This window comes from Xiphophorus maculatus, chromosome 8 (assembly GCF_002775205.1).
Source record: "Xiphophorus maculatus strain JP 163 A chromosome 8, X_maculatus-5.0-male, whole genome shotgun sequence".
Taxonomy (NCBI): Eukaryota; Metazoa; Chordata; class Actinopteri; order Cyprinodontiformes; family Poeciliidae; genus Xiphophorus; species Xiphophorus maculatus.
Genome location: NC_036450.1, coordinates 1,471,623 through 1,611,378, shown reverse-complemented (window position 1 = coordinate 1,611,378; position 139,756 = coordinate 1,471,623). Strand labels below are relative to the sequence as shown.

Below are 139,756 nucleotides of genomic sequence, written 5' to 3'. Positions count from 1 at the left end.
AGGAACACAACCGGAAAACAACCAACAGTCCAGCAGGAACACATCAGGACCCATGTTGGGCCGTTTGTTGGCCTCCTGATGTTCCTTCATTTCTGCCCAATGGGAGTAAAACTCGTCATCCACCTGGTTTTGTTTACAAATTACAGTCCGTTTGAAAAAAAAGCACAAATGACAAAAATAAAATCTGGTTTTGGTCCAAAACAAAGAACTTTTCTGGTGTGAACACACAGTAAGACTCGAGTCTCAGACCAAGAGTCCAAGTCAAATCTAAAGCGTTTTGTTTCTATAACTGAAGTCTCTGACCTGAGGATGGAAAGAAGCCCAGACACGTCTCCCTCTCTGACAGACATGTTGAACCTTGACCTCATGTCAGGTTGTGAGGAGCTGATGTCTGATCTAATGTCTGAGCAAGACGACTCAGAAAGAGACATCAGGTCAATACCGAAAGAAAAACCATTTTCTACTGAACAACTGAGCTGAATCTTAGAACATTTACCCAATAAACTTCATTTCCATCTAGTTTTCATCAAACTGTTGGGTTTCAACAGTTTCTGGTTCATGAAAACATTAATAGTCATTAATAAAGGTAAGCAGGCCAGTTTAGCTCAAAGTTTAGCTATGTAATGATGGCAGCAGCCTGTAGGGGGCAGTAGCAGTGCTGTTGACCCTGGATCCTGCTGCTGGTCACTACAAACAGACTGACTCTGTCCTGCAGTGACTGTGGGCGGATTGAAGAACACTTCTGCCTCTGACCGGCAGCGTTTCCCTGAGCCGCTCCGTGAGGAAGAGTAATTGGTCGCTGTGATACTTCCTGCGGCTCAGAAAAGATGGCCGCCCATCCTGCAGCAGTTCATTAAACGCCTTTTGTTGGGAAGAAAGTGAAAGGATGAAGAGAACAAAGGAGAAGAACACCTGATACCCACACAGCACTCAATCTGAGACCCATATGGATTAGCCACTGCGCGTGGGTGTGTGTGTGTGAGGTGTGTGTGTGTGAGGGGTGTGTGCGTGTGTGAGGTGTGTGTGTGTGTGTGAGGGGTGTGTGCGTGTGTGAGGTGTGTGTGTGTGTGTGGGGGTGGGCGTGTGTGTGTCTTAATTAAAGTCCATAGAAATCCTAAAAAGGCCTGAATCAGTTCTTGTCTCTGATTTTTTACCCCGTAACGAGTTTAACTCTGCAGAGATGAATCACAGCAGAGGAACTACGAGGCGTTTATGCTGATAAAACGAATTTAAAACTGTTTGTTTTTCTCTTAATATTGTTTTCTGTCGTCTTGCTACAGGATCAGCAGATAAAACCAACAGAACCAGAGCCGCGGGCCTCTCTGCTCCACAGCAGCTCCGTTTAACAGGACGGTTCTGATGCAACGTCTTAATCTTTTCACTGATTAACCAGAAGAAATTATGACTAATTATCCCCCAGACTCGTTTAGTCTGAGTTCATGGAGTCTCTGAATCAGTGATGTGCAAACCTTTGTGTCACTGAGGCCAAAAATCTTCAAAAATATGATTTATTTTCAACTGAAATCTTAAAACATTAGAGAGGAAATGTTCCTCAATTCCACCTTCTGACTCAAACAACACAATTTACTAGAAAAAAAAGATTTTAATTATTTCCTGATATTTTTAACTCCGTTAAGAATTTCCAGCCATGCAGTTCTGCCCCTCCCCCATCTGTTTCTGTGCAAAACCTGCTGACCTGATCCAGGAAACTAAAGTGTAACTAAACCAAAAATCAACTTTTGTTGGCAGATAAACCGTCAGAATTTGTGCTATCTTTGTGTTTCTCTGCAAATTTAGATATTTCTGTGTAAATTTGTTTAATTCTGCAATATTTTATCCTCAAACCATCTCAGTGCTGCCCTCTTTGGGTTGAGCGGTGGTACTGCAGGTGCATTTTCCTAGTGATTCTTAAGAAACTCAGCCCTGGTTTGGGTTATAAACCCATCTCACCCAGACACACGCCCCCTAGTGGCGAGTCAGGAGATGGAACAGGAAGCGTGGCTCATCTCCACACTTGGCCACGCCCCTCGGTGTCTCCTGGCTCCGCCCCCTTCGGTAGAACGTCTCTAAATTTGTCCTGGGGGCGGGGCTTGTTACACTTTACATTTAACCTGGAAAATATCCAGATTAAATTGACCATTTCTGGTGTTTTTCATTACAAATTTCTGACTTTTGCAGCAGTTTGGACATCATTACGTTTTGTTCTTGCAGTGGTACAACTTCAACATTACAGACCATCTATGTGTTTTTTTTGTAAAGAGTTTTCAGATTTTCTCCTCAGTGTCCATAAAGTTTCAAATGGTCCCAATAATTCATCACAGAAACCAATAAAACAACTAAAAAGGGAATTCTGACTAAATCTGTTTATTATGAGCAGAGCTGAGGAGAGTTTAGTTAAACTCCAGGATGAAACAATAGGTATTGTGTGTGTGTGTGTTGCGGGTCCAGATGGTGGTTCTGATCCTCCAGAGGATTCACTGGGCTTGGCAGGCTCAGCCTGGCCACAAATCTGCTGCCCTGCTGGGTCTTTGTGAGTCCGGAGGGCCCCCTGCGGCCCTGGAAGTCCCCCAAAGCAAACGCAGACGGGCCAAAAACTCGCAGCGTGTAAAACCTGGACGTGTGGAAATCCTTTCTTCTGCCTCTCAGGCGCCGGAGATCCGCTCAGCTCGTCTTCCAGCCAAAAAGCTTGAGATTAATCTAGAAGATCAAGTTTATCTGTCTCTGGATTCACTGAAACTTTAAAACACTTTTACATTTTTACATCAGGACTTCATTTATGTCAAAGTTCCTCCAGGATTTCAGGATTATGTTTCTGAATATTTTGTGGCGCTAATTTAGAAATATTGACCAGGAATTTGTTTTTGCTCATTAAACTTCTTCCAAAAGCTTCGTGTTATAACAGTATTAGTGCCGGGCTATGATCAAAGTAATAACATTATTACAATGTGTTAAATGATGATGTAATGACTTATTTGTAAAATGGCAAAATTTCAATATTTAACAGTTTAATTTTTATTTTTAATTAAACAGTTATAATATTTCTACTTCATCCTCCGAATATCACAACTTTTTTTTGCAATACTAAAACTTTATTCTCATATTATTACAACATTTTTACGTTATTCTTGTAATAACGTAAAAACGTATTACTTTTCCTTGTATTATCATGTTGTAGTAAAATAACTTTTTAATGTTTTTGCAATATTTTTCCAACTTTATTCTTGTAATATTGAGTTTGTTCTCATTTTATTACGATTTTATTGTCATAATTAGAGTTTTTTTCTTAGCCTTTTCCTAATACTCCATCATAACATATAGAAGAAAAAAGATTTTCAAAAAAGTCGACAAAAATATATTAATTCGATTTTTGTTTCTCGCCACATTGATATGAAACACTGCCACCTGGAGGTGGGAGTCAGCATCACTTAAACACGTTAAACGTTTATTTTTTTACCATTTTAGCTGAAAATGTGCAATAAACTCATATTTAAGTACAGATTCCCTGCACTTCTTAGCGGGAAAAAGTGCAGGGAATCTTTTGATTTTGTGTAAATTTAACTTAAACTTAATCCACGATAATCCTCTAAAACAAACCTGTAATCCATAAACCGAGAGTCCGCCGCTTTAAGAGCAGCTTTGGTCCCCAGAAAGTTAACAAATAAACCAGAAAGGTCTTCATTCTGTAATATAAACACACACACACACACACACACACCCTCTCTCTGCACTTTCTTATTCAGACCGACTAATTAAATTATAATTTATAGCAGATTAAAGTCTTACAGCGGTTCAACACGCTTTAAGGACATTTTGGAGAACCGTCACCCCGCCCCTATTGTTCGAACACACACAAGTGCAGTCAGCATATAATCCCACTCACACACTCCGCTGTTAATCCTTCACACACACGGCGGCGGCGGCGGCGGCGCTGGGGCGACCAGGAGCCGCTCTGAAAGCCGCAGGGCCGTTTTCCATCTGACGGCTGAATATAATAACTTTATTGTTTGTTTTCAGAGGTTTGTAAAAACTCTGATTCGTCTAAACGCCAAACAATCCTCATAAATAACAAAAACAGCCACATTCTGAGGAAATATTACACACGTCGCTCAGTTTGGCTGCTTTGTGTTAGCAGAACAATAAAATCTCTGCATGCAGCCAGAACATAACCAACGTTTCTGCAATAAATCTGAGTTTTATCCAAAACACAGAGAAACCTCCAGAAAACCTCCGATGGAAAAACTCTGGTTTTCATTTTCCACTCTCCATCTGAGGTCTGCGGTTGCTAGGAGACCAAAACATAAAGAAATTAACACTTTTTAATTATTCACCAATATTAGAGCATTTTTTTCCTAGATGGTTAATATTTGATCATTTTCATGTAGAACTACACAAAATAAAACCCAAGGAAGGTTTATTAAAAATTAAAATCTCTTATTAGCTTCATTAGTTCAGTCCAAACCATTCTGTACAATTATTTTAGCTTTCTCTATTTTTATCGATTAATAATTGATCAATAATCCTGAGGCAACAGTAAACTGTAAAGTCCTTCAGCTGGAGAGGGAGAGGTTTGATTAACGCAGCGCTGCCCCTCCCCCACCTGTTGCTGCTGCAAACAGTAGTTTATAAACCACAGATTTGGAGCGATTGATGTTTTTTTACGGTTTGTTTTGTGTTTCTGTTTGGTTTTGGTCCTGATGGAAGTCAGTGACGGTTCTTTAGGGATCGCTCTTCCTGTTCCTGGTGATTTAAAATTTAAGACGATTAAAACAAAAACGTTACAATCGGATCAAACAGCTGATGTGATGAAAATGAGAGGAAAAGGTCCAGAGCACCGTAGAGCAGTGGTCCCCAACCACCGGGCCGCGGACCGGTACCGGGCCGCGCAAGAAATAATGAACTACTTCCGGATGTTTTATTTTGAAAATCCTGAACCGGATTTTACCGGTTACGTCTTGCGCGTCAACATTGAGCCGACTTGCAGCAGAATGAGTAAGAAAACATCGGAGTGCTGCGGCGCATTCTGGATTAAAAACATCAAAATATTAGAAAATATTTTATGCTCGGTTCTCTAATCCAGAAAACTTTAATGTTTCAGTTTTCATTTTATCTAAAGGTTTTAACTATTTTACTCAATTTTAGTTGAGCAACATTTTCAATAGTATTTTTTTCTGGTAAATTATTGAATAAATAGAAATCTGAGCTGAAGATATTTATAGTTTTTAATCTGTTGTTCATCCATCAGATTGGAGCAAAGTTTCATTCACTGAGCTTCTGAAATCTGGACTGTGGACGCTACGTTAGCATTAGCTGCTACATGTTTAGCATTGAGATGCTATTTTAGGCTAGCATTGCTTCTGAAAGGCTAACTCCGTTTAGCACAACTTGAACACATCCTGTTTTCCAGCTTCCAATCAGATGGGTTAGAATCAGAAATTAAAGCCCAGCGGGTCAAAAGGACCAGCTTCGTCCTCCATCTTTGTTAGCGTCAGATTTAAGGGCGTACCAGAAACAAGCAAATTCAAAGGTTCCAGTCAGAAACAAAATGTGATTACTTGCATCATTGAGTTAAAAAATGATGTAATTAATTAATCTAAATTAATATGATGAAGTCTAAAATATAAATAATATAGATTACTACGAATCTACATCACAAACCAGGAAGGAAAAACATGAGACGTTTAAAGAGGAAATAAAGTCTGGAAATATAAATGATTTTAAATTTATCCAGAGGAAGAAAATCCTAAAACAATCCCAGACTTTCCAGACTTTGAACAGGATCTTCAGGGATCAAATGTGTTAAGATTAAAAACTGTTTTCTGATCAGAAACCTTCAGGTGAGACTCTTCACGAGTTTCTCAACAGTTTTTAAGGTGTGATGATAAATCTCCAGAAACGTGACTGAGAAAAAAACCCTTCATGTTCTGCAGAAAATGTTTCCTGAGTCAAAGCGCCACATTAACGTCGTCCATTAATGTCGTGTAGTTCTGATTTTGAGCGTTGGGCTCCTGGCAGGAAGAGCCGGTTTATTGGAGCCGCCTTTGTGTTTGAGGGGCCCATCTGTTGTGAGAGCGGGGGTCAAAAAGCCAACAATGACCTCCTCCCCTCCTAACATCTGCCGCCGCCCTGACTGGGCGGCGAGCGGCTCCATGTCGCACAGATGGGCGACCAAGTGCTGATTGTTATGTTGATGAGGGCGATGGCCCCCCCGGGCCCCCCAGGGTTAATCTGCCACTCCAGCAACCTGACAACCCAAAGCAAAGTTTAAGAGTCACAAATCTGATCCATATCTGTCCAGATAGAAAATAGAAAAACATTTAAAGTATCAATCAATCCTCCAGCAGACAGAAAATAAAGTTAAAATGAAGATTTTCTGTAATATTTGTCTCTGAAGGTGGAAATCTTTTACTAAAACGATTATTAATAAATCATTTCTGCTTCAATCTATCAGTGAGAAAATGATCGATATGATCGACTGCAGAAACAACTAATGGAGACATTAAGGCGTTTTCCTCGCCTTCCTCTTGTCCTCCATTTTGTTTTTACGACGCGGCCACAGAAGAGCGCCCCCTGTCTGTAAACAGCTTCCTCCATTCTGATGTGACGTTTCACCGGCTTCTTTCATAAATTTATGTTCAGTTTTCAGGCATCGTTTACGTCCAGGTTTACCGTCTGGGTTCTTCTGCTGCAGAATTACGAGGCATTTCGGATAAAATGCGACGTGACGCTTTGGAAAGTTTAGTTCCACACGTAAAAGTGGAACAAATCAAATGATTTTGTTGAAGGAAAAAATCAGAATCCACTGCAGTATTTAATCAGATTTAACAAATCCAGAGAAAGTAAATGGTTCTGGTTCTAATGGAGGCTTCTTCCTGGTTCCTCTCCACTGTCGCCCCGTACCTGATCAGCTGGGCTGATTGATAATTCATTACTGATTAATGTTACAGGAACTTAATCTGGACTGTCTGCATCTGGGTTTCATTCTGCATTAATTATGGTCCAAATAAACACAGCGAACTGATTCCTGACTTCATATGAAGATATAAGTTCATTTATTACTGGAGTGGAAACAGAACCATGACCGGATCCGTTTGAGGAACCAGCAGCCAATCAGAAGCAGGAACTCGTTAGTCGGTCGGAGGAAAAACATTTGACATAAATATGAAAAGAAGTTTGATTTCTGAACACTGAAAGTTTTATTACTGGTATTATCTGACTGGAAATCCTTTATCTTTTAATAAGTTGTAGCGTTAAAATGTCTGTTTAATCTGATTTAAGCAGCAGAGGCGACTGACGAGCGCCCAGCGTTGAAAACACACCTCTGAACACTTGTTTCATACCTGAGGGGAAATAAAAAGCCTTAATAAATGAGACTGGAAGTCTGGCTGAAAAATGAAACGACTTGCAAAGCAGAGGGATGTTTGCAGAATATGAATGAGGGTCTCAGAGGGGCTCAGCCTGCTGCAGGAGCCGCAATTAAAGTGGCTTTTAAAGCTCCTGATTCACAGCAACGACCAGAGGAGGATCCAGACCCACGCTGATCAGAGGAGCAGAAATGCATGCTGGGATCCCGGGAGGCCGCGGCGTTCAGCAACTCCCAACGGAGACGAGCTGCTGCTGCGATTCAGCCACACACTGATCAGCTTCACGCTGGAGCCGCTCAGATCTGAAACTCCAAACTCTACAGATCAGAGCAACATCTGAAACGGACCAGAACCAGCGCAGGAAGACACGGTGGTGGCAGAGTCATGGGCTGGGCTGCTTCCCTGCAACCGTTAATTCTGACTAGATTCTGGAGTGGCCTAGTCAAAGCTCACTCCTGCTGGAAAGCCCTCCAATGTGTCCAAATTAAATCAATTCATCCAAGCAGAGCGGGTCAAAGGTCATCCACAGGGAGAGGCAACAAGCTGGCAGGTTTAGGGTGTGAAAACATTTTCACATTTTTTAATATTAGTAATGTGACCAAGAAGAAGAAACATTTTTTACAATCTGTTTATAAAAAGATTAAAGTGGTAAAAACATAACAGCAGCTGTAATTATCACTGCAGCCTGAAACCAAACAACAACATCCAGGAACCTGTTGGCGAGTTTCAGCCTGATTTTAATTCAAAGGTTCAAAGTTCATCAGGTTGAAGCAGGAAATCCTCCTGAAGTCACCAGGATAAGCTCAGCTCAGCTTTATGAGCCAAACATGTTGGTAAAAACTGAAAATCACTAGAAAATCAGGGTTTTAAATGTCAAACGCATTAGCATATTAGCATATTAGCATTTAGCGATCCAGAAATTAGCCTGAGCCCAAGCTGAGCTCATCTGCACCATCAGTGCCGCCTGCAGGCGGAGCGATGCTAACGCCAGTCGCCGCTAACACTGCAGCAGGAAACGCCGCAGCAGGAAACGCTGCAGCAGGAAACGCCGCAGCAGGAAACGCTGCTGGCCGGCCGCCAGCTGCTGCAGCAGGAAACGCTGCTGGCCGGCCGCCAGCTGCTGCAGCAGGAAACGCTGCTGCTGGCCGCCAGCTGCTGCAGCCGACTCGACATTTTCCTTCTGCTGAAACAAACAAACATCTCCAGGTCAGCGGAGACGGTCGGGTTCTAAAGTCAGGGCTCAGGTCCCTCTGAGGGCGTCGAGATCAGGACTGAGGTCGGGTTGATTTACTCCTGACCTTTACGCCTCAGAGGTCAAAGTTCAGGGCTCATTCTGTACCTGCTGCTTCACCAGATTAACTTCACAGCAAACCGGGGAAAAGTTCAGCTGATAAAAACATTTTCTAATTACGGGTTGAACCTGAAGAATCTGCTAAAAACTAAAAAACAGATTTCTGTTCTCTAAGTTCATAATAAAACGATCTGAATGTTTCTGAAACGATTGAGATAATTCATTATTCCTGTTTTAGGCAGCTGTAAGGCTGCGACTGTGTGTCACAGTAATTACAGTCCCACTAACACAAATCCTCCTGAAAAACATTCCTATTTATAATAAACTTCTTTAGAATCACATCGTCTGATTATTATTATTATTTAATCATATTTACAAATGAATTCAGATTTATTGATCATTTCATTGAACAGTAAAATTATCAGAGCTGAAGACTTAAAACATCAATAATTTATCATGAAACTCATAAGAAATTTATCTCAATAAATGATAAACGATACGATAAATTCCCTCCTCCAATCAGAACCAAGGACCAAACCTAGAAACCCAGATCCGCTTCAGGTCCAACAGTTAATGCCTGACCCGCAGAACCCAGAACACGTTCAAACAGAACCCGACTGACAGGTCCAACAAGGAACGACTCCAGGAGAACAGCTGCAGCAAAGGTCAGAGGTCAGGCTCCAACAAGCAGAAACAACAGAAAATGGCCTCAGAGACCAGAACCAGAACCACTGCTGACCCACAACAGAAAAACCAGAATCAGAACTAGATCCAGATCCATACCAGAACCAGAAACAGAAAAGAACCAGACCAGGACGAACAGAACTGCTGGTCAGAACCAGAACCAGACCCAGAAACAGAACAGAATGAACAGAACTGCTGGTCAGAACCAGAACCAGACCCAGAACCAGAACAGAATGAACAGAACTGCTGGTCAGAACCAGAACCAGAACCAGAACCAGAACAGAATGAACAGAACTGATGGTCAGAACCAGAACCAGAACCAGAACCAGAACAGAATGAACAGAACTGCTGGTCAGAACCAGAACCAGACCCAGAAACAGAACAGAATGAACAGAACTGATGGTCAGAACCAGAACCAGACCTTCTGGATGACGTTTTGTCAACCAGAGAAGAAGATCAGTTGGTTCTGGACTCCAGGACGGTCCAGGTCGTCCCCGTCTTGGCGCCGCAGCAGGAGTTGCTCCAGCGCAGTCCGGCTGCGGCGCTGCTGCAGCTCTAATCCTGATAAGTGGCCGTAAATCCATGTGGCTGCGAGACGCCGCGCTGCAGGAGCTCCTCCGGGTTTCTCCTCATGAATATTCATGAGAGCAAAGCGCCGCAGTTCAGCCCGTTTATCTGCTGCGGCCGGTTGGACCTCGGTACCACGACGTCCGGCTTGTTTTCAGAACGGCAGCAGGTCTGCAGCACAACTCTGGGTGTACAGGTAATGATAATAATAATAATAATAATAATAATAATAATAATAATAATAATAATAAAAACAATAATAATAATAAAAACTGTCTGTAATTAATGAAAACCTTCCAACACAAGCAGAACAGGAAGTACCAACCTGCTGACAGGATGGACTTCCTGCTGATTTTGTTTATTTTTCCCATTTAAATGTTTCAAACAGTCTATTAGTTATATCTGAATCTGGACTTTGACTAGGCCATTTTGAGTTTAATTAACCCCAAACCAACATTTCCTTTGCAGATAAATTGTCCAAATTGACCCTTAAAGGTTTTATATTTATGATTCTGTGCTCATTTTTTACGTTTTTATATAAATTTGCTTAATTCTCTGATGTCGCTACATTTGATGCTAGTTGCTTATTTTACATAAAGTCAAGCTGCTAAGCGTAGCGACCAGGTCAGATCTGCAGAGCTTTAGACGTTCTGGGTTCTTCTGGACTTCCTGTATGAGCCGCTCCATCGATCCGGTTCGTGTTTTTTTAGCCTACTTCATGTGGTCAGACAGGTCCGTTCTGGAGAACCAGGGTGACCAGCTGGAACCAACATCAGCCTCAAATGAACAGGTTTAGTTTTGGCTCCAGCTCTAAAGCGTCTCTGTCTTCCTCTGATCTCTTTCACCAATTAACTGAATTCAAATAAAACCTAATTAGATCTCAAACCAACTCAAAGTGGAACAAGAAATAAGTTGCAGCTCAACAAACAACCTGCTGGGCTGCAACTTATTTCTGCCTCAGAATCAGATCCTGATTTTTCATCTGACAAAACAAAACAAGAAGCAGAAACCAGGAGAGGCAGAATAAGAAAAACTAATTAATGTAAAAGCCTGCAGCAGCTTTAATGAGGAGGATTTAAAGGTGAGGAGCAGCTCCTCAGGCAGGTGATGCGCAGCGTTCCCAGCATGAATAATGCATGAAATGTCAGAGCAGAGCAGATGATGTTAAATATAGACAGCTGAGAGCAGAGGACATAAATGAAGACCTAATGTTCAGAGCCGAGGACAATCATCTCTGTAAATTACTCACATGCCACTTTTTTCCTCCTGAATAATGAAACACGTCCAGAGATTTAATTAAAACACACGAAGGCTTTCAGGAAGGAGGAAGGACGAGGTGAGGAAACACGGATCGGGCTCTGAGTGAAGGAACGCAGCGGAAATACCTGCAGCAACCACCACATTCAGTCGGTTTAAACGGGTTTTAAGAAAACGTAACATTTTAAAACATCCACTGACTCAACATGAGGAGGAGAAACTCAAACAGGAACCAGAACCACAACAACACTCCTCCTGTCTGACTGGATCCATCTGGATCTGGAGGAGGAATCGTTCAAAAGCTCATGAATCTTGTCCTTATTATTCACGTCTGCTAATTAAACAAAAAGCTTTAAGCTTTTAGCTTTAATGTGACTCTTGATTAAAATTTATCATGCTGTAAATGTTTCCTCTGTTGAATAAAAGTTGCTAATCAGCTCAGGTCTGAATGCATTCATCAGTTCGCCGTGGAGAAGCAGGTAGGCGCGTCGGCGCAGCGAGGCCGTCTGAACGTTTCTCAAACATTACAGGATATCGACTCATAACTTCGATCTGATCTTATTTCAATATCTGCACTAGGAGTACCTGGTAAGATTTTGTGTTTTTGAAGTGTAAACCTAAAATTTTAGTGAACATTTAACACTGGAACTGGAAGAGATTTTAAATACAAAAAAAATAAACAACAAATAAAATTCTTCATGAATTCTCTGAGAATAAAGTTGAGTTGAGACCAAATCACCAGACTGAAGACTTTTATAGAAAAATAAAAATGATTCATTATGCAAATCTTGTTTTAACTTATCATGTGATTAACTGACAGATTTATTGACTTTGACTTTATAAAAATGTGAAGCTGTGGAACCTCTTCACAGCTTCCTGTTGGTTTGGGGGAAACTTTAAGGGGTGGAACCAGCTGAGATAAACGATTCTCTGTGACCGACGGATTCTTCTGGAACGAGTCAAAGATTCAAAATTCAGTTTTCAGAGATCAGAGACGGATCGTCATCATCATCAGCAGCCGTCCTCCATCACCTCCATTAGCATCCAACTGATCACATGATTGATTTGGCTGCAGCCGACTGTAACGCTTATCCCGTCCAGCCTTCGTTCTCCTGATCAATACTTTGATATCAGCAGGAAAATTACAAATTCCTCCCATCAGCAGCTGTTTGATCAGCGGCTCGGCGGCGGCGGGTCGATGGCTCCTCGCTGATGGAGGAGCCGCGCGCCGCCGCGGTTCAGGACCTATCGATCAGCTCGCCTTTCATCTCGCCCATCTAAAGCAGGAACCGGTCAGAAACGGGGAAGCAGGAGGAGAAGCTTCCAGGATGAGGGGAAAGCGGCTGGTTGATCCTGGATTCACCGCCGACAGCCCAGTTTACCACCAACAGGCTGAACTGGGACCAGAGCTGTGCAGGAGCTGCAGCAACAGCAGGAGCTGCAGCAACAGCAGGAGCTGCAGCAACAGCAGGAGCTGCAGCAACAGCAGGAGCTGCAGCAACAGCAGGAGCTGCAGCAACAACAGGAGCTGCAGCAGCAACAGGAGCTGCAGCAGCAACAGGAGCTGCAGCAGCAACAGGAGCTGAAGCAGCAGCAGCAGCAACAGCAGTAGGAGCTGCAGCAACAACAGGAGCTGCAGCAACAACAGGAGCTGCAGCAGCAACAGGAGCTGCAGCAGCAACAGGAGCTGCAGCAGCAACAGGAGCTGCAGCAGCAACAGGAGCTGCAGCAGCAACAGGAGCTGCAGCAGCAACAGGAGCTGCAGCAGCAACAGGAGCTGCAGCAGCAACAGCAGTAGGAGCTGCAGCAACAACAGGAGCTGCAGCAACAACAGGAGCTGCAGCAACAACAGGAGCTGCAGCAGCAACAGCAGTAGGAGCTGCAGCAACAACAGGAGCTGCAGCAGCAACAGGAGCTGCAGCAGCAACAGGAGCTGCAGCAACAACAGGAGCTGCAGCAACAACAGGAGCTGCAGCAACAACAGGAGCTGCAGCAACAACAGGAGCTGCAGCAGCAACAGCAGTAGGAGCTGCAGCAGCAGCAAGAGCTGCAGCAGCAACAGGAGCTGCAGCAGCAGCAGCAACAGCAGTAGGAGCTGCAGCAGCAACAGGAGCTGCAGCAGCAGCAAGAGCTGCAGCAGACATGATGCAGGATTTCATCAACACTAAACTGGAATCTGCTGCTTCAGTTTCTCTGATTAGCTGAAACTAATTCATTGATTATGTCAAATATTTCAAGTTATGATGAAGCTCATCTAATTTAATTCAACTTCATTCATCTGAACACCTTTAGACTCTTAATCCCATTTATTCTGATTTAATCTCATATTTTTCCAGTTGACTTATTAAATGTAACAGCTGATCATTTCTATTCATCACATTTCTGACTGTAGAAAGTAGAAAACAGTTCTAGAAGCGTAAAAAGCACAGAGCAAATTAAACTTTGTCATAACTCATATCATTAAAAATCTTCCAATAGTCGTTGCTGATGGTGAAGCTGTAGCAGACAGTCTTACAACGGTGTGAGGAGGCCTCTGACTGTAGCTCCATGATAGCCTCATGCTAACAGCTTAACATCCAAACAGCAGAGACTAAACTGATTAATCGATTATTATTCTGATTAATCAATTAATCAGATGTTTTAGATTTGCAAACTGCACATGTTTTATTTAAACCACTTGAGCTCGTTTGATTCATTAAAAATACAAACAAGTCTTTTAAAATAAAAAAATAAAATGCAATAAAAGCATTTCTTTACTGGATGTTTGATCATTTCTGGGGTTTTTGTAAAGTTGGATGCAAAATGTCTGAATGGTTTCTTTTTTTGAGTTAGAGATTAATCAATAATTAAATTAGTTGACAATTATTTCAGTAATCGATTAATCATGATTAATTGTTCCTGTTAACTCGCAGTAACGATTAATCGCTAATGGTCAACAGGAAACCAGAGACTGAACGTTTCTCCAGACAGAACAGATTCAGTTCTGCAGATCTGAGTCGGTTCGTCTGCCTGCAGTGAGGAGCCGCGGCGATTAACAGGATGTCAGGGGAAACTGCTTCCTGTAGATGAATATGACGCAGGCATGTTCAGATATTGAATCACAGAAGCTCCTCCACATCCATCCGCCTCTAAACTGTTAGAGCAGTAAAACATCGGCTGCGAACCGACTGGAAGTCCCTGTCTGGAGCATAAAAAGCCTTTTCCTTGTCAATCTGCTGCTTGTTTAAAGAGAGAAACACCTTGAAAGCAGCAGCTACACCGTTATAAATAGCAGCGCTGCAGCCGCAGGATAATCCAGCTCCTTTATGGCCTTAAAGTGTTTGTTTAACCCAGGCCTGAGGGCCCAGGCTGCAGCACACCAGCAGCTCCTGATGGATTGGGCTAAAAGTTAACGCCGACGTTTATGATCCCCACGAGCGGCCTGGTCACCGCCACCTCCAATAAAACCTTTTAAACTATTAGACACACGTTCCCTCAAGGATTCAGGCTTTCAGACACAATCCGGAGAAGAAAACGGAAATAACGGCTCCGTAACCTCAATGCCTGGAATATTCAGCTCCGGTTTCAGGTCACACCCAACAGAAACCGTCCAGAGTCGACACAGATTCACCTCTTACAGCTGGAAACCAGAGATCAGGATGGAGTCTGGACCTTCAGAGACACATAAAGACGGTTACAAAATCAGCCTTCTACCGCCTGGACAACATTAACGCTCTGCTGCTGTTGGATCCACCTTCCAGACCTGTCAGGTCCAAACACGGAGAAGCAGCTTTCAGCTTCTATTCACCACAAATCTGGAACAAACTTCCAGAAAACTGCAAAACAGCCGAAACACTGAGTTCCTTTAAATCCAGACTAAAAACCCGCCTGGTTAGAGCGACCAGAACCTGCTGAAGGAGTACAGAACCAGCAGACGTTCCTCCAGAGGCTCCACCAGTCCAGAATGAGGCGACTGGAAGGTTTCCATGTCAACAAACTGGAGGCAGCAACAGGAAGTTGCTGCTACGGCAGTGAAACTACTCTGGAGGAAACAGGAAGTAACAAGTGAGACGTTACTAACAGTAACAGTGGAATTTGAGTAAAATGTTTGAGTTAATCACATTTTAATCAATCAAAAAAACAATAATTTCAATCCAAAACCATTTTTAAATAGATTTATGAACTGAACAGATATTTATAACATTAACTCATTTTGACCATCAGACTGGACCAAAGTGTTTCAGGAGGTCCTGACCATTCATGGAGCTAACATTAGCATTAGCGGCTGCATGTCTAACATTGACATGCTATTTTAGGCTAGCATAGCTTTGCTAACAAGCTAACTCCTCTTAGCACAACTTGAACACAATGTTACAACTTTTTGTTCTGAATCAAACAGAGTTTACTGAACTATGAGAAAAACGTTTTTAAGTTCTAGAAAGGCAAGAAGCTCTGAGTTTCTGTTTGGTTTTGGAAGAACAGAAAGTTAAACTTCGGAAAAATGTTGATTTGATTAAAAATCCCCAGATGATTCAGATGAAAATCCATAATCTTTCTGAACTGAGCCCAGTTTTCCACCCTGCAGGCGGTAACAGGCGCTGGAATCTCGTTTTGTCTCCATCAGGCTGGAGACGCCGGCGGAGAAAGTCAGACGTTTCCCCGGTTCCAGAGACGAGTCCTGGGCTGCGGACGGATTAATGATGAATCATTGAGGTTAAAGCTCAGTGGGAATAATCTAATAACAGGAAACAGCAGCAACAAATATGATGCATTCACCTCTCTTTCACTCCATCCACCTCTCCATACATCATCATTTGGCTGCAGCGTCCAGGAGAGAAGAAGACCTGCAGCCTGGGAAACTCTCTTCTTCTGGACAGTTTTATCCATTTATACTCTTTATTTAGTGATGAAACCAGCAGAATAATGCAAAGAACTTAAAAATGTTTAATTTTGACTGAGAAACATTTGAAGGTGGTTGGAAATCTGCTTTTATTGGTTTAAAGGGTTGAAACTCCCAGAAGGAATCAGACTGTTGGAAGAGATAAAGTCAGAGCAGCAATAATAATTACAGAATCCACAGTAAGGAGAGGCAGCCAGCACCAATTAATAATCACCCAGGGTCACCAGATTTACAGCAACTATCCAAAGACTCACAAAACGCAGCATTTATCAAAGCATCCAAAACCAGCCAGGAAAAAACACTTTAAATGGAAGAGATCTGATTTAATCATTTACCAACCAAACAGACTCAGTGGAGTGAAGGAAGAACTGAAGACCAAAAACTGATCAAACGTTTGATTTTCTCCATTAAATGGTCTTCAAAGCCACATAAATAAATTAAACTGTAGGAAAAGTTTCATGGTTTTAATTTGACATCATGTTGATCTTAGAAGTACTTTTAGCTGAAGATGAATGCTTTGCTTCAAACGATTAATCGTTCACTAAAGGAATGCTGTTACTGCATTTTAGGCAAATACGTGTTTATTTTCTCATTTTAAAAGAAATTGGATCATTTATTTGCATCTTTCTCATGTATCTATATAAAAATGTCAAGTGGTTAAATGAAAAATCTGCAGAATGTGGCAATTTGTTTTTTATCCAATTAATCAATTAATCATAAGAATAATTGATTAATTGATTCCTAAAATAAGCCCCAGATGATATTTCTGTTCTGAATTGATTTGTTCTAACAGGCCTTTGGGTGACATTTCTTGAGAACCTGTGATATTAACAGGGCGGAAACAATTAATCGTGATTAATCGATTATTGAAATATCAACTAATTTAGTAATCAATTGTTTACTGGAGTTTATGGACTGAAAAACTGTAATTACACCATATTCAGAGCAGTAATTAAGACAAAACTGTACAAAATATATACAAAATGCTTAATTTAAGAAAAAACAACCTCTGTCTGTAAATATGTTTTCGTCAAAACTCAAAGTTTCAGCTTCAACCAGTCCAGATTCAGTAAAATGATGTATTTACTCAGAAAAATATTGATTTTCTTATTCAAAAAAGGAACGAATTTATTATTCATATATTCTGATGTTATATTAATAAAGAGGTTAAATTAAAAGTGTGTAGAATGTGCTATTTTTAAATCTGATTAATCTTCAGAATAATAGATTAATCGATTACCAAAATAATCGTTAGCAAAAATAACTGAAAAGAATCTGAAAAAAGAAAAACATCCAACAAAAACGTCTCATCATTTCTGCTCAGGAACTCTGCAGCACCAACCAGAAATGATGCTGCAGCAGCAGAAACTCCAGCTGCAGCAGCAGAAACTCCAGCAGCAGCAGAAACTCCAGCTGCAGCAGCTCCAGCTGCAGCAGCAGCTCCAGCAGCAGCAGATACTCCAGCTGCAGCAGCTCCAGCTGCAGAAGCTCCAGCTGCAGCAGCAGCTCCAGCAGCAGAAACTCCAGCAGCTCCAGCAGCAGCAGATACTCCAGCTGCAGCAGCTCCAGCAGCAGCAGCAGCTCCAGCAGCAGCAGCTCCAGCAGCAGCAGCAGCGTCGCTCTCACCATCAATTAGCCTAATTAAAGGCTCTGAATGCTGCTCATTGACAGCAGGAGGCCCAGAGAGCCGGCTGAACTCAGATCCGGTTCTTCAATCATTGGAAACAATATTCCTCCATTATGAACTCGTGTTTATAGATATTCCACACACAAACTTCTGGTGCCAAATCTGAAGTGGTTTCAGCTCCACAGGAGCAACAAGCAGCAGCAGAACGGAGAGGAAACGTAACGACCTGCTGGATCAACGAATCAAAGAACCACAAGGACCTGATTTATTAAAATTTATTATTTTACTTCTACCTACAACAAACACAAAATATTTAGCTACTTCTTAAATATGCAGATATTTAATCCAACAACGTAAAGCAGAGCTCCATAAAACTGTCTTGAAATGCAAGTTATAGATCAACATATTTCCATGTACCTGCTAATTATTTTATTTACTTATTTTATAATAAGTAAATATTCTTATTAATATTAATAACATATTTACTATTAATTACATGTTTTAATTAATATGCAAGTAATTTATATTCAAATGACTTGCAATATCACACATGTATATATATATATATATATATATATATATATATATATATATATATATATATATATTTTTTTTTTTTTTTTTTTTTTTTTTTTTTTTTACACATTTTATATTGCTTATGGTTAAATTTGTATTTATTGATATTTAACACATTGGATGGAATAGCGAAGCTAAAGCGCTAATGGCGAACCGTAGGTTCCGCTAATGCTAAAGTGCTATCCCAACATAGCATTTAGTAGATGCTAATGCAGATGCTAACTTCAATCCAAATTATATCTGCTCTTGAATCACTGGAAGATCTGGACCAATATACACTTCAAAAACAGAAACTCTTACCAACCATTTCTGTTCTAGTTTCTAGCACAAATATCTTATTACACTTAAAATAAGACAAAAACAAAACTAATGTACAAGTAACTTTTCAGCAGCTTTCATGTGATTTTTATTCCTTGTTATGAGTGAAATAATCTGCCAGTGGAACTAATACTTTTTATCACCATTAAGGATTTATTTACTTAAAATGAGCTCCTAAGAATTTGTGTTTTTGCAGTGTAAATTTGACATTGTAATTTACATGTTCTATAATTACCTTATATTTATATCTTGTTCTCTACTGTCTGTGTTTTGTTTAAATAAAGTTATTTGGATAAAAAAATGTGCTGCTTAAACTTCAGCCACTTCAAAATAAGAGCATGAATATAAACGTCTTGCTACGTCGTAACTAAAACTTCAACACTGATGTCAAACTTTATTAAACTGGAAGTTTGCTGCACACCAAGTAAATTAGATTTTAGAATTTATTTGGTGAAATTAGTTCAGAAGCTAAGTGGGCTAAATGCTTTCAGAGTTAGCTAAAGTGCTAAGCTAAGTGTTAGCTTTGCTGTTAGCGGCAGCGTGTTCTCCACTGGTAACATGTAAATCCTAAGAGGACACAATGTTTTAAATAAAAACGTGGACAGCGCCGTCCACAGGCGGAGCAGCAACGGTGGGAGAAACGACCAGATTCCTGGAAATTATGAGTTTTAATCCAGATTGGATGAGAGATTATGCAGAAAAAACAGCAAAACAACCAGAGCATCGCTGGGCGCCTCTTCACCCGATCCCCACCTGGACTCCAGAACCGGGCCCAGGACTCAGATCAATGAGAGCTGCTGCAGGCTGCTGAACACCAGACGGATCAGAACGCGTGGTCCAAACAGGCCGACCCGGTCAGAACCAGCACCAGCTGCTGACACCAACCTGTCAGGCTGAAAAACAGCAACCAGCAAGGAGCCAAACATCCAGGAAAAAACCACAGAGACACAAACCTCCCAGCAGAACCAGTCGGACCTGGGTTCCTCACACACACACACACACACACACACACACACACACACACACACACACACACACACACACACACACACGGTGGGGGGTTCCTCACCCTGGGCTGAGCTGTGCGCTCCCAGCAGCCAGCAGAGCAGCAGCAGGTAGACCCTCCTCATCCTCATCCCGGGAGCCAGCAGCCTCCAAACATCCCCAGTACATCCCAGCGCGCCCAGCTCCATGCTGCCCAGCTCCAGTCCCTCTGAGTTCAGGAGAAACGCTCCCAAATCCTGCAGAATCCACACGATTCGCCCCACAATCCCACTCACTTTCCCCAAAAATCCTGCAGAATCCAGCTGTCAGGTGGAAACCATGAAGAAAAAGAGGCTGGAGGAGGAACAGGAGGCAAAAAACCCAAAAAACCCTGTTATCTCCTCCCAAAAAAAAAAGAAAAGAAATAAAGGATAAAATTCCAGCAGAGGAATCAGGTTTCCTGCGTTATTTCAGAGGGAGACGAAGTTCCAGAAACTAAGAGGGCAGAGTCTCCATCATTCCAGATCAGCGCCGCGATCCGCTCCACGCTGCCTTCCCGGAGGTCTGCTCCGTCTGCCGGCCAGGACCGACGGAGCGGGTCGCCAGGAGAGGAAGAGGAGGAGGGAGGAAGACCCTCTCTCTTTCCTTCAGACACATCCAGCTGGAGAGAGAGAGGGGCGAGCGAGCCTGACAGCCTGGAGCCATTGATCTAAAGCGGAGGGAAGGAAAGCCCGGAGCCGGACCGACGGGATCGGAGCCGCACAGACGGAACTCCAGGCTGGGAGCTGCTGGGACATTAGCTGAGCTGCACTGCCCCCTCTGGTCACTGAGGGAACTGCAGGGTTTACACTGGAGGGCTGAGATCCATCGACAGAAAAACAGTAAAAATAATGGAAATACTCAGATTAAAATCTCTATATATGAGGACAAATAACACATAATGTTCATCCCATAATATCTGGGTTTAAATGTTTTTGTTTTACTTTATTTTTTTCAAATTTACTTTGACATTTGTAACTCTGATTCTCATCAAATTATGTTTTATTAAAAATAAAATAAGTCACGTTGTCTTTTTTTAATGTTGCTGATTAAGCTATATTCCCTTCTTATTGATAAAAATAATTAGCTTTATTTGAACTTCAAACTAAATATTTCCTAGAAATCTGATTTGTCGTATTTGCTCATGTTGACCAAAAGAAAGCAGTCAAGAAATAAAAACTAAAACAATCAGTGAGATGTTTAACTTGCCACGTAGAGATTTAGCTTCAAGGTAAATATGATTTTAGCTTGTAAACTAAACAATGAGCTAGCTCCAAATCTAGCATTTAGTTTGGAGCTAAATAACTTGCCCACTAAATATTTGTATAGTTAAATATTTAACAAGCTAATAAGAGACTTAGACTGACTTTATTGTCATTTTGCATCCACAGGGTGTATACAGAACGAAATTTCGTTGCATACGACAATGTTTTCAGGTTCCAAAGTTGTGAGGTTACTCCAGAATAAAAAATAAAAAAAAAAAAAAAAAAAAAATATATATATATATATATATATATATATATATATATATATATATATATATATATATATATATATATAATAACATTTTAAGTGTAAAACTGACATTTAGAAATGAATAAAATGGTGAAAATATGACTGAAAAATTATTTTTTTACAAGGTAAATAGCCAAAATTATTGCTGTTAATTTCAGATTGACTTTGCAGATTAACTCAGATTAACTTTAGAAATGGCACCCAGTGAAAAACAAACTCTGAACATCTGAAGACGCGACCGCCTGGTTTTTGTCTCCGTCCCTCTGAATGTGAACCATCAGGGCCTCCATCCAGACCTTCAGCTCCTGATCAGCTGATCAACACCTCCACACAGGTACCTAATTACTGATTATCAGCCTGAGCTGCTGCAGACCAAACACCACGTCTCTGTTGTTGTGGCCATGGATCTGTGTGCTCATCTGTGTCTTTGTTCCAGCAACAGAGCTTCCTTTATCCCATGCTGAACGCTCTCCAAAAGGAACCAATTAAAGCACAATGCAGCTGATAGCATGTTAATTATCAGACAGCAGCCCAGACTAGCACAACTTCTGTCAGTCAAGCTGGAGGTCAGGCTGACGATTTTCCCTTAAAAGGAACAAAACAAGGAATTAAAACCTCTTCCTTTATATATCCAAACATCTGTACAGAGAAAAAGAAAATTAAATCTTACTGCCAGAGATTTAAAACTGGAATAAGTCTTATAACACCATCTGTTGCTAATTTAACAAAAGGAATTACAATTTAAGAGAAACAAACATGTTTGTCTACATTCAACAGCAACAATTTGTGTTCTTTATCTCTTTGCATCACCCACTGACTGTAAGATTTCTGGTTTGTTTTTAGACACTTTGAAATGATTTTTAGTATTTTAGACTCATTTACAGGAATCTTGATAGTTTTTTTTGTTTCTCCTGCCTCTGAACTATTTCACTTGTAATTTTGGGGGCTTGTCCGGGATCCTTCATGTTGCTGCAATCCAGTCATAGTAAAACAAATACTTTCAGTAATGTTGTTCTTGTCTTCCTTACCATCTGACTGACCTCATCTTCTGGGGATTTCATCCAGGATTCTTTATGCACAGCTGGGGGTAAGGTCAACACAAAGCTGAGAGGCTAACTGCGTTCAATGCTAACTTTTGGAGGATGCCGTCCAGTTTCTGACTGTTCACAAAAAGAGTTACAGCTTTGCTTTGTGGTGGCAGATCAGTTACAAAGGCAAACTGAGACTCAACCAAAACAAACAGATTTGTTTCATTTAAGTAGTGATAAATCAGATATGAATCCGATAGTTTTTAAAGCGTCTGTAATCAGAACGGTCCCGCCACATTTTACATGACTTTTACGTTGTTGACATGAAACATGTCATAATCCTGCACCAGAGGGCAGGTTCAGTAAATACTGAAGTATTTACTCAGGTTAAAGTAAAAAGCATCCAAAAATTACTCAAGAGTGAAAACATATTTGGTAAAAAGTCTACTCCAGTACTGAGCAACTAAATTATTAATCATTTAATATTTAAAAATTACATCATTAGATGGAACAAAATATGAAGTTGAAATTTTGGTATTTTAAGAACCAAAATGACAATAATTCATATAAGTAACAAAATCGGGCAAAAGAAAATGGTTCCAAATAATTTAATTTCAATAAAAAACTCATTAAACTCTAACAGAAAGTGCAGCTTTGTGTCTGTTCTGGTGAGGTTTTGGTTAAATGTTTGTTTTTCATTCAGAGGAAAGAAAATCCAGAGGTCTGTTGTTTCACAATAAAATTATAAATACTAATAATACTCCTAAAAGTACAAAAAAGTTACTCAAGTAAATGTAACTGAGTAAATGTAACTAGTGACTACCCAACTCTGATTGTCCTCCACAAAAGGGCGTTGCCATTCGTGTGTTTTCTTTTTATTTAATCCTGTGACTTTCGTTGTCGGACATAAATCTGATCCATAAACGGCGGCCATCTTTACAGAGCGCTGCAGGGTGACCGCTACGTTCTTCTTCTGCGCGCCATCACACAGAAACAGATTTCAGCAGCCTGCTGAGCGAACGCAGCCGCAGCTGAAGGAAGCTTTGACGTTTTACCACTTAAAAAACTCTCGTGTTTTCAGTCCTTTGTCCATCTGTTGGCGAGCGACCAGAACCAGAACCTGTGTGGTTCTGGTTTTAAAAGCACATAAATCCTTCCTGCAACCTGATAGGAATTTGAAAAGCAGCTCACATAACTTACAGACCAATATGTCGATCGATAACTTCCTCCTCTGACAGCAGCCGTCATCCTGCTGCTGTTTTAAATCCTGACTGAATTCAATTTTAGTTTAAAAAAGTTTTAAAAAAAGAGAATATTTCCGTTTGAACTTGGATAAAAAGCTGACTTGATCTTTTTGTAATTCTTTGAAGATTAAAGATTTGTTCAGTCTGTGTTTAGCACTTAAATGAATTCACTGTTTAAGTTTAAGTCAGAAACTTGAAGTAAAATGTATTTTTTAATCTCTTTATGAAAGTAATTGCATGGTTTCAGTGGAGACCCACCTGCTGCAGCGCTAACTGGACGTCTCTATTGGAAGGAGTCAAATCTTCTGCATCTTTTTGTTTTTCCTGCTCTCAGGTCGGATTATTTTCTCCGCTTGTGTTTTCATCAGCAGCGCAGATCTGCAGAGCGGCCGGAGGGCAGATAATGAAACCTGGCAATGAAGCCGTACGCGCGCTCGTCTGAGAGCGGATATTAATATCGGACGGGAAATTAAAAGCCTGCGTTGTGCAGGCCGACGCGCCAACATGCCGGCTCTTATTGGAAGAAGCTCCCTGGTGCTGAAGCTGATATTAAACATGTTCCTCCATAAAAAACACGTTTTATTTAACTTTACTGTTGCTTTCATTGATCTAAAACAGCGAAAGGACGGAGCTGGTTGGTCTGACAGGAGAGAAAGTCACAAAGTTAAACAGCAAAAATAAAGATGTTCGTTACTTTACACTGCAAAAACACAAAATCTTACCAAGTATTTTGGTCTAGTTTTAGTACAGATATCTTAATGCACCTGAAATAAGACAAAACTAATTTACAAGAGCTCGTTTAAAGTAAATCATTTTTACAACCTTAGTTCATCCAGAGCAGCATCAGGATCTGCTCAGAGCTCAGAACTGATTTCATTCAACCTACAAACAAATATTACCAGTAAGATTCATCCTGAGGGGCAGAAAACAGTAAATGAATGTAGTTTCAGTGAGACGTGCGGCGCATCGACCCAACTGACTGACAGGATAACAACTCAAAGACTCTGTTGTTCAGATTCTTCTCATTAAGTGGAGAAGTGTCAGTCGGCGCCTCTTGTTAGTCTGCTTAACGAGGCCAGGAGAAACCAACAAAGGTCAGGCTTTGGGTTCGTTCCAGCGCCGCCAGATTCTGACTCAACAACTTCTCTTCATTTACCTCCCTCAGCCAATCACAGCGCAGCAGATCCTCCACTCACAGACGAGTTGCTAACGACTCATAAAGAGCTGAAGCTGCATCTTTACTGCGAACCGGGACTTTACTGAGAAACAGGAAACATTTACATATCTGCTGAGTCAGCCAACGAGGCAAACCAGCAGCCATATTGGATTTAAAGGTGCAGTACGCAACTTTTATAAACTGTCTCTGTGTTGTGACAGTTTGTTATGAGACAGATAATCTGAGAAAAGATCGAGCTCCACCTCCTCCCTGAGCTAATATTGCTGTTAGAAGAAAATCACTGCTAACGACCAATCAGAGCCAGGAGGAGGGGCTTAGCGCCATCAATCAACCTCATGTACTTGCTAATAAATGAGCTAATGGCAGAGAAACAACTCACTGTTAACCCGCTGTTATCTGTGGCTAAGCTAACTAGCCTTAGCATTCATGATTGGCTATGCTAGCTGCAGCGCAGCAGAGAGAAAATTGCCGTGTTTCCATTAAGCAAATTTAATGTCAAAATATCAAATTGAGCAACTTTATGGTGAAAAGAAATGCAGCTACTGACAGCGATATTTACAGAAGTTGAGTTTAGATAAAAGGTCGACCCAAACCTCTCTCTCTCTGCTAATTTGATCAAATCTGCCTGAACATAATTTATATTTTTACGTCAGTAACGGCGTTTAAACCTGACAAAGCAAACAAAAGTCCAGATGCTAACCGGCTTGTTTTTGTACATGCTAGGCTACAAGATGGAGGGACGTTTTCTACATCGTTACTCATTATTAGAAACAAACCTTCTTCTTCATAACCCATTATTACTAATTACTAACTTACTAATCTTAGCTTAGCACAAACAGCCACTGTCTCCTTTTCTCATCAAAATGATTAGAATAAAATTAAAGTTTGTGTAGCCGACCACAGAGCATCCTGCCACCATTTACACTGAAATCAACTAAATAAAAGCAACATTAGACACATTCATGGAGGTTTGGTTCGTTCAGGCAGAGAAACAGGAAATGATCTAAAATAACCGGCTGAGATGAAGCAGGAATGGACAGAGACATTATTTCCATTAGGAGCGATTTTTACAAAGAAGGAAGAAAATGTTGAGTCCATTTCAGGTGAGATGGAATAAAACCTCCTGATGGCGTTGAACGGCAGCTGATCCAGCTTGGAGACGTTGGCAGCCTTCGCTTCCTCAGCAGAGGCATCAGAAGAAGCCAAAACAGCTTTTAGACAAATGACAATAAAGCCGACTTCTCATCTGAAGCATTCAGCTTCTCAGCAACGACGCTTCAAACAGCAGATAATAATCAACCCACAGAAACCCATCAGTTTAAAAGGATGGGAAATGTTAAAGAAAGTAAGATTTTTATATGATTAAAGGCGATAATTAATAAAAACAGAAATAATCCATAGAGCATAGACTCAGAGTGAGAGAGAAACAAAATAATACATTTATAATCAGAAATAAAAACGTCGTCAGAGTTGATGAAATCTTTATCCGCTGCCGTTTATGGATCGGCTTTAAAATGGTTCAGATTTTAAATGAATCGTCACCAGAAGGAAAAAAAGAATCCAAAGTGATTCAGATTCACTTTATTTTAGTAAATTAACGAAAAGAGAACAAAATCCAACTTTATAAACGAGGCACTGACGGCTTCAGTTGTTTTTAACGTCCAGATTCACATCTGGTGCAGAATTATGACACACGTCTCACGTAAAGGATGTAAATGTCGAATAAAATGCGACTCAGACTGGAAACTATCGGATACGATTTAATTCCACACATGGAAGTGGATCCGATCAAATTATTTTGAAGGTGAAAACATCAGAGTAGGGCAGTTCAGACTGCCGTTAAAAAGTCCTATTTGTTTTGCGTAGCTTTGGAGTTCACTGCTGATAAAAATCAAACTTCGTATCACAACAAGCAACATGATGAATTCCCACGTGGCCTGGATGAAGTACAGGCCATGTGGCATTAAACGATACCGGTTTACAGCGTTCGTTCCCGGTTTAATGTTGGGATCGTTTGACCAGAACAACTTCTACACGCCTACTGCTTCCAATTCGTCACTGAATCATTTCCTCCTGACTTCCTGTCATCAACAGGAACCTCTTCTTCTCTGGTTTATTCCCACCAGATCACATCAGAGCTGCTTCAACCCAAATCCAGTCCGTTAGTCTAGGAAGTCCGGTTCAGTAGGTGAGATGTGATCGCTAATCTAACTCTGGTTCACCTGCAAACCTCGAGTGACGCAAACTCTGGTTCGGTTTGAATGCATATGTGAATGCAAAGAGGACCGGAAACCGCTGCAAAAGCAGGAAGTGGACTACAGAGCAGGGCATTCTGGGTAATTACAACCAAATCTAACACGCTAGCCTAGCGCTAGCAGGAGAAAAGGCTGGTGGTTTTTAGCCAAAGACTAAAGAGAAACCCTCCACACAATAAAATCCATTTTAGTTTCCATCTGGTGAAGAAGGAAGTTGCTCTCAGTGTCTACAGAGGTTTTTGTGTCGTTTCCTTCAGTGGTTCTTGGTGCAGCGCCCCCACAGGCCAGGAGGGGAACAGGTTGGTTTGACTCAGAGAACCACAGCAGTGAAGGTAAGATGTTGATGTTCACGTTGGACTGTGTCCGGTCGCAGTGAGGGGAGCGGACGCCGCTGTCTGTAGGTAACTGCTCACCTGTCCTGTTCGGCTGCCATTTCGAATACTTCTGCACCAACTCGTCACCGCGCTCCAACAAACACAAAGAAGTGTGAATGTAATGAGTTCTTTAATAAAGGCTAATTAATTGGATCGGTTGGTCCTCAGAATGACAGCGTTAACACGCAAGGAGTCACTTTAATTAGCTTCCTCTATCATCCAGACACAGACAGGAAGACCAAACAAAGCTGCAGAGGAAGATCAGCTTCTGGCTCTTTATTCAAATCAGGAATGAATTCAGCAGTTCTTAATTAAGGGGCTTGATTTGGATTAATGTCTAGGAATTATTGCACATCTCAATATGTATGAATACAGCAGACTGTTTATGCTGCAACTTTTCTGCAAATACAGGCAAAATGTCCTGTAAGCAACACAATGCAGAAAATCCATTTAAACGAGGCTCATTAGGCACAAAGTGAAGCGTTAAATGTCTGAATGGTGACGTGACTCTGGAGTCATTTTATCAGACTTTAAACCAAACCAAGAGTTCATTCAGCAGAACCTGAGCAACAGAAACTAGCAGGAAAAACGTTCATTTGCATCAGAAGTTGTTTTCCTTCCACTGGATGATTTTTACCAGAGTTAAACACAGAAGAGTGAAAATATCTCAACATTAAGTTGAACTAAAGGCCTTTTTTCCAGAGTCACAGCCAAATGGGACAAACTCTAAACATCTCTCTGGAACCTTTAAGGCTTTAATTTTACATCCATGAATCATCCAAAATAAGCTAGCTAGCAGGCTAGCAGGGCATGTTAGCAGTGAGTTAGCGGTAGCAGTAGCGTCACAGAACGCAATGATGTTGAGAGCGACTCAAAATTTTGCCAGCAATGAAAAAATACACAGAATATACAAGATTAAATAAACTAGCTACAAAAACAATATAAGACCTGTGATTTGCGTATTTAAGGCCAACGTAGTTTTTAAAATGAATTTAAGACATTCTAAGACTTTTTTAGAATTCTTATTAGGGGAATTAAAAACCTGTAGTTCCACAGAAATCTACAAACTTTGTTTATTTAGCAGATGATATATTTAAACCTATCCAAAACAGTCAAAAAGCTAGCTAGCAGTGACTTAGCAGTGAGTTAGCCGTAGCTTCTCGAGTAACAGCACAATGAGGTCTGAATGGGATTCAAACTTCTGCCTGACAGAAAAGTCCAGTGAGAAAAAAATACACAAAATGTGTCAAAACTGAAGAGGTTTGAATAACTTGATCTTTAAACAAATGTAAGACTTTTTAAGGCCTTCCTGTAGATGTTTAAATGTAAGACTTTTTAAGGCCTTCCTGTAGATGTTTAAATGTAAGACTTTTTAAGGCCCAGGAGGGCTTTGCTCAGAGATATTTACATCCAGCTGTAATAATTATTGAAGTTACATGTAGAATAAGTGAAAATGTTTGTTTTCTGGAGATTCCTCCAACATTTGATCATTTCTAAGCTGAACTTCAGATCTATTTAAACCCAGAGATGTGATTAGGTGCAGGATTACCCTCCATGTCTGTACGCATGTAAAGCTCACTTCCTGTCGGCAGTAATCGTGTTGGGCCAGACGGGTTGGATAAAGTTGGCTCGTTTGAGCCTGAAATCGATGCTGCGAGGCGTTATCAGTTTATTAGCAGTGTTGCTGCGCCTGATAAGGCCTTAATGCAGCCGCTACCAAACAGCAGCTAAATGGACTCAACAAGCTTCTGTTTGTGTCAGCAGAAAGTCGGATGGTATCTGCAAAACAAAGAGCAGCAGAGAGGCGACAAGGAGGAGGAGGAGGAGGAGGAGGAAGGTTCGGCTCCACAGCGGAGAGGAAGGACGAGAAAAACTCTGGTCAGGTTTCAAAACCAAGAATAACAAGTTTATAAGTGAGGTGCTGAAGAAAAGCATCCAGTGATCCAGTGACACCCAACAGAAAGGAGTAATTAGAGCGCCGCCTACGCAGGTTCAACGCCGCGCGACTCCGGCGCGCTGCAGAGAGCTTAAACAAAGTCCAAACCTGGATCCTGTTACTGTTGGACAACTGAGAGCCAGAAAACCTCAAGTTCATGAAGTTTAATCTGCAGGAGGAAACAGGATTTTAACCCACAACTGGAGCTGAAACGATTCATCAGATCAAACATCTATATAATCATCCACTAATCTAGTAATCCTTCAGTTTTTACCTGGAGAATATCGACTCAACAAAGATGATTTGTTGAGAAAACATTCAGAGCAGAGATGAACCCAAAACTGTATAAAAGATATTTACATTATAATAGAAAAAACGTTTCTTCAAATGATCCAGTGTTTACTAAACGAGAGCTGTTCTTTTAAAATGTTTATTTTTTTATTTAAAATGAATTATTTGTATTTTTAATGCATCTCTAAAGGACAAAACAAGCTTAAGTGGTTTAAATGAAAACTGTAGATTGTGAGAATCTGATTAATTGATATATTTTCAGAATAATAATTGATAAACCCTTCTCACTCCTCAACAGGAAGAGTTGTAGCTTCATCAGGTTCAAATGACGTAACAAACAAAATAAATATTAAATTTAGCATCTTTAGTGTCCAGTTATTATCCAGTTAATCCAGAAGACGTCAACAGAGCTGAACATGTTAGCTTCTCCATCAGCGCCAACACAGTTGATGCATATTAATGTATATTTAGTATCTGGAAATATGCAGTTCTCAGTCGTGATGAAAACATTTCCAGATCCTAAACTCTTCAATCTTTATCTTCAGATCGATGAATCCGAGTTAAATCTGCTTTAAACGTTTATGTTTAATGACTAGAAAAAGCACTAATCACTAAAAGATAATCCTCTGTTAAAGGAGTTGAGTCTTGCTGTGGTAAAGCTGAGCTGAATGTCCATCGGCAGACGAGGCGCACTGAGCATGTGCGGAGCCTCGTCAGTATTCTGGCGGCGGCGGCGGCGGAGCTGCCAGCGCCTATCGATCAGACATTTAGCTGAATGTTCTCATCGAACGGCGGCTGCTGCAGACCGCAGGCGCGTGGACGGACTGGGAAGCAGAGACTCTCTCCCAGTGGGAGTGGGAGGGCGATCAACAGAGGGGAGAGAGAGAGACGGCGGGAATATCAGCTGACAGATGAAGCTCTAATCCAGAATCAGCTGCACTGTACTATTTCTTCTTCTTCTATGAATCTAAACCACAGCTTGTTGACATGGCAACCATCTGATGCTGTCAGGCGCTCCAGTTACTGCCTGATGACACCACAGTGGCGCTCATGACGCCCCCTGCTGGTCGCTGCTCACACCATCACTGCTTCACATTGATTGAAAAATAATAATTTATTCTGATAATCTGGATTTTTTTACCCAGAGGAGAAAATTTATCATTTATTGTTAAAAAAGTTTGATTTATCACAATAACTCATTTCTGCAGTGATAACAGCATCATCTGGATTATTATTTTTATCATTTTTTCCACTTTTTTTCCCATTAGAGTATCAATAAATATCAGCAAAATGAAAAACATGATTAAATTCAGTTCTTGTGTTCAGATTAGTGTTACAGATCCACAAGTTTAAAATGATTTTTAATGTTTGCTGTATTCTAGTTTTCTAGGGTTTGATTATTCCTCGTGATAAGAACTGAATTAGGATGACTTTATGATTTTAACAAATAAAATAAAAGCTGATTTTTGTGCAGCACAGTTGGATTTTCTGTAGGAGTTTCTGGATAAATGAGGCTCCACTTATTATAAAAGTTATTAAAAGATTAATTCTTGGTTGTACATTTTACAAAGTTACATCATGCAGTCGGGGGTTGCAAAAATAAAATAAAAAATAAAAATCAGTCCAAGGGCCACAAACGGCCCCCGAGCCACACTTTGGACACCCCTGACCTAAAACTATGAAAGTTTCAGAAATGAGTAAGGAAGCCTGGAAGGGCCAAAAAGGAGGAGCTGCTGGTTGAGTTTGATATCTGCTGTAATCTGAGATTAAACGGAAAACAAATTAATCCTGTTTGACGAGTTTAATGGTTCCAGTCATATAATAAACTAAAACACGAAACTCCTCCAGTCAGCAGCAGGTTCAGAAACCGAGACGATTGATTCAGACACACAACGTCTGAACTCCCAACACTCGACGCTTTTCTTCACTAAATGTCAAGTATTATTAACTGGAGGCTTAAATGAAGATAACCTGGAGCCGACCACTGTTACCGAGGAGAGGATTATCAGGCCATCATCCCAGGAAAACCAAACACCGGCCTGGACCAGAGCAGCAGCGGCTCAGCTGAAGGTCAACTGTCAGTCCAGATAATCAGGAGAGTCCAAACGGCTTCACACACACACGCCAACACACACACACACACACACACACACACACACACACACACACACACACACACTCAATCAGCAGAGGCAGATAAATCAAAGAGAGACAACTACAGTCAGCATGTGGTGTGATGGAGAGGAAACTAATGGTCAGCTTCCTTCAGCTGGCAGAGTGTGTGTGTGTGTGTGTGTGTGTGTGTGTTTACGTGTGTGTGCGACCTGCAGGTCAGATCTATAATGGAAGATCCTCTTCCCCATCACACACACATCATCTGCAGCAAACAGCTCAGAAGCAGAGACCGGACCGGAATGGACTGGACTGGACCGGACCGGACCGGACCGGACCCAGAGAATCTCTGCTTTACGTCCAGAAACAGGAAACAGTTTCAGACGTTACCTGTCAGCGGACCGCCCCGACGCCACGGCGCTCCTTCAGGGCCGCTGAGCTTCCTGGATGCATTTGTGGCTCGACGGGTCCGGTTCAGTCGGTTCCGCCGCTGGGTGTGTGTGTGTGTGTGTGTGTGTCACACTCTGCCTGGAAATGAAAATGTGATAATTTAGGTTTAGCAGTGAGGATCTGTGTGAATAATAAAGTCAACACTGGATGAAATAATAAACCCGTTGCAGCGTTTGGATCATACGGCAGAGAATCAGAGGATGAGTTTTTATTCGGTGGCGTTGAGGAACAGGAAGCAGAAAGTGAAACAGGAAGTTGAGCAGAAACAAGCTGAGGGAATTTGCTCCCAGATGAAGGAGGCAGAGATGTTTGTTTTATTATTAACGTGGCGTCCAGCAGGATGCCTGTTGTTTTCTCTCCAGGAAATGATTCATTCATGGTTTCTTTGGATCCGGCTTATAAAGCAGAACCGCTGGAGTTTGGATCTTTTCATGTTTGTAAACAAACCCAGAACATGGATGTTTACGCTCTGGTCACACGTTTCCTTTCATCGTTTGTTCATTTCTGCGGCGTTTTGTCCAGTCCAACCAATCACCTTTAATCATGAGCACTGTAAGATTTTACTGCTTCATTTTCAGACCAGAAAATTTGATGTTTTTAAGTAAATCAACTTTTCTCTCGTTTTTACTTTTGCTTTCCAGCACTGAAAAAAAATTATTACCAAATATTTTTTATTTAGTTTCTAACGCAAATATCTTAATGCACTTGAAATAAAACAAAACTAACTTTTAAGTCACATTTCATCAAGATACAGCAGCTTGTTTTAAGTCAATAATTCCTTAATATTGATGAAAAAGTTCTAGTTTCACAGATTATTTCACTTAAGACGAATAGAAAAGAAAAAATATCTCCTTATAATTTTTCTGCCAATTTAAAACCAGCTGCTACATTTTCTTTCTGAAATATTACTTGTAAGTTTATTTTTCTTATTTTAAGTGAACTAAGATATTTGCATTAGAAATGAGACTAAAATACTTGGTAATATTTTGTGTTTTGCAGTGGCTGTTCCCACAGTGAGCCTGGCGGTCTGCCAGGCTTTACTTCCCCCTCCAGGCTTATAGTGGTTTATTTTAAATTGGGTTTTTATACATCAGTAACAGTGAAGACGGATTAAGCTGGTTTTATGGTTGATAAATTGAACTGGGAGTCAGTTGGTGCGTACTGTTAGACATAAGATCAAGTGGAAAAACTTATAATTTATGTAACAAACTGCAGGACTGTTTTTCCAGAGGAGATGAATCGTGTCGTAAATCGTGTTATTAGTGGAACAAAAAGCTTCTTATCGTCGTCTGTGGTGCTGAAAAGCACCAGCTGCTGGCAGTGAAACTTCCTGTTGCAGAGTTCATCACTTCCTGCTGCAGAGTTCATCACTTCCTGTTGCAGAGTTCATCACTTCCTGCTGCAGAGTTCATCACTTCCTGCAGCAGAGTTCATCACTTCCTGCTAGAGTTCATCACTTCCTGTAGCAGAGTTCATCACTTTCTGTAGCAGAGTTCATCACTTCCTGCTGCAGAGTTCATCACTTCCTGCTGCAGAGTTCATCACTTCCTGCTAGAGTTCATCACTTCCTGCTGCAGAGTTCATCACTTCCTGCTGCAGAGTTCATCACTTCCTGCTGCAGAGTTCATCACTTCCTGCTAGAGTTCATCACTTCCTGTAGCAGAGTTCATCACTTCCTGCTATAGTTCATCACTTCCTGCTAGAGTTCATCACTTCCTGCTAGAGTTCATCACTTCCTGCTAGAGTTCATCACTTCCTGCTGCAGAGTTCATCACTTCCTGCTGCAGAGTTCATCACTTCCTGCTGCAGAGTTCATCACTTCCTGCTGCAGAGTTCATCACTTCCTGTTGCAGAGTTCATCACTTCCTGCTAGAGTTCATCACTTCCTGCTGCAGAGTTCATCACTTCCTGCTGCAGAGTTCATCACTTCCTGCTGCAGAGTTCATCACTTCCTGCTGCAGAGTTCATCACTTCCTGCTGCAGAGTTCATCACTTCCTGTTGCAGAGTTCATCACTTCCTGCTAGAGTTCATCACTTCCTGCTAGAGTTCATCACTTCCTGTAGCAGAGTTCATCACTTCCTGCTGCAGAGTTCATCACTTCCTGCTAGAGTTCATCACTTCCTGCTGCAGAGTTCATCACTTCCTGCTGCAGAGTTCATCACTTCCTGCTAGAGTTCATCACTTCCTGTAGCAGAGTTCATCACTTCTTCCTGCAGAGTTCATCACTTCCTGCTAGAGTTCATCACTTCCTGCTGCAGAGTTCATCACTTCCTGCAGCAGAGTTCATCACTTCCTGCTAGAGTTCATCACTTCCTGCTAGAGTTCCTCACTTCCTGCTAGAGTTCCTCACTTCCTGCTGCAGAGTTCCTCACTTCCTGCTGCAGAGTTCATCACTTCCTGCTGCAGAGTTCATCACTTCCTGCTGCAGAGTTCATCACTTCCTGTTGCAGAGTTCATCACTTCCTGCTAGAGTTCATCACTTCCTGCTGCAGAGTTCATCACTTCCTGCTGCAGAGTTCATCACTTCCTGCTGCAGAGTTCATCACTTCCTGCTGCAGAGTTCATCACTTCCTGCTGCAGAGTTCATCACTTCCTGCTGCAGAGTTCATCACTTCCTGCTGCAGAGTTAATCACTTCCTGCAGCAGAGTTCATCACTTCCTGCTGCAGAGTTCATCACTTCCTGCTGCAGAGTTCATCACTTCCTGCTGCAGAGTTCATCACTTCCTGCTGCAGAGTTCATCACTTCCTGCTGCAGAGTTCATCACTTCCTGCTGCAGAGTTCATCACTTCCTGCTGCAGAGTTCATCACTTCCTGTTGCAGAGTTCATCACTTCCTGCTGCAGAGTTCATCACTTCCTGCTGCAGAGTTAATCACTTCCTGCAGCAGAGTTCATCACTTCCTGCTAGAGTTCATCACTTCCTGTAGCAGAGTTCATCACTTCCTGCTGCAGAGTTCATCACTTCCTGCTGCAGAGTTAATCACTTCCTGCAGCAGAGTTCATCACTTCCTGCTAGAGTTCATCACTTCCTGTAGCAGAGTTCATCACTTCTTCCTGCAGAGTTCATCACTTCCTGCTAGAGTTCATCACTTCCTGTAGCAGAGTTCATCACTTCCTGCTGCAGAGTTCATCACTTCCTGCTGCAGAGTTCATCACTTCCTGCTGCAGAGTTCATCACTTCCTGTTGCAGAGTTCATCACTTCCTGTTGCAGAGTTCATCACTTCCTGCTGCAGAGTTCATCACTTCCTGCTGCAGAGTTAATCACTTCCTGCAGCAGAGTTCATCACTTCCTGCTAGAGTTCATCACTTCCTGTAGCAGAGTTCATCACTTCCTGCTGCAGAGTTCATCACTTCCTGCTGCAGAGTTAATCACTTCCTGCAGCAGAGTTCATCACTTCCTGCTAGAGTTCATCACTTCCTGTAGCAGAGTTCATCACTTCTTCCTGCAGAGTTCATCACTTCCTGCTAGAGTTCATCACTTCCTGCTGCAGAGTTCATCACTTCCTGCTGCAGAGTTCATCACTTCCTGCTGCAGAGTTAATCACTTCCTGCAGCAGAGTTCATCACTTCCTGCTAGAGTTCATCACTTCCTGTAGCAGAGTTTATCACTTCTTCCTGCAGAGTTCATCACTTCCTGCTAGAGTTCATCACTTCCTGCTAGAGTTCATCACTTCCTGCTGCAGCGGCGGGCCGAGGCCTCCGCTCGGCGGCGGCAGCGCTCGCTGCAACAAGTGCTTCCTAATCTGCGGTGATCTGGGCTCGGCGGCAGATCAGAGCGGATTAGGCAGATTAGCCGTTTCCAGCTGGAGACGAGCCGCCGGAGCTCCAGCCCGAACGCACCGAGGGCCGCGGAGCGTGGAGAATCGCGCTCAAAGCAAATGAAGGCATTCAGCGTGTTTCTACAGTCATTACCGCGGCAACGGGATGATGTGTGGCTAATAGGAGGATGTAATGGACGGCCTGAGGCGGGCGAGCCACGCAGAGAGAGAAATGAAAGAAATAACTCCAGGCTGATGAAATCCATGTTTTTTACTCCGTCACCAAAATACTGTGATGTTTTACCTACTGAACAACAAAACAAGTATAAACTATTTTAACTGAACAAAAATCACTGGAGTATTTTTCAGAGAAATGGATCATAGATTCTAAAATTTAAATACTTTTGTACATATTTGCTTGTTAAATGCAAACAGTTTTAGGTTTTACATGAACATTAAAACAAACTTTGTTGCTCAAACCTGGATGTATATTTTACTAATGCATCATATTTAATAAAATATTATTATTATTATTATTATTGTTAATGTGTTAAATACATTCTGAGTTAATGCCTCTGGTAAGGCACAGGGAAGGTTCACCAAGTCGAAACTTATTCAGAAAATGTTTCCGTCTCTTCTTTAGTGCATTAACTGTTCTGGAAAAGCGAACATGAAAACTTATTTCTGAAATTCAGGAAGTTATTTTGAATTTTCCATTTCCACCAACCTTTTCTGATCAGATGTTTATGAAACACGGCGAGCGTTGTGGCTCAGTAAGTGACCTGATGACCCGAGTTCTGTTCAGCGACCATTTCCAAATGTTCGTTTTAGTTTTGGATCGCTCTCAGGGTCGGGTCCAGGTCGGCGTTGGCTCCTCTTAGCTTTCCTGAGTCGCTCATGCTGAAGCCGTAAAACCACACCGAGGGTTGAAAAGCAATCAGAGAAATAAATTTGTAAAGTGTTTGTTCTAAGAAGTGAACCCAGGCTGGTTTTCATCAGAAACGGTTTGAATATTCAGGAATAATTTACCAGCCTGATGAAAACTGGAGTTAAAGTAAGGAGGAGCTGCGCTGGTTTTCATAACGGCCCGATTTAAAGGGCCGGCTGCAGAATTAAACACCCACATCGTGACAAACAGCATTATGCATTAAAGCAGGCAGAGTGGGAGTTTGTTCTTCATGGAGCCGTTTTTAGGACACATGAATGTTAATGTCACAATGAAGCTTTCAGACTGTCGGAGCGGATCAGAACCGCTGCTGCCGCTCGCATGGACAAACCAGTTTATGAAAAGAAAACTTGCTTCCAGTCAGATAAGAATTAATGGGAACAGAACCACCGGGCCCCGGAGGCCCCCGGGGGCCCCAGTCAGATAACTAATGTAGCCATTGAATTTCAATGAATCCCTCAGAGGAGAACCGCCTTGAAGTCCGATCCATTTAACTCCCACCAATCACACGGATCCGTCCGCCAGCCGCTCTGCAGGGTGAAACCAGGCTGCAATGCTCTCTGGAGCCTCCGGGGGCGCCATGGAGACGCACTGAGCCACAGGCAAGAGGTTCTGGAAGGTTCTGGAAGGTCCAGGAAGGTTCTGGTGAACCGAGGCGAACCTCCATCCAACAATCCGTCAACCAGAGGTTGGACTAGACTTTCTCTATCCGCCATTTTGACTGATGGCGTCAAAAAGAATCGTTTCATAATCTATTCTTACCTGTCAGTTTTTAGATAATATATTTAATTGGACTGAATTCTCTTTCAGTTTAATTATTATTGAACAATCTGAATGGAAAATCCACAATGTGCCATCAAAGATGAATTTATGTAACTTTTTCTCTACTAACCTTCATATAAATATAAAATTAAATGTTAGTAAACTTATTAATGAACATGATATATTTATATCAGGTTATGTTTTATTTTTATTTTATCTTGTCTACATTGCTACTCAGTGGTGGATGTTGTGTGTCTTGTCTCTATGCTGCTGTAACTGTGAAATAATTTCCCTGCTGGGATGAATAAAGTCATTCTATTCTATTCTATTCTATTCTATTCTATGAACTGTTGGCCCACTTTAAACTGTCTCAGGGTTTACATCCGTCTGAGGCTGAATCCACGCCGGGATTAGAAGCGCCTCTTCAGCCACAGTTTGGAAATCAGGGAACTTTTCTCCAGCTGAAGCGATCAGAACGCCGGAAAACGAGAAACTTTGAGTTCAGAGTTCAGGTCAGAGACGATCAAATGGGAATTTTTTTAATCATTATTTAGATGCTTCTGTCTGCATAAAGTTGAAAATGTGCATCTGCACCATCAAGGTGTGTGAATTTAATCTGTCAAAATGACGGAGGCCTTCAGAACCGGTTACCGTGATCCTGCACCAACAATCCGTCCATTTACAGAAACTCCTCCAAACGGATGATTATCATGTTTTCATGGACATTAAAGCTTCTTTCTAATCCAACCTCAGCAGACGTCTTCAGGTAGACGTCTCTTCACCTTTCACCTTTACATCCACGGCTGTTTTCCTCCAACATGGAGGCGTTTCGCCTGCAGCATTCAGCCAGCCGTCGGTCTGGATTTCCTCCAGAGCTCGGCCAGGTGAGGCTCTCCTCACTGATCCGGACTCCGTCCTCCTCCATAAATCAGCCATGTTCTGCTTCTTTACGCCTCCTCCTGCTGTAACGAAGCGTTGCTGATAGAGTGATTGGAGTCTGATTTACTGCATTGATTTGTACACAGAGCGCCTGCAGCTTCTCCACGGCTGCAGGTGACGGAGACGTGATGCTTCATACGTTATCGTTCCTCCACTGCTGCTCCTTTCTTCCCCACATGGAGACAAAATGGAGAGGATGTGGCGATGCATTCAGGGACCGTGCTGCTGCTTCAGTTTAGACAACTCCAGCTAACATCAGAGCCCAAAACAGCAAACAGTTTATCACTTCGGTTTGCTTCAGTTTGATGCTTCAAAATCAGTCAGTAGAAAAAAAGGATGGTTAAAATGGAGAGAATCTTATTTTCTCCATTTAAAGAAGAAGATTTAAAAGGATGCAGTTCAGAGAACGCAGGCTGAAATTAGGGACTTGTCAGATTCCTGAAGCCACTTTTCTCCAAAACTGCAGTTTTGAAGAGGAAAAAACTGTTGGTTGAAGATGTTTATTAGAAAAAAAAAACATTAAACGACTTTTCTGAGTGTTTCAGATTTGTCAAAATTCATCGAATCGATTTAAAATGTCTGCTGACAAAAACATCTCAGACTTATTGAAATAAGTCGGCCCTTCTGATCTCCGTCTCTCGAGTTAAAAATAAAAGTTCCTGACATATAAATTAGCTTTACCAAATAAAACGGCATGATGGTGAATAAACACGTCTCTCCAGTTTTTCTACAATCACAGAAATTCACGCAAAATCAACAGTAATACCACATTTTTCATGCTAATGCATAATTATGCATTTATTTTAAATTTTCCACAGAAATGATCACAAACATGGGCTTTATGTGATGCTACCTCCTGCCTGCAGGGGGCGCTGCTTCAGACTGCTACTATGGAGCAGCTGCCTCAGACATTAATGTCTGATGAAGCTCATCAGTTTATCAACTTATTAAAGTTCATTATAGAGCAAAATGTTGGTGTCAGATAAATCTGTTTGTTATGTATTTTCTCTTTATCTCTGTTTTGTATATTTTAAGATTTCAGAAAAGGTTTAATCATAAAAAATTTAAATTAAAATCACAAAATTCCTTCCAAATATTTATAAAGTAAAACCACAAAATCAGTGAAATAAAATCTAACTTCTGGAGCAACTGATAAATGAGTAAATATATATAATAAAAATAAATATTAATTAATAAATAAACAAATACATAAGTGTAAACAAAAAAATAATGCATCCATAAACTGTGATTGATTTGTGATTAATTCCCCCATTAGGAAATATTTATTTTATTTTATGGGGTTATTTATTTATGGTACTGTTCAACAGTAATCGTATTTATTTAGTTATTTAAGTTATTTATGAACTGAACCAACCAGAAGTTGGAGGACGTCCTTTAAATAACCCGATCCATCAGAATGATGAAGCTGTTGGTTGTAATAACTTCCTGAAACCTCTCAGCCAATCAGAGTGGAGCATCCGCTGCCCTATAGATTCCTGTGCACCGTTTGTTACGGTCAGCCTGTTAATTAACGTCCTGCTGGCGTTCCCAGCATGCAGAGCGACCCGATCCAGTCGGAGCGGGTCATTAAGGCCTTCAGAACCGGACTGTTGGGCCGTCATCCTGTGAGGAAGCTCATCAGCTTATTACCTCGCCGGCTCGATACGGAGGAGATGTCTGACATTTACTGCAGGAACGCTCATCAGACAGAGAGTCTAACGAGAGATTCATCCTCCAACAGAAACAAAGCAGCTCTGGTTACAGCAGCTTCCACCTCATTAAACCAATCAGTTCCTCCCAACAAGTCATGTTTAAAAGTCCAACAGGCTTCAGACTCTGATTTTTATCAGACCTCCCTCTCTCCGCTCAGAACCAGAGCAGATAACACGGTCCGTCCACTCAGCTCTGGGTCAGCAGCATCTCTTCTGGACGAACAGGAAAAAAACTAAACTTGGGTCGACTCTTTCTAACCACCTGTGATCTGGAGGTGAAGCCAGCAGCCAGCGTTTGCTCACTAACTCCTCACCAACGTAACTAAAACACTGGAAACTCCAGGAGAAGGTCGTCAGACTTTTACATCACAACAACAAAGTTTAGATTAATGTGGAAACCAAGAGATTATCAGATCTTGGAGATAAAACGGTAAAAGGATTTCCAGTAAAAACACAGAGGGACATGACAGCCTCTGCAGCGCCACCTGCAGGCCTGAGCTGTAGGTTTAATATCAACCTACAGCTTCTGATTTTACCACCTTGTTTCCAAAGCAGCAACAACCTCCAACAAGCTGCTGCCACCAGGTGGCGGTAATGCAACAGAGCAGCTTTAGAGCAGCAGAAGAAGACCGTACGTTCTGCCAGGAGAATAAAACCCAAAGCAGTCACTTTGACTGACGCAGCCAAAAAATAATAATCCCACTGCAATTTATTTTTACATGTCAATTTTTAAAATAATAACAACATATTTGATAGTGAACAGAAATGGTGCTTCAGTAGAGATCGGAAATAAATCAACTTCATTTTGTTCTCTGTTTGCTGAAGGCCGCCATCTTGTCTGATAATCATGTTTTACAGCTTTTCATTATTTGGACTTTAATTCAGATCAATTCACAAAAGGTTGAAATAAAAGACAGATTTGGAAACTATTATCTTCCATTTGTAACTACGTTTTAAATAAAAATCAGTTCAAATCGGAAATCAAATTGGTTGGAAATCTGTAGTGACTGGAATTAATAAAATGAAACGATTATATTTCAGTTATGTAATTCTATCACCGGTTTAAAAAATGAGTCAAAGACAGAAAACATGCGTGAATCTGAGGAGACACTCTACCAACGGCCAACAGGGTGGGAATTAATTTCACTGGACTGGATTTGATTGGGACATAAAAGCAAACAAAACAGGTGAAAACAGGATGTACAAGTCACCAAACCACAACACATCACAGAGCAGGACGAAGAAACGCTCATTTAATCCTGCTCTGTATGCATGTTATATACAATTTATAACTATTTACATGTAAAATGAAATGAATTCTTAGCAACAGAAACTCTTCAGATGAATCATGTCAAAGCATCTGAATGCAGGTGGTTCTGGTTCTGGTTCTTCCTGCTGAATCAGAGCCATAAACAGACTTTTACATCTGATCCAGTTTCTGGCCTCCTGCTGAGCAGCTTCATAAAAAGCAGAGAAGTCTCGACCTCTGACCTCTACATCTGCTGCAGAAGAGGAGAAGCTGGATTTAGCAGCAGCTTGGCTGTTTTGTTGGGAGAGCAGCCAGAGAGGAGAGCTGGCAGATGGATCCAGATAAAGCGAGCGCTGCAGATTCATAATGAAAGCCTCACAGCTGGAGCAGCGCTGCTGTCACGTCCAGTCTGCAGCTCAGTAACACTTTATTACTGATGGAAACCATCCAGAACTATAATTATGCTTCACAGAGGAAGGAGCCAGCTGATGGTGTTGAGTTTTCCTCATCTAAGTGAACATTTTGTCATTTAAACGCATCCAGCTCACAGGGATTAATATTAAATAATCACAGCAGGAGGCAGGAAAAGACACCAGAGTTCATCACCTCACTGAGGTGTTTGGTATTTATACTGCTCCCACGTTCACTCCAAGCTCAGCAGAGAAAACATCAGAAAACAATAAAACATGAGGAACAATGTGAGGCTAACACAAACACTGCATGTCTGCTGGACAGGAAGCAAAAATGAAACCCTGTTCCTGAACACTGCGTGAATTACAAGTTGGAAATTTAAATCGCAAAACTTTTAGGATTACAGTTTTTGTCATTCATATTTATGAATTAGTCAGATTGAGCTTTTAAACCTCGAGTTAGAGTTCTGGTTAGCTGGGTCTCCAAGCTACAACGTTTCTCCTGACTTCCTTCAAAGCTTCAAAAACAGTTTTCTGGGCGTTTGTCTCAGAAATACCAGGATAAAGTCGCAATAATTCAAGAATAAAGTTGTAATGTTGGGAGAATGACGTAGTAATTTTATGAGAAGTTGAAAAAGAATTAAAAATTAACATGAGTAACATTGAGCATCCTGTCAAGTTCTACGTTGACATCAGTTTTACAAATAAGTAAATATTTAATCTTTTAACTCATCAGCATCAAATCATCATCAGCAGCAGAACTTTGAACGACAGTTTGAGAACCACAGACCCATCCGCTCGCTTCACAGCTTTCATCTCATAATCTGTCATTTTTTATAATATTCTGTTTTTATTCTATTAATGTTATGACTTTATTCTCATAATCAAACAGAAACAGTTATAGGTGAGAGCAGCTCTTGGTGTGGATGTAAATGTTCACACATCTTTACCTGGTTGATGTGGAGGAACATGGCGGCTGGCTGAACCTCACCTGAAGTCAACAGGTTGGAGGGAACCGGGCTGAACCCAGAATCATCAATCTGTGGACACACACACACACACACACACACACTGCATCAATACATGTTTACTGTCATGCAAAACCATTACAGATGAGAAAAACAAACTGACTGTGTGAGATATCATTAATCTTTAATCACCTCACAGTAAAATCATCAAAGCACCAGCAGATCTGAAGGATTTTTCTTTAAAGAATCAATGAAACACTGAATATATTTCATCTTTTAATTCAAATTCCAGTCATATTCCTGAAGCAAACAGTTTTACAAAAGAGCTTTTTTCTCCTGAATCCAAACCGATCAGAACAAACGTTGAGGTTTAAATAATCATTTCTAAAATGTCACGTTCTGACAGTTCTTACCTGCAGAACTCATCTCAAGGCTCCCTGTCAGCGGAAACAGGTGGAGACGTTTCTCTGAAGTGAAATGCATCAATGATTGTGTTGACAGACGCTCTAAACATCGGCGTACGTCTCAGAGCCGCTCGTTTCCCTCTGCAGGAAGCGCCGTCTGACGAAGAGTCAAAAACACATGAAACAAAGTCAGAGCTGACAGCAGCTGCTTCACTGGAGGTCTACACTTACTGAGTCACACTCCACCATCTATCTACCATCATTTAATGAACGTTTTCATTCATTAAATGGTGTTAATGTTCACAATGTTTAAGCTGGAGCTTCTATTCACCACAAATCTGGAATTAACTTCCAGAAAACTGTAAAACAGCTGAAACACTGAGTTCCTTCAGTCCGGACTGAACCTGCAGCCCATGTGAACCATAATAAATGAAACATTGAATTTTGATGATTTGCTCGCCTGTCACTGGTTTCTGATGCTTTCATTACTTTTATTTATGTGTTTTTAAGATGTGAAGCACTTTGATGAAATGTTCTGTACAAATAAACTTTATTGATATTGACTGGTTAAACACGGAGCAACGAGGTTTTACTGCAGCTGGTAAAACTCATTCAGACGTGACTCTACATTAATATTTAATGCAGATCTTTATCATCTACCTTTAGTCCAGGAGTGATTGCTGCTTCATTTAGAAACCAGAGGCATAAAAAACATTTTCTCCTTTCTGTCTGACATTTGATGAATGGAGCATTAATGAAGAAGCTCAAAATCAATATTTGTTAGTTACCTTTGAACATTTGGTGAATCTAAAATGAGTTTTCTGTAATCCTGACCAATTTTTCCTGACAGAACCAGTGAGAACGGCTCAGGTTTGCAGGAAGTCTAGTTTAAAACACGTTTTCAGATGTGAGGTCTGGGTTTAGTGACGGCGGCGCCACCATGTTGGACCCGCTCCGTCTGCATGTTTCAGCTCCTCCATCTAAAACCCATTTGGACCCAAACTTCTACTTTCTGTCTGACGTCTTTATTCAATGTTTTCTCCTGACATTCTGTGAACGCACCATGATGCTGCCACTGCCGTAATTCATGGTGGATGTTCTCAGACTTTAACGTTCCCTCCTTCCTCCTCCTAACGTAACGACAGTCATTACGACCAAACGGCTTCATTTTGTTTCATCAAACCAAAACGTTGATGAAACAAAATAAGATTTTGGTTCCAATATTAAACCCAAACCTTACTGATGGTCCACCTTCTGTCAATAAATGATAAACATTTCAGAAAGCATCAGAACTCATATGGTTATGAAATCTATGTTATGATGGATTAATATGAGAAACAGATGCTGAGTTACCGGTTGCTATGGGGACTGAATCCTTTTTCCTGAACCAAACAGTTGCTGAGTGAAAACTGGAAGTCATGTTCTGGATTTTGCTCCTGTAAAGTTCAACATCTGTCAGCTACAGGAATGATGGTCATTTTCAGTAACAGTGACTGTGAGGCAGCGGCCATTTTAAGCATTTCCACCAAAGAATCATTACAAGTTTCTGCTTTTTGAACACAAAACAATAAACATTGTTGAAACAAAAACAAAGAATAATGATTCACATAAACACCGCTGGAGATAAAGTCTGAAACACATCAGCACTGAGACCAGCGGACATTGCTCACCTTTGTTGATGACATCCGCCGCCATCTTGGTCGTAAAAACAGAATTTCCTTTAGACTGAAAACCAGCCGTGCTCCACATTTATCGGATCCTGTTGATTTCCTGAAGTCTTCGTATCCATCAGACTTCCGCCTCCTGAGCTTTTTTGTAACTATTTCAGACTTACAGCTAAACTGGATCAAACACGGAGCCATTGCTGTCTGTTCGCCATGATGACTCAGCGGAATAAATGTCCCGGCGGTTTAAACCAGGACTGTTTCTATTCGCTCGCCATATTCCTCTGTTAATGTAACGTCGCTGCCTTGAACATTTGCTCATAGTTTAGTTTATTCTACCGTCGCCATGATGCCGTGTTTAACCTGGCAGAGGGGGGCCTGTTCCGGTGGGCGAGGTCACTCCTTCCGGGTTGACTATTCCCGCCCTTACCTCGGCGCACGTGCTGTCGCCTAGCAACCGTCACAGCTCTAAACTCAAGCTGTTAATTTATGAATTATATTTGGGTTTGTTTTTTTTACAAATCCTTTGTGCTTTTGCTCAAAAACTGAAATTGATTCTAAATATATGTTTTTGAACAACTATTGTTATTATTAGTGTTTATTTATAATTATTTACTGAGTTTATAGGAAAATTTAATTCTGCTTTATTCACAACAAAAAAAGTATGAAGCTAGTTAGCTTCACTCGTCCATCAGGAGACAAGACTTTTGTATCGCCAGATTTTAATATATTTATATTTAAAACTCTACTCCTCTCCCAATCATTTTACTCCTAAAAATAAATCTCAATTTATCAACTGATGCATCACCACCTATAGCGCCAGATTAACAAGCTAACGTTTTTAAAAAGACTGTGTGGGAAAATCTGCAAAAATCCTCAAACTTAAGCATGGAGGAATCACAGTACGGTGAAATCCTGTCACATGTTTAACAGCTTTATTCACTGGCTTTGCAAAAATCCATCTAAAGTGTAACAGGAATGTTTATAATATTTCTTTTAGATTTTTCAAACATTGCATGATGCATATCCATTAAATGTCTGTCCACATTATTTCTAAATAAGGAATAATTAAGAACAAAGAGAAAAGCACATCAGCAGCACATGATGTGACTTTTAGAAGCAAAGTGATTTGCAGTGGCATCCTCAGTATGTTGATGACAAAATGTGAGGCATTCCCAAAGGATTCCCACTCCAGCAGGAAGAAATGCACAGAATGTCACTGAGTGTACGTCCAGCGTTTGCATTTTCACCATTAATTATGTGGAAGACAAACTCAGGCCTGGGTTTCTGTGTTTTCTAACCTTTGGTTCCACCTTCTGGTGTCGGGTTCAACGCCTGACCCAGAAAATGTCTCCTTTTCAGGCTGTGAACGGATCAGTTCTGGTCCGATGCCAGCTGTGTTCACACCGAGCCGCTTTTTATGTAAATGAAGGCAGCCCTTTATAGCCCCTTCATGTTTATGCAGGAAAGTATAAATTATGTATAAATTAAAAACATGGTGTGTTAAGTTTAATAAAAATTTATTGGCAAGTGGCGCGGGTATAAGTGGGATAATACCCTCCAAGTTTGCTCTTATCCTGATTAAAATGGATTCCATGGAGGCGAGAAGCACTCAGTGTGAAGCCATCCATTACGCCGGTGGGTTATTATCCTGCGTGTACACACAGGTTCTCAGTGTGTTTTCCATTAACCTCACAATTTATGAGAGCGCTTGTAACCCCGCTAACAGCAGACACAACAGTCGCAGCCTGAAGACGCTCAGAGCGACGAGCGAAGATTAGATGGAGTCTTCAGCGGCCTGCTGGGAATCAGACGGGTCACATTAACGTTTCAGCCGCAAAAAAAACCTCGACGGCCATCCACTGACCCTGGTGTTCAGCCTCAGCCCCCGGCTCCAATTAAAGATAATTAAAAGTGTCTCCATGGCAACAGTGGAAAAACAAATATAGCATCAGTGGAGGAATGATGCACCAAAGAAAGAAGCTCCCAGTTCTGGTAGAAGAAACGATAATCCTGTTTAATCCCGAGTTCCAGCATTCAGCCCTCATTTCTAAATGTTTTCAACCTGCATGATGAGAGACTTTAAAGATTTTAAACCATATTTCCTTTTCTCTGCAGACATCAACATGGTAATCAAGTGTCTGTCCCTTGATTTCGGCTCCATTTACAGGAAAAGACGTTTAATTTAAATATTAAAATATCCCTGCAGAAGCTCCTAGTTCTGGTGTTGCTCAGTTTTAGAGCCGTTCTTGTCTCTGTGGGAAGATGTTTGTAGAAAACAGTCAAAAATTAACAACAATCATTTTAAATATTTTAGTTATTTAGCCTGTCATAAGAAAAAAGGATCATTTCATTTGTTAATGTCACAATTTAAAACAGAAATATTAAGTATTTAATTACCAAACTAAATATTTAGTTTACAAACTAACATTTGGCTTCAACCTGGATATTTATCTGGCAAAACAATATTCAGTTTATAAATGAATGTTTTTTTTTAACTCCAAACTAAATATTGAGTTATCAAGCTAAATATAAAGTTAAATATTTAGCTGATATTTAGTTGATAGACTAAATATTCAGAGCTAAATATGTACCAACTAAATGGTGAACAAACTAAATATTAATCTCTGAGCTGGCTAAAGATTCAGTTTAGAAACTAAATATTTAGATTGATAACTTAATATTTGGTTTAAAATGAACAAATAAAAATAAGTGAGACATGATAAAAATATGGTTTAGAAAATTAACCCCCAGTTTTTGTTTTCACAAGCTAAAGAAGTTAATTATTTTTTACAGTGTAACTTTAAAGCCGTTGGCTCTGTATTTGCTGCCCTTGTTTCCTCGGTAACCTTTCATTTCACTGCTTTGCAGATGACTTGCAGATTTATCTTCCTGTAAAAGCAGCACAGACTAATTTCCGGCGTTCTTCTTGCCTTGAGGATGATGAACAGCGAAGGTCCTTAAACCTTTTAAACGGATGGAAAACAAACTGTTAGCCATGATATTTACAGCTCTGCAGCGTTTAGCCCCTCATTGACAAACAAGCGGTGAACTCCTGGGAAATGTTACATCAGTGAATTCAACCTTGAATTTCCCTTTCAGTTTTCTCACTGTTACGATTATTTATACAAAACTCGCCGTCCTAATATTTAAAACGCTAAGAAACAGCAGAGTAGAAACTGCAAAGGGTTTGTTGCAAAGAGGATATTTTAAAATTAGAAATAAGGAGTTTGTAGCGCAGAGGTGTCCATCATTTATATACTGTAACATAAACTAAAATCAATCTTTTTTTTTGGTTCAGAAGGATTTTACACATTTTTTATATTAAAATAAATGAATCTGATTTTGAAATTATTTTAGGTTCAGCTGAAAACATTATTCTCAGAGTTTGGCTCACTTTCTTTCAAAACATTTTCTATTTTTAGCCAAGCTTAATAAATTAAGTAAAGGTTGATCTGAATGCAGCAAAGTCGACTTTTCATTAAATGAGCCTGGATAAACTTATTATAAAAACTTCATTAATCAATAAGTTTAATGTGGGTAAAAGTAAAAAGATTAATAACAGCACTACACAGGACAACACGACAATTTACCAACAATACCACAGAAGAAGTAATAAAGAGGAGGAGTCACGCGGTTGTAACAATGATGTGGTTTTCTAACATGTTTCCATTCAGAAATGAGAATAATCTGAATAACAAAAAGCATTTTGTGTAATTATAGAAAAACAAAAGTACAAGCCGGTTCTGCTGGGGTCAGCAGAGCAGAAGTAAACGGTTATTTTTGGAGGAAAACTTCCTGCCGGTCTGAGACGTTTCCCTGCGGTGGCCTGCTGGGATAAGCTCCGCCCCCCGCCGCCTTAATTGAACCGGTTGATTTGTCCCCCAGCAGGTTCATCCAGGCACAGAGAAACACCTGGGAAGTTAAAACGCTGCTCCGCTCTGCTTCCTGAACAATCTGTTTCTGTTTACAGAAGTGGAAATGAGCGCCTGGTTTCAGGGAGGAGATTTTCCCGCTGATTTATTTCTCCAGCCGTGTGAAATTTGACCCTTTAAAATGAGTTTTATGTTCTTGGATCTGTGGCGTTAATTTTTATGCAGCAGCTGCTCTGACCTCTGAGAGCTTAAGCCTCCGTCTCTCTGAGTCTGTAATTACATTTCAAACTTCTTCCAGATTAACACACACAGCGAGTGTTTGCCCCGGGGAGCGGGCCGGCCCGACCCACAACACCCTCTACATTTGTCAAAGACAGCAATTATGATGGAGGGAAGATTAATGTTTAAAGTGGTTAGCACTGCTGCACATCCCACTGCAGGGATGGAGACGGAGGCCTCTGATTGGCTGACCAGCCTCCAACACTTTAACCTGGCAGGTAAACAGATTCAGTCACCGTGGCAACAAAATACAGCGGCTAACGCCTGGTAATAAAATAACTGAGGCTTCATTGTGTTGCTTTTCGTTACCTAGCAACTAGTTACATTTACTAGAGTAACTTTTTGAAATACTTTACTTTTAGGAGTATTTTTTACTACGCTGTACTTTTTACTTTTACTTTAATAATTTGATTATAAAGTATTTCAGCTTCTACTTCAGTAAAACTTCTGGATTTTCTTCCCACTGAATGAAGAAACAAAAACCAGAAACTCAGCAGACAGTTTCTGTTAAAGTTTCTGTTAAAGTTTCTGTTAAAGTTTCTGTTAAAGTTTTTTATTGAAAGAAACAACATTTTTTGCCTCATTTTGTTATTTTTGTCACTTATATGAATTACCATCATTTTGTCCTTAAAATATCAACATTTCCACTAAACTTTATATTTTGGTCAAACTGATTATGTAATTATAAATATGAAATATTATAATTTTATCAGTTAGTATTTCAGCAGATGTTTTATAAAGTACTTTTACTCTAATGTAAATCATTTCTTTTTACTTGATTACAAAACTCTGGTTTTATGTTATTTATTTTTAAAGACATCAGTGTCCAAACTTTTGGTCACATGGACCAAAATAAATGTTCTGTTACTACAAATGTAATAATTTAATGAAGAAAATAAAGTTCTCAGATTTAATGTTGGAAAATGTAGTGATTTGATTTGTTGCAGTTTCTTTTGGAGTCAACTCAGGAAAAAAACTTTGTGAGCAATAAGATCAGGATTTGGATCGTTCTTATTTTTAATCAAGTTTAATAAATTGATTAAAAGCTGATCTGGAAGCAGCAGCGTCAGCGTTGGATGAATCTGGAGCTTCAGAACCAAAGAAGCTGTTTGGAAAAGAATTGGTTCTGTTAAATATTTAAAAACATTTTTGTTAAAGGTACAAACTGCAGCTTTAAAGCATTAATTATGATGAATTAATTGCATCAATTTTAGCTCTTTAAAGACTTTAACGCGTTAGGTTCTGGCCAGAACCTTTGCATGTGTGCGTTTCTGGTACGCCTGTTAGACCGACGCACAGCTGCATCCGCTAACAGCAGCGATGAAGCGTCTGGTAAAGGATCTGATTGGTCACTGAAAAATACTGCTGTGTTCAAGTTCTACTAAAGGGAGTTAGCTTACAAGCGAAGCTATGCTAGCCTAAAATAGCATCTCAATGCTAACATGTAGCAGCTAACGCTAATGTCAGCCTCCACATTTCTAAAAAAGCTGCATGAATAATCAGAACTTCCTGAAATGTGACGTATGAAGACCAGATTAAAACTGTAAATATCTCTGCTGTTCAGCTCAGACGGTTTTTTATTCAATAATTTAGAAGCAAAAAGGTTTTGGAATTTAAAATGTTTCTTAGTTTGTTGCTTGAATGCAATTAGATCAAAATTGTCTCTTTTTTGTTTCCTGCTGATAAGGAAATTCAAATAAATTGAAATTATTCAAATAAAAAGCCAATTCTGAGGTTATTAAACACATAAGTTGAAGTTTGGCAGTGTTGTGTTGCACATTGAGGAATTTGTGTTATAGAAAGTCTCAGGATTTTAGCTTTTTCAGAGAGTTTAATATAAAAAGAAAAACATTATAAAACATTTTTAGTTTTATTGTAGGCTGAAATGTCGGTGATTTCCTGAAGCTGCAGAGCAGCTGAGTGTCAGCCTGCCAGCCAATCAGGATCCAGGATTTTACCTGTTGTTTCACACCTGAGGCTCGGAGTGTGTGAGCCGGAGGCTGGCAGCGGGCGGCCGGCCGGCGGAGCCACGACACACCGAGACAGAGAACCGGCGCCGGCTGTCTGTCAGTGTCAGCCTCACTAATAGGCTGCTGTCAGGCCCAACCGCCGTTAAACACACCGAGACACTGCTGCCACACTGGGCTTCACACACACACACACACACACACACACACACACACACACACACACACACACGCACACACACACACACACACGCACACACACACACACACACACACACACACACACACACACCTGGGCAGTGCAGCTGAACTCATGATCTCAGTATCTTCTCCGCCCAGTGAGTAGCAGCAGAGTTTTCTCTGCTCTCCCTGTTGATATTTGAATGTTTCTGTCCTGATCGGCTTGTTTCCTGTTTCTGGCTGCAGCTCAGCTCACAGAATCACCTGAGGCTGATCGGCCTGTTACATCGCTCCGTCACATGATCGCTCCGTCACATCGCTCTGTAATGCTGTTTTGTGAAATCCTTTTTTTTAGTTTGTCCTTCTCATTTGAAGAGATCGGATTTGCATCGGATTTAAGACCTTTGGTGAAAAGCTGATCTGTTAGCTTTGAAAGGTTTTATATTTGGTTCTGTTGGAACCAGAACTCCATCATCTGCTCCACCTCCAGCTGCTGTGGTTCTGACCCAAACCAACCTGTTCCCCTCCTGGCCTGTGGGGGCGCTGCACCAAGAACCACTGAAGGAAACAACACAAAAACCTCTGAAGACACTGAGAGCAACTTCCTTCTTCACCAGATGGAAACAAGATGGAGGCGACAGATTTTAGTGTTGGAGGATTTCTTGAGCCATTTCTCCTGCTAGCACTAGCCTAGCACATTAGCTTTGGTTGTATTTACCCAGAATGCCCTGCGCTGTAGTCCACTTCCTGCTTTTGGAGCGGTCTGCTTGGTGTTCACACATCAAACCAAACCAGAGTTTTCTTCCGAAGCACTAACTGTGAATGCAGCCTCAGACGTTGCCTCATGATCCCATCACTCTCCTGAAAATACCTTCAGTTCTCACCAGTCCTGTTCAGTCCACTTTAGTCCAACTCCAGTCAGTTTGCCTAGTCAAAGTCCAGTTCAGTTGATGAGGTGTGAATGCTAATCGACCTCTGACCTCTGGTCCTCCAAACCTCAGTCTGGGTTCGGTTACAGTGAACTCTGGTTGGTTTAAATATGAACACCAAGAGAACCAGAGACCGCTTCAAAAGCAGGAAGTGGACTACAGCACAGGGCATTCTGGGTAAATACAGCCAAAGCTAATGTGCTACCTTAGCGCTAGCAGCAGAAATGGCTCCTGGTCTTTAGCCAAAGACTAAAGAGAAAAACCTGACGCCTCCATCTTGTTTCCATCTGGTGAAGAAGGAAGTTGCTCTCAGTGTCTTCAGAGGATTTTGTGTCGTTTCCTTCAGTGGTTCTTGGTGCAGCGCCCCCACAGGCCAGGAGGGGAACAGGTTGGTTTGGGTCAGAGCAGCTGGAGGTGGAGCAGATGATGGAGTTCTGGTTCTGAACCAAACCAGGTCGACCGGACCATCAGGGGGAAAACATCCTCTGTGTCTGCTGAAATATGTATCTGTGGGTTTCGATCAGCAGTCTGCTCCAGAACCAGAAGAGGTTCTGAATAACTTTTGCTGGAAATGATAAGGAATATTTTTAGAAGCAGATATAAAAACTAATTTTGTTTTTTCCTTTCGTCGAGTTTCCAGAGCAGAACAACATCAGAGGTAAAAATTATTCTTCAGAATCTAAAATCTGATCCAAACATGTTTAGGATTTAAAACTTTACTGTCATTTATTATTCAGCTTCCAGTAATCGATGCTCTGATTGATTTATTTTATAGGAATTCCTGGATTTTGGGTTTTTCTTCCCTATAATTTAAGGTTTTCTCCATTTTTCAGCTGCTGGCAGGAAATGGTTTTAAATCATTTTCATTCTGTGATTTAACTAAATAAACCTGCTGCTGTTTATTTTACTTCCCAGGAGACTCAGAGCCACATTGTGACTGAAGTACATCAGACCTTCAGCTGCAGACCGTTTCCTCTCTGCTGCCGTCTGGAGGAACTCAAAGCTTTGATTTCTGCTTTCCACACAAACGCAGCGGCTCTTTGTGTTGCACTGAAACGACTCATCAGGTCCTGCTGCCTTCAGCGCCGCCAGCAGCAGCACAGGATGAAGGCCAGAGCGCTAATTGATGTTTTAATGAACTTATTAACCAAACGGCTCGTTGTGACTCTGAAACGGCGGCGGAGCGAAGCTGCAGCACAAAGAAGGAGAAGCGACGGAATCAGGACGTTCAGAGAGACGGAGGATCGTGTTGCTTATTAACACGTTGAAGCAAAAATATGTCAAACAAATGTTTTTAAAAAAGGCATCAGCGGCGGGTCAGGGCCAAGAAACTGAGAATTTTAGATTAATCTCAGAAATGTTGTGGGAAAAACTTTGAACTTTCCGGGTTTAAGTTGCTGATCTGCAGCAGAATAAAAATCTGCAGCAGAATAAAAATCTGCAGCAGAATAAAATCAGGTTTTCCTGCGACTGACATCCAGGAACTCCTCACATCCAAAACGTTTCCAGCAAATCTCCCAGGTAAAAGCTTCACCTGCTGAACCCGGCCGGCATCCAGCCCCGTCACCATGGCAACCGCCGTTACTGCCATTTCCTCATGCAAAACCCGGGAGATGAGTGGCTGCAGACACAATCATCCCCGTCAACTTTCTCAGAAGACTGTTGCTGCAGCTGCAGAATCTACCAGGAAATTATTCACATTTTTATTAAAGAAATAAAACCTGAAGAGCCAATTTGCGAGTTGCAGAGGCTGAGAGTTTCCTGCTGTGACGTGGCTGCAGCGCGGCGACTCGGCTCGTTGATTGCTGTGAAATCACCAGAGGCTGCGAGACGATTTACAGAAACACCTTGTGAACGGATCGGCTCCTCTCAGAAACTGGGATTGTTCTCTGCTGGAGGTCAGAGTTTCATCAGGATGAAGGACATGAATGCATCAGCTGTTGGTTAAACGTCACTTCCTAGAAGGCAACAGCCCGCAGCATGATGCTGCCACCACCGCGACGCTCCATCCGTCCAGGTGAAGCAGATTTTAGTTGTTTGGTTCTGGAGCAGCTTACACTGTCAAAAATTAACAGTTATATTTTGGTTTACTTGACCTGAAAAACATGTTGGTTCATTTTTATAATCATCTAAATATTACAGGCGGTAAGGTAAAACCGCCTTTAAAGGGATTCTGATGCTATTTAACTTTCTAAAGTCACACACAATATTTTGCTCAGTGAAATGAAAAGGTTTTAAAACCAGACGGAACATTTAGACGCTGGGCAGCAAATATTCTGCAGTTCAATTCAACACTAAAACCGTCAGGAAAATAATATTCTGAACAAACAGCCGTCCGGTTCCCTTTGAGCTAACATTTAGCTTGCTAACTAAATGTTTAATATTTAGCGTTATGATGCGTAACCATGACAACACTGTGCTGTGCTGATTAGCGTCTCCAAAGTGATGGAGGAATCTCAGCAGGTCTTCAGTTTGTCGGGTTTTCAGGGTTTAGTTTGTATGAATCGTTTTGATTTGGTTTTAAAATCTTTTCACGTTTTTCCTCCATTCTGGTTCCATCCTGGAGGAAAAATCGCTTCAATTAATCATCAAAAGGATCAAAGTTAATGAGATTCAAGCCGACGATGAGCGGATGGGAACTTCTCTCTCGCCTGGATCTGTCATGAATTGCGGTGGTGTGAGGCAGACGCTATGAGACCCAGGTGAGATGATTGATGGTTGTTTTAATGATAAATAAACGTCCAAAACTAGTCCACAAACACAGGCAGCACGGCTGAGCGGCGCCAGGGCTCAACGCTGGCAGCAACTGGTAACGAGTGGAAAGAACGACAGAGACTAGACGTGGAATGAGACGAGGAGCCGACAAACACACAGAGACACAGGAGACACTAAACACACAGGAAGTGATCAGGGAACGAGACGCAGCTGGAAACAACCAAGGGGAGACGGAACGACACGGGAAAACAAAAATCCTCACAGGATCCGTTTCTGATCCAACATGGAGGAACTAAACTTCTGTCTCACGGTTGGAGCAGCTTAATGATGCTGCTGCAGCAGCTTCCTGATGATGCAGCAGCTTCCTGATGCTGCAGCAGCTTAATGATGATGCTGCAGCAGCTTAATGATGCTGCTGCAGCATCTTCCTGATGATGCAGCAGCTTCCTGATGATGCTGCAGCAGCTTAATGATGCTGCTGCAGCAGCTTCCTGATGATGCAGCAGCTTCCTGATGATGCTGCAGCAGCTTAATGATGATGCTGCAGCAGCTTCCTGATGATGCTGCAGCAGCTTAATGATGCTGCTGCAACTTTATGATGTTGCTGCAGCAACTTTTCACCGTTTCCTTCTGTTTGGTCTCTGAATGTACAGAGACAGAAACATTTCCAGCAGAAGCAGGGAGTTAATTGGACCAGGACAACAGGAGCAGCTAACCCCCAGCTTCCTCTCCTCCTCCTCTTCCTCCTCCTCCTCCTCCTCCTCCTCCTCCTCCTCCTCCTCCTCCTCCTCCTCCTCCTGCTCCTCGTCCTCCTCCCTCGGCCCTCGCTCTGTTTGATATGGACGTCCAGCACCAGGCCTGCTGACCCTGGAGGTTCTGCTGCCTCAGAGATACCAACCCTGAAATTAACAACCTGCCCTCGTCCTCCTCTGCCGCTCGGCTCCTGTTTTATCTCCCTGCCTTTCATTCCTCCCTCCATCCGTCATTCACTCTCCTTCCACTCTTTGTCTTGCTCTCATTCAGATGTTCTGACCTCTCTCCACCTCTTTCTGGGCTTTTATTTTGTCATGAAGCCATCCTGAAAACATTCCTGATCCAGTCAGGAAATAAATGTTTTGTTGCTCATATGCAGCTGTAAGAAAACAAGGCAGCGTTCAAACCGAAAACCAAATATTCTCCTCATGAAATACCAAAAACCTTCATTTTTACCATTTATTTATGTTTATCAATGTTTAAATATTAACTATTTAAAAAGTATAATTATCCAGTTTGTGATGGCAGTTATAGAGCCGCTGTATGAAACTATAGAAATGTTACTAAAACAATAATTACAGAACACGCTGCACTAGAATTAAACATTTAAATAATAAAGAGTTAATGCATCAATTTGCTTTTTTACAGTGTTTCAGCTCCAGATTTCATTTTTCACATGATTTGCATTTTTTTTCTTTATTTACATTATGGAGTTTATTAATATGCTGAAATCAAATTGTTACCAAAAGCATACATTTTCAGTAAAACTTTTGGGTTTTTTGTTGTTTTTAATGCATTATTTCTCCTGTTATTTCAGATTAAAACACTTTAATTATGTTTTTTGCCACATTATGTTGGCATATCAAAGGTTTCATTCTTAATGTAACAGGTTTATGTTTTTATTAGGAGCCAGGAGGGATAATAGTGCAGCTGATTGATGAACCATAGATTAAAACGTTGTGATGATAAATATTAGTTTTAATAAATAAATTCATATAAAACTTCTTCACAGTTTATCTTTAGAGTCAGATTTTCCATAAAGAAGAATCTGAAAACATGGATATTTTCTCCATATTTCGTGGTTTTTTTAAATCTCCTCTCGCTGCAGACCAACCGGAACCAACCGGAACCAACCAGAACCAACCGGAACCAACTGGAGCGACTCGGTTCTGTTCGGTTCGGGCTGGAGGTGAACGGACCTCAATCAGAGCCGCATCAATCAAACCGTCTGCTGCCTCTCAGAGCTCTGATTAAACCGGAAACACCTGGGGAAAACAGGTGTGCACCACCGAAATGCTTCCCCGGCGCCGCAGCTTCGAAGCTTCAGGTTCTGTTTGATTCAGCAGCCAATCAGCACGCAGCCCGAACGGAGGCAAAACGTTTCCTGACTGATGAAGATAAACTACCATCATTATCCTCTGTAGAGGAACATGGCGCCGTGATTTATCTGTTACCAAACAGAAGAAAGTTCTGGTCCAAAGTTCTGACCAGAACCGGATCTACAGGTTCTGCTGGACCTGGACCAAGATGGCAGCATGACGTAGTTTTACTGGAAAGCTACATCTGAGCTGAGCGACAAGAATCATTAACTTTTGTTCTGCTAATGCTAACGCTAAGGGGCTATTCCAGTGTGGTGCTAAGTGCTGGAAGCTAGCGCTACAGTGATGCATTCTGGGTACAGAATAAATGTAATTTCCTGAGCCACACTGCGGGTGGACAATGTGAGGAGTACAGGAATATTCTGGATGGATATGACAAACTTTTTCTATCAAAACAAATTAAAACTGGCAAACAAACATGGCTGCTTTTTTAAACATGGCTGCTTTTTTAAACATGGCTGCTTTTTTAAAACATAGCTGCTTTTTTAAACATGGCTGCTTTTTTAAAACATAGCTGCTTTTTTAAACATGGCTGCTTTTTTAAAACATGGCTGCTTTTTTAAAACATGGCTGCTTTTTTAAAACATGGCTGCTTTTTTTTAAACATGGCTGCTTTTTTAAAACATGGCTGCTTTTTTTTAAACATGGCTGCTTTTTTAAAACATGGCTGCTTTTTTAAACATGGCTGCTTTTCTAAAAAAAATGGCTGTTTTTTAAAAAATTCCTGTTTTTTTATGCAGAAACCTGCAGATGTTGTATTTCTGTTCATACTTTGTTCTCTACTGCCCAGGTTTTATTTTGTTACTGTGTGTTTCATGCTTTAAGTTATTGGAACAAAAACGAGAGAACATGATGAGAGGAAATTAAACAAACTTCAAAATAAAAGCATACACATCTCAAAAACCAAAACTTCAACACAGATGTTGAAATTTATCCAAAAACAGCAAAGTAAGTTAGTAAGTTAGTTTGTTTAAAATGTGTTTAGAGGCAGCAAAGTGTGCTAAACGTTTAGCAAGGCTAAAGCAGCAAGCTAACGCTTTGCTGTGCTATCAGCACATTAGCAGCAGTGTGTTCACCACAGTTTATAATTAGCTTCCTTGTTCTTTGCATTAGCTTAAACATCAGACATTTTAATATAAGCTAAAAGTTCAACAAAAAAAGTACAGCATATTTAAAATACTCCTAAAAGTAAATTTTCCAACAAAGTTACTCCAGTAAATGTAACTAGTTACTAAAAAACCTCGGCGGCTCCTGCTGTTAGTTGATCATTCAGTAAAACTGTAAAAAGAGTCGTTGTTGGATCAGTTAAAGGTAAAGTATTGCTCTGCATCGAACCGGCCCTCAGCTCCTCCATCACTGTTTCCAGAACCTCCTCCGGCTCCGGCCCGCTCATGGCCCGCACGGATCCATCCCCTCGGTCTGCAGATGAATTGATCCGGCTGCCTCCACTCGGCCGGTTGATTAATGGCGTCGTGCGGCGCAGCTGCAGGTTGCTGCAGGTTGGAGATGAGACGGAGAGACGGGCAGCTGCTGCTGGAAGCAGGAATAAAACCAGACAGAAACCCAACGAGGTTCTGATTGATACGGTAAAATGACTCCTAAAGTTTCTGACTGGACAAAAGCAGCGATAAATCAGCAGGTTTTATTCTGCAGATGAAGCAAAGAGCCGCAATGCAGCCGAACCGGATCAATCACCGAAACTGGATCTATATCAAGTGTCAGCAGGGACTTATAACGATCAATGATCAGTTCTGATAACAGGATGGATGGATGATAGATTTATTAACCCATTCATTTTTAAAAATTCATTTTAATTTCATTCCCTGACTGGTTCGACCAACTTTAGGAGAGATCACCAATCCAACATCATGAAAACTCCAATTTATTAAATGAATTTAATTTATTTAAATTCATGTTTAATAAGAAACATCAGAGTTTCATCGTCATAAAACCAGACATGGATCTGGAAATAATAAAGGTGAAATTTCCTCTGATTTTGAGGCTTTTACTGCATCGTTCCTGTGAATCTTGATAAATGAGCCTTGAAGAAAAGCTGAGCTGGAGAAGATAAGAAATGTCTTCAGGTCGATTTTCTAATATTGAATAGAAAATAACGCAACAGAAAAAAATCACAATTTCTGTCTGACGAGTCAGGATGTGTTGAATTTGACAGAAGGTCTTTAGAGTCACTGAGCGGTCAGTGAATGCAGCATCAGACCAGCAGAGGAAAGGAAGAGGCTGAGTATCTCCGGATCAGGGGTGTACTTAGTTTGATTTAACCGGATCTCTAAAAGCTACAGACACGATGTTTCTGGATGAAGGTTCATCTGGTCTTCAGGTCCAGGTTAGAGTCTGCAGCCCCTCAGGTAGCTGCTCAGGTCTCGGTTCTGACAATGACGACGCCAGGCCACCCTGAAACCAAAAACACTTACCAATGACGGTCCAATCAAAGTAAAGCAGTCGCATCATCACTGCATCACAGGACCCACCATGCTCCGACGCCATTGGGATCCCTGACGACGCGTTTGGCGCAGGTGATCGCCTTTCTCACATCGTCTGTCAGGAGTTCTGTGGGAAGATTCAAAAACTGGAGCTTCTGCTTTCCAGGAGAACTCCCAGAGTAAACACGAGGATTCAACGCTTACGGCTGCAGTTGATGCCGCATCCGTTGGATGTTGAGACTCCGCCATCTCTGCACCACCAGCGGCTGTTGATCTGGAAGATGCCGTAGTCGGTGGAGCCGTCTGTGTTGCGGTATTTGACGTTGGTGTTGAAGTTTGACTCGTGTTGGGTCAGGCAAACCCCTACAGACAATCAGGAAAGACCAGATGGAGCATCTGTTGGGTAAACACTGGATAGAAAAACCATCTCCCTTCAGGGTTACGAAGGAACTGGAGTCTATCGCCAACGATCGTTGAGAAAGGGACGATGATTAGAGTGGAAACACTCATGAAAAACAACCATCTACCACTGACAATGAGCTGAACACGACCTGGACGCCTAGACGTCTACAGGAAACCAGAAAACCAAGAAATGCAGAAGAAGAAAATGGAAACTCCATCCAGAAACATCCTGGACCTTCTCACTTTAAGGTCTGTAGGTCCAGTTCTTGGTGACTCGTTGGGGCTTTGGGCGCCTGAACTGAGCAGACTGCAGCAGAGATATAAACCAACATCTACATTGTTCTTAAACCTTAACTCACATTAAGAATGAAACATTTTCCAAGTGGAACCAATCAGAGATGGTTGCTGATGTTGACGTCTCTTAAAACCAGGAAAAGATTCATAAAAGGACTGAAGATGAAGGAAACCAAAAGTTTTCAACCCAACACCGAAGCTAACGGTTGATGGTTCAGTACTTACAGTCGGCCAGGCTGATGCCATGGTAACCATCCATGCCATTGGCCTTCAAGGTGCGCGCCCACGCACAGCGCTCAAAGACTTTAGCGTTGGCCGCAGCCACCAGCAGCAGCAGCACCAGGGTCTTCGTCATCTTCATCTTCTGGTCCGAATGGTTTCTCTGCTGGTTTCCAGTCGATGTGCTCACCTTGAAGATCTGTGGCTGCTTAGCTGCTTCCTAATCTGACTGAAAGTCGTCCAGATCCGACAATGAAGGAGCAAAGAAACACGATGTTCTGATTTTATCGCCGGTTTCACTCTGAACTCCTGAGTTTGAACTTTGTATGTTTTTCAGTGTGGAAATAAATCAATATGCAGCAAAGTCCAACAAACTGCAACATTGTGCAAGAAAATGACCACAGAACCCAGAACAAATGTTAACATTTGGTGAAGTTTGGATCAAATGTTGCTTCAGTGATTAGTGTTAATTATGTCAGGATCGAAGCCGATTCTTCCAGTTTCTACTGGTTTTATTTTACTGGTCACAGAAGCTCCAAATATTTAACATATCAAGTTTTAAAATGTTAAAAAGATGAAACTGAAGGCTGATTCAGATTGTTGCATAAACAGGAAGCAACATGTTCCATCCGTTTATGTTCAGGTTAAGGTCATTTTAGGGTTAGGGTTAACCCTAACCCTAACCCCTAACCCTATGGATGGATGGATGGATGGATGGATGGATGGATGGATGGATGGATGGATGGATGGATGGATGGATGGATGGATGGATGGATGGACGGGTGACGACCCGACCCAGAGTAACTCCGGAGGCTCAGGCTCCTGGTTCCTGGGTTGGTTTGTGGATGAATCTCGGATCTTTTCTTTCTAACAAACCAAGTTTTATGAAACTGACAGAAATGATTTTCTCACATCAGGACAGAAACCAGCAGCAGCTGTTTGCTCCAGATAACATCAATATCAGAGCTGCTGCTCTGCTGGCAGAAACGTTTGTCAGCTGTTTCCGTTTCCCTTCCGGTGGGCGTGGCTTGTCCAGCGTGACGTCATTTCCTCCCTCCGGGACGTTTTTCGTTTTTATTGAGAGGTTTAGTTCTGCTGAGTGAAGCTGGTGGCTGCAGCTGGATCTCCGTCCTTCTTTAGATTTCCTCCACAGGTAAATTACAGATGTATTTAAAATACTAATTTTAAATTTTAAATTATATTTAAATAAACATTTTGAAGGTGGAAACAAAACTCTCAGGTGGACCTGGGAGATTTTCACTGAGGTTTGCTTTAAATAACTTTAAATACATAAACGTCTGAAAGTGTTTTTGGTCTCACAGTGTTTTGAACAAAATCCCAGTTTCTGCCAGACTGGTTTAACTGGATCAGCTGCGGCAGCCTGGCAGGGCCACTGCAGCTTCTGCTAGAAAAAAGAAGTCAACTGAAAAAAAGAAAACTCATTTTTTACAAAGATATTAGGACATTTCTGAGAAAACGTACTAGAAAACACATTTACTAAAATTTACCAGATTAATCTCTGAAATCTTATACAAAATCATGGAAATTTCTGAGTGTGAAAAGTCAGAAATGTTTTAGGAAAAAAAAACATTTTTAGGTGAAAAATCTCAGAATTATTTTAAATTGTGACTTTTCAAGCTTCATTTTAGTGATTTTTATAGAAAATAAGGAAGAGAAAGAATCATTATGGAGGGAGAGCTGCGTCTATTCTATTCTATTCTATTCTATTCTATTCTATTCTATTCTATTCTTTTCTATTCTATTATGTTCTATTATGTTCTATTCTATTCTATTATTTTCTGTTCTGTTCTATGACGGCGGTTTCCTCTTACAGGAAGTAATCCGCTGTGAAACCAGAACCTTAAACACAAAGCAGAAGTTCTTCGTCACCAAACCGGACTTTAAGGAAGTTGTCTGATTTTCTGTTGCTTCTTGTTGGTCATATTGAAAGTTGCCCGCAGTTCAGTCGCGGCAACCGCAGAGTTTCCTTCTGTTTCTGCAGCAACCAGTCGAGTTGAGCCCAGACGAGGCGATGAAGGTTCTGGTGGTTCTGGCGGTTCTGCTGCTGGCGGCGGTTCTGGTGGACGGCAGAGTGTTTGAGCGGTGCCAGTGGGCCCGAACCATGAAGAACTACGGGATGGACGGGTACTGGGGCATCAGCCTGGCCAACTGTAAGTCGGCCGGAAACAGATTATTACCATTTCCTGTTGTCGGTATTATCAACAAACTTCACATTTTGACAAACAAAACGGTTTTCTGGTTTCAAACCGGTTCAGGAAACCGGATCATTTGTGATCATTTTATAATTAAATACTTTAAAATAAACTAATCAGACTGAAACATTTTTAAAAATCTAATATTTGCCTATAATTATATGGAGGTTTATGATCTATAGAGGAGAAAATAAGAAATAATGGCAGTAAATTAAATTACTGCTGCCACAGATATTGGCACAATTAGAAGTATTATAAACATTTAGCTAAATATTTACATTCAGGCTAAATACTTAGCTCACCAACTATTTAGTTTATTTAGATCTGATCAAAAATATTTAGCTCGAATATTTAGTTGAACTAAATATTTAGCTTTAATCTAAATATTTAGTTTAAGGCTAAAATATTTAGTTTGCTAGCTAAGTATTTATACTAAATATTTAGCCCAGTGGATAGAGATAAATGTTTAACCTTAAACTAAATATTTAGCTCACAGATAAATATTTCCTTAGTAAAATTGAAACTGTGGAATTTATAAACGAATGAATAACAGAGGAAATGTGACATTGAACCTTTAATGACTAAACAATCCAAATTATTGCTGTTAACTTTACAAATGGCCGCTTCCCATAAAGAGGCTTTGTGGACAACATTAGCATGACGCCAGAGGATGACAGGCTGGGATCTCTGACTGTCGGATGCTTCGGTTACTGCCTGCTGACCCTCTGCTGGCCGTTTAAACATGAAACTGGTTTTGTCTTCAGGGATGTGTCTGACTTACTCTGAGTCGAGCTACAACACTACGGCAGTCAACCACAACCGGGACAAATCCACCGACTACGGCATCTTCCAGATCAACAGCCGCTGGTGGTGCAACGACACCCGGATCAGAACCGCCAACGGATGTCACATCATGTGTGAACGTAGGTCAAGAACCTCCAGCTTTTAAATCAACACAATGAAGCAAAATATGTGGAAAATACTGAAACATGGCCACACATTCATCCATATGAGCTAGACCAGGCTAATGTGTAGCTTAGCTTAGCTTATATGTAGCCGCTAACTGAATAGCTAGGAGTTAGCTAACCCTGAAGCGCTAATCATGAAACACTAGCTCTGCTAACATGCTATACCAACATGGTATTTAGCAGAAGCTAACGCTAAAGTGCTATATTAACACAGTATTTATGGGAAGCTAACCACAGCGCTAACTTCAGTTGATATTCTGTCTGCTCTTGAAAAACGACAAACACCAATTTAATGCCAACATCATTTCTATGTTCCATAAAGTCCTTGATATTCTATTTATGCTTCTATTTTGTTCTCTATTGTCTGTGTTTTGTTTTGTTCCTGTTTCTGGTTTTAAATAAAGTTACTGGGGAAAAAAGAGAGACTGTGAGGACAGGAAACGTAACCACTGCGAAAACAGACTTCAGAATAAGAGCATGAATACAAACTACTGGAATAAATCTTAAATCTTACAGATGTTAAACTTCATTCAACTGAAAGTTTACTAAACAGCTAACTAAATTAGCTCTTGATAATTTATTCAGAAGAATTAATTTAGGGGAAGCTAAGTGCGCTAAATGTTAATAAAGTTAGCATTAGCGCTAATGTAAAAATAAACTAGCAGCAACTGGCTGCACCTTGGTTGAATGAGGTCAGAGATTTCGATATTTATCCAATCACCATTTTGTTAAATATTTTCATTTATTTGTCATTTTGTAGGAATCAGTTTTCACTTTTTTTTGTGCAATTTTCTTTGTCAAAAAGCCATTTTTTAAAAACTCATAATTAATTTGTAAAAGCAATGCAGAGGCTAAAACATCCAAGTGGTTGAAGACTTTTAAAGGCGTCTGGTGTTAAAGGCCATGAAATCATTTTCCATCCACCTGAATACAGAATTATTCATCATATTTAATCTATTTAAATCAATTTCTCTTTGTTCTGTTAACTGAGATCCAGTTTAACCAAAATAAATCAAAACTAATTATATCTGACTGAATTTAAGATGAAATTTATTTACTAAAGTAAGTTTTGTTATTAAATAAAAAGTTCTTAGATTCTCTGTTAGGATTTTTAATGTTTTCTTTCTGTATCGGAGTAAACGAAGCGTTTTTAAACTTCTGTGTTTTCTGTCCCAGAGCTGCTGAGTGACGATGTGGGCGTGGCCATCAGCTGTGCGAAGCGTGTGGTCAGGGATCCCCAGGGCATCGCCGCCTGGTGAGATCATGTGACCAGCCTGGGCTGATCTGCTGCGTTTAGATCGCTCTGTATGCTGATGACGTTTTCCTCTGTGTGGCTGCAGGGTGGGCTGGAGGACGCACTGCAAAAACCAGGATGTGAGTAAATATTTGGACGGATGCGGCCTGGATTCCTCATTTCTTTAAACCAGGAAGAAGAAACTCTGATCAAAATCAAAACTTCATGGAAGCTGATTGAATCTGTTCAGAATGAAATGATACAATCAGAAGATGTGGAAAAGTTCTGCTCTCTATATTCACTGTTCAAATTAAAACATTGATTTTTAACCTGATGACTGGCTTGTGTATTTTTTAATGATCTGAGGCCCAGATGTCTGTATTTCAGCTTTGCGTTCAGAATTCATTTTGTTCCTGTTTAGCTTCAACTCACCAGCATTTCTTTATTTGTCGGTTTTCTTTTAGTTCAGCTTTTGAATTTTGTTCCTCAGAAACAGTTTGTGTTTAATAAAAACAGCAGATCTGCTGGTTTGTTCCTACTTTTGGTGATATTTTTGTTATATATGTACTTTCATCATCAGCGTCGAACTGTACTGTGGCTGGATTTAATGTTTTAAAGTAATTGTCCTGTAAAAACCTCAAAGCTGTTAAGGGATGCTAAATGCTTGCAAACCAGAGTTTGTGTTTTTTTCTATTTCCAAAACGACATGAAATAAAGATGAGATCTTAAATTAGATCAACGGAGAAAATATTATGCAATAATATGAATGATCGTGTGTTTAAAAGCCACAGTTAAAATGCTCTGGTTACTTACAGACGAATGCTATTAGTGTGATGCAGAATGTATAAAAAATACCGTCTGCTGAAAGCACATGTTGATTTATGCATTTATCCAGAAATCTTTGCTAAAAATGGAGATCGCTTCATAAATTATTCTCTAATTTTTATAACCGTTACATAAAAATAAATGTGTTTGATGGTGAACCCAAATGCAGAAAGGCAGAGGTGGCAAGTAGATTTTGTATTTAATTTAAAAAATAATGAAAAACTTACAAAAAAACACCGGGAGCCAGAGCAGAACAAAAACCATAAATCCAAGGAAAATCCAGCAGAGAAGAAACCGGAAAAATAACAGGAGGAAGCAGCAGATGTGTTCAAGTACAGGGAGAGTGAATGTGGAACCAGGACCTGCTGATTGGCTAACGGGTCGCAGGTGTGAGGGAGAGAAAGTGGCACAGCGGGCGAGAGAGAACACACAGGAGACCAGAAAATAAATCTAACACTAAAAAGAACTAGATCTAAGAAACTAGAAATACAAAATAAACTAGAATCACTAAGAAACTGACAGAAACCACCAGGACTGCTATGCTAACACTAGCATGTTAGCATGGAGCTAACAGGCTAATCTGGTCCAACCTGGTAGGAGTTTGGAGGAAATTCAGTTTTTTTTAAATGAGGAAGTGAAAGATGTAAAATCTCCAGATCTGTGAAACTGGGGAGTTTGGCAACAGATGGCCAGAAGAGGAACCAAACTGGATGGAGGAAACAGGAAGTGAAACCAGATCAGGAACCAGATCACACTGCTCAACAGCTTTTAGACCACATGAGTCCAACTCAAGGCTCGGGGACCAAATGTGGCCCGCCATAGATCCTTATGTGGCCCTTTAGGCTCCAGATGCTAAATTACATCAACCAGGTTCTCAAGTTCTCTGTGATTATGGAAACTCACATGACATTACTGGTTCTGATTGTACTGGTTCTGGTTCAGTTATTGGTTCTGTTTGGGATGCGGGTCACGGCCAGGGCTGGAAGGTGGGAGTCGGTTAGAAACTGGCAGCAGAAAGTCATTAGTTGATGCTAATGAGCGCCGGCAGCCCGATGTTATCAGAACCAGAGTTCGACATCTGGATGGGAAACAGTTCATCAGCCCGGTTCTGGAGGACCGGGTCAGGAGGTCAGGGACCTCCCTGTTGGAAGCACTTAAGTAGATTTTAATTTTGTAGCCTCGTGATCGTCGGTTGTTTTAGTAAAGCTACAAAACTAAAATGCATCACGTTCTTTTGTGTTTTTCTTAAATCCTGGGGTTTGTTTTGTAATTTTAGTTGATTTGGTTGCTCCACCTCCAGCTGCTGTGGTTCTGACCCAAACCAACCTGTTCCCCTCCTGGCCTGTGGGGGCGCTGCACCAAGAACCACTGAAGGAAACAACACAAAAACCTCTGAAGACACTGAGAGCAACTTCCTTCTTCACCAGATGGAAACAAGATGGAGGCGCCAGATTTTTCTCTTTAGTCTTTGGCTGAAGACCAGAAGCCATTTCTGCTGCTAGTGCTAGGCTAGCACGTTAGCTTTGGTTGTATTTACCCAGAATGCCTTGCGCTGTAGTCCACTTCCTGCTTTTGGAGCGGTCTCTGTTCTGTTCACTTCAACCAACCCTGACTGAAGTTTGTAGACAGACCATAGTTAGCTTAGCATTCACACCTCACCAACCGAACCGGACTTTCTAGACAACGGGCTGGAGTTGGATTAAAGTAGATTGAAAGACACATGACTTGTTCACCTTTTTGGCCCCGTTGGGGCTCCATATATATTGAGATTGTCAGATCAGTGACAGTGTGAGATATCAACGCTGGTCTCCATGTTTACATAGATGTACGCGCTCTCATCAGTCTGTTTACTCTGGTGGCACAAAGACAGATTCAGTTTCTGAGTAAAACTGAGTGAAGAGACTCACAGGGTTCCTGTAAATTAGGGGTTCCCAAAATGTGGGTCAGGACCCAGAAATGTGGTCCAACATCAACCAAAAGCAACCAAAACCACCAGCTTCAGGCAAAACGTCAGACTTTTCACAGGTTTATGTTTATATTTGACTTTTCTGGAAAGTTTTGGAAAAATTTAAACCTAAAAATCTTCCATTCGAACTGTCAAGATATCCAAACGTCCTGTTTGTTCCAGGAAATCCTCCGACTTCCAACCGGATCAGAAGAACCACAAAGAAACTGAATATAATATCTTTATTTACTCCAGTTCAGGAAATGTACACTAAAGTTCTCTGAAGGTATAAAAATTTGTTTTAAATAAGTAATTATTCTGTTTGATATGTCTGTAAATTCTCATAATTATTAAATGAAACCCTGAAGACATGAAGCTCCTCCAATCAGGAGCTCAGAGAGTTAGCAGAGTTAAGCTGTCTGCAGGCTGGTGCGACGCCCAACATGGCGTCGGTCTGAGGAGGCGGAGTCCGGAGGGGCGTGGTCTCCGGGAGGCGGAGTCACCGGGGCGGTGTCACTGGGGAGGCGGAGTCACCAGGGGCAGAGTCACCGGGAGGCGGAGTCACCGGGAGGCAGAGTCACCGGGAGGCAGAGTCACCGGGAGGCGGAGGCTGGTTCAAGGCTTTGGTTGCTGGTTTGGATCCGTCTGAGCTGCTCCGGGTCCAGGCGTATAAACGGTTTCCTGAGCTGAGGAACCTGAGGAAGGTTGGAGGAAGCGAAGCGGGTTCTGGTCGGAGCGGGCCGGGTTTGAATCTGGATTTGGTTGAAGGAGGAAACCCTGAGGATGGTGGACAGGAGGACCCTGAGGACAGACGGACAGATGGACAGACAGACGTCAGTCCTGGTTGATAATCAGACATTTGATCCTGTTTCTTGTTTCAGCTCAGCTGCGACTAAACGAGACGTTTTTAACATCTCCACCACTGAGCCTCTCAGTAAAGTTTACTTACAATGGAAATCAATTAAGTTATACAAAGAATTAAAAAATATATAAGAAACAATAAAATCAAGTCAAAGGAAAATAATAAACAGTAGTGGGCCCAGAACTGCGCCTTGTGGAACCCCACTTTAAATAACCTGGGAAGACCCAGATGATGATGTCATGGCTTCCAAAGCTTCTGATTGGTTACTTCTCAACACAGGTTGGTAACAAACTCAATCAAAGGACAAGCAGGACGTTGGTGACCCGGTTACTCCGGTTCTGACAGGAGAAACGGGCCGAAAATCCAACAAACTACGACAAATAAAGACTCTTCACCAAACACTGAGGGAAACGTCCTCCACTTCTTCTACTCTCCCGTTCCCATTATTTGCTGTTATGCAGCTACAGGTTCTGATTGGCTGCGATTCCTTCCTGGAGGACGACATCAGCTGACATGATGCTGCCATCACCGAATCGTTTTCACTCTCCTGGTGTTAACTCTAACTTTTCTCTAGCAGAGAACTGAAGCCGGGTCAGTTCTTCTGCTCTGTCTGCAGACGGCTGCTGGTACTGAGCCCGGTTCTGGTTCTGCTGTTAAAGGGGAGTTTTTCCTCTCCACCGTCACCTCATGCTTTTTAAACCAAGATGAATATAAACTGAAACATCTGGTTTCAGCTGCAGGTAAATTTATCTGTTGTCTCTAATTTGTCTCCAACTTTAATCAGAGGAAACATTAAAAAGTTTCCGCCTGAGTTCATCAAGATTCCACGTTTCCTTGCTGCAGACTGGTTTTCTGACTGGTTTTATCTGATGCAGACTGGCTGACTGTTAGCTGGAGTTTCCAGAGGAGCTGATTCAGGCGATTTTCAGCTGCTGCTAATTAGAGAATGTTGAAGCACAGAGAATTATCTATCTGCTTCAAAGTCCTTCAGAGACAGTGTGTGTGTGTGTGTGTGTGTGTGTGTGTGTGTTCGGCCTCGATCGGGCTGCAGATTATCAGGATTTTCTAATTATTAGGCGTAATTAAGACAGAGTCGTGGATTATGAGGCTGAATCCTGAAAACGCTGCCGCAGACGCAGAGACGCTGGAACAATACAGAGTCCATCACTGAGTGTGTTCAGCAGTGGTGGGGGAGGGGCAGTGAACAGAACCACACACTGGACCTGCAGCAGAAACACAGACTCTTTTCTGCATCAAATATTAGAAATACTTTAATTAATGACGTTATTAAAGGTATTCTGCTGATTTCAGGCACAATATTCCTCATAGTGGAACTTTTTTTTATCGTTTTCAGACAAACTTCAGTAGTTTAGGTGACGGACAGAGTCCAGCAGAACCGTCTGCTGCAGCAGAGACACGAGATGGAACCAGAACAAATGAGCTGAAACCAGAAGAAACCAGCTGAAAACAACAGAAACCAACTAAAACCGATTGAACTGGACCAAACGACCTGACAATGGCTGAAACCAGTAAAAACCATTTTAAACTGGGTGAAACCAGTAGAAACCAGTTCATGTCCCCCTGTTAAACCAACAAGCTGTTGATTTACCAACATCAGAAATGGAGTTTATCTGCTGTTCATCCCTCATGTTTGTTCATCTTCCTCTGATGTGTCCCCCTCGCCCCCCCAGCGTGTTGCTGCCCCCTGCTGGCCGTTTCTGACCTAAACAGGCTGCTGGCTGTAATCACTCCTCCACTCTCACAGCCCCTTTTAGCACAAACAGCTAACATGTAGCTAATCTGCATCAACATCTCCACAGAAACACACACACACACACACACACACACACAGCTGCATTAACAGCAGGTCACAGCAGGACAAACATCCTGACTGACTAACTGATGTTGTGTTGCTGACAGATTGAGTTTAAACGGTTTTATGCTCTTAATTCACCGATCCATGTGCCAGAGGTCGGAACAGGCCTGATTTTAGCCGAATCACCTGCAGCAAAAAAAGCTGAGAATCAAACAAACTCCCACCATTCAGTCAACAAACTGCATGTAGTTTGATTGGTTCGTAATTCAGTAAAAAAAAACAAACAAAAAAAAAAACAATAAATGCTCTGGTGAATTAATGAAAATATTCTTAACTCCAATTTTAATCTAATTTAAAAATAAATGGGCTGTGTAGAAGACTGTGTGCAATGAACAGATGCATCTTGGGTAATGTAGTACTAAATAAACAGACGGACTTTTAACAGGCTGTAATGTTCAACGTCACCACTAGATGTCAGTGAGGATCCTAATCAGCTGTGAGGTGTTGAAGTGAATCAAGTCCCAGTTTAAGTGAAGCCGTTGGGCTGAACTCCCCTCTGCAGCCTCATGATGGCGTCTCAACACTCAGGAGCAGTGGTCCCCAACCACCGGGCCGCGGACCGGTACCAATTGGTACCAGGCCGCGCAAGAAATAATTAACTACTTCCGCATCTTTTATTTTGAAAAATCCTAAACCGGATTTTACCGGTTACGTCTTGCGCGTCAAAATTGAGCCAACCTGCAGCAGAATGAGTACTGCGCACCCCCGCCCCCCCGGTCCGCGCGACTAAAAAGGTTGGGGACCGCGCTGCTCAGGAGGGTTAAACCCTGCAGAGTCAAAGTCCCAGAGTTCCACTGGGCGTTACGTCACCTAGCATAGCAGCGCTAACGGGTTCTGAGAAAACAACCCAACCGACGCAAACGCTCCAATAAAATCTGTTTTTCATACCAGATATGATTTCAATTAACTTTCTTTAGTGAATTTTTTTTAAAAAGCAAGTTATGACAGAAAATAGTTTCATTCATCTCTTCTCTGAAGAACGGAGGAATCATCAGAATATTGTAAAAATATTAGCACAAAAAATATGAAATTTTACCAAAAAACATCTTAGAATTAAAGGATAAAAATTGTTTTCACGAGAAAAAAGTTTCAGGAAAAGATTTAGTTACTTTTATGTGTTGAGTAATATTACAACTTTATTCTTGTATTATTTAGATTTTATTGTCATATGACCTTATTCTTGTAAAGACAGAAGAAAGCCCAGCCTGGTTCTGATGTTTCTTTCTAGATTTGACCAGACGTTGTAAAACGCTGCTCATACAAGATGGCCGCCGAGAAAATCAGCGTTTTGCTCTCAAACTGAACATTTAAGATGCTGGTTGGACGGCTGCTGGATTCTTCCTGTTTCTCTCCTTCACCTGGACCCACGGCCCTTGCCTGCACCTCGGTTACCACGGTAACCAGGTCGCCCTGCCTCACCTGTCCATCTTTAGGCCGTCTTTCCCTGCAGCAGTTCCCGGGAGTTTTCGGCGGCTCTGGCTAAGCCGTCGGCCGTCAGCGCCTCCTCCAGGCTGCGGCGGGCCTGGAACACCTTCAGCTCCTGATCCCTGCCCAGAACACACAGAACCGGGTCAGAACTGCATCTGAGCCGCTCCAGAACTTCTGCTTCGTCATTAAGAACCGTTTCCGTCTGGGCGGATCTGGTTCCCCTCAGCAGAACAGAAACATAAACCAGATCATTAAACATGTTGAGAATCTGTTCAGATTCTGATCAGGAATCAGTTCAGGGTTTGAATTTCTTCAAAATAATGAATCTGTTCAGAATTAGGGAATAGATTCAAGAATCTGTTCAGTTCATTTAGAATCAAGACTTTCTCAGAGTCAGTTTGTTCATTTTGGGGGAATCTGTTCAGGAATGTGTTTGGAGTCAGGAACTGTTCACCTTTGGAATCTGTTCATTTTGGGAATCTGTTCAGTAGCTGCTGGAATCAGGATGTAGAGGTGTTACTGGACCAGAGGGCTGACGGCTGATCTGAACAGAACCAGTAGAACCACAGACCAGAATGTTCCCGCTTTAATTCACACGAAGAAGAAAAACACAAAGAGGAAGAGGAGGGGGAAGAGGAATGGGAGCAATTTGGGATGACAGGCACATTCAGCCGGAGAGACGGAGAAAGAATGGGAAATTAATGGAGGGAAGAGATAAAAAATGAGGAGGAGGAGGGAATACTGCTGGAGGGAGAGAGGAGGAAGATAAGGATGTTTCTGGAAAGGAGGAGAAAATGAAGTGGAGGAGGAAATGAATGAAGGAAAACGGGAGGAGAGGAAGCATCCGGAAAGAGGAAGATGGATGGAGAGAGAGAGAGAGCTGGGAAGGACAGGTGATGAAGGATCTAGTGATGGGTTTCAGTGATTCTGCTCCCACAGTGCCCCCTGCTGTCTGACTGCAGGAACAGCAAACATTCAGCCTGAAACCAGAAACAACCAGAAGATCCCAGTATTCCCAGTATTCCCAGAGGAACCAGCTGAGTCATCCCAGTTGGTTCCACAAACCGCTTTAAATTGTAGGATTAAACTTTAATTCATGTTTCAGTTTGAGCCTGGTTCTGATCCAAACCTCCAGGTTCAAACACGTTTACTGTTAAAACTCCATGGACTCAACTTCCCAGAATTCCCAGCAAGTTTATTGTGTTGATTATTTCCCAGCCTATTCCAGGCCTGGAGAATCCTTAAATTGATCCTGGGATCAGAACCTCCGCGGATCATCTGGACTGACAGAAGAATCCTGATTCTGAACAGATTCCTGATTTGAACAGTTCTGGAGGATCCCTGAATGAACCGGTTCCCCGGGCCTCACCGGATCTGCTCGTCCGTCACGGTGAAGGGCTTGCAGAGCGGCTGGGTCGTGTTCAGCCAGATGGCCGGGTTCTTCTCGGCCGCCGCCGACGTCTGACCCGTGATCGGCGCCGAGCTCATGTGCAGGGCGCTGGCGATGGCCGACAGCAGGACGTCGTCGTCGGCGTCCGGCCCGATGCCTGCGGACAGGAGAGGTCGGGGGTCAGGGGTCAGTCCGGGTTCTGCTGGAGGTTTGGGTTTTACCTTGCAGGCCTTTGGGCAGGTCCATGCTGCGCAGAACCTGCTCTGTGATGTCCGACGACCGCAGGCCCGTCAGACGCTTCTCCCAGAACAGCTGCAGAACAAACACGGGCTATGAGCCGGACCAGAACCAGAACCAGAGGTCATCAGAACTGCAGCAGAACAAAGACGACCAGAACCTCGGCTTGGTTCTAGTGGTCATAATGTTTTGCCTGATTAGTTTATAATCGTCTGTGCTCATTGGTCGTCTCTTCTCAGAGCTGATTCCTGATTGGCCCTTCTGCGCTGTCTGGCGGCGGCTGGTTGCCATGACAACCCGGGCCCCGCCCTCACCTGTCGCGGCTGCTCCACGGCTCTCTGCAGGTCCGTCTTCACCTTGTTTCCAGGGTGACTGGTAACCTTGGTAACGGGCTGTTTGAAGATGGACGCCGTCTGTCTGATGGGCAGAGCCGTGTTCAGGTCCGGTTTGCCTCCCTGCAGGGAAACAGAAACAGGTTGGGGCCGGTCTGATTCACCCATTCATTCCCTCAGCATGAACCTGCCAGGAGCTGCAGGGTTAACTCATCGCCATGGCAACAGCAGGAAGTCTGTGGAGCGCCATCCAGCTCTGAACTGGTCCCGTCGAGGTTCTGATGGATCCAGAACCGGTCCTATTAAACATCACTGGACTGCTTAGTACCAGGAACCCGATGGGTTCTACCGGCCGAGTCTAACTCTAGTGGTTCTGGTTCTGAATGTTTTACCACCAGAACCTAGAGGCTGGTTCTGAGATTCCGGTTCGGTTCTGGAGTCACTTTCAGTTCTTGTTCCAGACGAGCCAGGTCAGAACGGACCAGAACCACAGTTCTACAGAACCTGGAGTCAGACCTGCTTTAGCCTAACATGTTCTGATAACGGGTTCTGCTGAGGTTTCATTTGGACTTTTTCTGCTTTTTCACCGTTTCACAACAGAACCCGACCAGAACCGACCGTGTCCTGATTCTGAACTGATTCTTTTTTTCTGAACAGATTCCTGAACCTAAAGAGTTTCCAGCATCCGAAACAAAGAGCGGAAACATTTCTCCTCTGACCTTTGACCTCTGATAAGAGTCATGATTTTAAACAGAATGAACTGAATCTAAACTATATAAACCCGACTTTGAACAGATTCCTGATTCTGAACAGATTCTCCAAACAGTGAACTGTTGCCTCCCAGCAGGAGAATCACTGATTAATCGTGAATAAGCCACGCCCCCTTTCTGGCCCCGCCCCCATCGTAGCTCCGCCTACCTTGGCCAGGTTCTGTGCGTCGTGTCGGAACCGCTGCTTGTTCTTCTGCAGTTTTCCGGGCATCATCTTCCCGGTCCGGAAGTCGAAGCAGGCCAGGTCCACGGCGTTGCCCAGGTAACGGGCCAGCTGCGGCTTGCTCCGGAACTTTTTCCCTGTCGGACTGGAGGAGACGTGAAACCGGGTCAGTCTGGACAAACTGGACCTGCAGGTTCCGACGGGTCCGGCTCAGTCTCAGGACGTTCTGCTGCAGATTGGGTCACATTCTGGGAAAATAACTGAGACGCTCGGAGAGGTTCCGATTAATCACAATTGGTTAATTGTGATTAATTGATTATTGAAATAATCATCAATATATAAATACAGATTTCTATTAGCATCTTTAATGTGTTTCTAATATTGTAAAAATGTTTCAATGGTGAAATTAAAAATGTGGAACAAATATTTTTATCTGATTAATCAATTAATAATCGATTAATCGTCAGAATAATTGATTACTAAAATGATTGTTATTTGCAGCCAGAGTTTAAACTGGGTCAACAGAACCACGATCCACAACAGCTGAAAGAGAAAATAACCCAGCTGCTGTAGTGGCCTAGTCAAAGTCCTGATGTCAACCAGATGAATCAAGCTGCTGTAGTGGCTTAGTCAAAGTCCTGACGTCAGCCGGATGCTGAGATGGGCGGCTCTCCAGTGTGACTCACTGGGAGCCACTGGGAGCTTTGGGCTCAGACTGGAGCTGCTGCTCTTCCAGTAAGCTGCTGACTGACTTCCTGACTAGCTGATGAGTCACCTCCCGACCCAACCCGACCTGAAACTCAGCCTTTCAGGAAGTGGCGGAACCGCCAGCGGCGCCCAGCGACAGGAAGCGCCGGCGGGCGGCCGCTGCCTTGCCGCAGCGCAGGCAGGCCTGCAGCGGGAGCCGCTTCCTGTGACCCCAGGCTGCAGCAGAGAAGAAGAAGCTGCAGTCCACTCCAACCCCATCTGCTGATGCATGATGGGAAAAGTCCAGACTGATACAGGCCCGGGTCGGCAGGTCCCACTGAAAACAAGTTCAGCTGTACCAAACCTCACCACTAGATGGCAGCATGCGGGACAGCCTGTCCCTTTAAGAGGGTCTGGAGGAGATCTGGGTTTAATAGTAGATGTGAGTCGGGTCTCTGTGTTCTTCTGGGTCGGCTGTGGTTCTGGACCTGGAGGCCATTTTCTCTCCTTCTTATTGTGAAATCATGACCTCTGACCTTCACTGAGGCGGTGAGGCCTCCGGAGCTTCAGATGCTGTTTTAGTTCCTCAGGCCCCCAAGTTAGCATGATAAATACTTAGCATGCTAGCTATAGCATGCTAACCATAACATATGCTAACTGAACATTTAACGTAACAAAGAAGCAAAGGATGAGCTGTACAGACGTTTACCAACAAACAGAACAGATTCAGGAGTTTATATTCAAGTTCTCAAGACCCCGCTTTTATTTTGATAGTCCACTTCCACTAAACAGCAAGAGAATTTGAACATTAGCTCAATATTTAATTCTGAGCTAGCTAAACATTTAGTTTGTATACTAAGAGTTTAGCCAACTTGGAGCTAATTAAATATTTAGCAAGCTCAAAATTGAGCTAGCTCTAAGCTAGATTGGAGCTAAATACTTATGTTAATCTAAATATTTAGCTTGCTAAGTATTTAGTTAGTTAACTGAATACTTAGCTTTCACAAAGCTAACTAAATATTTAGTTCATATAACTGCTCTTAATATTTAGCTTTAAATGAAATATTTAGTTATGAAACTAAATATTTAGCTTACTCACAACTAACCAAGTATTTAGCAAACTCAAAGCTAGATTGGATTTAAATACTTAGCTAAACATTTAGCTAAGTATTTAAATCTAAGTAATATTTATTATTCTAAATGACATGCTGTTCTTCTCTCGACAGGCTAAACAACCCAAATTATGACTGTTAATTTCTGACAGTTACTAACAGAACCCTTTAATAAACCACATTCCGTTCAGAACATCAAAGCCCAATAAATAAATAATAAATAAATAATAAACCAGAACCCACACTGGGCCCGGCTCCAGCCTACTTCAGGCCGTCAGTCGGGTTCTGGTCAAGTGATTTCTTCATTCTAGGGTCAGGCAGTGAGCAGGCCTGCGGGATTTAAATAAATGTGACTTAATTATTTAACCGGGGTGTGAATACTTCCTGTATGGTGGAAACGTGTCGTCGGGTCATAAAGCAGAACCCTGCAGCCGGTGTGAATACTTTCACAGAGTTCTGTTTGTTGGCTCGGTTCTAGAAATGAATCATTCTGGACTCTTTGCACACAACCGTCCTGAACTGGGTCAAATAATCCGGGATTAATCTGGATCAGAGCAGAAGTTGCTGGAACTAAGTGAAAGCAAACAGAACCTCGGAACCGGCTGGCCCAGTCCCAGTAGTTCCCGTCAATTCCAGTAAACCACTGGTTCTGTGGAAAAACACTCCCAGCGGGACGTTTCTGGAACCGCAGAGCTGGTTCCCATAAACACTTCTCAGAGTAGGACGGCTCGGTTCGGACCAGCAGCTGCTGGTTCCGAACTGATGGATCACCTGTAGTAGTAGACGTCGCTCTTTCCGGCGCTCAGCCCGGACTTCCTGATCACTTCCTCCTTCTTCCAGCCGGGCGGCAGCGCCGGACAGTCCGTCTTCTTCCTCTCCATCACCGCGGGGCTCCCGGTCCGGATCGGTTCCGCTCAGTCCCGGACAAACAGGCGGCGCGCCGAGCTCAGGCGGACCGACGTCACCAACGTTAACGGCAGCGGTCCCGCCCCGGTTCGGCTTCTCTCGGCTTTAACTCGGCCAGAAAGTGAAACCCGGCTCGGACAATTCTGTGGCCCGGGAGGTCCGGACTGGATCCGAGGTTCGGTTCCGAGTGTTCGCGGGGAGAACCGGTGGGTCACAGCAGCTGAACTGGAGCTGAACCGGACCAACGGCAGACTGTGACGTCTCAGTCGGATCGCACTTCTACGACAGGCTCACGCCCGAAGATCGTCTGTTGCACAAGATGACTCACTCCTGACTCAAAAACGTCTGAAACTACAGAACGCTTACAGTTCCGGGATTTATCTTAATAGCATTTCCGCCTGAATAACCAATCAGAAAACAGAATGCAAAGAAACCGCTGATCTGAGAATAAAGTTAAATAAAACGTTAAGTGACATATATATGTGTAGTTGACAAATAAGCTGTAATAAAAATAGTTTATATTTTTTATTTTATGTATTAATTTAATTCTGTGTTCTTGTTGTTTTCTATTTCCATGTGGGTCATATATTGTGTACAAAAATTAACTTCCTAAACACCTAAACACGTGTATTCATTTCAATCTTATATTGAATTATTATTATTATTTTTTTATCAATTTGCTGCATCAGTGCCAGAAGTTTAATGGTGAGACGCTGAAAGTTATTTTCAACCACAACTGATTTAATACATATTTTTTGGTGAATATCTGGTACAATTTGATTAATTTTTCTAAATAATCATAGAAAGGACAACACTACTTCTTAATTATTTTTACATTAATTCTGTTCAAACTCAAAGAAATGTCCACAAACTCTAGTTTACAACGACTTCGTTGTGTTCTCTTCATGTCAAATCAGTGCAAGATGTTTTTTTATTTTACACTTAAAACAGTGGAGAAAACAAGTCACCATCTACCCAGAATGCATTGTGGCATGAACACGATTTCGGTGCGATAATGTTTTATTTAATTTTATAAAACTAAAGAGTGAATATTTTTTACTGTGGTATTTTACATCTGAAATAAATGTTTTCAAATAAATTAGTTGTGTATCCCTTTAAACTGAAGAGGACTGGCGCAGTCCGAGTCGTTATGGCGCTAATAAAAACAAGCTAGGAGACTCCTAGCCGGGATAACCCACCGACATGTCCGCCTCTTATTGCCAGCAATAACTTAAGAATTAATAAGTAAATTATTTCAGAAGTATTTAATGTGATGAATAAAAACACTGACCTCTATTGTCGGTGTCGTAGGTTTCTGTCTGTAAATGAAAAAGCTGCTCTCACCTGGTGGCTGCAGGAACTTCGCAGCGGGGTCCTTCATCCCAGGATGGCCAAATTACTGCCAGTTCAAAATACACATTACTGCGGCGTTTCCACTATGACGTCAACTCTTTATTTGGCTGTTGACCCTCCTGTTATGTTGGGGGTCAAACTGACCTGTTTTAAAGTGTAATTTAAAAAAAATATTTGGAGGTATTTTCTTTGCTTGAAACTTTTTCTATTTGTCTTAATAGGTGTACTCTACATATAAATTGAAAATGTATTCATTTTACACATTTGCAACCTCCCTACGTCTACATATTACACAGATACCGGCGATTTGACCCGGCAGTCAAGTTGAAGGGCAATAAAGGATTAAAAAATGTCCAATTCTATGTTTCCTTGCAGATATGAACCATATTTCACCACACACACACACACACACACGCACACAAGCCCACTTTCTCACTATTCTCTTTACTTGTCTAGGAAATTGCGTGAAAGCAGGTTCACACCCTCACTGAGTGACTCTCAGCAGAAGTGGAGGGAAACATAAATTTGACTCATTTGTTTGATTTTAATCAGCGGGTCAGTTTGACCCAGAACAGTATGTGTGTCTCAAGTTCAATTATAAAGATCAACCATTGAAAAAGTCAAAATGTACAAAATATCAATTTCAAGGAAATTGTTTTTTGTGTCTAGGTTTTGTTCAGTGGACATAAAAAAATGTAAATTCCATTTTTTTTATGTCCAAACGAGTAAATGATTAAGTTGTCATCAATGATCCTTTATTTGTGAGAAATAACAAAAATAATTGCAAAAATATTGATTGAAATGGTTAGTATTGGAGTTAATAATCAGATACAGAATGTTTTGAAGGATTGTTTTTGGTTTCTGACATTATTGCATGATTAAACTCTCTTCACATCAAACTGACCCAGGAACATTAATGCTGTCCGTCAGAAACAGACAGCAGGGTTAACAGAATATTAACATGAGAAAACTATAAAATAAGTCAAAAATAAACTTGTTTCAGAGGCACAAATGCTGGACGGTCGCTCTGCCATATCTAGAAATCAACGCAATTTCTAAATTATAACTGATTTAAACTTAATCTGGTAAATTCGTTGAAATTTTTATATTGAGACTAAAATGAACAAATTCACTCGTCTTTTGTAAAAGTGTCTTCAATATAAACCTTAAACTAATACTGTAGATAATATAAACATATATAAAGTTAACATTTAATGTTTACTGCGTGTTGAGCTCAAAGCTGGTGTAAAAACAGGAGGTCTCACTTCAACACAAATTGTCAGTGTTTACTGGTTAAAACATGTTTGATCTTCAGTGAATTTACTCAGGAATTTTATTTTAAAAAGTAAAAGTTCATAATATTACTCTAGTCCAGTGAAGTGAAATTAGTTTAAAAGTTACTGCAGTGAGTATTTGGTGGAACCTGGACATGGAGGCAGAAACTGGACCGTTTTAAACATTAATGTTTTATTCATGATTGTAACAGGAAAAGGAAATGATGTGTAACAGCAGAGAGTAAACAGAGGAATGATCAGAACAGGAAGTAGAGCTGAAAGTGCAGCAGGAAACAGGAAGAGTCATGATCTGTTATGTGATGGATCAGAACATGATGTGGAATGTCTTTCAGTCAGAGCTAACCACGCTACGGTAACCACGGTAACAAACACGTCTAGTACTCCTCCCCCTCCTCGTCCTCGCCCTCCACCGAGTCGACGCCCACCTCCTCGTAGTCCTTCTCCAGGGCGGCCATGTCCTCCCGCGCCTCAGAGAACTCGCCCTCCTCCATGCCCTCGCCCACGTACCAGTGGACGAAGGCCCGCTTGGCGTACATCAGGTCGAACTTGTGGTCGAGGCGCGCCCAGGCCTCGGCGATGGCCGTGGTGTTGCTGAGCATGCAGACGGCGCGCTGCACCTTGGCCAGGTCTCCGCCCGGCACCACGGTGGGCGGCTGGTAGTTGATGCCCACCTTGAAGCCGGTGGGGCACCAGTCCACGAACTGGATGGAGCGCTTGGTCTTGATGGTGGCGATGGCGGCGTTGACGTCCTTGGGCACCACGTCACCGCGGTACAGCAGGCAGCAGGCCATGTATTTGCCGTGACGCGGGTCGCACTTCACCATCTGGTTGGCGGGCTCGAAGCAGGCGTTGGTGATCTCGGCCACCGTCAGCTGCTCGTGGTAGGCCTTCTCGGCCGAGATGACGGGTGCGTAGGTGGCCAGGGGGAAGTGGATGCGCGGGTAGGGCACCAGGTTGGTCTGGAACTCCGTCAGGTCCACGTTGAGTGCGCCGTCGAAGCGTAGCGACGCCGTGATGGACGACACGATCTGGCTGATGAGGCGGTTCAGGTTGGTGTAGGTGGGGCGCTCGATGTCCAGGTTGCGGCGGCAGATGTCGTAGATGGCCTCGTTGTCCACCATGAAGGCGCAGTCCGAGTGCTCCAGGGTGGTGTGGGTGGTGAGGATGGAGTTGTACGGCTCCACCACCGCCGTGGAGACCTGCGGCGCCGGGTAGATGGAGAACTCCAGCTTGGACTTCTTCCCATAATCCACCGAGAGGCGCTCCATCAGCAGGGAGGTGAAGCCGGAGCCGGTTCCTCCGCCGAACGAGTGGAAGACCAGGAAGCCCTGCAGGCCGGTGCACTGGTCAGCCTGCGGAGAAACAACCGGGTCAGAACCGGGCCAGAACCCGCATCTGCTGCTGCTTTAGGCCGTCAAAGTGACTAATGATGTTAGACGATAAATCATAGCAGAAGTTTGACATCATTTTCAAGTAACGCATGATAATGGTATGATAATTTAAAATCCAAAACATTCATATTTACTCAATTTAAAATAAATAAAAACAATAAAATTAATTATAAAATCTCCAGATGGCAGCAGACTGAAGACTTATCATCCAGGTTTTGTTGCGACCGGCCTAGTTCAAGCACCATGAGCTGAACTCACCAGTTTACGGATGCGGTCCAGAACCGGGTCGATGATCTCCTTGCCGATGGTGTAGTGGCCGCGGGCGTAGTTGTTGGCAGCGTCTTCCTTCCCAGTGATGAGCTGCTCGGGGTGGAACAGCTGGCGGTACGTCCCGGTCCGAACCTCATCTACAAAATAAATTAAAAATTTACTCTTGGGTCAATTTATTTACATTAATAAAACCTCAAGTAACTTTTATTATAAAATATAAACAGTCACAATGTCATAAAGGTATGAGACAAAATCTGTGAAAATTAAAATTGAGCTCCTCTGCTTCTCCCAGTGCTAACTAGAAACAACCAATCAGAGCCAGGGGGCGTGTCTTAGCGCTGTCAATCACTATGTAAAAAAAATTCTTTTCTTCTAAGAGTTACTGGAGCGTTAAGCCGTGAACTCGGATGTTTACCGATGACGGTGGGCTCCAGGTCCACGAACACGGCCCTGGGGACGTGCTTCCCGGCGCCGGTCTCACTGAAGAAGGTGTTGAAGGAGTCGTCTCCCCCGCCGATGGTCTTATCGCTGGGCATCTGTCCGTCCGGCTGGATGCCGTGCTCCAGGCAGTACAGCTCCCAGCAGGCATTCCCGATCTGGACTCCGGCCTGGCCGACGTGGATGGAGATGCACTCACGCTGCAAACACACAGCAGCAAAACGGCTGCAGGTTAAACTACAGGATTCAACAGAACACCAGCTGATAAAGGCTGCAAAGATATAAAAATACTGATCTTTACTTTCTGTTTGTAAAACATCTGCTGCAGAATTTATACTTCAAAAGTATTCATATCTTCTGCATAAAAATGTTTTATTCAATACCAAAGCTCAGCAACATTTTATCAGCCATAACTTTATTTTTTCTTTTTACATTTTCATCTACTTTGTCAATTCCTAGTTCTGTTTTGTTGACATTGAGCTCTTTTCACTAATGTTGATTTTGAACCTTTTTTGAAGCCATTTTATTATGACAGATTTATAAACCTGATCAAAGCTCCAACAAATATCTCATTCATAATCTCTGAAAACATTTAAATACAAACTAAACATTTATTAAAGTGTTTGAAAACAATGTGGCGGGCATGTCAAAGTATATAGAATTAGACAAAAACATCAGGAAAATAAAATACTCCGAATAAGGTAAAAATTTACTGTATAAAAATACAAGGAAATTATATTTTTAAAAGTCTGCTAAGGTTCAATGAAATAGGCGATCGAGTGGAATAATTTAAGAAAATGTACATGTTTTTAATTTAACAGTAAAATAAAAGCGGGAAAATACGGCAACTGAAATTTAAACACGGCGCTCATTCCATTTTGATTGGCTGTCGGTCTCCATGGTCCCGCCCCCAGCTCCCGGAGGAAAGCGGTTCCGTCCTCCGGCCCAGCTCCAAGCTGGCGCTGGTAGAACCTGGATGGCGGTGCTAATAGAACCGGCCGAGGCTAAGCAGCAGCAGCAGCAGCAGCAGCAGCAGCACCAGGGCCGGTTCGGAAGGAGAAATCCCAAAGAGTTATAATTAAATAAGGCTGCGGTTTTCAGACGGTTTCTCTGATCCCGAGCACGTGACCCTACGGATTTACGGCGCGAGCTGAAACCGTTAGTTATTCATCTGTTTGAAAGTGCGCAGTGACCGACTGACGGAAAAAACGACCAAATAATGCCCGGAAAATCCACCATCCTATTTAAAACCTGTGTTTGAAGTAAAAACCCGGGTAACTAACAACTGAGATCGGTTTGTAAACCGAAAGCCGCGTCGCAGCGACAATTAAAAGGATACTTTAAATCCCACAGAAAAATCCTTTTGACCTCTCCTGAATTTCCTTTATAAGCGCACATTTCAATAAAAATACCTTCTTACGCTTTTCGAACAGTTCTTACCATTCTGTGCAGTTGGTTTTGAGGTAAACGTCAACAAAAAAAGCCTAGAAGAGGGTTGGACGTCTTACGGATCGACTGTTAGGCGGTCGAGGAAAGACAAAATGGAGACATGCAGGCGGTTCGAGCCGCTTTATGCAACGATCCATCAGGCCGGAGGGGTTGGACCGAACCACTGGGTGCAGGGTGGGGGGGTCGTAAAACAAACTAAAACGACTTATTTATGAGGCTCGCAGGTTTATAAAACCAAAACAGGCTAAATATAAAACATAACATTTTTATTTCAAACATGGAAAAAAATTCATCTATCAGGAGAAAATACAGGAAACAAAAAACTTAAAACACTTTCATATCCAGTTCAAAAAGCCAGTTTATTAAATCCTAAACTCAATAATAATAATAATAATAATAATAATAATAATAATAATAATAATAATAATAATAATAATAATAAATGTTTTGTGGCAGATTATCTTTACAGGTAGAATTCAATAATATTTTTGGTGAAAAAAGTAAAATAAATAAATACATTTTTAAAAAGCATCCAAAGAACAACAATAATACAGTCTAAACAAACTCATAATACAGACTGAGATTTCTTTCATCTATATTTTTGTAGATTAAGTGGATTCTGTGCTTATGGAGGAGACAGGCCTATAGAAAACAAACACAGCAACTACAGTATATCGTAATTATGTACTGCCCGGTGTTTTAGTTTTAAATTAGCGAACATAAAATCAAAGAAAATTAATTAAACTGAATGTTTATAAGGCAAATTTTTAAACCAAATGTACATTCTTCCAACACAGAGCAAACCTGTGTGAAATAAAACCGGGAAAAAAAAAAAAAAAAAAAAAATAATAATAATAATAATAATAATGGGGTGAAAAAACCGGTTTATGTATGAACAGTGGAAATATATCTGTTTCACAGCAAACAGACCGATGTCAACACTTCAAAGAGTTCAACGCAGCTACTTCCGTTTAATGTTTGACTACTTCCTGTTAGCAACCTGTCAGTTCAAACTGACTCTGAGCGGCTTAGTTGTAGACCGTAACCAGGGAGTCCTCCTGGATTAACCGTTACCCCACGGCTGGACATGGATAAAACACATTTCAGACCATAAAATGTTTTTCGGTTATTTTCGTCCATGTTTGCAGCTTCCGGTTCTCTTCGCAGCGCAGCTCGGCGGAGTTTAGGTGAGAAAACTTCTGAGATTCAGTTCGCCATCTTTATTCTGATTCTCCAGTAAAAACTCCCCGTTAACTCAACTTCTGTTAGAGCTGAGGTTGAAACTTTAAACGGGGATTTTTTTTCTGTTTAGCCATTAAAAGTTATTTTAGCACCGTTTGCTCTACATATAAAACAAGAGATGGCAAACTTCCATCTCCTATGTTGATCCCACAGGGATACATTTAGAGATAGGTAGTAACTAGCTACATTTACTTTAGAAACTAAAAAAATAATCAGATACTTTTAGGAGTAGTTATACTACACTGTACGTTTTACGTTTACTTTAGTGATATTTCTGGATTCTCTGCCCACTGTGAGTAACTTCACTGAATGAAGAACAAACGTGTTTTAACCAAAAAATGCAGGCCTGCAGTTTATATTGAAGTGAGACCTCTTGTTTCTACAGCAGCTTTGTAGTTCTAAACATTTGGAGACGAACAAGAAATCAAGAAACGGTAAACAATGTACATTATAACTGCAAATACTTTACCCTGTTCTAACTTATAAATACCAACCTTTTAACCCATTAGGTTAATCAATTTTATATAGAAAAAAATAGATATGGAAAAGTTTTTCTTCTAACTAATATTTATTGTTATTTATTTATATTTATATTATTAGTATGATAAATAATGTTAAATAATGTAATATTATATTATTTACACTGTACACATTTATTTTTGTATCATTTATATTATTTATTCTGCAACTGATAATATAATGTAAAGAACATTTATGTGTAAATATTATTTATTAATAAATTCTTATGTATACATTGATAAGTAGAATTTACATGTTATGAACAAACTCAGTAAAACAACGGATAGCAAAAACCAAAACAGGTACACATATCTATCATTGTCAAAAACATAAAAATAAATAAAAAATTACATAAAATGTGTTTGATTAAATCATTTTTAAATATAAAATCTTATATTCTGATCAGTTACTTCAGCAGCCTCTTTTTACCAAATACTTGTTTATTCCTTAATTATTTTTATGAATGATTACTTTTTACTTGAGTAAAAGTATGTTAGACGACTCTGACTAGAGTACAGTGTTTGAGTGCTCTACCCCGGGCATTTGGTAGTGGATTTAAAACTCGGTCAGAACTTGATTTGGGTTTATTTCTGTGTAAATAAAGGATGGAGTCCAGCAGCCTGGGGAGTGACTGTCTGTCCCCGGAGTCGACGGTGACGTCTCTGCTGTCGCGCTCTGGCCACCTGCGCAGCGGCCTGCAGCCTGCGGGCCGCAGCGCCAGCGCCACCTTCAGGTTCAGAGACCAGGTGATGATGATGAAGAGCGGTGAGGCGCTTGTTGCCGGGTGATTCTGAGGTGTGTTTTTTTCCACCTGCAGGTCTTTGATTCGGCGTCGGCGGCGCTGGACGCCTACATCACAGACTTCAACCGCAGCTGCCAGCAGTGCAGGTCGCTGACGGCGTCGCTGGTTCTGCCACGCAGCCAGCCGGCCAATCACAGGACGGCCAGAAACAGAGACGGTGCGTCATAGAAATATAATAAAAATAAGTATTCATCCACCATGGAGGGATCCACCATGGAGGGATCAGGGGTAAAAAAATGTGGCTTTTTTTGGCATAAAAAACTATTTAATTTCATGATAAAGCAAATTAACTTAAAATCTAAACCATGAAATAAAGGATTGCATAAATACTCACTGTAAGTGGAGTTTGCAGTGATCTGATTGGCTGATCTGTGTGTAACCTGAGCTTCCTGTGTTCTGATTGGCTGATCTGGTTGTGGCCTGCAGTCCTCCGGGAGCGTCTGACCGACTGGGAGCTGGACTTCCTCAGCCTCCCCGTCAGCTCCCTCCATCACCGCCTGAACCGCGACCGCGTCTCCATGACGACAGAAGAGCTGCTGTCCATCCCCTGCGACGGCACGATGCCCGTCACTCACACGTCTGCCTTCATCCAAGGTCCTTGAACGCACCACCAGGACTCACACCGGCCCATGTTTCAGAAGTTGTGCTGGAAGTTTGTCGTCAGTTTGTGATAAACGTTACGTTAAACATTAAAGGAGCCGTCTGTGTCTGTCTCCCTGACGTCAGGCGTCCTGTGCCGGTCCCGGGGTTCTGAACCGGTCCCGTCCTGCGCCGGATCCAGACTCAGCAGCAGCCATGTTGCTCACCAACACCTTCACCTGGACCCAGGGCCTCCAGACCAGTACCAGAACCAGAAACAGAACCGTTTTCCTGCTAGGACCTCCAGGTTGGTGGAGTCTGTTTGGATTCTGCAGAACTGGTGACAGAAAAACTACAAATCTTCACAACATGAATCAAATAAAGGTTTAAATTATGATGCACGATAAACCGGCACCAACGTCGGTATCGCTCGATATCAGTCCGTTCTTTATCGGCCCGATAAATCAAACTGGGCCAAAATCAAAAACCTATAATTACACCCATCTTAATTCTGTCTGGTTCTGGTTGTTTTTTACCAAAAAGTGTCAAAACTGTAGAAAAAAAAAATCAGTAAATACAAATTATCGGCCAAAACATCAATATTAACATCAGCTATCAGTATCGGGCCAACCGTTCATATCGCCGCATTCCTGCTTCATTTTTATAAAAAATCCAAAATGGTGTCTTCAAATGCGCATTAGCATGAATCCAAGTTAATAAAAGAAAGCAAGAATAATGTCTTCCAGCTAGAAATGAAAAATCTGTTTATTATTTTAAAATTCTGCAGTTTATGCACAAAGGCATAAAGAATTCAGGAATCGCTTTTTTATTCCCACTTATGTTAAAAATGAAAACATGGAGTAAAGAGTCGGTGTGTCGTTTGCATTGAATCCTGAGTAAACAGTTTTATCTGATCTTTGCTCCTCCAGGGTTTATTTTGATCTGATGGACTGAATCATTTGAATGTTTCCTCCTCCAGGTCGAGAGGGAGGCTGCAGACAGACAGACTGAGCCAGTCTGCTGACATTCCTGCTGTAGGTGGTTTGGTTTACTGACCTGTTGTAGTACCTGAACCTCCCTCTGGTCCTTTAACCCCGGCCTCCTCAGTCTGCACACAGAGCTGCAGATCTGCACCTTCCTCGCTGGCTGACCAGCAACAAGTCGGTCCTGGGCTGCTCTGAGGTCAGCAGCCTGCCGGACCTGACCTACCCCAGCTGGGTCCTCCGTGCCGCCGAGCCACCGCCCTGGAAGGAGCGCGGTACGCCGCAGGTCACTTCCTGTCTCTGCGCTCGCTTGGTCTGGTCTGACTGCAGCCGGATGTCTGTTGTTTCCCAGGCGATGCTTCACCTGGAGCGGCCAGAGGGAGAGCTCCGTCCTGGGTGTTGGACCTGGAGATGGACGGAGAGCTGAAGGCAGCGCCAGCACAGCTGAGAGGGAGGTCAAAGGTCAGAGTTAAGCTTCTTTACCTTTAATCTCATTTAGGGATGCACTCATCCGCTTTTTCACCACCGACACAAAATCTGAGGTTTATTATCGGCCGATACCGATCCAGAAAAACAGCCTATCTGCCTTAAAGGGGCAGCGTCGTGTTTTCTAGGCTCATGGTTTCATTTTACAGAATAATCCATGTTTCCTTCGGTTGTTATTAAATGGCTCACATACCAATAATATGATATAAAAAACATTGTCACGATACCAGATCTAGATTGTCTTTCAATACCGGGACCGATGCAGGTATTGATATCGGATCGGTGCATCCTGAGGATCCTGAGGATGAAAACGTGTTTCTGTTTTCTGTTCTCGTCTCGTTTTCAGTGTGTGGTTCAGGCTGAAGGGGAGCAGACGCTCCGAGAGCTGCGGCTGCAGCTGGCCGAACACATCTCTGCCCTCACCGCCCAGGGCAACGGATCCGGCAGCCTGGCGGCGCCGTTCAGAGGTACGAACACAGCAGGGTCCACTCAGCAGCAAACCCACTGAGGCTAACATGATGCTGAACCCGTCCAGACAACAGGATTGAGTCTCTGATCCAGAAGGCCGATCAGGTTCTGGACGCCCTGAGTTCTGGAGGAGCAGAAGGTTCTGGAGGAGCAGGAGGTTCTGCAGGAGCAGAGGGTTCTGGAGGAGCAGAGGGTTCTGGAGGGAAAGGTGAGACCAGGAACTCATGACATCACACTCAGTAAGACATGACGTTCAAAACATTCCTTCTGAAGTGAATTGCAGAGAAACGATAAAGAAATTCTTCAGTTTTTGTTAAATACGTCCAACAAACACTCAGTTCATGTCGGACCTTGACCTCTGACCTGCGGCTAAACTCAGAGCTGCAGCTTCAGGAACCCTGATGTGGTCCCGCTTCTGCTAATGTACTAATGGAGGAGCTAACTTTTCATGTAGCGCTTTTGCTAACTTTGAAAATGTTTAGCGCATTTAGCTTCCTCTACATTAGTTTTTCTGAATTAATTCAAAAGCTCTAATAACTGTTTTGTTGGAGTGAAATGACGAACTTGAACCAGCAGAGGGCGGTGGAGTCTGCTGTAGCACATGTAGTAACAATGACTCGTGGTGGAAATCAAAATGTAGCCCTTTAACATTATGTTCCACTAAATGCCACGTTGATATATCAGTTTAGTTTCTTCATTCTCTGATAAACACCATGTTTATATTGCGAATTAGTATTAGCTTCGGCTAAATGCCATACTGACGTAGCATTTTAGTGACTCTGTTTGGGGTTAGCGCAGCTAGCTTTTTATTAGCCACTGAGCTGGTTTGTTTTTCAGTGAGTCCTGTTGGCACCGAGGACCTGCTGCTGTCCTCGCCTCTTCGCTGCCCCTCCCCCACTCTGTAAGATCCATTTCCTACATGATTGGTCCGTTCAGATTTCCCTCAGTGACTCAAACTTGTGATGAACCTGCAGAACCACAGAGCTGGAGTCGGATCAGACTCTTCTGGATCAGGAGGTAACTCTCGTCCTGGCAGGCATTACTGATCGCGCTTAATGCTCCACAGTTATGATAATAATTATAACACTGATGGGTTTATAAGAAGCTAACATGCTAAATCAGTTGAATAAACACAAAATATTTAATCTTTAGAGTCTTTATCTTTGTTTTATTTGCTAATATTTCTCATAATCGCTCTTAAAAATATAATCAAATCACTGAATTTGCTCTCTCAGGTTTTGAGCAGTGGTTACCATGGAAACGACACCGGTACGCAGCCCGGCCCAGTGGAGGCCATGAAGCAGATGCTGTTCCGGCTCCAGGCCGTGGAGGCGGAGCTTCAGCGGCAGCGGATGGACGCCGACGGACAGAAGACGCCGGAGAAACAGGTGGAGCTTCAGCAGAACCCGTTTTACACCAACTTAGCAAAATAAGTTCTACAGAATCCTGCTAATGACCCGATTATTGAACTCTGGTGTGTGGAAGCACAGAGACTCTGACCTTTTGACACGCCGCTCTGTCACAGGCGTCACAATTTAATTTTTACGTTTTGTATTTATTTTGCACTTATTTACACAGGATTTTTTACTTTTACTCACATTTTATCTCATTATTTTCATTTAGTTATTATTTTTGTTTTCTATGGTACATTGATAAAATAAATTTAAATACAAAATATGGAAAACATTAAAAATTTAATGAAATAAAATATGAAAGTAATTTTTTTAAATTAAATATATTCACAATATGGAAAAATTAGGAAAAAGGTAACCCAGATCATACAGATAATATGAAATATTAATACTGTTGAAAATGATAAATATTCATATACAGTAGGTCACCCTGTATAATCAAATAAATTGTGAAAATTATTGTTTTTTTGGATGCGATATTTGACAGTTTAATCGCTTCATCCGGCCATTTATTTGTTATGTCAGTTTTTCCAGGATTGGTCCTCCATACATTTGCTCCAGAGTTCTGGTTAAACCCGGCCTCTCTTTCTTTAACATGTATCCAGTTCGGTTCCGGGTGTTTCTGTGATTTGTCGCCCCCTGCTGGTCCAGTCGTGGTAAAACAGGAGCTGATGTGTGTTGCAGGAAGCCGACGTTGATCCAGAGCTGCAGAGTTTCCCAGGAAGTCCATCGCTAAAGAGGTCAGACTTCAAACCGTTCAACACAAATCCGAACAGAAACGTTTTCTGGTACTTTACAATGTTGAAATTATTCCATAAAAAAATACAAAAAGTTGTAAAATCTGCATGTGTCATTCTTCATAAATTTAGCTAAATTTGTTGCTTCTTCACGTTTTTAGTCAAATTAGGAACCAAGGAGCAACAGCACACTAGGAACGTTGGTTAATATGAGGGGAAATGGAGCCTGTTTGTACAGTGAGGCACAGTGGTGGCAGCATCATGCTGTGGGATTTTAAATCCAAAACAAAGCACCTGAGTTCTGCACACAAACTTACTTCAGATTGTCACTAAATCTTTGCGTTCATCAGCTTTAATGCAGCTCTGATTACTAACAGTGATGCAAGGTGGTGGCAGCATCATGATGTGGGATTATTTTAATTTGTTTTAGTATAAAATAAAACACCTGAATTGTTGTTTCTGTAATTGCACTTAATCCAGTTTCATTTCTAATAAATTGCTGTGTTCCATCAAGGTGAACTTCCTGGTTGTCACTTCCTGGATGTCACTTCCTGTTTTCAGAGTCGGGCTGTACCTGAACCGCCTGAAGCTGCTGGTGGAGGATCCGGGTCAGAGAGGAAGACGGACGGACTCCTCCTCCCAGCAGGACTCGTCCTGAAGCAGACGGGCCGGCCCGGTTCTGCTGACGTTCTGAACCTCGGACTCAAATAAAAACGTTTCAGTAGCTCTGAATCTTTATTAGAGGAACTCGGCGCTAACTTCCTGTTTCCTCCCGCAGCAGGAAGTGCTCCAGTGCTGCATAAAGTTTATTCTCTGGTAGTTGGACCTGCGGGTCGGTTCTGACTGGTCCAAACATCAGAGCCAGACGTTGATCAGTCCGTCGCTGCCAGCCGACATCAGAGTCCCACCCTGGAGGTCAAAGGTCACGCTCTGGACGCTCTTCCTGTGTCCCGCCAGGGAGCTCACGCCACACGACTCCGCCTCCACCAGCCGCACCAAACAGTCGCCGCTAGCAACCGCCAGCAGCTTCCCCGATTGGTTGAAGGCCACCTGGTTGGCGGCGTGCGGCCCAGCGTCCACGACACCCGTCGGCGCCGCCGGCTTCCGGGTGTCCCACAGGTGGACGGTGCCCCTGGAGTCACAGGACGCCACGGCGTTCGTGGTGGGGCTGAAGGCGGCGTGGTTGCAGGGGTGGCGGTGTCCACGGAACGTGGCGGTGCTCACGCCCAGCCGGCCGTCCCAAACCACCACCGTCTTATCGGCGGAGGAGGTGAGCAGCAGGTCGGAGCACGGCAGGAAGGCCACGCTGTTCACCGAGGCACCGTGGCGCCGCAGGATCATCCTGCAGCAGCCGCGGCTGGGGTCCCACATCCGGGCCGTCCCGTCGGCGGAGCAGGACGCCAGAATATGGCCGCCGGAGTGGAAGGAGCTGCCCCAGGTGGGCTGGCTGTGACCGGCCAGCAGCAGCACACAGCGACACGCAGAGAAGTCCCAGAGTCGGACCTGCAGCACAAACCAGAACCTGCAGTCAGGAGACAGGAAACAGGAAACCAGGAGACAGGAAACCAGGAAACAGGAAACCAGGAGACAGGAAACCAGGAAACCAGGAGACAGGAAACCAGGAGACAGGAAACCAGGAAACAGGAAACCAGGAAACAGGAAACCAGGAGACAGGAAACCAGGAAACAGGAAACCAGGAGACAGGAAACAGGAAACCAGGAGACAGGAAACCAGGAAACAGGAAACCAGGAGACAGGAAACCAGGAAACAGGAAATCAGGAGACAGGAAACCAGGAGACAGGAAACAGGAAATCAGGAAACAGGAAACCAGGAGACAGGAAACCAGGAAACAGGAAACCAGAAACTATGAAACCAACCAGGAAACAGGAAGGAAATGTTTCCTGCGACATGTTTTCCCTTCACAGATCTGGAAAATCCATTAAACTCGACTAAAAACAAGCAAATCTGCTGAAGGATGTGGGAGAGAGTCAAACTAAATATTTAGTTAGCAAACTAAGTAAGTTAAGTATTTAAATTTAAGCTACACATTTAGTTAGCAAGATAGACATTTAGCACTGAACTGAATGTTTAGCTAATATGCTAATTCCCTTGCCAGTAACTGGAAGTGAGCTATCAAAATAAGAGCTGGGTCTTCTTACGGAGTTGCTCATGTCACCAATTTAAATAAATAATCAAGCCTGATCCAAAGTGTTGATAGTTTGGTTTAAAAGTGGCTCCGGTGTAATCTGTGGAGCCTGAGTCACGTTTTCAAACGGAAACTCACCGTCTTGTCTCCGCTGGTTGTGGCCAGTCTGGATCCTTCAGGGTGGAAGCTGCAGCCTGACAGCCAATCAGAGTGGCCCTCCCCTATCAGCAGCATCCGGGCAACCTGACGTCAACATTCACAGCATCACCCTACAGCTTAGGTGTCAAACTCAAGGCCCAGGGGCCAAATTGGCCCCCAAAGCTTTTTACTGAAATAGAACCTTTGGGGTAATAGATGTGTGATGCTGAGAGCTCTGGTATAAAAAAACAAACATCACCTTTTTCTACTTCCTGTTTTCTCTTCTTTGTTGTTTCCTCTAGTAGTAACGTCCGGTTGTTTTCATAGACTGAAAATCCGCCTCATCATGGCGCAAAAACTTGTTTTTTTTTATTGGCTTAAGTCAATTTTTTTCTTAATTTCAATGTTAATTTGAATATTTTGTAACAGTAATTACAATATCAACAAGAAAATAAATTTTTGGACATTAATGGAAACACCGCAATTGCGGATTTCTTTCCCACATTAGCGGAATATAAACAAAGTTTTACCGCGTTGGTAATGGACGTGCGGCCCCAGAGGCCGGCCTACCTTCTCCCCGCTGCGCGGCAGGTCCCACAGCCTCCAGGTGCGGTCGTCGCTGGCCGAGGCCAGCAGCGGCCTGCCGGGGTGCGGCGCCACGCCGCTGATGGGCAGCTGGTGCGCCCGGAAGGAGCAGAACAGCTGGAAGCTGCTCTTCTCCGGAGCCTCCGGACCAGCCGGCAGCCCGCAGGGCTCCATGGCTCCGCTCGGGCTGCTGGGTGGAGGCTTCCTGCTGGGTGTCTCCGGTTCCGGTTCCGGAAGCCTCTGGGCTCGCTCTTTCTGCAGCCCGAGGAGCGTCTTGGTCCGCAGAGCCGCTTCGTGTTTGTCCCGCAGCCGCTTCAGCGCCTCCTGGGAGTCCTGCAGCTGCTCCTGCAGCTGCTTGCAGTCCCCGGTCAGGACGTGCTTCTGCTCGGAGAGCCGCCGGTGCTGCTGCCGGTGGTAGTCGCTCTCCTGCTGCATGCGCAGCAGGCTCTGCGCCGCCGTCAGCACCTGCTTCCGGAGCTGCTCGGCGTCGCCGCGTACGGCCTCCAGCTTCTCCAGCAGCGCCTGGCGGTGGGTCAGCGCGTCCGGGACGAAGATGCCGCCGCCGCCGCCCCTGGCCCGGCTGTGCCACTCCAGCTCGAAGAGACTCAGGGTCCGGGTCAAGCCCAGCTTGCGGAGGAAGTTCCGCAGGAAGTCCTCCACCGACTCCGGGATGTCCTGGACCACCGGGTCTTCTGGGTTCACCGGGGATGAAGAGGCTGAGGATGAAGAGGAGCCGTCCTCCTCCTCTTCCTCCTCCTCCTCCTTCTCCTCTTCCTCCTTCTCCTCATCCTCATCCTCCTCCTTGATGGAGTCACAGTTCTCCTCCACTTTGTCTTTTTTCTCCTCCACTTTGTCTTTTTTCTTCGCTGACATTTTCTGTCCTTCTCCTTGTTTTCGCGTCGCCAAGGCAACAGCTCACCTTCGGAAGTCATTATTGTTTACTCCGTTACCGTGGCAACGCATCGGCGCGTTAAAGAAACAGCACATTTTAAACTTTTGATTCAAATTAAATTTTGAATCAAAACTACTTTATTGATCCCAAAGAGAAATTAAATGTTCAGAGTTAATGATGACAGGGAACTTTATAATGAGTTTAACTGAAAACTTTTATCAGACTCTAAATTATTCCATTAAACTCTTCAGTCTAAATATGTTTATTCAGAAACAGGTTTCTAAATAGAATCTATATCTTCTCTTTAAATTTCTATATGCTTCTTTACATCTCATGGTAAATCCTTTATTTGTTTTTTTCTGTTAGCCTGTGTCTTTATATTCATTATTTATATCTTAATATATTTAAATTTTACATTAAACAAGCATTAATCACACATTATTTTAAAAATCCGATTAAGAAGTGTTTCATTTATGATTATTAAATATTAATAAATAGTAATAATTTGACTTGAATCAATATTTGTGAAGTTAATTTATTTCATATTAACGCAGTTAATTGTTTATTCTGTTACCATGACGACCACGTGTTCAGCGTTATTTAAAGTTTGTGGGCTGCCCGGTAAGAAACCGGGTCGGAACCAGGCTGGTGCAGAAGCGACGGCAGCTTCCGGTGAGTTCTCCGAAAACATGTTGAGATGTTCGGGAAGTTAGAAGAAAGAAACGAAAATGTTTTAATCCTGGATTTATTCTCAATGTCTTCCAACATACAAAACAAAAAATAGAATAAAGGCCTAATTGTCTGGCCACGCAGTAAGACAATTAAAATAAGAAAAAACACGTTAAAAATAATTTTTTAAGTATAAATTACATTACCTTTTAAATGTTCTATCCATAAAATACATATATTTTTTTAGTTTATTCGTGGTTTTTGATTGGTATGTGTTTAGGATACAGACTAAGTCTGATGAATTATTTTAAAAAATAAAAACTTATTTCTGTTTTTATAGAACTATCCCTCAACTGTACCTTGTATTGAAGTTATTTTCATTTTATTGTTACTTCATTTATGAGTTAATTGTGTTGTTACAATAAAGTATTTTTAGATTTATTTGTTTTGCTTCTACAATTTCATAAATTCATACAATTCTCCTAAAATAAGACCAAAGCCTGTTATAATAATTTGGATGGTTTTACTGACTGGCCGGCAGACGGCGCTGTTTCCGCCTGACTCTGGTCACGTGACTTCCTCACATGACTGTCAGCCGGAAGGAATCAGCAGGAAGATCGTCCCTCTCTGTTGTAAATATATATTTTTTGTTTTTTATGAATTGTTAAATATGAGTTAAACATTTTTCTGCTCTCGGAGGTTTAGCTGCTAAACACAGAACATTTACCGGTTCTGGTTCCGGTTCGGTGTGTGCTTTAACGGCTGTTTCCGGTCCAGAACAAACAGAAATTCCTGCCTTTAACTGTTAACGGAGGAAATATTAATACTCATGTGTTCAGGTCGATCTGTTTACGGTCACACGTGTTAACTGCAGCGGAACAAACGCTTAATTTAAAGTTTTTAAATTCCGTTTGGGTTAAAGATGGTTCTGGAACCATTACAGAACCTCCAGAACCGGCTAACCCGGGTTCATTAAGCTAACTGGTTCTTTAAACTGCCTGTTACTTGTCAACACAACGCTGGTCAGGGCTGAAGTGTAGGAACCGTTTTCCTGGCTGAAGGATTGAAACGTTTTCACTAGCGGCTTTATTTAGTTTTATTCCCTTGAAAGTGAGATAAAAAGTTCAAAGAAAAACAGAAGAACTGAGAAATATCATTGTTTTAAGATTATAAAACATGGTGGAGGTAGTATTATGATGAGGGAGCTGTTTTCTTTAGGATGCAGAGGAGCACTGATTGGCATAGATAAAGAAATGTAGTTTAACTCAGATTACGTTTTGTTATTGAAACTCTGGGTTATTGTTTGAAAAAAAATACAGTTTGAATAATTTTGGATTTTTATTCTTTTGCAGTGGGTTTTTAAACTAGAGATGTGAATCTTTAAATCTAGCTTTCAGTTTGATTCAGGAACATTTTTAAATTCAGAAACCATTTTTCTGAAACGGTTGAGAGATTCTGTTCAAATCTGACCGAACCGAGGAAAAGAGTGTAAACAACTAGAACATTTACTGAATCAAATGTAATCAGTTTATATTCAAACAAAAATAGATTTGATCATAAAATTCTGTACCAGTGTTAGCTTAGCTTAAGTATTTAGCTTTTTCTTAAATAAGAAAATATCTAAGAATTATTGGAGATGCATACGGTGGTCGGTGAACTCGTAATAAAATATAGAAATAGAAGCAGCAAAGACGTTTAACTTGCATTTTAAAATCAATTTCTGAATTGATTCACAATTCCCAGGACTAGGAATTTCAATGCTTTATAGATCCTGCTAGGCTTGTTGCAGTAATCAATAAACCAATAAATTGCATGATAAATTAAAATGAGCTCAATAATTTTCTTTTGCATGATTTGTTGTTTCTCTGTTTCTACCAAAAACTGGATAATAAAAGTTTTCAGTCTCAACTAGCTTCTTTTATTGATGGATCATTTTGTTTGCAGAGACTCATAATTCATTTTATTTGTTGTTTTTTTATTTCCATCCATCCATCCATCCATCCATCCATCCATCCATCCATCCATTCAACCATTTCATCCATTTTCATCTGTTTTATTTATGTTATATATTTAAAATATCTTCCAGTTGTCAGAATTGAAAGTTTATTGATCTTTGTGTTCTTGCATTATATTATTGTTTATCACAATAACCTTTGGGACGATTCATCGTCCAGAAACACGACAGGCTTCCAGCTTAAACGATTCTCAGGATGTTTCTGCTTGAAAGAAATAAACCACCAAACCTAACAGATGTGTTTAGTTGATGATTTGACATTTTTTGTTGTTGTTGATGTTTCCACTCGAGCGGAGTGTTACTTCCTGTTTGGTCACTTCCTGTTTGGTCTCAGTTCTGGTCAGGATGGGTTCTGCGGTGGAACGGACGGACAAACACGTCCGGGAGTATCTGCTGTACCGAGGCTTCACCAGCACGCTGAAGCAGCTGGACAGCGACATCAAGGCGGACAAGGAGAAAGGCTTCCGGGTGCGTTGGACCGGACTGGACTGGACTGGACTGGACCTGACCCGGTCTGACGGTTCCTCTGTCCCCCAGGTGGACCGGATCATCGAGCAGCTGCAGCAGCTGGTGCAGAGCTTTGACCTGGCCGGGCTGAAGGAGTACTGGCTGTATCTGGACCGGCGCCTGTTCTGCAGGCTGGAGGACGTGTACCGGTCCACCGTCAACAAGCTGAGAACCAGCCTGTACCGCTACTACGTCATCAACACCATCCAGGTCTGGTACCTGATCCAGAACCAGCTGCCTGTCAGCCAGAGGGAGCCGGTTAGCCGCTATCACTAGGTGCCGTTACCGTTCACCGAGTCAGAACCGGACTGTTCTAATGCGAGACCAGCAGGAACCGGTTACATAACGCCTCATTTCTTATCAGTTTCTATAAAATACGACTTGAATCAAAGCTGACAAAGTTCCTGATGTTTCGCTACATAAAATACGTTTCATGCAGCGCGCCACAACGGGAAATAAGGCAGAAAACGTGAAAAGCAACTTATAATAACGCTTTGTGTCGACTTTACTGTACGCACAGACCTGTTGCCATGGCAACTGACTGACAGCTTCACCGCCGCACGAGTGTTCCTGATCAACTTGAATTTGAACCAAAAACACAAAAACATTCTTCACATAAATCACCAAAACAGAACCTTCAGTCCGTTACAGTTTCACGTTCTTTTAGTTTTCAGGGTTGTTGTTTATTTTGCTAATATTAATAAGTGACAATCTATGATAAACATTTGCTCTGCTGATAATCTGTCAGTGTAGCTGTGTTGGTCACCTTATGTTAGAAACACACCGGCCTGCAGCACATCTACATGCTAAAATTTCATAGTCAAGCTAGCATAGCTGAGCTCCTTCCTCAGAATTGAAACCTGTGAAATGTCATTTCCTTGTAGACAATTAATATGAAAACATTGGGACCTTTTTCTGATTCTTTGTGTGATTTTGTGTCGTTTTCATGACTCAGTGCATGACCCGTTTCTGACCCATTTCTGACCCGTTTCTGACCCGTTTCTGACTTGATTTTGACCCGTTTTCGATCCGTTTCTGACCAGTTTCCGACTTGTGTTTAACCAGTTTCAAACCCGTTTCTGACCCGTGCAGAAAGGAAACCTGGAGAAGACGCAGGAGTTCTTCCAGAAGCAGGCGTTGGAGCTGCAGGGTCAGGCCGAGTGGCGCGACTGGTTCATCCTGCCCTTCATCCCGACCCCAGAGCAGAACCCGGCCTTCGGGCCGTACTTTTCCCGCCAGTGGGCCGACACCTTCCTGGTGTCGCTGCACAACTTCCTGTCGGTCCTGTTCCAGTGCATGCATATCCTTCACAGGAAGCCGCAGCTGCAGATAAACAGGCTGAACGAGGCGATAAATCAATCTGACAGATTCGTCTAATTTTCGTCTTTTGTTTCGATGTTTTTGGAACATTTCGATGTGAAAATGAGAATTTGTTCTCAGTCAACTGATCTGGTGAAGAGAAAAACATTACAGTTTTGGAAAATCTGGAGTTTTTCCCAATAGTCTAAAGTCAGAGCACCCAGGGCGGCCATCTTGTTTTACAAGCCTGTTTAGCCACTTTTATGTATGTCAGGTTTGACACCTATTAAAGACAAGTTGAACAACACAGAAAAGACAAGAGAGTTAGATTCTTTTGTACTCGCGAGGAGAACGGACAGAGATGTGTTTACAGTTACAAATCTCCGACCGCCCTGAAAACACATTTGTCCGCTCCTCTCTTTTTATTATCTTCGGAGTCCCTATCACAGAGAGCACTGCAACTCTAAAGGGTGGGGTCAAAGCATTTTAGTTGCAGTGCTAATGACAATCACTAACTAAACACATGTTATCTTGCATTAGAACACAGAGTAAAAACAGAACAGGTCGTATATCTTCAAGGCGACGATTCGTCAGCTATCTAACAGCTCAAAGGAAGAAGAAGTTCCTGCTGAGTAATAAACCCTGTGAGCCCGGTTATCACTGCTTCTCTTCAGGGAGGCCCTCTTGTGAAGACGGAGATAAAGTAGATCAAAACATACAGAAACAGTCTTTATGTTTAGAGAAAAGAAAACAATCATGGAACATCAAATATGAAACACTATTGTTATAAAGGAAACAACAAATATATGATAATATATACATTTCACCTAACAATGTATTTTGGATCTGAAATCTGAATGCTGGACCGGTCACAGCAATCATTTCTGCTGGACGATAAATTGCTCCAGAAATTATCAGCATATTGGTAACAGTATAATAGTGCAAGTAAAAACCATAAATCAAATGGACCTGCTTTATTTATACCTGAGTCACATTTTGCAGGTGAATCTTTTGGTTCCTTAACTGAGCTCCACCTCAGCCGGTTCTGCTGAGCTTCGACTCCGAGGTCCAGAGGATGACGAGTCTGGCCGAGGAGAACGAACAGCTCCGCCAAGTGGTGAGGGGAGGAAGTGTTTCTGATCCAGTGGATCAGGTTGATCAGTCTGTCTCTACATGGTTTGATCTGCTTTCATTGCCAGCGCTGCTTCAGTTCATTGAGGTTTCTGAGCAGCATTTCGATCAGGGCTGGACTTTGACTAGGCCGTAGCAGCCTCAGTCCTTTACTTTTTCATCAGTAGTTTCATCTCTGACGCCGTTACGCTTCAGCTGATGTTTGCAGAATGATGTTGTGTTTTATTATTCTGACAGAGTTTTGTGTGTTTCTCCAGCTGTTCGCCCTGCAGACTGAGAGTCGGGACCAGAAGGACGGAGACGAGGCGGTGCAGCACAAGCTGCCGCTGTACGTCCAGAACATGGACCGGCTGGGAGACACTGAGCTGTGAGCCTCTAACATCTCTCTTTACTGATGACTGACCGAAGCCTTGATTAGTGCCTTCCTCCTGTTTTTAGTCAGAATTCAAGACATTTAGTGATATTTTGTTACAAGAGCTGAGAAACGGCCAACAGGACAGATTTTACTGACCCAAAGTGGTTGCCATGGCTACATATCTGACATTTATAGATGTTACTGCTTTTACATGTTACATCTACTTTATCAGTTGTATTATCTGATATTAAGTTAAGTTAGCTGTTGTTAATATTGGTCAGTTTTAGCTTCAATGCTAATGTTTTCAGCATTTTGTTTCAGTGTTGGGTTTTTGGTTATGTGGTCAAATTGTTGGCTGTTAGCTTCAGTGCTAATAGTTTTAGCTTCATCATCAGTGCTGATGAACATGCTAATGTTCTCAGGATTTAACTTCAGTGCTAATTCTTTATCATTTAAAATTAATGCTCAGAATTAAGACTCAATTAATTGTTTTAATGATTTAAGTTTAATACTTACATTTAATATCTGCTTTTGTTATTAATGCTGACAGCTTTTACCATCAGTGCTAATTGATGCTAATTGTAGCATTTAGTTTCCTGCTAATGTAGAAGTTTTCATGTTCATCATTAGTTTGTTAGGTTTAATGTTTAATGCACTTGTTTTAAATTTTGGTCATATATTCTGTATTGGCAGCTTTTAGTACTAAGGTATTGCTAATGTTTAGCATTTTGTGCAGTGCTATTTTTGGTTGAAATCATTTTATTAGCATTTTGGGGCTAATGTTGCTTAGCTTTATTGCTAATGTATCTCATATAACTGTCACATGACCTCATTTACTCACTGTGGGCTGTAAGTGGATTTTGGTTGTTTTGAAGTTTGTTAAAGAGACTTAAAACAAAAACTACAGAAAACACACATGGCATGTAGCGAGAGATGTTCTGGAAAAGAACAAAGTACTAAAGGTTTCTTTAGATCTGAGGTACTTGATCTAACCAACATTTTTCAGCACTTAGCTTTGCTGCTAATGTTGTTAGCTCTTAGCTTTATATTGATTTCAACAGTTTAGTTCTACTTCTAATGTTAACAGTTTCTTTTGTTTGGTGTTAGCAATTAGCTTCAGTGCTATTGTTTTCACATCCAGTGTTACCTTGCTAATGTTAGCACTTTGCTTCATTGCTAATGTTAGCACTTTGCTTCATTGCTAATGTTAGCAGAATTTAACTTCAAGCATAATGTTTTCAGCTGTTGGTTTTGGTTGCCATGCATTTAGCCTTTTGCTTTTGTGCTAACATTGTTAGCAATAAGCTTTGGTGTTAATGTTAGCACTGAGTTTCTGCTCTAATTTCTACTCAAAAATGATTTTTAGTAATATTTTTAAATTACTAATATTACCAAGGGAAGTTATACCCTTAGTAATAATTACTAAGTTTAGTAACATTTTTGTTATCTAACCAAAATAGCTTTAGCATTCGTTAGCGACTGTAGAACATTCTGGCTCCATAGGTTTAAAACAGACTTATATCTGGTTTTATTTCAATCAGAACCTTTTTAATTGTCCATTTTTTTATTCTTGATTTGTCCTTCATAAGTGTTTATGATTTTAACTGTTTGCTAGCTGTGCTCTCCTTCAGCTAGCTGCATTTATTTAGCCTCATCGACCGTCTGCCATGTTGTGCAGAACTTTCTGTGCAGCGGCGCTAGCTTATGTTTACAGGCCAGAATGCATCAACATGAAATGATTCACATCCAAATGGCAGCGGCTGCTATTTTCTGTTACATTTACTGTTGGCATGGCAACCATCAAAACCAGCCTAACCCATCTGAGTAAAGATTAATATTTCAGTTTGAAAATTAAAAGGTGTTTGTATGAGAAATAGCCACGGTGAGTGTCCTAAAGGTAAACTGATGTCTGCATAGCGACAGATAATGTTTGTGTCTGTTTGTTTATTCATGTCTTCATAACTCCTCATTTAAAACACTTTAAATCACTTTTGGGTGGATTTTCTTCTTGCACTTGATCAGTTCTGTGTGTTATAAACATTTATTTATATGTGAAGTGTTTTGACCTGATTTGTGTTGTTGCTTATTTATTTCTGCTGTTAGAGTTTAAACTGTGTGCTGTGATGATGTTGCCAAATAAACAATTCACCTGATGAATTGTTATCTTTGTCCATGATCCATTTGTAGAAATCAATTTGCAGTAAAGATCAGTTTCTGTAAAGAAAAGGAAAATCTGAGACTGAAGACCAGAACAGCTCCTGTTCCATAAACACTTTGAGATATAAAATGTAACATTTAGCAGGAAACACATGAAGCCTGAATAAATTGTACTTTTGACGGGTCTGATTCTTCGAAGTGAACCACAGAAACCGTCCAGAACCGTGGAAGATCCACTTCTGCTCCCAGAATGCAACACTTCCATCCGTCATCCACTTTTTTATTATTATTATCATTAAAGTTTCTGCAGGACATTGGAAACCATCACAGTTTTACTATAAATACACCAATCAATGAACTATTAGAGAAAATGTGTTAAATAACATTTTTATAAAGATAAAAATACGATTTAGAAATCCTAATCCAATGTCATTAAGACCAAATAAAACATTCATAGGTTTTCTGTAAAATAAGGTGATTCTTTTACCGTGTCAATCAGTTCAGTTTGGACTCGGTTTGAACCAGTTCATCTGTGTTTGTTGAACTCTTGTGTGTCGCAGGGACTTGGTGTCGAGTCAGCGAGTCGTCAGCGCCGCCGCCGCGCCCTCCAGGAACTTCTTCTCCACGCTGCTGCCTCAGGCCAAACGGGCCCCGATGAAGGCGCCGCCGCCCACCTCAGGGTCCCCGAACCAGGCAGTGATGGGCAGGAAGGAGCTGCCAGCCAATCAGGTGACAGCAGGGGTTTGATCAGCCAATCAGGGGACAGCAGGAGTTTGATCAGCCAATCAGGGGACAGCAGAGGTTTGATCAGCCAATCAGGTGACAGCAGAGGTTTGATCAGCCAATCAGGTGACAGCAGAGGTTTGATCAGCCAATCAGGGGACAGCAGAGGTTTGATCAGCCAATCAGGTGACAGCAGAGGTTTGATCAGCCAAGCAGGGGACAGCAGGAGTTTGATCAGCCAATCAGGTGACAGCAGGGGTTTGATCAGCCAATCAGGGGACAGCAGAGGTTTGATCAGCCAATCAGGGGACAGCAGGAGTTTGATCAGCCAATCAGGGGACAGCAGGGGTTCGATCAGCCAATCAAGGGACAGCAGGGGTTCGATCAGCCAATCAGGGGACAGCAGAGGTTTGATCAGCCAATCAGGGGACAGCAGGTTATCCTGACTGTTTGGTTTTACCTGTTTAATGTTTGCAAAGGTGAGCAGAATCCATTCTTGGTTTCTGATGAGCTTCTGTCCTGGAACCTCAGTTATTTCTTTGGTTCATTTTAGGCAACGCTAACTAAAGGGTTAGCTGTGCTAACCCTAAAGCACTAATCGTGAACATTTGGTCCAATAATGCTAATGGGCTACACCAACATGATGCTTAGCAGAAGCTAAACGCTACACCAACAACATATTTAATGGAAGCTAATGCTAATGCATTGTACCCTAACTTGGTATTTAGTTGAAGCTAACGCTAAAGCACAATAACAACACAGTGATTAGCAGGAGCTAATGCTGAAGCGCTACACCAATATAGTATTTAGTGCAAGCTAACAGTAAAGTGCTAACCGTTAGCACGGTTGCCGTCCTCACCCTCAGTCACTAATTTAGTTTTGACATCATAATTTACATGCTGTATAATTCCCTTAGATATTGTATTCGTGTTTATATCTTTTTCCGTTCTGTCTGTTTTATTTTGTTCCTGTATGTTTCTTGTTTTAAATAAAGTTATTGGGGAAAAAAGTGGGGAACATGAGGAGAGGAAATGGAACTGCTGCGTCTTCAAAATAAGAGCATGAATATAAACGTCTAATTACTAGAATAATTTTTAACAGGCGATAAAACTTCAACACAAGTTTCAGAATGAATTTATTGTTTTTATTTTGTTAGCGTGGTTCTAGTTCTCTTCACACCCTGGCCATGGTCTCTTCCTGCTGCTGCCATCAGGCAAGAGATACAGAGCAATAAAAACCAGGACAAATCGTCTAAAACACAGTTTTTACCCGATGGCAACCATGGCACTAAATTCAAAGGCATAAGAACTTCTGCTCTTGACATCACTTTGTTAAAAATGTCAATTCTGTTGCGACACCTCCAGGCGCTGCAACCATCTTCTGATGTCTATTTATTTCTCATTTTGTACTATTCATTTCTTTACCTTTGTATATTATGTATATACACATAACCTGCATCTTAACTCGAGTCGAGCAAATCTCAATCTGTAATCTGTTGATGACAATGACAATAAATCTGATCTGTTGCAAAACTGAGTTGAACCAAAACACAGATTTTATTTCCCCCATTATTTATAATTAAAACAAATGATTTATTTTTAGGCTGTAAAGTGTAAAGAGTCGTCCCAGTCTAAGGAGGTAAAAGCCGCCTCCAGCCAGTCTTCGTCCAGCGAGGCTCCCAGTTCCCAGCCTCAGGCCATGAACCAGAACAGCCGACACAGGAGGATCCAGGAGCACGAGAAGGAGAGGAAGGAGCTTTTCTCCAGGCCGTCCCCTCAGGTACGCCTCACCTGGTCAGCGCTCTGAGTCTGAGGAGCTTCAGCTCAGCTTTACGTTTCCCTCAGGCTGCAGAGAGCAGAGCGGACGACGTGGATGCGACCGCAGCGAAGAGCTTGTTGGAGCCGTCGGATTCCTCCGGCAGGGAGGACGGAGGCCTGCAGGTGGAGCAGCCCTTCATCAAACTGAGCCAGGAGGAGTACGGCGAGCATCACTCCTCCATCATGCACTGCAGGTACAGAGTCACACCTGAACACCTGAACTCCGACAGACTTTAAACCGGAACTCAAACCTGCTGCCTGTCTGCAGGGTCGACAGCTCTGGGCGCCGGGTTGCCAGTTTGGATGTAGACGGTGTCATAAAGGTTTGTTTATTTTTATTTTACCATCTTCTAACCTCTGAAAAATCAAACTAAGTGTAAGAAACTCTCTCCTCTCTCTGAAGGTTTGGTCCTTCAACCCCATGATGCAGACCAAAGCCACCATCATGTCCAAGTCTCCTCTCCTGTCCCTGGAGTGGGCCACCAAACCAGACAGACTGGTAAGACTTGGACAAACTCTGCTGCTGCTGTGAGGAAAGTCTTGATCCAGTCGTGATTTTTCTATTAGCATCTCTGGAAATCCTCTTTAAAACCGGGCCACAGGATGGATCAGTACTTTAGCACAGGATGGCGGCTAACCCTGGTGACTGAATGTTTGTCTGGTCAGTTGTTATTAGGCAGCGGCGTTGGGACGGTGCGACTCTACGACACAGAAGCCAAGAAGAATCTCTATGAGATGAACATCGATGAAACTCATCCACGGTAAACCATCAGCTAACTGTTGGCTTACAATCTACATGAACATGCTAACAATGCTACTTCTGGGCTAAAACACTCAGCTGTAACACTTTAGTTAGCATGTTAGCTGCCAAATTGCGCAGTAAAGCAATTAGCCTATAAAGATATTTATTTGACCCTTAAACTCAGGTTTGAGCAGATTTCATAATAAATATTAATGTATAAATGGGTCATAAGAACATAAATGCTGTACGAATGGATGAGAGACATTAGCAACCAGCTAACGTATTAGCTGCTAAATGCTACAATCAAACAGTTTGCAGATGATATTTTTTATTCCCATGAAGTTTAAAAAGCAGTGAGAAAAGATTTCATATTAAACTTTTATTCGCCAATAATCCAGATTGTATTATTAATACATCAGAAAAGCAGATTGATAAGAAAAGTTAGCAATTAGCTAAACAGTTAGCATGAAGCAGCAAAAGAGTTTAATATTTCCTTTGGAATCTGTCAAAAACTTAATTCAGCTTCAAATGAAATTAGTTTTCCATGAATTTCCGGAACCAAATCATAAATCAGTAGCTATTTGTGAATGGAGATTAGCAACATGCTAGCTAGCTAGCTTTTTAGCTGCTAATTGCAACACTTTAATTTGTTTTTAGTCAATAGAAATAAAACATATTTACATTATGTCAAAAATGTCAACTAGAGAGTACCAAATGATCCAGATGCTGGAGTATTTTGTCCCAGAGGAGTGAATTTATTTTGATAACTTTGGATTTTGTCTGTCAGTATTTTGTCGTTAGCCTGCAGCCCCAGCGGTTCGTCGTTCGTCTGCTCAGCTGCAGCTCTCAGCCGCTCTGGAAGTGTTGATTCTGTTCCTCGGCTTCCCATCCCGGTGTCCGGTCAGCTGCTGCTCTGGGACACCAAGACCGTCAAACAGCAGGTGGGGAGCTAACTAGCTTAGCAACATATTAGGTATAATATGTTAAAATATTGTTTTAGCTGAGATCCAGTATGTTTTCTGATGCACTGGAAACATTTAACCTTTGAAAAGGATTTTATGTTAATAATTTAATCCCCTGTCTTCCAGCTCCAGTTCTCACTGGAACCAGAACCAGTAGCCATTAACTGCACCGCCTTCAACCACAACGGGAACCTGCTGGTGACGGGAGCTGCTGACGGCGTCATCAGGCTGTTTGGTTGGTGTTGTAAAAACTCCGTCAGCAGTCTGTAGTCATGTTTGGGTGGAACTGATTGGTGCGTCTGCTCCCGCTGTAGACATGCAGCGCTACGAGAGCGCCATGAGCTGGAGGGCTCATGATGGAGAAGTTTACAGCGTGGAGTTCAGCTACGATGAAAATACGGTTTTCAGCGTCGGGGAGGACAGGAAGGTGAGCGCGCGCAGGCCGCGTAGTTCTGCTGGCTCGACCGCCGGACTGAAATCGGTGTGTTTGTGTTCAGTTCATCCAGTGGAACATCCACCGCTGCGGCGTGAAGCAGTCGGAGCAGGTTCTGCCTCAGGACGCCACCGGCCCCTTCGTCCTGTCGGGGTACAGCGGCTACAAACAGGTGAGTCTCATTTAATCACAAAGGATCCAAACCGACCGAACCCGTCGACATGACGACCAGAAGGTGCACAAACTGGACATGATCTTTAGCTTAACGGTTACCTGTGCTAACCACAAGCTGATAATCATAAACATTAGCTTAGCTAACGCTACAGCGCTAAACAGAAAATTAGCTGTGCTATTAGCGGATTAGCTTAGCTGTGCCCGTCTGATCCGTCTTACAGGTTCAGGTTCCCAGAGGAAGACTGTTTGCCTTCGACTCTGAGGGTCAACACGTCCTGACCTGCTCCAGCTCCGGAGGACTCATCTACCGAGTGCGTACCCTTCATCATCCTCCTCATCATCAGTCCTTTTGCTCATTTGTAGCCTCTTTGTTAGCGGTAGCCTAGCTAAAGGTTTGAAGGGTCGAATCAGTGGCAGGTGTGAAACAAAAGTTGCTTTATTTGTTTTAGTTTTATTGTAATACTCTTTAAAACTTGCTGTATGGAGTTTTAACTAAAGGTGACCTGAGAGTGGAGCCCTGAGGAACTCCTGACGTTTCTGACTCTTTGCTCCTCCTCTTCCAGCTGACCAATGGGGAGCCAGCGCTGGATCGGGTGCTGTCGCTGGGCGGACACAAAGCCCCGGTGGTGACGGTGGATTGGTGCTCCGCGGTCGACTGCGGCACCTGCCTCACGGCCTCCATGGACGGGAAGATCAAACTCAGCACGCTGCTCGCACAAAAGTCGTGACCCTGAAGACGTCGGGGGTCAAAGGCCGACGTAAACGGATCACTGTGCAGTTTCTAATGTTGTCTAACGTCTATTTTTGTTTCATGTTGCAATCAGCATTAAAGTCTGACTTAAAGTTTCAGCCTAACGCCCGTCTTCAGTTTGGTTCTGTTGAGGCTCAAAGGAAAATCTGAGATTCTGGATCCGTTTAATGACGTCAAGGTCAGTTCAACTGATGCTGAAGCGCTAGCTAGACCAACAAGGCATTTAGCAGAAGCTAACACTAAAGTGCTGCAGCAACACAGAATTTAGCATAAACTAATGCTAATTCCTGCTAAAGCGTTAACGTGACGCAACAGGAAAAAGAGGAGAACAAACCGAACTGCTGTGTGGTCTTTATGCCCTTCAAAATAAGAGCATGGATATAAACGTCTAACTATTTGAAGAATTATTCAATCAATAATAAAACTTCAAACCAGATGTCAAACTTTATTCAACTGAAAGTTTAAAAGCAGCCAAATAAACTATTTCTCTGGAAAAAATAATTTAGAGTAAGCTAAGTTAAAGGTTTTCAAAATTAGCTGAAGCTAACCAAAGCTAATTAGCTCTGCTATTAGCGGATTAGCGTAAGTGCGCCCACCTCTGTATATATAGACTCCTGTATATACAGAGTAAGGGGCTGTGATTTTAAGGTTTAATTTAAGTAGTTGCATAAGTTTTCATATCTGAGGTGTTTAGTACACAGAGCAGAAGATCAGGAAGGAGAATCAGGTTCATTAATATACTTTCCTATAAAATATGATTTTTAAAAGTATTCGACACTGGGACAGTCAGGTTATTTGTCATCCTCCCACATAAAGAATCGTTTCGTTTTGTTCGGCCTCCCCGTCTCGCTCTCTCTCAGCCGTATGTGTGGCAGGTGGATTTCCTGTCTTTGTAATTAGAACCAAATTAGGTTAAACTGTGTTTCTTCCCTCACCATCGTGTTTTTGTATGAAAAGATGTTAAGAACACAGACATAAAGTTTACAGCGCAGACACAGAGCCACGCTGGGCAACATGATTCTTTGTTCACAAAGATAAATCATTCTCACTGCTCACTCAACGCTCCTCTTCAAGCACAACTACATGTTATACCTGCAGTTCACATCGAGCTGCACAGCAGAGCAACGCAGTGGGGTTTCATCTTGACTCCTACCTTGATGCAGGAGGTCAGGGGGCTTATAATACCCTGGGGGAAACCCTGGATATATGTAAACACATCAGTGACTCCTGGATTCCTGGGCTTCTCACCCCGTCTCTAAGGGAGCCCAGAGACCCAACGGAGAAAAGCCCTCCAGTATAACAAGGCAGTTCCCAGGAGGGGCACTCTCCAGTACCCCCTCCAAGGACTTAAAAAGGTGGGTAAACAGTCAGAACCCGACCCAAACCCGTAGGTAGAGGGAGAGGCTATCCTCTTGTTCACCCCAATGTACAGGCACCAAGATGGAGGCAACAAGAAAGCCCACTCCTGCCCAGCGCCTCTCACAAGGGGCAACTCCAGGGTGGGAGAACATCCAACCCCTTTCAAGGAGACCGGCTCCAGAACCAGAGCCATGCACTCAGTGAGTCCGACTATTTCTAGCCGGAACCCATGGGCTCTTTTCGGGCTGAGCCCGGCCGGGCTCCATGGGTTAAAGCCCGGCCACCAGGGGCTCCCCAACGTGCCCCGCCCCCAGGCCTGGCTCCAGGGTGGGACCTCATGTAGGGGCGGGTACAACCACTGTTTCCAACGGTCGTATTCATCATAAGGGATCTTTGGGCTGCACTTGGTTCTGGTTCCTCACCTTGGACCTGTCTGCATTGGGTGGCCCAACCAGAGGCATGAAGCCCCGACAGCATAACTCCTAGGATCACTGGGACACTCAAACCCCCCCACCACGATAAGGTGGCAGCCCATGGAGGGGACGTGTAAATGTGTGTGTGTGTGTAAATATTAAGTAACCTATTAATTATGTAAGAAAGAGAGAAAATGAGAGAGAGGAAGAAAGTTGTTATTTAACACGAGGAAACGAGCACAATGTGGTGGGAAGCATATTCTGACTGTTGGTCCAGTTGTGAGGTGAAATGTATGTTTTAGTTTTTTTAGTCTTTTAGGCTCGAATAAAGTTTTTTAGGTCGTAATTTAACAGGTTGAACAGGAAATTAGGAGGAGAGAGAAGGGAAAGACATGCAGCAGATTCTGCAGGACTGGGAATTGAACCCAGGTTGACAAACCAAACCTAGAAGTAACATCAGAAATAAAACACTTTTTCTTTTAACCAGCTATAAAGCTGGTTAAAAGAATAACTGGATTAGGCATTTCCTGCCCATTTTTCTTCTCTTTTATACAAGCAGACAACACATAAGCTCAACAACACAAAAGCTTTATATTTATTACAAAATGTTCATCTAAGAATTTATTTCTTCCTGTGATGGAAATAATTTCTGATTAAGTTTTCTGTTTTCATACTTTCATGGATTGTTCTTCTTTTTACCTTTTCTACAGTTTTTCATGTTAAATTGCACTTTTTTGTTAAGTTTGTTAAACTATCTTGAATCTGTATTTCTAAATAAAGACTAACAGAAAGATCACAGTAACTTTTATTTATGATAAAACCTGTTTTTTCCTTATAACAAACAAACCAGATATAACAAGTTTGAGCTTCTTCATGGTCCGGAGTATTAAATTATGATAACAATTATAATCTAATATTATGTACAGATTAACTCTAATCTTAATTTAACATCCTGGAACCTGAAGAATCCAAACCTGTTAAATCAGCTTTTTTATGTTTGGTATAAAAAGAAAAACAGGATTTATCAAAGAAAAAAGGTGAATGGACTGAACTTGTGTCGTGCCTTGCTAGTCATGTTGACCACTCAAAGCGCTTCACACTACAGTCACATTCACCCACACACACATTTACACCCACATGCAGGTCGGGGGGCAACTTGCCGCTAAGTGCCCCGCCCCGGGGCAGCTCAACATGTGGCTCAGGAAGCTGGAATCGAACTTACAACCTTCTGGTCACAAGACGACCACTCTACCACCGAGCCACAGTCGCCCTAAAAAAGCCACTGCATGATCCTTTTGCTAATCTTCTTTAAAATACAGATTTAAACAGAATAACGAGATACAATTCAGTGCAATTTAATATAAAAAGTGAGTAGAAAAGGTAAACTAAGGGACAAACCATAAAAGCACAAGTACAGTGAAAATAAACAGAAATTATTACTATTAAAAGAAGAAATTTTAATTCTTAAATCAATACGTTGCTATAAATACTGAGCCTAGTTGCAGCACTGAGCCGCCTGCCACTAAACCAGCGAAGGGAAAAGGGCTAACGTTCGGCTAATTCAATTCATTTTACAGGTTTAACAATAATACTGGACATGGTTGGAGTTTCTTAAAGTGTTTTGGGGGCAATTTACAGTGACCAACTGACCTGACCTACATGTTTTAGGAGATGTGGGGGGAAACCGGAGCACCCGGAGAAAACCCACGCAAACACGGGGAGACCATGCAAACTCCACACAGATGGTCTCTGTGAAGATGCAGCGCTAACCGCTGCACCACCGTGCTGCCCACGTTTTTTCCAATCGGGTCGGGAAGGGATCTATTTTCTAGTTAGTCGATGGGAAAAAACTTCATGGTTTTTAAATTTCCTCTTGACGGAGCGTGGCATGGCGCCCCGTTCACAGACCTCTCACGTCTTTCTCCTCTAAATATCAAAATCAAGAACATTAAACATGTTCTTGATCGTCTTCAATTTTTTGGCTTTTTTTTGGCTTTTTCAATCGCAGAATGTTTTGGACTTTTTTCCAAATTGAAAATTTTGATTTTTTCTTTTGACCATCCTGCAGGGTTTTAGTGTCTGGATTGTTTAAATCCTCCAGGATGGTTTGTCCAGCAATCTCAGTTTCTCCTGTTGATTCTGGACCCGTGGAACAACTTGATAATGTTTTTTCTGAGAGTTCCTCCTCCGAAGAAACCTCTGGACTGAAGACTTTAACCAGGTTGACTTGGTTCTGTGAGTCTTTCTCCTCTTTGAAAACTGGGACGTGTTTTTGATGGAGATCTTCTTCCTCAGCTGTCACAGTGTCGGGCAGCAGTACATCCTCTCTTTCTCTGTCCAAATCATTTATCGTACAACTCATCTCCTGCTGGTATTTTGCTGCTTCCTGTTTCAATGCAGTGACATCAGTTTCGTACAGACGGTTTAACTCCAGGTACAAACTGTTAACCTTCTCTAACTCAGCCTGGACACTCCTTTCCTTGTCCTGAAGTAATTTAATCTCAGTTGTTGTTTTATCTTGGAGGACGGCAAACTCAGCTCTCATATTGTCTAGACGCGCCATGTCCTCCTCTGATTTCTCCAGCTGAGCTTTTCTCTCCTGCTGGTACGTTTCAGCCTGCTGCTGGATATCCATAATGTCTCTTTCATATTTACATTTTAGCTCCTCGTAGAAGAAGTTAACCTGATCCAGTTCATTTATCAGCTGCTTCTCTCTCTTTTGCAGAACTGTGATTTCTCTGGACATGTTTTGATAGAGCTCCTCCTTCTCAGCTCTCAGGTTCTCTAGATGCTCCTTGTCCTCCTCTGATTTCTCCAGATGATCTTTTCGCTCCTGATTTATCTGCAGCTGAAGGTTTTCGACTTGTTGTTGCAGCTCACAATTGTTTCTTTCATGCATAACCTTCTCTTTCTTTTCTCTGTTTGAAAGAACAGTTTCCTCCTGGTTTATCTTCTGCTGGTATTTTTCACGGTGCTGCTGTATATCCATAATGCCTCTTTCATATTTACATTTTAGCTCCTCGTAGAAGAAGTTAAACTGGTCCAGTTTTATCATCTGCTTCTCTCTCTTTTGCAGAACTGTAATTTCTCTGGACATTTTATGGAAGAGCTCCATCTTCTCAGCTCTCAGATTGTTGATAAGCTGCAGATTTTCATTCGTTCTTTCTATGTTGGCGTCTTTCTCATCTGTCGCCTCCTGCCGACATCTTTCCACGTCTTGCTTTAGTGAAGAAACTTCGCTTTCATATTTGCAGGTCAGTTCATTGTATGAATGTTTGATCAGATTTAATTCTTCCTGCAAAAGTTTCTCACCGTCTTGCAGGAATGAAATCTTTTGGGACATTTCTTTAAACATGTTGTCCTTCTCAGTTCTCAAGTTCTCCAGCAGTCGTTGTTCTTCACTCAGCCTCGCTTCATAAAGCTTCTGTGTCTTGGCCTCCTGCCTCAGCAGAGCATCGGCTGCTTCATACTCAGAGCGCAGTTCCTCGTAGGAAGTCTGGAGTTGGTCCAGATCTTCTTGGAGTCCCTGACTTTTCTTCCTCTCAGCCTCTATTTCAGCCACAAATGCTTCCTGGCTGAGGAGGTGGGCCACCTTTAACTCCTCCAAGTCTTGTTGCAAGTTCTTCTTCTTCATGTATTTCACATTGTTGTGAACCTTGGAAGCAATGACCGCAGCGTTACGGACTGCTGGATCACTGAACTTCTCTAGTCTCTCAAGTTCCCTCTTTGCGTCTTTGGCCTGGTTGATAAAAGTTTCTTTGAGAGCTTTTTGCTTTGTTAACTGGAGTTTGGTCTCTTCCAGCTCGGCCTCCAGGTGGGACAGTTTCTGGTTGTCTTCAAACCTCCCGGCTCTCTCCATTTCCAGAAGGTAACTCAGCCTGTGGATTTCCCCGTGTAAGGCATTCGGGTGTGCAGGAGGGAACCTGCCTTGGGGGTTTTGCTGGCCTCCCCTTCTCGCGTGGGGTCCCATCATCCCACGGTGGTATCTCGGCGTATAATGAGACATTTTCTCCTAAATACAATCAGTAAAATCCTCGATTGGTAAACTACCGGAAAGAGCTTTGCGTCTGAACTGGTCAGTGATATTGCAAGCAATGAAAAATATGCAGAATTGTGTTACATACAATCCTACAGTTGATGACATCACAGACTGAATCGCCAGTGACATCACAGAATCTTCCTTTGCTGGTGGAGTGACATCATTCCACCACCAAATATCTTCCTCTTTATTCTTGTTTACATTCTAAATAGTCCAGGATTCAGTCGTTTTTAATCAAATATCAGGGCATCAAACTCATTTCCATTTTGGGCCAAAATCTGAATGTTCATAAAGTTCCTGTTGCGCCGGATCGTATTGATAAAAACCAATTCAATTGTTAAAATATCAATAAATAGGTGTTTCAGCATCCAATAAGTGTTTCTTAAAATAACATAATATTGAACATCTTTTCACACTAATCAGTCCATCCAGGATTGTTTTTGTAGTTTTCTGCCATCAACATCACAGATTTTGTGGCACTAATTTAGAAATATTCGTAAGGAATTTTTACGATATTTGCTCTAATAAATGATGTTAAATGTGACCTTTTATTAATCGCTCTATCGGTCATGGACTATAACTTGACATCAGGTCAGGCTGAGACAGCGGTCACTTGAACCAAAATGTTTTTGGACAATTTTGAGAAAAAATGTTGATAAACTCAGAAAAATGTGGGGATCTGTTGATTTCTGTGTGAATTTTCCGGTTATTTGTGAAAAACTGGAGGGGCCTATTGCTGTAATTTGGAGTCTCGAGGGCCACATAGAAAGCTATGGCGGGCCAGATTTGGCCCTCGGGCCTTGAGTTTGACATTCTTGCCATATATAATAATCTGGAGAACTTTTTTCAATATCTATACTTTGGAAAGTTAATTTTGCTTGTTTAGTCAAACATTTATTTTGTTTTGTACAGAGGAAAAAGAGAGTGGGAAAGAAAATGTATAATAAATAGATGTAAACAACATGACAAAGTAAAAGATAAAAACTATAACTATTGATTTCTAAATCTTGTTGAAAGTTGAGTCGGATTGATTAAACCTCGTTTTTAATATCAGGCTTAAGACTCAAAAATTGTAAATGAGTAATAATTGTAATGTACTAGTATTGTTGTGGCTTGTTTATTGTTGCCATAGCAACTGCCTACCAAGATGGCTGTCAGTTAAAACAAAGAAAGTTGTAATCTGTATTTTCAGTTTGTTTTTGTTAGCTTTTTAAAGGCACCATGTAGTTCTTATTATAAATAGTTTTTCTCCATTAATTCCCGTTTTTACTTTTATCAGCAGAAATGTTTCAGTGTTATTTGTTACCTGTGTTACCTCCTGAAAATGGCGTTAGCTACAGTTTATTAGCTCTAGCTAGCTTAGTGAACAAGCAGATCACCAGCTAATCACGTTAGCATGTTTCAGTAGATATCTTGTGTCTAACGGTTCATGGAAAGTTTGAGGAGTTTAGCTGAAACCAAACGTTTTGTGTTTTGAGAAACTTCTGCAACATTAGCCATGACTTATTATGTTTTGTTTATAGATTATAATCCACTATAATCTACCTGCTTCATCGGGCCAGCTAGGTGAAAAATATAACAAAGATATACAATTTCTGAGGTAAATATTAGTTTGTTGATGTCACAGAACAAAACTTAGTAATTACAGCATTTAAACCTGATTGAAGTCATTGGGTTTGTCTTTTTCTGCCAGGGTATGTAAACTTCTGAACTTCACACTTCGCTGGTAAAGAAGAAGCTTGTTCAGGTCAGAGGACCCAGGAAGCAATCGTCTTTCGAAAGGTGAGCTGCAGGAAAGCTGAGGAGGTTTTGGTACCTGAATAGGATGCCCCGCCCCCCGTCACGGTTGCTTAGAGACGGTTGCTATGCAGCCACGGTGAGCTGCTATCAACCCGCGTCTTTTAATGTTCCTGTTGGAAATATTTTCTATTTCATCTCCAACAAGGAAGAAGACTCAATACATTTTGGTTTAATACGTTTATTTCTTACTTTCAGCTCAGACATTTGAATATTTTGATCCTTTTAGTTTTCATAATTGATCTGAAACTTGATACAATCATTCATGTTTCCTAAACATATGCAGTGATGTAAAACTTATTTCTGCCACACAATGAAGCAGGACAGCAACACTCCGCTCAACTGAAGCTGTAGGTGAAATACAAGGTTCCTCCTTTGCTCAGATTGCACCGGGCGCTGTAGGTTCCCCTCTCGATCTTAGTTGTGCAACTTCCCAGAAAATCATCGAAGACAACGTCCTTGTCGTAAACTCTGACCGTCAGGCTGCCACCCACCATGGCACTGTAGTAATTAAACCTCTGTGACCAGGAAGGATTTCGATTGCTCTTCACCAAAGACGTTTGACCCATAATCCTGGATCCATAGTAGACTTTCACGTAGCCGTCCGGTTTGCTGTACTTGTCAGGCCGCAGATTTTGGGCCCTGATGTTGCTGACGCTCAGGTATGAGTGAGCCAGGCTCACACAGCAGAGCAGCAGGACGATGAGAGGAAGGCTGGAGGCCATGACTCAGGAAGCTGCAGACAACACAACTTCAGATTATCATCAGGGTTTGAGTTGTTTCTGATGGAAACACCATCTGACCCACTGCTGCTGCTCTGACACTGAACTGTTCAAACTCCCTCTGGCTTTCAGTTCCTTTCCTCTGTAAGACTAAACTACTCCATCAGGATGAAACCCTTAAAGGAGGGATGGACCTGTGTTAACAACACGAAGCAGGCTAACACATCAAAAAGCAACAACAGTAAAGCCGTTCATCACTTCTGGAAACTAAGGAAGAGAATAGTCAATGAAATGAGAAAGAAGTTTTACCTGTACAGGTGATCAGAGATCTGACCTCCTTCTGCTCTGGTTCCTCCTTATAAAGACCAGAGCAGAGGAGGAGACTCACTCACCTCTGATTTTACTTTATTACTTTATTGTTGTTGTGTTCAGAGAAGGCATTGACATTTTATCACTTTGACAAAACAAAACCTTCAATGAAACATTAACTGCTGCTAAACATCCAGTCTTTGTTTTCTAGGAAATCTTTATTATTTTATAACAGAGCTGACATGAAGAACTCTGGTTTACCAGTCAAACCTGGAACCGGGGATAATGTTTGCTCACCTGTCCAGGTGCCACATCAAATCAGAACATTGAACATGGATCCAGGGGCGTGCAGAGACATTTTGGGGCCTGAAGCCTCACAAGCAGGGAGAAAATTCGCCTTGTGCAGCGTGTGGAACTGCAGCTGCCTTAGTGGTGTGATAAATATTCAGACAAAGTTTGAACATCATGTTTAAGATCAATAGTCAGACATGGTCTGATGCAGGATGCTGACAAAAAACTTTAGTCAGCAAAAAACCAAAACAAGGTCAGTGCAGGTCTGACGTAAACAACAAGGTAAAGTTTAAGCTACAAGGTCAAAGAGTCAATTATGAGGGCAGTAAATTTAATCCCACTTTACAATAAATCAGGAACAAAAGGCCTGATGAATCTTTTTTACTGCATAGATACTGGAACCAGTTCTCCATTTCCCTGTGGTTTTACTGGCAGCACTGTAAACATGAAGGTGGAATAGATAAAGATGTTTGATTAAATGAAATAAAAACAGTCCAGATCATCCTTCAGTTCAAATGACTGTCAGTAAACTGATGTACGGAAACACATTATATGATAAATAAATCATTTATTATTGCAACAGGACCAGTAGGCATGCAGAAAAACAAAAACAGAATACAGATAAAGATGAATGTTTTCATTAATAACTGCGAAGTAACTAAATTAATATTTAATAAACAAACACCAAAAGTATTCACAACTTTTTCCTGAAGTTCAGGAAGAGAATGAAAACGATTAAATCTGCTCCAATATTTATTCATTTCAATCTAACAGTTTTTGCTTCAACTCATCCTGTGAAAATAACTATAAACTTTTACTGATGGTGTTAAAAATCTCCAAAAACCATTCATTTATTGTGTTATAATTAGTTTGATCTGATATGAAAGAAGTAAAAGTTTTCACCAAACTATGTGGTCACTGAAGAAAAGAGCAAATTTCAGTAAAGTACTACAAAAACTATTAAATGTCTTAGTTTCAAAAGTTAAAGTTTTTCCACTGTTATAGCCATAAAGTCAACATCTATGTTTGTAAAAACTTAGTGCAGATGTAAAGAAAAAGTCAATGGCTTCCTGCAGACAGAACCAATAATAAATGTTCATTTGTTTCCATGTTTATGTTGCACATGTAGCTGTTATTAACTTATAAATTTAATCTGTTTTAACCCTTATAAGGTCCAGTTCTGGAATATTACTACATTTAAAACACAAAGAAATGTACAAATGTTGACTTTTCTTGTTTACTTTTTATCCATATTCATTGAACCTTATTGTTCAGTCTTGGAATGCTATTGGATAAAAACTGTGCATAGAAGTTTCCCCTTTGTTAAGAAATATTTATTCATTGTACCAGATTATTCAAAAGAAGTCAATAAAATGTACAATGCTTGTACAAAATGCAAACGTTTATGTTATATTTAAATAAACATTTTCATAAACTCTTATGAACCCTTCCAAAAAATCTAAAAAAGATATTTTCATCTCTGAAAAAAACCTGTAAAACTCCTACAGGTTGAGCTCATTTATTTATGTTTTTCTGTTTAAATAATCTAATTACATGTTATATTATTTTAATAATCTCATTAGTTGGGTAAATGTTGCGAACAGTAGTGAAAGTAAACATGTGAATGTGAACTTGGGCCTGATCGGAACCGCTTACAGAGCTGATTGAGTCTGGCTGCTGGGACGGTTCTGGTAGTTTCCCGGACTGGCCTGTGGGGGCGCTGTTGTTCCGCGCAGCATAGATCCAGCGGGAGAAGAAGGATCAGAAGCTACAACAATAATCCAGGTAAACGCAGCTCCGCAGGGGGAAAATCTGAGAAAAAACGGAGGATTAAGGAGAAAATTCCCGGTGTCAGGATTACAGAAGAAGGATTAGGAGAAGAAAAGTGGGAATAATCGTTCCTGGAGGTTAATCTGGGCGCCATGTTGTTTATTTTTCCAGATGTTTTGATGCGCAGACTGTAGCTTGTTTTTGACCCCCGGCGCTGTTTTTGTTATTTTTGTTATTTTTGATTAGTTTTCGTGGCTGAGCTCCAGCAGCAGCAGCGGACATGGAGAGCCTCTACAAGCGGAAAATGTTCGCCTCCATGAGGAAGACCAAGGTGGCCGCCTCCAAGAAGCGCCAGATCGGCCTTCCCGCCTCCATCCTGGACGACAGCGATGAAGGCTCGTTCTCCTCCTCCTCCTCCGGGTCCCAGTCGGACTTCCAGAGCTCCCCGGAGGAGGACAGCGAGCAGGCGGACCGGGACTGGAGCGAGTCCGGCGGGAGCTCCAGCGACGACAGCCGCTCGGTGAGCCGCAGGAAGCGCTCCTTCCTGGGGGGCGATGACAGCTCCTCTTCCTCCAGCCCCGGCGGAGAGGACGATGAAGAGGAGGAGGCCCGGAGCCAGCCGAAGAGGAGCAGCCAGCCGCGGAAGAGGAGCCGGCTGCAGAGGCAGGAGGAGTCGGACTCTGAGCAGACGGAGGAGAAGCGGAAGGAGGAGGCGGAGAAGGAGAAGCGGAGGCAGCGGCACAACAAGCTGCTGGCGCTGTCCCGGAGGATGAAGGCCCGCGTGCCCAACAGGAGGCGGAACCGGGTCAAGCAGGTACCCCACAGCACCATGCTGCCACCGCCAGGCTGCAGAGAGTCATGTCGAACCGCCCAGGTCCAGTTAAAGTCCACCAGCTCAACAAACTGTTGATGTTTGTGATGGTAGGACTTACAGATGGTTGCCATGGAAACTGGTTGAGACCCAATCAGGCTCCTTCGCTTCCTTAGTCCTCACTGTGAGGCGGCCATGTTGACTGGATGGAGGGATGCAAAGATCCATCCATCCATGTGTGACGTCATATTCATTCCCCGGAAACAGGAAGTTCTGGTTTACCAAAATAAAGTTCCTAAGCAGTCAGAAAACTTAAAATAAAACAAATAATTTCAGAAATGTGCAACATCCATCCATCCATCCATCCATCCATCCATCCATCCATCCATCCATCCATCCATCCAACTGTTCACTCATCCATCCAGACATTTGCCATTTCCTTAAAACTTCTCAAACTGGAATTAGAAAAATAAATTTCCTTAATGGAATCACAGATTTAGAAAACTCAGTTTCTCAATAAGAACGATAGCGCAGGATTTTTATGACTCACTCATATTCAAACATTTAAGCATATTTAAATGTTTCTTATTTTATAGAAATAGGAAACATTTGCAACATTTGCAATATTGTATTTTTTAGAAATTAGCGTAATATTAAAGTTTTGACCTCATTTGTAACGTAAACACAGCTACTGAGGTTCTGCTGATGGAGCTTTACGCCTCCTTACCAGCAGGGGGCAGAAGGTGTTACAGCATCAGCTCATGTCTTTAGCATTTATTAATGAAGATCAGACATCTTGAACCAGAACCGGGTGAGGAACCGGTACTGACCGGAAACCTTCTGTGTTTTCAGGGCTCTGACGACGAGGACGAGTCCAAAGACGGCGAGGACAAAAATGGTGGAGACAAGAACGGCAGGGAAAAGAACGGCGGGGACAGACATGGAGACGAGGCGGAGCAGAAGGGTGGAGACGAGGGGACGAAGGACGAAGAGGAGGAGGAGGAGGAAGAGGAGGAGGACAAAGAGGATGAGAAGGAGTAGCCGGTCCCGGGTCCGAACGTCGGAACCAAAAACTCAAACTGTCGCTTTCTTCTTCTCTGTTTTTCCTCCTGCAGTCGACGAGCCGGACCTTCACGACGGTTGCTATGGAAACGGACCCAGACAGGAAGAGGATGTTGAACGAGTCGGTTCTGATGAAGATCTGATCGGAACAGGACCGATCTGGGTCGGAGGGCGGAGCAGCTCAGCGGCGGAGCTTCATCGCCGTGACTACACTTCCCATGATGCTTTGCGTGACAGAGTCCCGGCCTCCAGGGGATGGACCGGGACTCCAGAACCGTTTCGGGGTTCTGACCCGTTTAGGAAATGCTCTCCAGGCTTTTTGGACTCATTTGTTCCAGAATCGCAGAACCAGACCAGGAACCAGAACCAGGCCTGGTTCTGTCTGACCGGGTCATGTGTACATAAACCCGACTTCCTGTTCCTTTAATCAAACTGCGGCTCTGAAGGTTTCTGTCTCGGTTCTGTTGAAACCATATTTTAGCCCGGTCCAGTTCTGCAGAACCTCGGTACCAGTATTTTGACCGATCTGAATTCAGTTTTTATTTGCAGAAGGTTTTCCAGCCCTCTGAGGTCAAGAGGTCATGACCCCAGAGACGTTCCGACAGATTAATTTCTGCGTTTAGCTAGCGACTTCCTGGTTGGAGCTCTCATCCAATCAGGATGCATTGTTTAAAGTGGGAGGAGTTAAAATATGAATTAATGAATCGTTGATGACATCACAGAAGGTTTGAGCCTCAGCTGGCGGCTCAGTCAGCTACATGAACAGATGTTTATAACCAGCTAACCTGAGTTTTTATGATTAGTCAGCATTTATTTAGAGGTTTCCATCGCAGGTCTTCCTGTGACCTTTAACCCTGAATCCTCCTCATCATCACTGTGAAGGTATCACTTCCCATTCTTAGGCTTTCTACAAACATAATTATGGAAACATTACTTCAGTTCGCTCATGGGTTGCAGTGTTGCCCCCTGCAGGACGGGCGGTGTTGCCCCCTGCAGGGCAGGCTGTATTGCCCCCTGCAGGGTGGCAGTGTTGCCCCCTGCAGGGCAGGAGGTATTGCCCCCTGCAGGCTGGGCGGCGTTGCCCCCTGCAGGGTGGCAGTGTTGCCCCCTGCAGGACGGGCGGTATTGCCCCCTGCAGGCTGGGCGGTGTTGCCCCCTGCAGGACGGGCGGTGTTGCCCCCTGCAGGGCAGGCTGTATTGCCCCCTGCAGGGTGGCAGTGTTGCCCCCTGCAGGGCAGGCAGTATTGCCCCCTGCAGACTGGGCGGCGTTGCCCCCTGCAGGACGGGCGGTGTTGCCCCCTGCAGGCTGGGCGGTGTTGCCCCCTGCAGGGCAGGCTGTATTGCCCCCTGCAGGGTGGCAGTGTTGCCCCCTGCAGGGCAGGCTGTATTGCCCCCTGCAGGGTGGCAGTGTTGCCCCCTGCAGGCTGGGCGGGATTGCCCCCTGCAGGGCAGGCAGTATTGCCCCCTGCAGGCTGGGCGGCGTTGCCCCCTGCAGGACGGGCGGTGTTGCCCCCTGCAGGCTGGGCGGTGTTGCCCCCTGCAGGGCAGGCGGTGTTGCCCCCTGCAGGGTGGCAGTGTTGCCCCCTGCAGGACGGGCGGTGTTGCCCCCTGCAGGGCAGGCTGTATTGCCCCCTGCAGGGTGGCAGTGTTGCCCCCTGCAGGGTGGCGGTGTTGCCCCCTGCAGGGTGGCGGTGTTGCCCCCTGCAGGCTGGGCGGCGTTGCCCCCTGCAGGGCAGGCTGTATTGCCCCCTGCAGGGCAGGCTGTATTGCCCCCTGCAGGGTGGCAGTATTGCCCCCTGCAGGCTGGGCGGGATTGCCCCCTGCAGGGCAGGCGGTGTTGCCCCCTGCAGGGTGGCGGTGTTGCCCCCTGCAGGGTGGCGGTGTTGCCCCCTGCAGGCTGGGCGGCGTTGCCCCCTGCAGGGCCGGCGGTGTTGCCCCCTGCAGGGTGGCGGTGTTGCCCCCTGCAGGCTGGGCGGCGTTGCCCCCTGCAGGGCAGGCGGTGTTGCCCCCTGCAGGGTGGCGGTGTTGCCCCCTGCAGGCTGGGCGGCGCATTGCAGTTTTAAACTCCCTCATGTTTCTGTCGGCTGGAACCATCTAAGAAAAACCTAAAGGTGGAATGTGAAGATCTTCTGTCGCGTTTTAAAGGTGGAATATAAAAGTTTTAAACATTTTAGTGATTCTGCCTGCAGGACGTCGGATCAGATCCGATCCGCTGCAGGAAGTAAAGAAGGAATCTTTTAAAAAGAGCAAAACTGAGTCATTTAAGGCAGAATCCTAAAAGGACTTAAAGCAAACGGGTCGGATCCTGTTTGGTTCTGCTGCTTCTAAAGCTTCTAATTTCATATCAGCATTAATAACTAATGTAAATACATCTGAAATACACTCTGTACCGTTCTGTTGGTTTTTGCAGCGCTGCGTTTGTGAGCTCGTTTAAAAACTTTACAAATCACGTCCCATACTCCTCGATTTTTCTTCTCCGTTTCTGATGTTTCAGTTTGGAGATTCATCACAGCTGGGGTCCGTCTACGGAAGCTCTTAGGGACAAACTCACCGAAACAGTTTCTACGCAGGATGTAAGCGAGTTTACGCTGGTTTTCAGTGTTTCTGTTGCTTAATAAAAACGCTTCACACCGAACCACACTGCTCTGTTTTTATTCTCTGTTTTAAAAACAGAGGCCTTTTCAGATTGTTGCAGCACTGACTGCTTGTGGAGCTGCTTCCTGCCCACAGCAGCAACATCCACATTGTCTCTATGAAGATACTTGGATGATGGGAGTCATTAAACTTAATTTCTCTCTGGGATAAATAATATTCTTATGAATTGAATTAATACAACTGTCTTTTATAGAACTGCTTTATTGTTTAGTTGACCATCTGTTTTATTGGATTAGATTTGTTAGAAATTGTCTCACAGAAAAGATAAATATCGGAAAAACAATTAAAATTAGTAACATTTGGTCTTAGTGTGGATGAAATATTTATTAAAGTCATAAGAAAGCTTCAAGAAGTCCTTGTTCTGTGTGGAGAAGTCTCCGTCAATCACATGTAAGAACGGAGGTCAGGTGACCGGACCTTGGCCGCCATCTTTGTTACTGGCGGTGAAGCCTTGTTTGGATAGTGAAGGGGGAGAGCAGCGAAGTTTAACCCGGGAGAAGTAGCTGCTGTTTGGGCTGAAACATGGTCCAGACGTGCTCAGCGTACGGCTGTAAGAACCGGTACCACAAAGACAAGGACATCTCATTCCACAAGTAAGCGGACCGGAACCAGGTCCGAGCGCCGGGAGTCGTTAGCTGCTATCGCTATAGCCGATAGAAACCTGCGGCCACCCCCTTAAATCTTCTCGCGCTTCTATACGGCTTGTTACGGTGTAGTGGAGGCGGCAACTTCATGGTGTGTTCAATTACACCTCGTAATGTAAAACTCATGTTTAGATTACGAGTCAATAATCAGATAACTATAGGACGCTTCAAGCTTTGGTCATTTTGTTTAGTTAATTTTGTTTCTGAGCTCTTAAAAAGTTAAAGATGTTGATAATGGTTGATTGAATTTGATAACTTTATCGGTAAGTCAGTATAGACAATGTATTTTACGAGGCGTAAACGCATCCCAAGTTAGGTTTTTTTGTTTATTTTGACACTGAGCCGTAAAACTCAGGGTAGATGGCCTACAGATTTTTTAAAATTAATTTGTCTGTTTTACCGTATTTAAAGATAATGAGCCACTTTTAATTAAATCTGTGTTACTCACACCTATTACACCGGAAATGTGTTGTTTATCATTTAGTAGAGAGTACTTGAAACACCGTTTGGTGTTTATATAAAGTATTTACTCCATGTGACAGTGTAATAACACCGAGACATTTACTTTTTAGAGGTAAAATAAAAAACACCTCAATGTGGCTGCGGTCTGAAAACAGCAGCACTACAAAACGTCAAAGTCGGTTTAAAATGCAGTTTGTGACTCAAAGTATTTATTTTATTCGTAAAAGATGAAAATAGGGTTATTTTACACTATGTAGACAGTTATTAGGCTTACAAGTCTTATTTTTGAGGATTATTTTTTATTAATGAACATTTCCAGAGCTCTCAGTTAATCCAAAGTGTTAATAAATCTAAATATGAATGTTTAAGTTAAAGTGAGGGAAATATTGTGTGAAAAACACATAATATTCTATCCTGCGTTTAGAATTATAAACAACTTTCCAATAAACATTTCTGACAATTAAAACAGTGACAGTCAGTGACCAACATGGCCGCCCTTCCTGTCTGGGCCTGCTCAGGTTTCCTCTGGCGCGGCCGGACGTCTGCAGGAAGTGGGTGGCGGCGATGAGGAGGAGCAACTTCAAGCCCACTAAGTACAGCAACATTTGCTCCCAGCACTTCAGCCAGGACTGCTTCAAGAGGGAATGCAACAACCGGGTCCTGAAGGACAACGCCGTGCCCTCACTGTTCGGCTTCGGCCTCAGCATGAAGGTCAGAGGTCACACGGGCCGGTGCTCTGTCTGATCGTCCATCTCATCGTCCCTCCGTCTCTTTCTGTCTGTTTTTCTCCTGCAGTCAGAATCTCTAGAGAACCCGTTCTCCTCAGAGATCGACTTCCCGCTCTCCCTGCCGGTGACCTCTGACCCTGCGCCGGTGGAGGAGGCCGGCGGCGGCCCGGCGGACGGCCGCAGCGACCCGGCGGCGGTGAGCGGCGACCATAACTACACGGCGGAGGACTCGGCGCAGCAGAAGCGGCGCATGGAGCAGCTGGAGGAGCAGCTGGAGCTGCTGCGGCGCAAACTGAAGACGGCGCAGCAGAAAGTCCGCCGGCAGCAGCGGCAGCTCAAGAGGCTGCGGGCGGGGCGGGGGGCGCGGGCCGGGCGTGGGCCGCCCGCCGCCCGCTACGTGGTCGTACCCAAACACCTCTACCACACCCTGAAGGGGGTCCAGTGACCAGAACCAGAACCAGGGTTCCCTCTGACCAGCTGGACAGTTTGTTGGACTTCAGGAACGTGGACGATCAGCAGCAGTGGGGCCTCCTGCACAACCAGCAGCTGCTTTATGTAAAATAATGTAAATAAATGAGGGATTTGAAGATGAGTTTATGGTTTTTATTCAGACAAAACTCCAGAATCATCCAGACCTCCAAATCTTTTTTTAATTTGGGGCAATTTAAAATGGGGGCTGAATAAACATGCACACCACACTTTTCAGATTTCCATTCACTAAACGTTTTGGTTGAAACGTAGTTGTTGGGTGTGAACTCTTCTGAAAGTTTTTACCTGTTTCTGTGTTTAAAGTTTCTAGGAAAGTAAGTGCACCCTGAGGACTTCATCATCATCATCATCATCATCATCATCATCATCATCATCATCATCATCCTCCTCCTCCTCCTCATGGGTTCAGCGGCTCGCCCGGCCAGCAGGTGGCAGCAGAGAGCTGTGAGTCAGAAACGAGTCGTGCATGAAACACAAACTGGATTATTCTACAGATTTCTCCTTTAATGGAGGATAAAACCTGATGGAGGGAAGAGCTGGAAGGATTCACAAAATATGTCAGGAAAAAAGGCTAATTATTATTATTATTTTATTTATTTTCTAAGTCTGACCAAATTTTATTTTTCTATTAACATTAAAAGTTAAACAAAAAGTCCAGATTTTAGTTTTAAATGTTTAGTTTTTCCTGATGGAGGGGATTTAAAAATGACAGTGAAAAAATTATCATTTATGTTTTTCAATTAAATATTTCTGACTATAAAAATATTTATTTAATTTCTACAGCAAAACAACAAAGTGGAAAATACCTGGATCTTTTTTATAAGAAGTGAAAAAATCTCGTGATTTTTGAAAGATTTTTTCTCTCCGTTTGATTTTTGATCTTAAGCAAGAAAAAAATTGAAGATAATTTTTTATTAATATCTTTTTCTTGTGTTGGATAAGAAGATTAAAAAAACAGAATTTATTGATTTATTTGTGAATTTCCCTTCAGGATTTTTTCTTTTCCACTTTGTTGGATGTTTTTGTTTTAGGGTGGCGCTAGAAATGCCAAGGTCACGGGTTCAATCCCCAAAGTGGCCAATTCAAATCTAAAGTCTTCAGAAAATGAACATGTCAAAATAAAAAGGCTGGAAAATAAACCACTGTGCATGTTGATTTTGGACAAACATCAGAATAATAGAAACCCTGGTCCTCCAGACTCACTGCCCTGCAGGGTTTAGGTGTTTCCTTGCTTCAGTCCAGCTGATTTCAAGTGATGACGGATTAACAGGCGTTTGTTGAACTGCAGTCAGTTGAATCAGGAACATTAAAACAGGGAAACCTCTGAAACATGGAGGACTGTGGGCCTTGAGGACCAGGCTTGGGAAACACTGAGAAAGTGAACATTTCCTATGAAAATCTGAATGCTGAAAATGGCAAAAGTGTTTGAATTTACAGAAAGGTAAGAAATAGTCCATGCAGTGTGAAGAACCCAGGTAAAAGCTAAAACTAGCTAAAATACTAATGATAGCATTGAGGCTACCACTAGCATGCTGGGTTACAGTAAAATATTTCATATTTTAAAAAAAAAAAACTCACGTAAAGCCTAAAATTTGAAAAGGACAGAAATGTTCTCCGGATCCTTCTGATAAAACCGGAGCGTGAATTAAATCCAACATCATATTTCAACATTTGTTTGGAGGCATCGTTTAGCACGGTGGCTATAAAAAACACGCTGCAGGCAGCACGAGAAGAGAAACGTCAAAAACTCAAATTATTCCCAGCTGTTAAACTGCCCAACTTCAAAATGGCCGCTGCCTCGTTTCCTCCATGACAGCCAGAAACATCCACTGTGAAACACGGCGGACATTTTATATTGTAATTCTCAGTTCTGCCACAGGATGGAGCAGTTTCCCCATTTCTATAAAAAAATGAATAAAAAGCTGAATATTATAAAAGTATGAAGGTTATGAAAACCAACAGATGAATAGTATAAATGGTGAAAATAGCAACTGGCAGAAAATCCTGACTGTAGACTGGGAGGAATGGTCCTGGTTCTGTTACTGGTCCTGGTTCTGTTACTGGTTTTGTTCCTGGTTCTGGTTTTGGTTCTGGTTCTGTTCCTGGTTTTGGTTCTGTTACTGGTTCTGGTTCTGTTCCTGGTTTTGGCTCTGGTTTTGGTTCTATTCCTGGTTCTGGTTTTGGCTCTGGTTCTGGTCCAAACTGACCCAGCAGACAGAACCGGTCTCTGTGCGTCACTGTGAGTTGTCGGTCGTCACGGTGACGCACGGCGGGCGGAGGCCGTCTGACATCAGCCTCCTGCGGGGGTTAAAGGGCGTCGCCATGACATGCAGTAACAACAGGCTGTCACCTCGGCGGTGTCGGAGAGGCCCGGCCGGGGCGGTTCTGGTTCTGACTCACGTCTGCGTCTGGTTCTGTCGTCATGGGAACGTCTCTGAGCTGAGACGATTCCCTCCCTCCAGAAAACGTCCAGCAGCCGGCCGGCCGGTTTGGGACGAACCGGGTTCTGAACCAAACGTTCATTTATTCCAGTCTGATTAATGATCCAAACTTTATTTCTGTTAATTAATAAAAACACAATTATTAGATTATTTCATCACTCATAAAACGTGAAGTTCTGCTTCTGTTTGCTGCTGCTTTACTAACTTCCTGTGGCAGCTGGCTGTGCTACCATGCTAACACTATCTAGCGTTTTTATTTTTAATATTTTTTCTTTTCTTATAAAACAAACATAATTATAAATATTTTACTGTTAAAATGTCATAATTTAAAAATCATCATTTTAAAAGTTTTCTGTACATAAAGTGACTTTATGAAGAGAAAATCGACAGAAAATATTCTGGAAATAAAAATACAAACGTGTCCATCTTTATGCTAATGCTATATTAGCATATGATGTGGAGTAAAGCACCGTTTTTAAATTGATCCCATTAAAGATCAAAGTTTTTACTCTTAAAGATCCAACCGTGTAGAAACCAGCAGGTTGGAGTCGGAGCGGTGAGCTTCCTGACTCACCGCGCGTCGCGCTACATCTGGAAGCTAACGATAATCTGAAGCTTCAGACGGTGGAGCGAATCAAGGCGGGATTAATGGCAGCCGCCCGTAAACAAACACGCAGCGTTTTCTCAGGTTTGTCAGCTTTACTTCATTAATCTGCAAACAGTCAGGCTGAGGATGAGGAAGATGAAGGTGGCTCTGGAGTCTGCAGGCTTCAGCTGCTGATGGAGGCTGACAGGAAGCTGACAGGAAGCTGACATGCTGCTGCTAATATTTCACAATAAGAGTCCTTCAGAAACCTTTACAGATTTTAGATCGTTTACGAACAAATCTTGTTCTGCACAGTGGTGCAGTGGTTGGGTTGCTAGGTAATGGATGGAATTCTGCGGGGGTTGCTAGGTAACAGGCGGAACTCTGCTGGGGTTGCTAGGTAACAGGCGGAACTCTGCTGGGGTTGCTAGGTAACAGTTACTTTCTGGAGGTTCTTAAGAAGATCATTTTCCAGAAACCAGCTTGGTGTTTAGTTTCTCAGCAGGTTTTTCGACGCATCAGAAACCAAAACGTATAAAAACATCCAAACTGAATTTCCTACAACAGGTTCCCTTTAAAGTTAAATCTGGTGAACCGGTTCCTGGTCCTCTGAGGCTCCAGGCGAGTCAGGATGTCCAGACTGCTGGTTCAGTCATGACTTCATGTAGATGGAAGATAAATGTTTCATTAATGTTTAATGTTTGAAAGGTCATGTGTTCGGTGACCTTCTGGTTCCTCTTCCATCTGCAGGTTCAGGATTCGTGGTGCATTCAGGAATAACTGGAAACTACATTTTCACTAAACTTCTTTTGGTCAAACAGAAAAAATCCAGGAAAATGAAAGAAAAATGTTGTTAAAGGCTTTTCTGGTGAAAGTTAAAACTAAAGTTAAAGTTCAGTGTTAGTTTATTCTTCACACGATGAAAACAAAGGAAGAAATAAAGATTATTTACTTTTATGAAAGAAAGAATATTTAGAATGTCTTACAGCTCCAGTGCTAATCTTTACAAAATTTCATATTTTGTAAATTTTGTATTAGTATTTTTCACAAAGTTGAACATTTTTGACTTTAGGAGATTTTCTGACTTTCAAATGTCAAATTTTTCTTCTTCCAGCCTTTTTCTGAGATTAAAGTCAAATCTTCAACTCTTGGAGTTCAGAAAATTTACATTTTGTTCTAGAACATTTCTTTGATTTTTCCCATCCTGTGATTTTCCGTGATATTCCACCGATTATCCTGATCATCCTGATCACCCTGACCCTGTTAACGAGCCTCCCTCTCGCCGCCCGCCGCTCGCCGCCCGCCGCCCGCCGCCCGCCGCCCGCCGCTCGCCGCCCGCCGCCCGCCGCTCGCCGCCCGCCGCCCGCCGCCCGCCGCTCGCCGCCCGCCGCCCGCCGCTCGCCGCCCGCCGCTCGCCGCTCGCTGCCCGCCGCTCGACGCCCAACGCTCGCCGCCCGTCGCTCGCCGCTCGCTGCCCGCCGCCCGCCGCTCGCCGCCCGCCGCTCGCCGCCCGCCGCTCGCCGCTCGCCGCCCGCCGCTCGCCGCCCGCCGCCCGCCGCTCGCCGCTCGCCGCCCGCCGCTCGCCGCTCGCCGCTCGCCGCCCGCCGCTCGCCGCCCGCCGCTCGCCGCCTCGCTGCAGCCTGACAGACGGACTGAGAGGGAAAAAGTCCCTGCAGCTGCTGCTGCATGAAATCAGAGGAATTTCTGCCGCTGCCTCTTTGTGTTCACGCTGCTGCAGAGGAAGCTGAGCGGAAACGGATCACATCTGATCAGAGTTCAGGCGACGCTCACGTTCACGCAGCCATAGACTAATGGCATCCGGCTAAAAATAATAATAATAACAACCATAATGCCTCATGGTGAGTCTGCAGCTGCTGGCCTACATCCGCACCGAGCCGAGAGTTCACCGTCTGAATATGAGGGTCAGAGGGCAAAATATGGTTTAATTTGACTATTTTTATTAATTAAAAGAATAAAACTGCATTTAGTTATTACATTTATTTTCCTTATAAGATACAATCAGTTTTTATTTATTGTTGGAAAAATATCTGCAGCATGTCTGTAAGTTATGTCAGGTTTTGTGCAGGTAAAAAAGCCTCATGATTCACTGTAAAAACAGGATGTTTGGTTTTATTAATAATTATTATGTTTTGTGTTTTTAATGGTTACTGCAGTTTTTCCTTGAACTCAGTTTGGTTCGTTGCTCACAAGCTTTTTGCACGTCTCTGTTTGTTTGGGCCACCGGGTCGTCGGAGGGTTATCGCCTCCTGCCACGCATCGCCATGGTAACCGGTGCTGGAAACCTGACCTGCTCTGCAGTAAACAGAAAAACCAGATGAAGACGATAAATGAGCCAATCATCCTGAAATCCAAACCTTTCCTGGAAAAACTCGACAGGAGGAAAAACTCTGGGTTCATAGATGAGATTGAGATGTTTTGTTTATGGAATCAATTTCTAATTTAATTATTCATAATAAGACACAACAATCAAAACAAGCCCACAAATAAAATGGATTACAAAGTTTCTGTAAACTTGCTCTTGAAAATATTAATCAGAATCTTTTAAATTTATTAATCGATAATTGATAAATTTTTTTGCTGCTTCAGGATGCAGAATGTAATTTATAAAAATATTATTTTACATATTTGTTGAAACTGTCTCCATGTTGTGACAGTTTGCTATGAGACAATAATCTATGAAAAATCGATCTGCTCCATTTTCTCCCTGTGTTAAGTAGAAACAACCAATCAGAGCCAGGGGGCGGGGCCTAGCGCCGTCAATCACGCCTGAGTGCTTCTCCCTGTCAGACACTGATGCTGGCCGATAAACGGTTTTCCTGTAACAGTGAGTTGTTTGTCCACCATTAACCATTAGGATGATTGACAGCGCTAAGCCCCGCCTCCTGGCTCTGATTGGCTCTTTATGAAAGTCACACCCTGTCGCTTTAAAAGAGGGAAAGTAAAAAAGAAGAAACATAAAAATCTGACCTTTGACATTTATTTTTACCAAATGATTGGAGGAAAAATGAAAGTTCTTCTTCATCTCAGTTCTGGAGTCAGAACCTCTGGAGCCAGAACTCATCTGGACCTGCATGGTTACTGGTTCCAGTTGGTGTTCCTGCTGGTTCTGCTGGTTTCCAGGAGTTTCCAGCCGGTTCCGTAGTTTCAGTCGAGCGTCTGCAGATTGATCACTCCGGTTTGTGTTTAACCTACTTAGGCAGAGCGCGGCGCGCTAAGCCGAGCCCCCTGCAGGATTTAACATTTCCAACTGTCAGGACGAATTAACCGGCACTAATTCCACTTTCATCCATGGCGGCGCGGCGTGGCGCGGCGCGGCGAAGCGAAGCGCAGTGACTCACCACGACGAGCAGGAAGCTCAGATTCTTTTCAGCATCCATGTTGATTAGACTCTGATCTGGTCCTGGGGCTTCAGGCTGGAAATAAAGCATCAGGGTCGGATTTACTGAACAATTATTTCAGAAAAAGATATTATTAGATCATTTTAAGAGAAAAAAATCTATAATTTATTCTAAACTGATCAGAAAATGTATTTTTCTTTCTTAAAAACCTTAATATCATGTATGTTTTTACATTAATTTAATTTAGTTTCTTTCCATTATTCTGTTATTTCCATTATTCTGGGATTCTGTTAAAATGTTTAATAGTTGCAGGTCTGTAATTAATTAAACCCAATTAATAAAATCACAACATTTTCAATTCAAAAACATTTTAGCTCCTAAATTATTGAACGAACAAACTTAATAAACAGCAACGATGTTTTTTTTTTTAATCTGTTTTTTATTTTCTTCAACCAAGAAATGTGGATTTTGGTCGCTAACGTTAGCATTAGCTGCTACAAGGTTAGCATTGAGATGCTATTTTGAGCTAGCATAGCTTCGTTGATAGGCTAACTCCTAACAGCAACTCGAACACAACAACAATCGTTTCCGGCGTCCAATCAGATCGTTCAGAACTAAAACCAGTAATGAACATGTTTGTATGAGCTGCAGAAATCCCAACGGCTTCCAGGGAAACGTTACCGGCTCCCTTTAATTAAAGCCAATTACGCCCCACAAAAAGCCTTTTCATTAGTTTTATGTTTTATTCTAATTAATGAGATCCTGAAACTTCAACTTATCACTTCTGGCTCAACGGCCTCAGAAATCTGAAGGAGCCGAAACGTTTTGTTCCTGGATGAACCGGGTTGAGGCGGAACGCAGAAAACAAACCGATTCAACCGAGATCATGGAGGCAGGCAGACAGACAGACAGACAGACGGACAGACGGACAGACGGACAGACAGACAGACAGACACAGAGAGAGACAGACAGACAGACAGACAGACAGACAGACAGACAGACGATCCTGGACGAGTCCAGCCCGTCTGACCCGGATAATATTCTCTTTTTCATTAAATCTGAGCTCAACTTTCAACTCTTCTGACTCAAAATGTGTTTTTTATAAATAGGTGAAAAATGAAAGACTTGAACTTTGAGGATTTTCTAGTTTTAGCTCCTTTAAGTTCGACAGATTTCAGCTCCACCCAGAAACACGGAGAGGAGAAATATTAAGATTCAGACCAAAATGAAACAGCAAAAGCTGTTTAATTACAGACACAAACACGGCCGAGAATTATAGAGCAGCGTGACGAGGATTAATTACAGCTATAAGACCTGCAGCTAATGTTCAGAGCGACGCTAATGCTAATGACAGGAGAGGCTCCCCTGCAGCTTTAACTCACTGACCTTCACTCACCTGCAGAAATGCAACCAGCTAATAATCCACTGGATGTTTTATGGATCTGTTAGGAAGTAAAATGTTGGAATATTGTTTAAAATAAAAGATTTAATAAATATAAAAGGCATTTGGCCTTATTAATAAAGTGAGATATCATGAACCAACTAATAAACTCAAAGTTATATCTGCAGATTTAAAGACATTGTTTGCACTAAAATACTCTAAATAATGTATAAAGAGATGAACACAAGTTTTCCTTCTGGAATTCAGAAATGATTTAAAGGTTAGAAAAGTTAGAATAGATACACAAAACCTGTTTATTACATTTTTATATCAAATCTTTTTTTGTCTATTTTAGCTCCTTCAGATGTTTTAGTTTCCTGCTGAGTGTTAAAGATGTAGCAGCTGATATTACTGTGCAGATGTATAAATGTGTTGTTTATCCATAACTGTGTCATATTTAAATAATTCTCTGATCATGTGACCAGTTTGTTTCTTCATGAACAGGACAAGTTATCAGTTTCTATTAAAAATAATATTTTATGTTAATTTATTTTCTGTAATGTTGTAAGTTTACCAAACTAAAGTTAATCTAAATGTGAGGTGAGTTTCTTCTTCTCTGTCCAGTTTTATGCTGACGTGTTTTTCTAGTCCAGTCGTTGTGATGGGATCTAACTGGAAACCAGTTGTTGGTGCTGGGAGATTATAAATGGTCTGCAGGATTTCATGGCCTGTCAGTTTGTGCTACAGTAACATCAGGACTGAAGGGAAACGGCGCCGTTAACGAGGCAGACTAACGGCTGATTGGACGCCTGCCGCCGGACCGCCGTCCGTCATCCTGACGGGCCGTCCAGGGGCCGGCGCCACGCCGCGGCCCCATCAGGTTCCCCACTATTTTAGTCCCACTGTGGACGTGTTCCTGTCAGGAGGAAGGGCCGCTCGTCTTCATCAGCCGCAGGACAGAAACCTGTCAGCAGGAACTCAAACCGTCCAGAACAACCAGAACGGACCAGTTAAAGCCCAACGCACCAGTTCATCCAGGAAGTGAAACGATTTATCCAGGAAAGCAGCTGATTGGACCAGAGGAGAGAAACGTGTTGAGTTGTTTTCTTTCAAGTTCAGGATGAAATCTGTTCGGTTTATTCAGGTAAAAATATTTTAATAATTCAAATATTAAACTGGGTTTAATATATCGATTAATTACTGGGATCAATAAATAAGATCAGCAGCTTCAACATCATGGAAGTATTGATTTCAGATCAGTTTCCATATCCTGACTGCTGCTGTTTAATAAAGGCTGTATCAATTAATCGATTAATCGATTGAATCGATTAATCGATTAATCATTAATTTAGTAACTAAGTCATTTGATGAAAGAGGAACAATGAAGCAAAAACTGGTAAAATATTTTAAACATTTTGTGTTTAAAACAAAAACATTGTTTATTTTTACCCAGAATTCATCTGGTGGCTTTAAAATCAGCAGCCTGGGATCAACACGTCCATTTTTACAGTGCAGAGAGTCACAGTGATAACGCAGCATCACACACACACATGCAGCCCGGTGTGTGTGTGTGTGTGTGTGTGTGTGTGTGTGTGTGTGTGTGTGTGTGTGTGTGTGTGTGTGTGTGTGTGTGTGTGTGTGTGTGTGTGTGTGTGTCATCGGCCAGCGTAGCCGGCAGGAGAAGGCAGCTGTCTGACCACATCTACACACACTGCAGGAGAAGGTGCTCACACACACACATTCTCTCTCTCTCTCTCTCTCTCTATCTCTCTCTCTCTCTCACACACACACACACACATTCTCTCTCTCTCTCTCTCTCTCTCTCACACACACACACTCTGAGCTGCATGTGAGCCGTTCATCTGCATGAGGGAAGTCGAGGCAAAAACCGGTGAACCAGTCAGGATCCTCCGTTCATTAACCCTCATTAAGCAGGCAGGGAGTGTGTGTGTGTGTGTGTGTGTGTGTGTGTGTGTGTGTGTTCAGAGTTAACAGACCGGTACGTCACACAGAGTTTGTTTATCATAAATATCATCACTTTGGTAACAATACCTGTAAATATTTCATTAATCTCTAAAACCTTTAATGAAAAATTACAGTCAGTTATAAATAAAAGAGTAAAAATGGTAAAAATGTGATTCTAGAACTGAATGTTTAATAAAAGCTTCTGATAAAATCAGAGAGAAAACAAGAAACATTTTGTGTAAATTCAGGAAGAAAGTTTTTCACTAAAACAAAAACATTTTCTGATGCAAAACGTTAAAATTAGAACGTTTTTATTTCTGATTTTTACATCATTATAAAGGTAAAACTTTCTCTCCAATAATCCACAAACATAAAAAGGTTTCAGTAAAAATGATCTCTGTGCCTTACCAGAGCCACCAGTCTGTGTCTGTGCCTCTGGTAAGGCAGCAACATGTTCGTTAAATATATTTAGAAAACCTGAACTGGATCATTCTGGTGAAACCATGGATTTATTGGGACCAAATTATTTGGAAAGTTCAGCTAAATTTTAATAATCTGTTCAGAATTTATTAAATAGATCCAGTCTGACAACATGAAGTAGGCAAGACAAACTTTACCTAGCAACAAGAAAAATATATGTTTTTTTTTCATAACACAAAGTCACTAATAAACAACTTCAAGATAATTTGACATCGTTCTCTTGGAGTTTGTCTGAACAGTCTTTACATTATTATTGTTAATAAATGGTGTTTATGTTATTAGTGTTGCTGTTTCTTTCAGCCTTAAATAGAAACAGAAAACGTGACGAACCATCGAAACGTTGATTTTTAATGCTGAAGGAGGCAGACGTGCTGCAGACGTGATGCAGACGTGCTGCAGACGTGCTGCAGACGTGCTGCAGACGTGCAGCTCTGACCGGTCAGCGCCGCGTCTGCATCGGCTTTATGTAACCGCAGTCTGAGCTCATTAGACACAAACTGAAACAAACGATGACTAAATGCAGGCAGACGGAGTCCAGTCGGGTCAGGAACCAGGTCACAAAGTTTGTTTCTCTGTCAGATCAGTTCAGGTTCACTCAGCTGCAGCCTGGTCAGAACCAGAGTTCAGACTTCAGTAGTTTTATTTAAATGAAGGCTGAATCTTTAGAACGAAGGACCTGAGTTCAGGATCGGACCAGGTTGATGCGACGCGTCGCTCCGTTTTGTTTTACGCCAACATTCATGCGACAGGAAGTGCGGCGAAGTTCTGCTGGTGTCGTGTGAGTTGGACCTGAATGCTTCACATCCTCACCGCCGCCCAGCATCAGGAACCGCCAGGCAGAAAAACACGACGGAGGAAAATGAAGATTTAAGCAGCGTGGCTCGTCAAAATAAAAGCTTCTGCCTCATAATTCTTATAAGACCTACAATAAATAACACATTTATTTATATTATGTTGGAATTAAAATGAAGTTTTAATAATACTATAATGATTTAACATTGTTTTAGTTTATTAAGCCCTTTCTCTGTTCCTAAGTCTCTCTGGACGGGTAATACCTGGTCCGGTTCTGACCCAGCTGTGTGTTCCTCGCTATGTGGGAAAGAGGGAAAGTAGGCGGAGCTACAGGCTAACTGGCTCTAGCTAATGCTGTTAGCTTTTTCTACTGGTGTTAGCTCCATTAGCAGGAGCAAACTGTGCTAGCTCCTGCTAATGGAGCTAGCTAAATGCTAACATAGTAAACAGTAGATCACAACCTGATCATGTTTGTTCATTTCCACAGAATCTTGTAGTTCATGAAAACTTTGAGGAAGTTTGATTTAATCCAGATGTTTTGTGGGCTTTGTGTTAGCCTTGTGTTAGCTTATCGTTAGCCTTGTGTTAGCCTTGTGTTAGCTTATCGTTAGCCTTGTGTTAGCCTTGTGTTAGCTTATCGTTAGCCTTGTGTTAGCCTTGTGTTAGCTTATCGTTAGCCTTGTTTTAGCTTTGTGTTAGCTTATCGTTAGCCTTGTTTTAGCTTTGTGTTAGCCTTGTGTTAGCCTTGAAAACTGTGGAGGCACCAAAAGATGGATGGATGGATGATGGATGATGGATGGATGGATGATGGATGGATGATGGATGGATGACGGATGGATGATGGATGGATGATGGTTGGATGATGGATGGATGATTGATGGATGATGGATGGATGATGGTTGGATGGATGATGGATGATGGTTGGATGATGGATGATGGATGGATGATGGATGGATGATGGTTGGATGATGGTTGGATGATGGTTGGATGATGGATGGATGATGGTTGGATGATGGTTGGATGATGGTTGGATGATGGTTGGATGATGGTTGGATGATGGTTGGATGTGGTATCGGCTGATGCTGGTTCAGAGTTTTCTACTCAGGCCTTCAACGTTTCAACTGCATCCAGAAACAAACTTTTATTTATCCGTGAGACTCGGCTCAGACCCAAACAACCCAAAGGCTTCTGGGAAACGTAGTTTACCTGAAACCAGGACGTGAAGCGTCGAGGTAACCGAGTTTGTTTCCAAGTCTCTGTGAGTCCGATCAGAAAAAAAAACCTGGTGAGAAAGAGTCAGAATCTCACTTTACTGACATTTAAATCAGGTACATCACACACACACACACACACACACACACACACACACACACACACACACACACACACACACACACTCATGCTCACTGAGTACTTGACGGTTTATGGTGAGTCAGCGTATCTGTGGGTGGAGCATCTGAGTCACCCTGAAACAACTCCAGAGCCAATAATACATTCCTCCATCATCCATCCTTCATCCTTCATCCCTCTCTCCCTCTCTTTTCCTCTCTCCTTCTCTCCCTCTCTCTTCCTCTCTCCTTCTCTCCCTCTCTCTTCCTCTCTCCTTCTCTCCCTCTCTCTTCCTCTCTCCTTCTCTCTCTCTCTCCAACCTTCCCCATAAAATCGATCTTTAAAACGTTTCTTCTCCACATGTGAAGCTGGATTTACTCAGAAGTGGATCAGCTGATCAGAGGAATCTGACGGTGATCAAACCTGCAGCTGCAGCAGATGTAGCGCCGCCCGGCTCCACTTTCTGCTCCTTCATCTGGTTCTGGTTTCTCCTCTGCGTCTCCATGGCAACGCCAAACCAAAACTACAAACAAAGACGCAGCTGAAAAGTTTACGTGTGTGTGTGTGTGTGTGTTTGTTTATGTAACCTGCAGAAATGGTTGGAGTCAGCCACCAACATCAACAGAGAGGGGAGGGAAAACGGACCAATCAGAGCGTCCGCTGCGGAGCGAGGCCCCGCCCACTAATCACAAAACGTTAAAAAGTTTTTTCAGTGCAAAGTGGAAAAGCCTCAACAGTTTGTTGTTTCTTTATTTCTGTTTTATTCCAGGTTCAAAGTTTCCTCTGAACCTGGAAAATCCTGGAAAACCTGGAAACTAAAAACAAAAACTTCAAGATGGAGATGAAAATATGTTTTCAGACGTTTCTGTAAACTTTTATGAAATTTAAAATGACTTCATAAAACTGCAGATGTAATTTCTAGACTTCAGAATGAAAACATTTAGTTTGTAAAAACTGGCAGCAATAATTATTTAGTCATAAGTTATTCATTCATTCATTCATTCATTCATTCATTCATTCATTCATTCATTCATTCATTCATTCATTCATTCATTTCTATTCATTCATTCATTCATTTCTATTCATTCATTATTAATGTCACAGATTCAAACTAAATATTTAGTTTGAATCAAAATATTTAACTAAATACTTAGTTAGCAAAGTAAGGACTTGGCTGTAGCTAATAGAGTTAAACTAAATATTTAGTAACAAAATATCATTACTATACTAAATATAATAAATATTTACTTTGAAAGTTAACTTAACTCTTAACGTGTCAATTTACAGTTTAACAGTCTGGGATTATCAGGCAGCAGGCTTTGTTTTTTAAGGTTTTTTAAGGTTTTTAAGGTTTTTTAAGGTTTTTAAAGGTTTTTAAGGTTTTTTAAAGGTGTTTAAGGTTTTTAAAGGTTTTTAAGTTTTTTTTAAAGGTTTTTGAAGGTTTTTAAAGGTTTTTAAGGTTTTTAAAGGTTTTTGAAGGTTTTTTAAAGGTTTTTAAGGTTTTTTAAAGGTTTTTAAGGTTTTTAAAGGTTTTTAAGGTTTTTTAGGTTTTTTAAAGGTTTTTAAGTTTTTTTAAGGTTTTTAAAGGTTTTTGAAGGTTTTTAAAGGTTTTTAAGGTTTTTAAAGGTTTTTTAAGGCTTATTTTTGCTGCTTTCCTTTATTTGACAGGAAAGTTGGTTGTGAAAAATGGAAATAATCTTTTTTAAAATATAAACTGGTGCTGAATGAGTTCATATGAAGGCAGATTTAATTTGACGAGTCTGAGGTGAATGTCTCTGCGGCTCAGTGAGGGG

The 139,756-nt window shown here is 42.3% G+C and overlaps 11 protein-coding genes and 1 long non-coding RNA gene across 18 annotated transcripts in view; 5 read left to right on the top strand and 7 right to left on the bottom strand.

Annotated features, from left to right (window-relative positions):
• Positions 1–20,182, bottom strand: part of dcc (DCC netrin 1 receptor) — a 172,424-nt gene extending 152,242 nt beyond the window's left edge. Inside the window, exon 1 of the mRNA XM_023338673.1 lies at positions 19,630–20,182. Within this exon, the coding sequence (XP_023194441.1) occupies positions 19,630–19,753 (124 nt within the window). The 5' untranslated portion in view covers positions 19,754–20,182. The remainder of the gene's footprint in view (positions 1–19,629) is intronic.
• A 37,783-nt stretch (positions 20,183–57,965) lies between these two features.
• On the bottom strand, positions 57,966–60,531 carry LOC102235463 (lysozyme C-like). Of its 2 annotated transcripts, none has more exons than XM_023338644.1 (4): positions 60,219–60,531; positions 59,502–59,660; positions 59,289–59,424; positions 57,966–58,386 (listed from the first exon to the last, which is right to left on the bottom strand). In XM_023338644.1, exons 1-3 carry the CDS (start codon positions 60,352–60,354, stop codon positions 59,333–59,335), a joined length of 387 nt encoding a protein of 128 aa, XP_023194412.1. In that variant the 5' UTR covers positions 60,355–60,531; the 3' UTR covers positions 57,966–58,386; positions 59,289–59,332. The 2 variants fall into 2 exon arrangements, with proteins under 2 accessions (XP_023194412.1, XP_005816997.1); XM_005816940.3 differs by lacking the exon at positions 57,966–58,386 and adding an exon at positions 58,622–59,268 and having other exon boundaries at positions 59,346–59,424; positions 60,219–60,530.
• Positions 60,532–61,256: 725 nt separating this feature from the next.
• lyz (lysozyme) lies at positions 61,257–64,961 on the top strand. The gene is made up of 5 exons (XM_005817216.3): positions 61,257–61,365; positions 62,215–62,383; positions 63,190–63,348; positions 64,570–64,648; positions 64,734–64,961. The coding sequence occupies exons 2-5, from the start codon at positions 62,245–62,247 to the stop codon at positions 64,813–64,815; spliced, it is 459 nt and encodes a 152-aa protein (XP_005817273.1). The 5' UTR covers positions 61,257–61,365; positions 62,215–62,244; the 3' UTR covers positions 64,816–64,961.
• A 3,150-nt stretch (positions 64,962–68,111) lies between these two features.
• mbd2 (methyl-CpG binding domain protein 2) lies at positions 68,112–77,607 on the bottom strand. The gene is made up of 7 exons (XM_005809773.3): positions 77,026–77,607; positions 74,441–74,600; positions 73,505–73,645; positions 73,175–73,265; positions 72,933–73,110; positions 71,555–71,682; positions 68,112–68,198 (listed from the first exon to the last, which is right to left on the bottom strand). Exons 1-6 carry the CDS (start codon positions 77,133–77,135, stop codon positions 71,565–71,567), a joined length of 798 nt encoding a protein of 265 aa, XP_005809830.1. The 5' UTR covers positions 77,136–77,607; the 3' UTR covers positions 68,112–68,198; positions 71,555–71,564.
• A 2,353-nt stretch (positions 77,608–79,960) lies between these two features.
• On the bottom strand, positions 79,961–83,464 carry LOC102224440 (tubulin alpha-1B chain-like). Its single transcript, XM_005809761.2, has 4 exons — positions 83,348–83,464; positions 81,885–82,107; positions 81,458–81,606; positions 79,961–81,160 (listed from the first exon to the last, which is right to left on the bottom strand). The coding sequence occupies exons 1-4, from the start codon at positions 83,348–83,350 to the stop codon at positions 80,183–80,185; spliced, it is 1,353 nt and encodes a 450-aa protein (XP_005809818.1). The 5' UTR covers positions 83,351–83,464; the 3' UTR covers positions 79,961–80,182.
• Positions 83,465–84,330: 866 nt separating this feature from the next.
• c8h18orf54 (chromosome 8 C18orf54 homolog) lies at positions 84,331–91,263 on the top strand. 2 transcript variants are annotated; one of them, XM_023338758.1, is made up of 15 exons: positions 84,332–84,543; positions 85,722–85,863; positions 85,935–86,076; positions 86,346–86,513; positions 86,646–86,805; positions 87,478–87,532; positions 87,606–87,756; positions 87,834–87,943; positions 88,314–88,434; positions 88,503–88,643; positions 89,273–89,336; positions 89,410–89,452; positions 89,671–89,823; positions 90,532–90,587; positions 91,146–91,263. In XM_023338758.1, exons 2-15 carry the CDS (start codon positions 85,723–85,725, stop codon positions 91,240–91,242), a joined length of 1,602 nt encoding a protein of 533 aa, XP_023194526.1. In that variant the 5' UTR covers positions 84,332–84,543; position 85,722; the 3' UTR covers positions 91,243–91,263. The 2 variants fall into 2 exon arrangements, with proteins under 2 accessions (XP_023194525.1, XP_023194526.1); XM_023338757.1 differs by having other exon boundaries at positions 84,331–84,543; positions 90,532–91,239.
• Positions 91,264–91,416: 153 nt separating this feature from the next.
• Positions 91,417–94,685, bottom strand: LOC102227041 (sperm-associated antigen 16 protein-like). Its single transcript, XM_023338756.1, has 3 exons — positions 93,439–94,685; positions 92,869–92,973; positions 91,417–92,087 (listed from the first exon to the last, which is right to left on the bottom strand). Exons 1-3 carry the CDS (start codon positions 94,324–94,326, stop codon positions 91,440–91,442), a joined length of 1,641 nt encoding a protein of 546 aa, XP_023194524.1. The 5' UTR covers positions 94,327–94,685; the 3' UTR covers positions 91,417–91,439.
• Positions 94,686–95,556: 871 nt separating this feature from the next.
• wdr91 (WD repeat domain 91) lies at positions 95,557–108,183 on the top strand. Its single transcript, XM_023338559.1, has 18 exons — positions 95,557–95,646; positions 97,363–97,496; positions 97,566–97,745; positions 98,628–98,835; positions 99,869–99,951; positions 100,223–100,332; positions 103,038–103,206; positions 104,803–104,979; positions 105,045–105,211; positions 105,286–105,340; positions 105,421–105,516; positions 105,684–105,778; positions 106,547–106,700; positions 106,848–106,956; positions 107,036–107,148; positions 107,219–107,326; positions 107,550–107,639; positions 107,892–108,183. The coding sequence occupies exons 2-18, from the start codon at positions 97,374–97,376 to the stop codon at positions 108,054–108,056; spliced, it is 2,202 nt and encodes a 733-aa protein (XP_023194327.1). The 5' UTR covers positions 95,557–95,646; positions 97,363–97,373; the 3' UTR covers positions 108,057–108,183.
• A 7,669-nt stretch (positions 108,184–115,852) lies between these two features.
• LOC102223929 (perforin-1-like) lies at positions 115,853–116,803 on the bottom strand. The gene is made up of 2 exons (XM_005809759.2): positions 116,719–116,803; positions 115,853–116,423 (listed from the first exon to the last, which is right to left on the bottom strand). The coding sequence occupies exon 2, from the start codon at positions 116,410–116,412 to the stop codon at positions 116,026–116,028; it is 387 nt and encodes a 128-aa protein (XP_005809816.1). The 5' UTR covers positions 116,413–116,423; positions 116,719–116,803; the 3' UTR covers positions 115,853–116,025.
• A 1,739-nt stretch (positions 116,804–118,542) lies between these two features.
• Positions 118,543–123,287, top strand: LOC102226783 (uncharacterized protein DDB_G0283697-like). 3 transcript variants are annotated; one of them, XM_023338570.1, is made up of 3 exons: positions 118,543–118,916; positions 119,026–119,593; positions 120,443–123,287. In XM_023338570.1, the coding sequence occupies exons 2-3, from the start codon at positions 119,060–119,062 to the stop codon at positions 120,629–120,631; spliced, it is 723 nt and encodes a 240-aa protein (XP_023194338.1). In that variant the 5' UTR covers positions 118,543–118,916; positions 119,026–119,059; the 3' UTR covers positions 120,632–123,287. The 3 variants fall into 3 exon arrangements, with proteins under 3 accessions (XP_023194338.1, XP_023194339.1, XP_005809827.1); XM_023338571.1 differs by having other exon boundaries at positions 118,544–118,794; XM_005809770.2 differs by having other exon boundaries at positions 118,548–119,593.
• Positions 123,288–123,742: 455 nt separating this feature from the next.
• On the top strand, positions 123,743–126,276 carry thap1 (THAP domain containing 1). Of its 3 annotated transcripts, XR_002753118.1 has the most exons (4): positions 123,743–123,900; positions 124,932–125,124; positions 125,209–125,706; positions 125,934–126,276. XR_002753118.1 is itself a non-coding variant. In XM_023337799.1 (3 exons), exons 1-3 carry the CDS (start codon positions 123,830–123,832, stop codon positions 125,584–125,586), a joined length of 642 nt encoding a protein of 213 aa, XP_023193567.1. In that variant the 5' UTR covers positions 123,743–123,829; the 3' UTR covers positions 125,587–125,725. The 3 variants fall into 3 exon arrangements, 2 of the variants coding, with proteins under 2 accessions (XP_023193567.1, XP_023193568.1); XM_023337799.1 differs by lacking the exon at positions 125,934–126,276 and having other exon boundaries at positions 125,209–125,725; XM_023337800.1 differs by lacking the exons at positions 123,743–123,900; positions 125,934–126,276 and adding an exon at positions 123,930–124,042 and having other exon boundaries at positions 125,209–125,725.
• A 4,997-nt stretch (positions 126,277–131,273) lies between these two features.
• On the bottom strand, positions 131,274–138,491 carry LOC111609459. Its single transcript, XR_002753134.1, has 3 exons — positions 138,387–138,491; positions 137,841–137,916; positions 131,274–132,091 (listed from the first exon to the last, which is right to left on the bottom strand). It is a non-coding gene; the product is annotated as an uncharacterized LOC111609459 (long non-coding RNA).
• Between the last annotated feature and the right edge of the window lie 1,265 nt (positions 138,492–139,756).

What these genes read in the sequence shown, in the direction of transcription:
- thap1 (XM_023337799.1), top strand. Translation starts at nt 123,830, where the DNA reads ATGGTCCAGACGTGCTCAGCGTACGGCTGTAAGAACCGGTACCACAAA. An exon ending in AAGGACATCTCATTCCACAA is followed by an intron (nt 123,901 to 124,931) that starts GTAAGCGGACCG and finishes GGGCCTGCTCAG; the next exon opens with GTTTCCTCTGGCGCGGCCGG. An exon ending in GCTTCGGCCTCAGCATGAAG is followed by an intron (nt 125,125 to 125,208) that starts GTCAGAGGTCAC and finishes TTTCTCCTGCAG; the next exon opens with TCAGAATCTCTAGAGAACCC.
- LOC102227041 (XM_023338756.1), bottom strand. Translation starts at nt 94,326, where the DNA reads ATGTCAGCGAAGAAAAAAGACAAAGTGGAGGAGAAAAAAGACAAAGTG. An exon ending in TGCCGCGCAGCGGGGAGAAG is followed by an intron (nt 92,974 to 93,438) that starts GTAGGCCGGCCT and finishes TGTTGACGTCAG; the next exon opens with GTTGCCCGGATGCTGCTGAT. An exon ending in CAACCAGCGGAGACAAGACG is followed by an intron (nt 92,088 to 92,868) that starts GTGAGTTTCCGT and finishes TTTGTGCTGCAG; the next exon opens with GTCCGACTCTGGGACTTCTC.
- LOC102226783 (XM_023338570.1), top strand. Translation starts at nt 119,060, where the DNA reads ATGGAGAGCCTCTACAAGCGGAAAATGTTCGCCTCCATGAGGAAGACC. An exon ending in GGCGGAACCGGGTCAAGCAG is followed by an intron (nt 119,594 to 120,442) that starts GTACCCCACAGC and finishes CTGTGTTTTCAG; the next exon opens with GGCTCTGACGACGAGGACGA.
- LOC102235463 (XM_005816940.3), bottom strand. Translation starts at nt 60,354, where the DNA reads ATGAAGATGACGAAGACCCTGGTGCTGCTGCTGCTGGTGGCTGCGGCC. An exon ending in ATGCGGCATCAACTGCAGCC is followed by an intron (nt 59,425 to 59,501) that starts GTAAGCGTTGAA and finishes ATCTTCCCACAG; the next exon opens with AACTCCTGACAGACGATGTG. An exon ending in CCCAATGGCGTCGGAGCATG is followed by an intron (nt 59,269 to 59,345) that starts GTGGGTCCTGTG and finishes TTTTGGTTTCAG; the next exon opens with GGTGGCCTGGCGTCGTCATT.
- LOC102223929 (XM_005809759.2), bottom strand. Translation starts at nt 116,412, where the DNA reads ATGGCCTCCAGCCTTCCTCTCATCGTCCTGCTGCTCTGCTGTGTGAGC.
- mbd2 (XM_005809773.3), bottom strand. Translation starts at nt 77,135, where the DNA reads ATGGAGAGGAAGAAGACGGACTGTCCGGCGCTGCCGCCCGGCTGGAAG. An exon ending in ACGCACAGAACCTGGCCAAG is followed by an intron (nt 73,646 to 74,440) that starts GTAGGCGGAGCT and finishes GTTTCCCTGCAG; the next exon opens with GGAGGCAAACCGGACCTGAA. An exon ending in CCGTGGAGCAGCCGCGACAG is followed by an intron (nt 73,266 to 73,504) that starts GTGAGGGCGGGG and finishes TTTGTTCTGCAG; the next exon opens with CTGTTCTGGGAGAAGCGTCT.
- lyz (XM_005817216.3), top strand. Translation starts at nt 62,245, where the DNA reads ATGAAGGTTCTGGTGGTTCTGGCGGTTCTGCTGCTGGCGGCGGTTCTG. An exon ending in GGGCATCAGCCTGGCCAACT is followed by an intron (nt 62,384 to 63,189) that starts GTAAGTCGGCCG and finishes TTTTGTCTTCAG; the next exon opens with GGATGTGTCTGACTTACTCT. An exon ending in ATGTCACATCATGTGTGAAC is followed by an intron (nt 63,349 to 64,569) that starts GTAGGTCAAGAA and finishes TTTCTGTCCCAG; the next exon opens with AGCTGCTGAGTGACGATGTG.
- LOC102224440 (XM_005809761.2), bottom strand. An exon ending in CCTGGAGCCCACCGTCATCG is followed by an intron (nt 81,607 to 81,884) that starts GTAAACATCCGA and finishes TTTATTTTGTAG; the next exon opens with ATGAGGTTCGGACCGGGACG. An exon ending in TGGACCGCATCCGTAAACTG is followed by an intron (nt 81,161 to 81,457) that starts GTGAGTTCAGCT and finishes GTTTCTCCGCAG; the next exon opens with GCTGACCAGTGCACCGGCCT.
- wdr91 (XM_023338559.1), top strand. Translation starts at nt 97,374, where the DNA reads ATGGGTTCTGCGGTGGAACGGACGGACAAACACGTCCGGGAGTATCTG. An exon ending in ACAAGGAGAAAGGCTTCCGG is followed by an intron (nt 97,497 to 97,565) that starts GTGCGTTGGACC and finishes TCTGTCCCCCAG; the next exon opens with GTGGACCGGATCATCGAGCA. An exon ending in CCAAGACCGTCAAACAGCAG is followed by an intron (nt 106,701 to 106,847) that starts GTGGGGAGCTAA and finishes CCTGTCTTCCAG; the next exon opens with CTCCAGTTCTCACTGGAACC.
- c8h18orf54 (XM_023338757.1), top strand. Translation starts at nt 85,723, where the DNA reads ATGGAGTCCAGCAGCCTGGGGAGTGACTGTCTGTCCCCGGAGTCGACG. An exon ending in AGCTGAGAGGGAGGTCAAAG is followed by an intron (nt 87,944 to 88,313) that starts GTCAGAGTTAAG and finishes TCTCGTTTTCAG; the next exon opens with TGTGTGGTTCAGGCTGAAGG. An exon ending in AGACTCTTCTGGATCAGGAG is followed by an intron (nt 89,453 to 89,670) that starts GTAACTCTCGTC and finishes TTGCTCTCTCAG; the next exon opens with GTTTTGAGCAGTGGTTACCA.